The sequence below is a fragment of the Fringilla coelebs genome (assembly GCF_963513975.1).
Source record: "Fringilla coelebs genome assembly, chromosome: 1".
Classification (NCBI taxonomy): Eukaryota; Metazoa; Chordata; class Aves; order Passeriformes; family Fringillidae; genus Fringilla; species Fringilla coelebs.
Window position 1 is genome coordinate 106,033,345 of NC_140028.1, and position 112,034 is coordinate 106,145,378.

General features: G+C 41.7%; 2 protein-coding genes across 2 annotated transcripts; one reads left to right on the forward strand and one right to left on the reverse strand.

The window, feature by feature from the left end:
• Nucleotides 1–3,231: 3,231 nt before the first annotated feature.
• Nucleotides 3,232–80,191, forward strand: AOAH (acyloxyacyl hydrolase; the record flags this gene model as incomplete). The annotated part of the gene is made up of 23 exons (XM_084207737.1): nt 3,232–3,324; nt 6,787–6,929; nt 7,305–7,459; nt 20,833–20,928; nt 25,423–25,483; nt 26,585–26,684; nt 34,638–34,697; nt 40,037–40,107; nt 41,412–41,472; nt 41,977–42,047; nt 42,539–42,587; nt 42,919–42,967; nt 44,083–44,177; nt 51,204–51,295; nt 53,327–53,409; nt 58,777–58,813; nt 59,884–59,958; nt 65,474–65,646; nt 68,024–68,082; nt 68,163–68,222; nt 69,766–69,862; nt 73,642–73,718; nt 79,943–80,191. The coding sequence occupies 23 exons, from the start codon at nt 3,232–3,234 to the stop codon at nt 80,069–80,071; spliced, it is 1,986 nt and encodes a 661-aa protein (XP_084063863.1). The 3' UTR covers nt 80,072–80,191.
• A 4,621-nt stretch (nt 80,192–84,812) lies between these two features.
• ANLN (anillin, actin binding protein) lies at nt 84,813–110,359 on the reverse strand (the record flags this gene model as incomplete). The annotated part of the gene is made up of 25 exons (XM_084208837.1): nt 110,300–110,359; nt 105,960–106,113; nt 105,304–105,588; nt 104,546–104,892; nt 103,636–103,858; nt 102,548–102,741; nt 102,308–102,415; nt 101,714–101,834; nt 100,747–100,863; nt 99,986–100,212; nt 99,314–99,465; nt 98,860–99,007; nt 98,074–98,209; nt 97,577–97,759; nt 96,877–97,003; nt 96,024–96,072; nt 95,891–95,947; nt 94,465–94,503; nt 94,089–94,110; nt 92,964–93,076; nt 91,285–91,338; nt 88,413–88,499; nt 86,778–86,885; nt 85,250–85,422; nt 84,813–84,936 (listed from the first exon to the last, which is right to left on the reverse strand). The coding sequence occupies exons 1-25, from the start codon at nt 110,315–110,317 to the stop codon at nt 84,813–84,815; spliced, it is 3,366 nt and encodes a 1,121-aa protein (XP_084064963.1). The 5' UTR covers nt 110,318–110,359.
• Nucleotides 110,360–112,034: the final 1,675 nt, after the last annotated feature.

Consider the following 112,034-nt stretch of genomic DNA (forward strand, 5'->3'; position numbering starts at 1 on the left):
ATTTTCAGAGATAGGCTCGGCAAATTGTGACAGAAGAAGTTTAAACTGAGTATTAGGAAAAATTTCTTCATGGAAAAGGTTGTCAAGCATTGGAACATGCTGCCCAGGGAAGCAGCTGAGTCACCATCCCTCGAGGTATTTAAAAGATGTGTAGATGTGGTGTTTAGGGACATGGATTAGTGGTGGATTTGGCAGCACTGGGGTAACAGTTGGACTTCATTATCTTAAAGGTCTTTTCCAATCTAAATGATTCTATGATTCTATGATCTGAAAGGTGAAATGTTAAGGAATCACCTCATGCCTGACTTTGGCTTGTCTGTATAAGACTAAATTACCAGTGCAATCTTTACTGACTGCTACATCACCCTCATCTTCTTGAATTAGAGGATATGTGTTCCTCCAAGAGCTTTGAGTTCTTTTATACAGCCTGACTTCTCTAATGAGCATGAAGGCTCTGTACATGGCTGGCTGGCCAGGGACTTGCCTAATCAATATTTGAAAAATCAGCCTGCACTGCCCTTTCATATTCACCTATGGATGATGGATACTATTCCTGAAGGGCTATTTTGGAGGGACGCTGTCCAGTGCAGCTGCAGGTCATTTATTATCAAAGCAAATCAGTGAAACATCGATTTAAAAAGACCAAAAACACACAACATCCCCTACCCTGTTATTGAATGGCAAAGTGCCACCACAGTACATATGTTGTAGAGATCCCATTTCTGAGTACAGAAGTCCCAGTACAAGCCTCAATCAATATATTTAAATAATCTTGTGAACTTTGGTATGTGCTAAAAATGCCTCCACTGACATTCAGCACTGTTTCCTAGCCCAAACACTGGGTATAATTATCTTTAATTGGCACCTGTTCTGTGCTGAGATTAAGAGGCTGTTGAGCTGCAATTCTTTTATTTGCGTTACTGGAGGAAAGATCAAATGGAACAAATATAATCAAACATTTATCTTTCTTCTTCTTTGATGTTGTGTTGCTCCCCTTTTAAGTGCTTACAACCTGACAACATCTGGGGCAAGTTTTTGCCCTGCCACCCTCCACCACAGCTTCATCAGTACGAAACTGGGAGCCTGATAGGGGGTTGCATTTCTGACAAAACCCAATGCAATAGCAATAGTGCTGCAGGGATCGATGCAGTAGACAGGATTTTGGCTTGCCCGGAGGTTCCTAGCTATTTATGGCAAGGCAATAATCACACTGAGTTGGTAATGCTTGGATCTCACTTCTCTGGGATTTAAACGAGTACCCAAACTGCAGGACAGCAGAGAATCTGTCCCAGGCTTCCTGACTCGTATTTACAGCTGGCTCTGAGTGACTCTCTTATCTAAGGGCTCTAACAAGTTTTTCGTAATATTGCCACACTCTCTTGCTCCTTAATTGCCAGAGTTGAGGGTTTGGGGTATTTTTGTCTAGATAATAGCAAGAATTATGTCTTCTTTAGATTGGAAAAGGCCCACAGCTGTGCCCACCAAGCTCGAACTGCAAAATCTATGCTAATAAGATTACTTCTGGATTTGTAAGGTCATCTGCACACAGTAAGAACATCACAGCCAGGTTTGTTTTTCTGCCCTAGTATCAAACAACTAAGGAAAGGTACTGCACCACTGATAATCACAGAGTCATAGAATACTTTCGTTTGGAAAAAACCTTTAAGATCATCAAATTTAACTGTTAACCCAGTGGTGTCAAGTCCACCACTAAACCATGTGAATCACTATAGGGCTCCTTACAGGCAGTAGTAAGAAATGCATTTTGAGGATGCACTTCATCTGATCTCCACTTTGCAAAAAGCCATCTTTAGTAAAAAATCCAAATCACCCCTTTTTGTCAAACCTAACAGCCCTTCACAGAAGTGCACAACCTACACACAAATGTTCAAGGTGATGTAGCTGTATTTTTCATGGGTTCCCTGTCTGAAAGCCTTAAGAGGCTTGTTCCCACATTTTGTTGTATCCAAACTGAAGTCATGTCAGTGACTTACATTTCTGAGAGTGCAGATATCAACACCCTTGCAAGCTGGGTCAATTAATTCCATTAAAGGTAGCAGAAAAAAGGGTAATCATCTCAGCTACAGCATGGCAATAACTTGGAACAATTTTTTGGATATGAGTGTAAGAAAATACCAGTTTAAATGCTTTCCCTGCAGCTTTGAATGACAATGAGATGGAGAGACTCTGAAATAGACACATAACTTGAACTGCAAGCAGCAACTGATAAGGAAACTGGGGCAGAGGGAATGACTCAGTTGGCTGTGGTGCAGCCGCAAATCCACATGGGGCTCTGGAAATGTTCATCCGTGCCAGTGATAATGCACCAACCGCAGAGATGCTTATGACAGTCAGAGAAATTTGGAGAGCAGTAATGAAAAATAACCAACGCAAGAAACCACTGGGAACTTCAGAGTCAAAGGGCACAAAGGACAACATTTTGAAAATAAAAGGAAGAAAAGGGACTGAAAGGATCTTTGATTTAAAGGCTTCTTCCTGCAGGTTTTATCTCTCCAGACACAAAAATACAAGGCTTATATCTATTCCCTTAAGAACTGAACAGCACCTCAAAGAGGAAAGAAAGGGAGAGAAAACCTTCCAAGATAACATTTAATCATCATAAAAATGCATGCATGAACGTGACAAAGAGAAAAAAAATGCAGATATCATAAAAATCAATATGTAAAAGAATCTAAGCAAAGAGGAAGAGAATTGCAGTAATGTGTGCAGTGAATTGGACAGAATAGGATAGATAAATATGCACTGCCAGCTGATCTCCTTTTGTAAGATAACTACTTTGTATTTCTTTTTTCAACTAAGTGGCCTCTAATCCTGACAGATGACAAATCAATTCTTGTTTGTCCTGTTTTGGGGCTTCATTGAAGTATTTTCCATTCCAATGTATTTGCTGTATACATAAACAGATCTTTTGGGACCCATTATAGAAAGCAGCATTGAAACTCACTTCATCCTCGCATCTCATTTCACACTTCTAGTGGCAATCACGTATTGCTCCCCACAGGGAAGGGGTGACTCTTAAATCGTGTTTAAGACCTTACTCAGAAAATCAGAAACCCTAACTCAGTTCCATTGCATCTCTATCAGGAGAAGCAAAGATGGAGGCTGATACTGTACCTGTCCCTTCGGTGGCTTGGCACCACCACACAAAGCAGTGTACGTTGGGTGTCAGGAAGTCTATGGAAAGGTTAGGAGTCTATGGAAACACGAGAAATGGAGAAGGGGTGCACGTCCTTCAAACTCCAGGAACCACACTCCCGCTCTGGGATCAACCTAGAGGATTGTATTTCTTCACCAGCTGCGCATGTACCCTAACACTGCTCTGCCATCATGGAAATTCAGGCTTGTCTTTGCGTGTTGTGCCTCAGGTTTTGGCAGCCATCACGTCTGCAAGTTTCTCTCAGCTCTGCTTCAACTGAGAGAGGCTTGAGGGTGTGGCTGGAGCGCTTGGGCTGGGAGTTACTGACTGGGGCACTCCATGGGCCATCAGCCCCTGCAGCCTCTCTGGTGACCACCAACCAAAGCCCTCCCCTACCTGGTGTGTCCCCCACACATCACACTTGCTACTGGTCTGTACATGTGGATATGGTAACTGAGATTTGCTCTGGTGACTGAGATGTGCTAAAACTCCCAAAAAACATAGACTGGATCGAGCTGGGTGAGCTGAGCCAGATCTTCAGCGTGTTCTGGCATCCTGAGAGCAAATACAGAGGGGGCAGGACTTTCCTTTGGAGCAGAATTTAGCCAAAACCCTGCAGTGTAATGTACATCCCTCCTGACCTGTGTGCTGAATGGAGGGAGCTGTGGGCCCTCCCATTTCCTCAGCAGGAAGCAGCAGCAGGTGGGCCAGCATACACCATGGACATACATGTGTGTTTATTTATGCATATATTATCACTAGCCCAAATTCAGCCTTGAAAAAATTCAACTGACTGTGTCTTCTGCCTAATAGCAAGTGAATGACTGTGGAGCTGGGTTATTTCAGGGCACTGAGGGTTTTCCATCTGCAAGAGGTGCTGAACTCATGGCACCTCTGTCTCTGCGCTGTCCTTGCCTCCTCTTCAAAAGCCACACGTGGAGATTCAGAGAGACAAAAACTTGACTGCGTTCTCAGCTCTATTGAGATGAGTAATGCTGCAGGCAGGTACCTAGTGGGGTGTGCAGGAGCATTTCTGCAGCGTTCATTCCTCCACCCGCTGGCTCTCATGGTCACCAAAGGCAAGTGTCAGGGCTCTGAGGCACTCACAGGCTATAACAACCCTGAGCAGCCCCAGCAGCCCTGAGAACCGATGTGAACTACACTCCTCTGCCACCTGCCTGGACCTGCTGCAAGCCCAGGTCGCAAACACATTGAAAAAACAATAGAGCTGAGGAGACAAAGATGGTGAAAAGCTGTAGGGTGACCCTGCCAGACCCCTTTGGGCAGGGAACACCCCGGACATCACCTCTCTGCACCTGGTGCTTTGCAGAGGGCAGCTTTGCTCCAGCTCTCAGATACTTTATTCCTAGGCAGGCAGCATCTCCTTGGTCACCCTTGACCTAAGTCTGCTTCTCTGACTTGCATGTTGTGCACAACCTAATGGAAGCATTTATGATCAAATCCGTCCTTTGGGACAGGTCTAATTTGTTTTTTACCTCCCATTAAGATCATTTATGCACTTACTAAGATTAAAAGCCAACATCAAGTGCTCCTTTGCTCCTATAGCAAGACAGCTTTAAGTCTTAATGTGTCAGGGACTTGGAAGTAATATAAAATCTGCTTGGCAAAAGGCAGGATTTGCTATCTGATTTGAGTGGGAAGAAGAAAAGAAGATTTCACACCGGTCTGGGGAGGGGCCAGTGGGGGGGGGTTCACCTTCCCAGCTGGCCTCCAAATCTAAGTATGCAAATCCCTCATTTCTCTGACCAGACTGCATATTTTAAAAGCTTTGCAGGCGTTTTTCTTCAATTGGTTTAAGAGCTTGACTAACGTGTAAGGTACAGTGCAAAGCAGCTCTGTGTTACACACAGAGTTATCTCACCACTCTTTCCACAGGCTAAAAGGACAGAAAATAACACAGCTGATTACAGGCTTGAGCTACATGCTTTGCAGGTTTACATGCCTGGGAGCAGCTCGGGATCTATCTCTGTACTTTATAAGTGCCGTTGTTTTGCTCTGTGTTTTGCAATAGATATAAAGCAGAAACCATTCCGGAGACCTCTCTGCTAGGAAGGCTTTTCTTGCCTATTATTAGCACTCTGCTTTTGCAGCAAGCTCTCATGAGCCAATATGCAGAGTTTTAAAGGACTTCAAAGTGTCATTGGGAACCAAGTGATATGTGTGTTAAAAAGGGTTTAATGGAGCTGCAGTCGCTGTAGCAGTGCCTTTTTATAGCAAGTTTTTTACAGCGTTAAGAAAAACATCCTGCAGATTTCAGTAGGATTGGCATATGGATAAGGTACTTTGCACTATGATTTTTGTTTATCTGCTCTTAAAAAAAAATAAAGAAAGCCAGCGCTGCTAGCTATAGGGAGAATGATAAGCAGAAACAGTTTTGCAAAACTCAGGCAACAGCTATTACCTTCATTTTGGGTTTAATTATTTTTATATTTTTCAAAGGAAAGCATACATTTGAAAGCAAATGGCTTGGCTTAAAGAATGGAAATACAGAGTGATTTGTATTCATGTTGAAGATTTTATAGTCTTATTTTTTTTTCCCCAGAGCCACTGGATTATATCATCATTAGCACAAGGCAAATCCTCCTTATCAAAGTTGAGGAAAACTTTCTGGGACCATCTTTAAAAATTCATAGGGGAAGGTCCCAAGGGAGGCAGTGGTTTGCAAAAAACACATTAAATACTGAAGCAGCTCTGATCCATGTGTGATCATGTTGGTCTGCAGAAACTGGCTGGAAATTGCTGGTTTTAATACCTTCTCTTTTTACAACACTATTTATAAGTCTCTTTTAATTATTCCTGGGAAGCACGTAGGGATACTTTATGAGACAGGCTCCTCACTGTCCTTTAGAAACACATGTCATTGGCCTGCCCACTCCTGAAGGAGACAGAGAAGGAATCGAAAGGAAAGACGTGTACCCATTGCCCACTGTGAGGGGAAGAGACTTGCCCAGGTTTATACAAAAAGGCAGAGGCAGACCAGGGACACAGCACTGTCCCTCCAGTACCTCAGTCCTAAACTGCCCCCTTAAAGTCATCCTTGCATCCACAGAGTCTGGGATGTAGCTGTTTGGACTTGTTCCACCTCTGAATTCAGATAATTTAAACATGTTTTACTCTGCCTTTGCTTCAGGCTGGGGAATGACTGGTTTATGCCTTGTCTGAGGGATTAAAAAAAATAGAGCCAGGGAAACCTTTAGTTGTTGTGACTGCCAAAGCAGGAACAGCACAGGATTTCTCGAGGCTCTCACACAGCTGGGGGCTGCAAGCAAATGTGCTCCAAGCTGATGGGAGCAGGGGTTCAGCTCCCAGCGCTACCCTCACACTGGCAGCTGTCCCCATCCCTGTGCCTCAGTCCCAGCAGAACTAAAGCCCTGGCAAAACCCCAGCACGGCAGCCCCGTCCCTCCCAGCCCTGCAGCTCCGTCTTGAGCAGCTTCTTTCATTTTCCACGCTCAGTCCTCCCGAGCGGAAACCTTGGTCAGAGATTCTGCAGAGGCAGCCAGAGAGACACTTTCTTCCTTTTCTGCGGAGGAGGGCAGAGCGGTGACGGCACGGGGGGAAGGGTTTGTAGAGTTGTTTTTTTTCCTTTTTCCCTTTTTGCAACACTAGTTGTTCAGGGGAGTGTCTTGTGTTATTAATGCTGAGTGGTTCTGTGGTTCAAGGTCGTTAGTCATCCACTGGTCCTGCCGGAGACACCGGAGCGCTGAGCCAGAGCTCTTCATCCAACCCTTTGGGTCCTCCCAGGCCAGCAGGTTGGGAAGAGCTGCTCATGGGGCAGCGGGGTCCTGTGGGGGTGTGGAGAGCAGCCTGGGGCCATGGGGGCATCCTCACAGCGTGCCCAGGCCTGTGGGAGCTGCTGGGTTTAATGGGTGGCAGGGCCTGAGAGGGGCTGAGGGGTAGGGAGAGCACCGGCAATGTGTGAGTGTGGGATCCTCCAAGCACCCCAAGAGAGGGCGGACATCTCTGTCCCCGCCTGGGAATCTGTCCCTGTGTTACTCACAGCGGCACAGGCACACCAGTCTCCCTCTCCTCAAGCTGCACCGACGCAGGATGCTCCCTGAGAGTTAAGGGAATTCAGGTCCACTTGCACCCTTCCTGCCTGATTTCTTCCTTTTTTACTTCCTTAGGATGAAGGAGTCTAGGCAAACATTCCTTAATTTATTCTGCATCCTCTGGCTCTTGCTGCTGCTGAAGACTGCCCCTTGCTCCCCTCTACCCCGTGGAAAAGACCCACGAGCCCCTTCGCTCCCCTTTGGGCTGTACAAAGGACACACCTGTGTTGGTATGTATCCAGGTCTTGTTTGCCTGCTGGACTAGCTCATTCCTTTCCTTACTTCACTGGTGAGCTGAGAGTTGCTATTCACATCATAAATCGCTCCTTTATCTATTTCAACAGCTGTACTGCAAAATACTTGTAGTCTTTGCTGAATCAGTCACTGAAGATTTTGCAAGGCCGTCATGGGATCTGGAATTATTTTATGATTTTGTTTTTGACTGGCTGCTTCCCAAAGTTCATGTTTTTGCTCTGTGGGAAATGGCATCTGAGAAGTTGCCTTTAATGTCTGCAGATCTGGGATCTGGAAATAGGATAAGGTCCTAATGTTTCTTAGGGTTCATGATGCATTTTGCTTAACTGGCAGGAAGACACAGTTCCCTTCAGACTTTCCCAGGGTCTCCTCATTGATTTCAGTTCCTGGAAAACTGTTCTTAAGAGTGGTTGATCCATCCTTGGGCCAGAGGTCTTTGTGGTCTGAATTGTCATCTCTGGATAGCTGGGTTGCAAAGGCTGCTTCCTCACATTTCCTTTCCTTTTGGTGTGCACACGTTTCTGCCTGACCCATACTGAACTGGGGAAGGTTGGCAACCTCATTTTCACATGACTTCCGTGACTGTGGTGATCCCCACAGTACTTATATCTGGGGGTAGGTATCCTACAGTCTCAGGTGGCTAAGTGATTCCCAGAGCAAGACTAGTAACACTGGAGTCAGTGTAAGCTGTGGATATCTCTGCACCAGACATGCCCTTGGCATGGCACTCTGTATACCTGGGGAGATGTGGTAGCTGATATTTTTTATGTGTGCAAATGGATATGTCTTACGCATTACAATCAAATGCTGTACTTTGTCATCAGCAGGACTTGTTGATCTTACAGGCTTCTTTCAGCCTACAAATTTCTATGATTCTTTTAGCTTCCCAAGGCATCTTTGTGCTGGAAACATAAACCCTGTCACAGCTTTCCATCCTTCAAAAGGAAATAATTCTTTCCACTGTGGCTTGGGGAATGCAGTTAGAAATAATAATGCTAAACTTGATGAAAGAAGGTTTCTGCCTCACTTCTGAGCCACCCACAGTACCCCTGACAGTTTTGGTGGGGCAGGGTGAATCAAAAGGAGAGCAGGGTGGTGAGGGGGTTCAGCCACCAGCCAGAACATGAGAACAGGAGGTGAAAAGCAGAAATGGCTGTGAGGGGCTGTCCTTTTTTGGGCTGGGAGCCAAGCAAGTGGTGACCGAGCCGCTGTCGGAGCTAGGGGGAAGTGGTGTTGTTTAGTGGTGAGAGCTTAAGGCAGCTACAGTTTTGATGGCACAGGAAAGGCAGTGACTATACTCATCTGTTGGATTTTTACACTGGTAGCTTTTAGATGTCAGGTTGTGAGCATTGTCTGCCCTTTCCATCCTGTTGACTCAGAAAAGTTCTAAATTTCACACATTGCATTGAAGTTGCCTTGTGCAAGATAACATGTCCTTTTTTTCTCCTGCCTTGTGCAAGATAACATGTCCTTTTTTTCCCCCCTAAAGGGAGGAGAGCTGTGCTAGCCCTATTGCTGGGACCACTGTGCATATCTCTTTGTTCAGGGAGGAGACGTGAAAAGCACTGCATCCCACAACTAGTTTATCTTTCTGAAGTGTCCCTTCAGCTAAAATCACCTTGTGAGCTCGACTTAGGACCCAAACAGACTGTGCCTACCTCTGTAAACCACAAGATAAAAATGAAGTGTGGCTAGGGATAAAAGGGCATGAGCCAGCTTGGCAGGGAGGGCTGGTGGCTGCTAGCCCAGATAGCCACCTCTGGGCTTTCACTGATTATCTGCTCATTCAACTAACTCTTGAAAATGTCCCTTCCTTTTTTCAAGCAGAAGGGGAAAGCACAGAGGAATTGATGGTTGCACTTGCCATGGCTTGGAGCAGGGGTAATGTCAGCTCTTGCATCTGATTCCATGACCAGCCCTCTTAGGAGCAGATAGTAAGGCAGGATCAGCTTGTGATTTCCTTCCAACAGCTCGACCCCAGATACTTAGCTGGCTTAGTTTGCTGTCTGGGAAGGAAATGAGAAAGAGACATGAGTGCTTCTTCTGTGTCTGCTTGGCCTCATCGATCAAGGCCACGATGATTTCATAGAATCAGAGAGACTGATAGAATTCTTTGGGTTGGAGGGCACCTTAAAGATCCTGTAGTTCCATCCCCCCTGAATGGGCAGGGAAGCTTCCACTTGATCACCTTGCTCAGAGTCCCCTCCAACCAAGCCTTGAATAGTGGCAGGGCACAGCTTTTTTGGGCCACCTGTTCCAGCACCTTCTCACTGTCATCATGAAGAATTTCTTCCTTAAATCTTATCTAATTTTTTAATGTGAGAAATTCCTATTGCTAAATGCATAGATTTCCTTGAAGCATTTCTCTTTTTTTCATGCAAGTTTAAATGTGTGGTCAGGTGTCTAATCTTTCAAAGTTATCTACCTCAATTTTCTGAGGGAAATGAGGTGGCTGCACATTGAATTTCTGATCACTCCTGTGTACCACCTGCTTGATTGAGATTGCTATGTTAGTAGCCAAAGCCAGTCAGAAAGTGAATGCTATTTCAGTAACAAAACCAAGAAAATATTTCCCATTAAGCCTTTGCACTGAGAGTATCACACTTCTTGAAGAAGTATGTGGAAATAATATGACAGGAGAGCAAAGTGCAGCCCTGGTACCTCTGTTAAATGTGATACAACTTGGTTGCTTCCTCCTTCTGTTCCCCTTGCTTGCAGCACTCCCTGGGTAGGCACCACCATCTGCCCCAGTATATTCCAGTCGTACTGGCAAAGCATTTGGGTAATTCAAGGGGCTTCCCTGCCCTTAGCAGATCCTGGGAAATGTATTTTGGGAAGGCACCTATGTGCCAATATGGAACAGGGCTGGAGGAGAGGAGGGTGTGCCTCCAGTGAGGTTTAGACAGCAAAAATCACACAAAAAGAAACACATCAAAAATGATGTGACTCTTTCTACAGTTAGCAAAGGTTTTAATCACCTTTGCTAACTGTAGAAAGAGTCACATCATTTTTCTTCATTTTCCTAAAAAATGTGGCTGCTTCATTTAGAGAAAGCTTTTCATAATTGACTTGACATACAAACAACTGGAGGGTTCCCACCTAAAAAGGGGTTTAATACTGCTGCATTATAGAGTTACAGCAAAGAGGGGAAAAGCACCCAATAGTAACCCTCCCAACCATAGGATCAGATGTAGTATACTTGAGCAATTCCTAATTATCTAAGATAACTGGTCTGTAGCAGTACCTAACCACAACCAGATAAATGGCTTTTCTTTGGCCTTGTCACGAGAAAAACTTTCCCAGCATCTGACAGTCTTTTTTCTCCATCAGTATTTCCTGTCTCCTCAGGCTGTTAAAATGCCACCATTTTTGCATTCTGTGAAATGAGCTAGGCCCCACTTTGCAAGTGATATGTTTTTCTGGTTTTTCCTTATGAGAGCTAAAAGGGCTTTCCTAAGTTTTCCTACATGCAAAAGCCTGTGAAGCTGTTTTCCTCCTGCAAAGGCAGTGAGGTTCTGTTCTGTGCACGGGTTTGGGAGCTACATGCTGAGTCTGGCTTTCCTTTCTGGGTTTGTTACTGATGGGCAGCATGGCTTAAGGGATTTATTTGGGATGAGACCTAAAAATCCTTTTGCTGAGTGCAGCCTGACTGTTTCAGTCTAGCTCTGAGAAAGAGATGCTGTGTACTTTTCTCTCAAAAATTAGGCATGAATTAACCTTTTATATGCTCAGGTCTTTATTTTCTCATCTTCCAAATGAGGAAAGTGCTGCCCATTTCAAAAGGCAAGCAAAGCTTTACTGAAGTTAATGTTAAGGTGCCCAAAGACAGTACAGTTACACTGGTAAACTGTTGACACTGGTGTTAAGGTTTCATCATTTTTATACTGATTTTTAAAGCTTTTATTCAATTCCACCCTTGCTTACCACAGAGCCCTTAAAGGTTTTTTGCAAATTGCTCTGCTCTCTAGCAAAGGTGACTTCATCCAGAGGTACCTGAAGCAACCTCAGGAAAGGCAGAAGCTGCCCTGGAGGATGCAGAAAGTGAGGGAGACACTGAAAGATGGATGGGAACTTCTGTATTCATCTCCCTTCAACAGAATAGGAAAGGGAATTTGGGGAATGGTAGATTAGTCAGTTAAACATCAAATCCTAGAAAAATCCTGCAATAGTTAATAAAACTTTTTAAAAACACCTTTCAAAAGTAGTGTCAGATCAATCTAATTTTCTTTGCCAATGGGATAATGCCATGTAGACATGGAATAAGAAGCAGATATTATAGCTGGGCTTTAGTAAGGCTTTTGGCACTACCTCAGCACTAATCTTAGGCTTGAGAGATGTGTGACGGTGGTTAAGCTTCTACAGGGCAGAACAAAACTGATGGGCAATCTTGTTCAGAGAATAATCACAAGTAGCTCTCTCCCTAAGCAAAAGGATGTACAAAATCAGGTCTTTCTTGGACTTCTCTTTTGAACATACTATCATTCTATATTTTTCACTAGCCAGGATAACTAGCTATTAAATTAAATCAGTTCATGTAAAGCTGAAATTGTTTGCAAGTAAAATGGAGGGCAGAATTAAATTCAAAACAAGCTTGACAACTTGGAGTACTTGTGTCTGAAGAGGTAATTTCAATATGGGAATGTTGAAGGCACTCACTTCAGCAGGAATAGTCAATGACACACACAGCAGATGAAGAACAACCGGCTGGGTAGCATCCCTAAGGAAGATGATCTGGGCTCGTAGTGGCACAATGATGGCATGCTGTCACAGAGCATGCACACGCGGCACGCACCGAGACGTGCCAACAGAAGTCAGCTTGCAAGACATGTGAAGTAACCTGTTACCTTTCTCAGCACTGACAAAGCCTCAGAGGAATTTCTGCCTTCCCTTTTGGGGAAGAATGATGCAGAGTGACAGGAGGTTTCAGAGAAAAACAAGCATAAGCTATAAAAGAAGAGTGAATAAATTAGAGTTAATTAGTCTAGAGGAGAAAAACTTGAGAAAAGACATATCTGTCCGTGAAAGCACTAAAGGTGTGATCCATTCTCCAAGAAGTAACAGAAATGGGTACTAGTGGGGACATTCAGGTTAGGAAGAGGATTTTCCTATGACAGTGATAAGCGAGCAGAGTAAGAAGCTCCTGAGAAATCTGTAGAAGACTTCATTAGAGATCTTTACAAACTGTGTCTGCTCTGTCCCCTTGGAACAGCCTAGATGGTTTAGATCATCTGTTAGGGCAGAGGTTTTGTAAGAGGACTTACTCCAGGCCAGCATTTCTGGAGCTGTGTGCTGTGGCTGCAAGAAGCATTTGCAAAGAGCAGCATTTATTTGTTTCCCCACCCACAGCAGACTGCCCTGCTCTACTGGTGATTAACTTTAGTTGCCCTTTTCAGAACGAGGCATTTAGTCAGGGAGCCCTCAATAGAGCCAGACAGCAGTGCTCTCCATTTCCTCTGCTAGCAAGCAGAGATCCTGTGGGTCAGCAGCCAGAAGAGCAAATTTCCCCATCTTTGTGCTCGATATAATGCCATTCTCAGCAACCTTTGTGGGTCACCACCTCCATTCAGCCAGGAGCACACAGTTCCTAGCATATGCCCAAGTATGTTTTCGAAACGTTATTTTCAGCTCTGATTGCATTAAAGAACGGGTGTTTTTGAGCTACCAGCAGAGTAAAATGCTGACCTCTACCTGTGTTGATTTGCCTGGTAGTCATTGTCCTCAACAGTTCGCCTCTGTCTAGCTGTGCATGAGTGCAGGGATGAAATATGCCCCTTGGAGTGGCAGCAGCACCGGTGGCGTTCGGAGTTCCCGACAACTTCACAGAATGGAACATGCCAAATGGAGTTGGAGGCTTTTAACAACTGTGCTCAGGCAGAGCGGCTGTGCACATATTGTCTGGGGGGGCACCATGACAGAACGTATAATTTACAGCTCACTGAGTTCTGTTAAAAAGCCTGGCTCAATATCAGTGTAGCACCACAATGTATTTTACTCTGAAAGGTTGGGAATCTACTTTGATTACAGCTAAGTCAGTTCCAAGCCATAGCAGCTCTGCCCACTTCACCAGCATTGCTCCATTTAATCAGCAACAAAGTTTGACCTGATGATCAGCAATAAATACTAAATTTGATCCCAACATTTTTCCCTAGGATTATACTTTAGCTAGTACAAACACAGCTATGGGAATAGTACAGTAGAGATACTAAAGCAACCACTCAGCAACTTTCTAGCAACTGATGGTAAAAATTTCTTTTCCAAAATCCCCCCAAGTCTTACTGAAAGTTTGTTTCTAAAATGTAAATGCAGCTATTGATCACAATGAAAAGATGTGCTCAGCATGCCAACACATCCATATCTATGTGTGTGTAAATTCACAATCACATCTATGTGCATTTGTACACATAGGTAGTCTTGTACATTCTACATGACTGATGCTTGCCTTGAGTATAATAATCATTTTATTGATTGTCTGTTTGGATGCTGATTCCCACGTGTGTACCTCTCATTCTTGTTCATGTCTTAACCCTACAGAGAACTACTGCTCATGTTTGAGGCAATCATTTTTACTGCTTTTAGGAACTGTGTATCTGAAAAAAAGTTTCTTGCATTCAGAATCCTGAAATGGGAGAAGCCTTCGTCACAAGGATAAAGTTATCCACTTACATTAACACCCCCTGCCAGCATTCGGGTTTCAGTAAATTTTCAGTACCTTTTCCTGATTTGGAAAAGAAAAATGTGTTAGCGACACACATACATACATAGGGGCTTTTTCCATATTAATTAATACAGAAAACATTTCTATTGGAAATGCCTGGGGTTATAGATTTTGTTAAATAGGGCTCTTTGAAGTGTAATGTAGGAAACACTAGGGATACATTTGGCTGCCAGGTATGGATACCAGAGTCTTCTACTAGATGGAAACTGAATTTTCTGTACTGTCATAGCTGTATCAGAGTCCTTGTTGTATGTCTAAATGAAGCAAAAATGAATGACTGGAGCTCTCAAGTTAGGGTGCCTGAGGTGGCCTACTGCTTTTGCATGAGCAGCAGAAATAATAACTAGTATTCCAGGTTTTGATGGAATTTGTTATTAATGCACTCAAAATGCTGCTATTTTGATATTAATATTTTAAAAATTTCTTTAGCCTCTACACTATGTGTAATTTAATGCCCAGGGACATGTTTTTTATTAATGTACCTTTTAGTATTTCCAAGATATTTCATACGACTTAGCAAATTAAGGGTGGAAGGGTCTTGTATTTGCCAACACATTTGAATATGGATACCTACAATCATGTTCAATCATCCCAGTATCTCTGTAAAATACATTAATTCTGTAAATGGGATAGGAAGCAAAGTCTGAGTTAAAAGACTATCACTCAGATCCATTTCCAAATTACCTTTCAAAGCAACAAGTCCTCTGGCTGTGTATGGGAAGATAACTGTCCTTACTTTGCATAAACAGTTATGTATTTGAGCTGAATATTTCATTGAGCTGGAATGAAATCTTGAGGTTATAAAGGGCTGTTCTTTGAAAGTATCAGCTCAGTAATGAGAAGCAGTGCAGGAAGGCAATATGGATATTGGGCCCTGTTAGGAAAGGAAAATACAGTAGGTGAGATGCTGGCACTGGTTGCCCAGAGAAGTTGTGGAAGCCTCATCCCTGGCTTTGTTCAAGGCCAAGTTGGATGGGGCTTTGAGCAATCTGGTACAGTGGAAGTGTCCCTGCCCATGGCTGGAGGGTTCAAACTCGATGATCTTTAAGGTCTCTTTCAACCCAAACCATTCTATGAATATATGAAAAAGAAAACATTCCTGGATTGTAAGTTTGCAAAACCATGCACCTAGTTGTCATGGATGTCCCCATCTCAGAGGAGAAAACCCTATTTCTCATTATCTCCCCACGTGAATCTCAAAGAGAAATGGTTGAACTGGAACTGGATTAGACTAATTTGGAAAGAGGTATTTTTATGCCAGAACAACAGCGTCAGCACAAGGAATAGCAATATCCTCTTTTGTAGACAAGTTCTTGGTCTCCTCACCTGTAGGCTTTAAGAGATGCCTTGGGGCTTGGGATCATCTATAAATGGAAGAATCCAAGACTGTGTTTTGGGAAACCATCTTCTGCATAAAGCCAGGAATGGGATAAATGGCTTCATGTGTGTGGAGCCTTGCTGCAGCAGACAGATTTTTGAGGCAGAATTTTGCCACGTCACCAAGCAAGGCTCCAGTTCCTGCTCTAACAGGAGGAAGCAGAGTGGCCACAGGGTGGCCACAGCTCGGTTAGCAGGCTTTGCAGAGAGATATTTCTGTCCAAGGCCATTTTTTGGACTTGTGTCTTCCTTGTATTCTGGGCGTACATTTAATTTATGGCTGTAGGGGTGAGAAAGAAATCCAGCATCCAGAAACACGAGCAAAGAATGGGAAAGGATGATGTGCCAGGTGTCAGAAAACCCATTTAACTGGGTTTTACTCAGACAAATATACCTACAAATCTGAAACTTAGAGAGGCAGCTTTCACTATCCAAAAACTTCTTGACATCCCTAGGTACAATTCTAATTATAGAGCCTTTCAAACTTTTGTGGCAGAAGTGGATTTAAGTTAAATAGTCTGCTCAAACTGCCAGAGGCTTCACAGCTAAGCAATGAATTCCTCTAGTTCTGATTTTATTATTGGGGTAAGATTTTGTTTTTCCCTGAGCTTATTGGAAATGGCATTTTTTTATTACTACCTTCAAATATATGGAAAGAAGTACTTCCTGATGTGTGAGTCTTCACCTTATTGCACTGAGCCGAATGGTTATGGTCTTGTCTTATCTCTTCAGAAATTAATAGCAGATGGGACAAGCCATCGCTAAGAGCGACAGGCATTTATTGATACCAGAGTCTAGTTTCTAATGCCTGGTAGGTATTATAATGCCAATGAATTCCTTTCAGAGGAAAATATCCTTCAGCATGTCAAGGTATTGAAACCTATTATTGAAGTGAGACAGCAGAATCAACGTACTGAAAGTTGTTTCTGAAGAAAATCATGTGCAACAGTAAAAAAAAAAAAAAAAAAAAAAAAAAAAAAAGCTTTATTTAATGATGTTAATGATGCAGCCTATTTATGTTGCCTTATATGTGTCCAGCTCATGATGAGAAATAAATCACATCTAAATATCTAGTGAATTAAAAGCAAGCAATAGATGCAATTAAAAGAAAGCAATAACGACTGGTCAGATCTGGATGTGCTTTTCTACTGATGCCAGAATACTTAAAAGTTTATATTCTTGTACATGTCATAAGTAATTAAAGCTATGAGATTTTTACAGTCAAAGACATCTGACTTCCCCCTGCCCTTTTAGTATATAATTATTTTCCATTTTTAGCCAGTGGAATTAAGACCCATTAAATACTAGGACAACTGCTCAGCATTTCTGTTCCTGCCACTCTGTGCAGAGGAAGATGATAAAAAGAGAGCAGGTTTGTAGTAAAAGCAAGAATAGTCTGAATTAACTTTCATTTATAGACACTAACCTCTTGAAGCTAACCTATAGCCCAACACTAGAGATAAGTTCTCCTAGAGGATAAATCTGAATTACTGGGGAGGCATGTTTCCATGAAAAAAAACAGGTAGAGCCTAGGTAGATTAGCCTCCCTCTGCTGCAGTGAGTCCCCTTAGAACATTCCTCCTCCCTCCTTACTCAACCTTTTTGCTGAGTATTTTAGAATCTCCAGCCCAAAAACCTCTCCTGATGGCATCAACCTAAATGAAAGGCTTTGAGATCAGCAGAACCAACACATAAGCAAGCAACCCCCAGGGCACAGCTCACAAGGAGTGAGGAGGGGTCAACCAAGGGCAACTGGTACAAGCCCAGGTAGATGGGGAGGACAGAGACCAGATCAGCCAATATCATGTGTGGTGGAACATGTTCCCTGGGAGCACCTTTCCTACCAGAGGGTCGGGAGATTCTAAATTCACTTCCAGAGACTCCAGCTGCGGTGCCTAAGGAACAGCAGATCCTTTTGAAAATCAGCCAAGACTTTCTCTATCAGCTTGTCCCATGGAGCGTGGAATTTCATGTGGAATAACTGCACTTGGGGAGGGAGCATTTGGATGACCAAGGTGTGGTCTGCAGGTGCCCGAAGTGGGGAGGGTGTAATGGCACGAACAGAAACATCCTCTCTGATAGTAAAGATGAGTTCATGAGAACAAACCTTTTGAAGTTCAGCTCTGTGGGCTTTTCCCAAATAGTCAGGCTGTTATTATTGTTATTTATATTCATATAGCATCCAGTAGCCTGAGGTATTGCATTAAATACTGCTCAGACTCAGTGTTGGCTCCGTTAATCCTCATGTGAAGCAGATTTGCCTTTGGGCCTGGTTCAATAGACACAAAGGTGTCTATCTGACTTAATCAACATGAAAAATTTTCGTTTAATTGCTGTGAGACTGCTCCTTGAGTGGGGCTACCTGCATGGTTGTGTTTGTGATTAGGAATTGTTTATTTTGCACAGCTGAACCAAAAATACTTTCTTGTTTTTTTTTTTTTCTCACTCCCTCTGTGGTACTTTGACAAACATGAGAGAGAAACTTACATCTTCAGTGGGAACTGTCATGTATAACAGATAAAATGAAAATATCAATGGTATTTTTGTCCTCAGCCCAAATTTTTGGATTTTGAGCTTTTTGTCCATAATCCCTTTTTTCTGCAGCCCCTGGCTGCAGGTGCAGGATCACTGGGTTACACAGCATAGGCAAAATGAGAAACACTTCTCTCTGCTGCAGTAGGTGACGCTGTCAACTCCAACCTAAACAATTCCATGATTCTGTAGAATGGTCCAGCTCATGAAGCAAAAGAATGAGAGGTAAAACAACAAGAGCTGTGCACCTTGGAAAATAGGAAAGGACTAGCTTCTCCCTGCCTCTCTGCCTGGACTCCTTTTTGTCTTTCTGACATCTAGACAGCATGATTGATGGATGAACATCTGACCTTGGTAAGAAGAAAGGAAAGCACAGAAAGATTGTGTGGTTTTGTGGTTAAGTTATCATTTAGGTAATTTAATTTTTCTGAGCTTCCATCCTCATGAATAAAATAGACATAAAGGTCAGGGCAAGGGTAGTCCCTGTTGTCTGCAGGTTGTTCATGTGTGTTAATAATATAGCCTTTATGTAATGACTTTTAGAGGTGTTATGGTGTATTTTCAGGATGTGCAGTGCCATCTCAGTGCTAAAGGCTGGAGTCAGTCCAGCAAGGCTATTACCACCCTACCCTGGCAAAGGAGGCAGGGTCTGTTTTCTGTGGCTGAGGCCAGTGCAGGGCATGATTTGCACTAAAACAGCTGAAGTCTCTTGTGCTCCTTAACATCCACCCCCCCAGCTGTGGGAGTGCTGGATGTCCTGTCCCTGGAAACATTTGAGATCAGGTTGAACAGGGCTCTGAGCAACCTCGTCTAGGTGGAGATGGCCCTGCTCACTGCAGGGCTTGCAGTATAAAAGTCTCTTCCAACCCAAACTATTTTATGATAAGGCTGTAGTAAGGTTAAACCTTGACCAGAGGGCCCTGGCCTGTTCTTTGAGACCAAGACCTGAACATGCTCTACACTTAATCTTGGACCTTCCCTTTACTTTTAGTTTGGGTCTTTATTACTCAACTTTTTTTTTTTTTTTTAGCGGTTGTGTTTTTAATTAGCTATTAATTCCTGGGACCAGTTAGCCTCTGGTTATTTGAGGAGTTGGGGAGGGGGGAAGGAAAGAAGGAATATCTTGCTTCAGGGTTTTTCTTGGCTGTATCTGTCTCCATTTATTCTTCAATTCTTTTAGGCTGACTGGAGGTAATGGTTCTTAGCATGCTTTATAAATCATTCTGCAGAGGATCTTTAGTATGGAGAAGTGGCTTTTATCCCTGCAAAACGGTGACAAATTCACTGTAATTTCTTCTGGATTACTGTATTTGGGATAGAAGAAGTAATAGAAGAGTTAAAAATATTGGTCTTACAGCAAGTTCCAATTGCCCTGCCTTCTCTTTTACTTGCTATAGAAGCATCAGAATTATTTACATTGAAAAACAGCACTGATTTACTAGCACATAGGTAGGGGTGCTTGGAAGGAAGTTAGAAGCTCACTTTGAGGAGTTGTGCCAGTCTGAAAACCTGAACATTAATGTTCTTGATCTTTGGGAAAAGGTGAGTCTGCAGTCACATCAAATGCTGCAGCTCACCTTCATTTCTAGACCCTGCTAGAGCAAGTCTCAGAGGTGCGATTGCTTGCACAGGAGAGGAAACATAATTCTGTTACAGGGATTTCAAAGAGAAATCTTTATTCAGGCTACTGGAAACTGGCACCCTAGCTCCTTGTCTCCTTGTCAGCCTGGGATACCTGCCTCCCTTGCACAGGCTCTGAGTCTAGGCAGGGCTATCACAACTTTGACTACAGTGGCAGACTTGGCATCACCAAAGCTGTGTTCCTCATAAAATAGTGAAGCCACTGCACAGAAACCACAATTCTGGCCTACAGATATTTAAAATTGACTTGAATTCTATGCTCATAGCGTGGATTTTGAATGACTGTTCCGTGGGCATCATGTTGAATCTATTTAATCCCCAAAACAGCAGGGGGAAAAGTGCTGCACATCTCAAGAAACACTTTGTTTCTGTTCACACCCAGATTAGTGATGAGAAATAACTAGATTCGTAAGTCATAGGAAGTGGTTTCTTTCCAACCACATAGCAGAGCAGAATGAACTGTGAAGTCATTTTGGTTTTAACAATGTGTAACTGGGCTCAGCAGCCCTGTGTGTGCTGAGCATCACTGGGCTTCACCAGAAAGTCTGTGAAGAAATGATGCCATGGATGCTCTGTCATGGTAAGCACATATGTCTGTGGTGTGACTTCTCTTCTGTAGGCAGTGACAAACATTTGGTTTCTGGTTTTTGTACCTCTCTGTGCTGCTTGTGTGGAGAGGTATAAAAGTCCTGTTAAGTACAGATCTCTGCCTTTTTTCTTGTGAGATAAAATGAGAGCGCAGGTGATCAAGCAGGCAGTTGTAACAATGGCTGTCCCTTTGACTCCTCAATTTTCAACCTTGAAAGAATGGAGTCATTTTTCCAGGAGCACCATACAGTGCTGTAAAATCCAGGCTGGTCTGTGTGCTCCTCTGGAATCAGCATCCTCTCTCTAATAACTTACAAGGTTTCAGTGAAGACAGGAATTCACTGATATTTTTTCCCCTTGAACGCCTATCTGCCATGGAGCATCTCGAGAAATGAAATGCCCAAAGATGCCAGAAATACTCCTGTGGTGCAGGGCGCTTCATAACATTTCACCAATAACGGTATTCCCTCTTTTTGGATTTTTGTTTTCTTGAAGGATGCGTGCTCGTGGTGTCTGTCATCGAACAGCTTGCACAGTGGCACAACAGTACAGTGAAGGCAGCTGTGGAGAGGCTGTGTGACTACATACCTGGTAAGTACCAAGTAACGCGCCATATGTCGCCTTGGTGCTGATGCATTTCCCTGTTAATTAAAAACTCGCATGGGAAGTCTGAAAAAACTTCATCCACCTCTTATGCAGTACCTCAAATGTGTGTAGCTGGGAGATAGCAAGCTGCTATTTACAGGGAAGTCAGTGACATGGCTTCACTTAGATTCAGAGGTGGTGTTTTGTCCCAAAAGTTAGAGTGGATGGGGCTATGTTAAGCCCCACAGACACGTGAGCACCAACGCATGCAGACCAGTTCCCTTCCTTTCTCTCCCCTTAGTCTCTTTGTTAGCAGCTTAAGAATAGAGTCACTGTGTGCCCCACCACTCCTCCTGCTTGTTGATACAGGTCTTTGTAGCGACAGTGAAGATGAAAATGTTTTCAGCGGGTATGGGAACTGCTATTGTAAAATTTTAAAAATGAGATGAGGCTGACAGGTGTAAGATGAGAGCATTTAATGTGCACAGAAAAGCTACTGAAATGTAATTTGTGATATAAATTTCAAAAGCGATATCTATTCCATGAGAATATATGTAAGACTCCCCTTTTTCTGCCCCTTATTTTATCTACCCTAAGGAGGTTGGAGCTCCACAGGCACACCCCTAAATAAAGAACAGTGTGAATGCCAGAATAGTTTTGTGCCTCACAGAACAATCCTATAACTATTTAAGTAGCTAGATCTCACATTCATGATATCTTTTTAATGTTATTAATGTAAAAAAATGGCTTAGGATTCTTCATTAAAATGTCATTTTTATATGATTTCATGAATTGTGTCTCTGAGAAACCATCTCGCTCTGTAGACCCCAGTTTCACAGAAGATATGTGTAGAATATTAATTCCCTCCTTTCCTAGGAAGGATTTCCCAAGGCAGAATGGGGCAGGGAGCTAATTGCTAGGATTCATTCATCGATAGAATGACGCTTATCTGATTTCTATTCCATAAGTCATATCCTCAGTGTTGTAAATTACAGACACATAACCATGAAGTTGCAATTAGAAGCACTGATCCTGCTATTAAAACACAATTTTCTTCTTTAAATTATGACATGCTAGCTCTGTGTGCATGATTCACTCAGTGGACCTTGTTCTTCTGACATGTCAAGATATTTCTTTTCAGCTGCCATTCTTTACACACATAAAATCCTATTATCCCTTTAGTTGAATCTGTATAATCCAGTTACCTTCTGAGATGCATGGATATACCCAGTAGAAAAAAACCTGACCCTGAACTTGAAAGGAGTGAAAAATCCTATGGATTGTGTGTGAGCTACAGTGTAACCCGATTTATCCTCTCCTGGGAGGTGAACACTGCAGCCCAGCAGGAATCAACAGTTTCCTCTTGCTGCTGGAAACAGTAGAAAAGCTTTGGATGCTGGTGAAGAGCAAACCTACCAAAGCAGGTCATGCATTTCACATGGAGAAGCAATTTCATTATTATGCACATGCCTACAATCCATAGCAAGAATAACAGCAACAAATTAATGGCAGCGAGGCTTTTCCTAAGGCATAAAAACCTTAGAAAGTGGGTTTTTTTGAGGGCCTCCCATAATTCTGATTACTTTCAAGTCAGGTTTGGATCAAGCCTTCTGTAAAGTTATGTGATGTTCAAGAACAAAAAATGCTTAGAGAAAAAGAGAGAAAATTTCGGTACCTGTCAGTCCCACTCAATCTCACAGGCTGTGTAGAGAACAGAACCACAGCCTCATTTGTATGGAAATACTTGCAATGTGTGTGACTCAAGCGACATGGCAAATAGACCTGTGACAGTAAGAACAGCAATGTCGTGAGTAAGAAGGCTCTTGAGCAGATAGAAAGGCCAGGTCTGGGGGAAGGGGCAGTATTTACAGTACAAGAGGTGTTGTTAGCAAGAATGTATGTTTACCTGGATGCTGACTGTCTGCTTGATGACACAGAGGTGTCTGATACCTGAAATGTGCTTTGAGACCCTCTGCCTCTGGCTTTGCCTCTGAGTCATGCTCTGCTTCTGTGTTGACCATGGCTGTGTAAACACCTCAGAGCTCAAGTGCAAATGGCAATGTGATAATAGCATCCTTTTTGCAAATATTTGTCCTCTGGGACTCAGCCAGCATTTGTTTCCAGGACTATGAAGCCATATAGGAAAACCTTCCGGACTGTTCTTAGGGGATCTAAGGGATCTTAGGGGATCTCTTTTACCTGAAGCAAGTATACTCTACATTTTCTCTGAATTTTCCAGCATTTAGTTTTGTTTAAGCTCTTTTTTTGCCCCTGAACACCCACAGTTATTCATAATTTTTCTCTTTCTCTCTCCCTCTTTTCTGACTTACACTGCTTCTTCCTAACAGAGATTTCTCTTTGCAATAGCCTCTCCTTGCGTGTGTTAGCAGAGCTGGAGATTTGTGAACACATGAATGCAGCCTGGCTCCAATGGCAAGTCCTGTAAATGTTGTCTGGGCTTTGGTCTTGGTGTTTTGTTGAAAGCCAAAGCCTGAATGGCATCTGAATCTTCCAAGACGACCTCATGTGCTCAACGATAATTTAACATTATTATTATTCCTTTTACCTCCCATCATTTTTTACACCATGGGAAAATTGCACATTAAGTTTCCTATATGCATTAAGGAAATCATGTGACAAGCAAAACACCTATATCAGCTCCCCAGAGCAGCCAAACTCTGCTCTCTTCTCAGACACCTGGAGAGGTTACAGCGGCCAGCTGGCTCCTCCAGAGCCAAAAATGTTGTGGAAACCAGCTGGTTTGGGAAACTCCTAAGGAGACCATCGCCTGTGATGCAAAAATGTTGTGGAAACCAGCTGGTTTGGGAAACTCCTAAGGAGACCATCGCCTGTGATGCACTGGGGAGGTGCTGGGGAAGCCAGCCACGTTTGCCTGCAGGCTACCTTAGGGAGCCAGGTACCCCACTGGCAAGCCTCATCAGAGGGTTTTCTAACCAGCAGTGATGCCCAACACAGGGTTATTGATGTCTGCAACAACTTTCAATTTAAGCGAACAAGAATAAAATCTAATTCTAGTCAGGAGACCAATTTTTACTTGCAGATTGCTTCTAAAGAGCCAATAGTGAGGAGTTATGCAGCAAAGGAGGCAAAGAAAGGAAGCTAATAACTTGATTGAAATAAAACACCTGTCATGGAATAAGAAAAATCAGCTACTGTAGTTACAGAAGCTGCCTGCAACACCACGAGTAGGAGGGTGTTGGGAAAATTATCTCTTGGTTCCCTGCTATGCCTTCCTGGTGCCAGTCCTCCTTTCTCAGGCACAGGTTGCCAGCCAGGGTGCCTGCAGTCCTGGCAGAAGAGCAGCTGTGGGAGCAGGAGCACACCCATGCCCACCAGTGGAGTCCCTGCCACAAGGATTTGTACCCTCCCCACAGCAGAACTACCCTCCCTGTATGCAGCAGCCCCCCAGCCCTGGGCATGTCCTGCCTGGAATTGGTTCATGGAAAATATTGGAATATTGAGCCCAAATGGAATATTCAGCCCAAAGTCAGAGGGAAATGACTGCTTTGGGTGTTTCTGTGGCTTTTCTCTGGGAAAGATGAGAATACTCTGTGCTTTCTTCCCCAGGCACAGATAGTTATCTGTCTGGGCAATGGTGGTGCAAGAGAAAACTCTGAGGAGTTTGAGGAGCTGCAAGTTTGTTGTGTTGTTCACACACGGCACTTGTGTGAACCTGTCTCTTATGACATTTCACAGCACCACCAGCTGGAGCAAGGCCTGGCATCTCCTTTGCAGGATAACAGCTCCGTCAGATCACTGCCCTGCTTGTATTCAAACCCCCACTCTCCCTCAGTGTCTTTGCCCAGGTGCATGGATCACCTGCTATTTTGCAATAGTACCTTAAAGGAATCTCTGATGAGCTGTCTTATCAATGGCATGCTTCACACATATTAAGGAAACCACCAGAGCCAGCATCCCAAAAAGGCACACCGCTGTAGACTGTGAAAGGAAGCCAAATGAGAAGTGTCAGGTATTTCTTTGAACGCAATTACTCCTGCACCACTCCTGCTGTACACAAAACATACTCTCTTAACTCCACAAGCCCCCAGAAGCTCTGAGGCAGTTCTAGCAGTAGCATCAAGCCCAATATCACTTTCTGCACTTTGATTTACGTGTTTGTTTTTCTTCTTCTTTCAAACCTACTGAGATGTTTTTTTAAAGTGCTTAGAAGATGCTGTGGCATGCACAATTTCTTTTGACTTTTCCATTATTCCATACTCAGAAAAATTACCAAAAGCTAGTTATCCTTTTTAGTCTTTATCAAGTGACTTACCTAAAGCCAGAAGGGTTTTAGGCAAGATTAAAAATCCAGATTTTCCCATTCTCTGGTGCTGCACTGAGGTCAGAGATTCACATGCCTTCCCCTAAGGTAAATCAGCATTCACCTTAATGAACCAACTGTTTCTGTATTCTGACTGCTACGAAACCAGTTTCACCATGTTCAATTGCTTAAAAAAAAATTTAAATTATGTTTTCTAGAAAAACTGCAAGGTTTCTGTTATGTGCTTGCTGAACTTTATGGACCACACATAGCTGAACTGTAAGTATTGCTGTGTCCTCTCAGATTTTTGCTAAGTTTGTTCTTGACATGTACAGATGTGCTGTCAGGTTGAAGTGGAGGGATTTCACTCCTGAAATCACATTCTTTTTAAAGCAGAGATGCTTCACAGTGATTCTGGTTTGGCATTTGGCACAGCTATTCCTGAGTGAATAAACACAGGCTGCCACTGGTAACCATTTTGATATTCCATTTAAATCTCAGATCAGGCCCACCTGATATAATTATCTTTTGAAATTCAGCTCATTTGGCTGAGGGAGGAATTTGAATAACCCATGTGTGTGAGACAGGTTCTATAAAACCCCACAGTCGTTGCTTGGCTCTTGCTTTCCATTCTACCTTTAATCAGGCTTTCTAATTGTCAGCCCCTACATGCTCTCAGCCCCGACCTTGATATGCACTCTTGGGGAAGCCTACTATTTAATCTAAGTGATTAAAAAAATAAAATGTAGGTCATTTTATTCCTCTTTGAAAGTTCTTAGTTTAATTAACAGAGCTTTTACTAGACCTTCTTTTTCCCTAGGGCTTTATTCTTGTTTTTAAAACTAGCCAAGGGGCTGCAAAGTGCTTACAGGACTAAGAAATGCTGTAATCAAACATTTTAATTTAATTCCTAATTAGCCCAGAGGTGTGTCCCAAAAAGGAAGAAACAATCCTAGCACTCGTGCTTGGTGATTAAAGGTTAAGGATCTTTGAAGGATTTCTGGTTATGTTGTTGAGTTAATGATTGAACCTTCATATGTGCCAAATTGCATATGCATTAACTTTAACCTTTAAATCTTTGTCAGGCTTATGATTGATTAAAAAACTAGAAGAGTTATAATGCATTTGATTCAGGTGCTGCATGTAGAGCACAGTCCCTTTTCATCATCCTGGGTTCCAGTTTTTAATGCTGAGCAGGATGTCGTGGCAGAAAATCGTTAGAACCCAACGCTGTACTGAGCAGCGGTTATGGGCCACGGCGAAGTGAGCTGAGATTATTGTGTGGTATGTTGGGAAGATTTAGCTTCCCATGAAAATAGCTTCTACTTTCAAGAGCCCAGAAAAACAAAATAGTCTTTGTTTATGCACCATTTCATTCAGCATAGACAGGGAAATGAATGCCGATGTGGTTTGCCATTCCTTGAGGCTGTGTAAACAGGATCCAGGACAACCGCTTTGTCATCTCTACTCTCCTCCAAAGGTGAGTTGGTTTCCAATTTTTCTTAAACCTACTGGTTGTGGGATGTCTTTTAAGCTGGAAATGAGCAGTTTGAAGGCTTCCACTGCATATGCACTGTCTAGGAAATAAACATTTAGAGCATGGACATTCCTAAAAAATGTCTGTTTGAACAAAGGGTGCATAACACACATTAGCTGTGTGTGGACTATCATCCACTGGGTTGAGAGTGTACAGGGCCAAATTCTCCTGTACGAGTCTGGATCAGAGAGGAAGAGTAGGGACTGTATTGTTAAGCAGTACAATAACCCAAAGCAGATACTCACTTGAGGTTCATATATGCCACCACATTACAATGGCACAACAGGTGATCCCCACATTGCCTGACCTGCCGTGACAGCCTGCCTGGGCACAAGTTACCTGCTGCAAATGCAGGGCTATTTGACTTGGATTAGTCTGCAGTGCAAGAGGTTTAAGCTAATGTGCATTATCTTTTGCCACAGGCTGAAATCACATTTAATTACCACCACTTCTCTGATGTATAGTTACTTGCTGCAACATTTGCAAGCCCTTGATTGCATGTCCTAGACCTTTGCTATACTTGCACATCTACATATAGGCACAGGTGTCTAAACATGTGCTGTTTGTTTTGGGATTCTTTTGGGTTTGAGTAATTTTTTCCATCCCAGCCATCATGCACCTCCAGTCACACTAAAACCTGTGAGTGATGGGGGTTGTTTGGTGGTGCTGAAAAGCAAGCCATTCATTTCAGCACCTATTTTTGGAAATCTTTTTCCCTGCATTTGGATGGACAAAGGCACGTTTGATTTCTGGCAGTCTGCATGAGGTGTTTCACACAGGGTCTAGTCCAGCAGTCATTGAAATCAGGCAATCTTTTTATGGGCTTCAATGATCTGCAGTTCACCTCCAAGATGGATTTAGTTCTGCCAATATTAAGGTCTGGAGAAACACTTGCCTTCCAAGAATGACAGTAATATTTGGTTTACAGCAGGTGTGAGTCTATTCTCCACAATATGTCAACATAGAGATCTATGGATGTACTATCACATAGGGGTGAAAGAAGACAAGTGCAAGCAGCAGAGATGGCTCACACTAATTCAACTCAACCAGAATATTGCCCAAACTTCATCAAACAGGTGCCACCAGAAATCCGCCATCCTGAGCTGAGGGTCAGAAGTGCAGGAGTGAAAGTGAAGTGAAAGAGGATGCAGTCAATGAACTGCACTGAAAGAGAGGGATGGGCTCACCATGGCTGCACAATGAGTTAGGCTAAGGAGCCTCGAGAGAGGGGCTGTTGAAATCAAGGTGGCTTCTGTGGAAAAATTAGAACACCTGTGTTGAAATGCTAGGCTGATCAGACAGAGGGGAAAGGATGCCACTCATGGGGTTCCTGTCACATCTTTGTGAGCTCTTACCCATCTCCCAGAACAGGGGTAGGACCAAGGTGTTGTCTCCTTCCACCTCCAGCAACCAACTTCAGTGAGTGCACTGTCCATGAGGAAAACAGCTGAATGTGGTGGGGCTTTGTTTTTTGGGTTTTTTTTAACAAAATTTGGACTCTTTTTTGCATGGGCTGGAGACTGTCCCTCTGAGTAAGCAGCTCAAGCAAACCCTCTTCCCTTAAAAGTGGTAGTTAAACCCCTTTCTGTCAAGGTATTTGTTTCTCAACAGGAATAAGGGAACTCTAGCAAAAAAACCAATTTTTTTACACTGACTGTGCCCTTCTTATTGCCTCTCCTTGTGCTCTGAGAGAGCATGAGGAGATGGGAGGAGAAGAGCAGTGCTTGGAATTCATGCTCAAGTGGTTGATAAATTGCCCACAGTAGCTCTGTGACTAGTCAGACTGAGTAAAGATGAATTACGGGTGAAAAAAATTAATATACAATCAGAGACACAGGTGCATAAAATGCAGTTTACCTCACATTTGCTTCTTTAGTTTGTAATTTGATTGATCACTTCAGTTTTATGAGTCTGCAAATGTTGGCGCAGTCCCCTGCTGAGTGTTTGAACAAGACTTTAATACTAATGACTGTTCCGTTCAACTCTTATTGATTTTCAGGTACTTCACTTATTCAGTTAGACTTCTGGATGTCCATTTCCAGAATTAGTATCATACTTGTACAGGAAAGGGAGTGAAAGAAATAGCGTTACCCGTCCTTGGATGGCAGCATAATGCTCAGGCTTTAATTACCTCTAAATAAAAAATTGGAAAGTGGAAAATATCAACATGCTTTTTCCATCATTAGTTTATTTTCTTCTGTTTCTGCACTGTTGCTTTAGTGAGGTTTTGTGTTTCGAGGAAGGAAGAGCCCCTGCTTCAGAGGCCTTTCAAACTGTCTACATAATGGAGAGACTGCAATCTGTATAAATGATACGTGCATCATTTTACATACTTCCCTGGTCTCTGACAAATTAGCCCAAATTATTATTTTTTTTTCCAAGCTGCCTGGAGCCATTAGCCCTCTGTGATTATTCTGGAAGACTTTGCTCTAATTATGAATAAAGAATATGACTCCGTTTGCATGGAGCTCAGGGTTCTCAGCACGGAGCTGGAGGAGAAGGGCATCCAGCCTGGGCAAGGGCAGCCCCCTGTTGCTGGGGCTTGGGCAAGGTGGGCTCTTCTGCTGGGAAACAGTTTCAGGAGCAGACCTCTGATGCTGGTGGGGAAGATTGGAAGGGGCCCTTGCAGCTCCTGGATCACCAGCATGACCGTGCAACCAGATGTCCCTTGTCATGGGTCCTGTGAGCCCCTTCTTGCCATCAGTGGCTGGCAGAGCAGAGCAAAGGTTCTCCTCTGCCCTTTAGTCACTGGGGTCTCCTTCAAGTAAAGAGACAAACTAATAGGGTACATCAGAAATGAAGGGTTACTGAAGGTGGCTGTAAAGTGGACAGTATCTGAAGCTGCTGTAAAACACTTTGTTGTTTTTTGGAGTGCACTTTGTAGTTTAAGCCACATCAATAATGGATATTCTAAGGTGGGGTGCAGCATCACTCCAAAAGACTGACAGTAGTACAGACATCCAAGATAGCTGGTTTAGGATGACTGGATGATGTTTTAGCCAAAAATGCTTATCAGCTCATATGCTGGAGGGCTTTTTGCACTAGGTCATGTAAAACAGGGATATTCCTCTAGTGAGTGAAAAGAGCTGAAATAGGGTGAAGAGTTTACGTAGTGCCTACCAAGATTCCTTTCTGGCCCTGGGATCAAACAGGTTTGCAGGAGATTATTCTCAGCTTGTCTCTAGATTGTTTTAAGCCAGCTGGCCTGTTTGGTTAAATGACAATTCTTTAATTGATTTGTTGGGGCCAGAATAATGGCTCGACTTCAGCACTGTGGTCGTGCTCTAGCAATTACTAAAACAGTCTGTGTTGGAAGTTTGTACTCCATCTTTCTGCCTTTCAGGGTGTTTCTGTTTCCCATCACTTCTATGCTCCACATTATCAGAGACCTTTCGGCTGCATATTTTGTCTTAAACTCCATCAATAGAATTTTGGTGGAAGCCATTTTCCATCAGCCATTTTTCATCAGCAAAAATATACCTATTTATGCAGTTATAATTTTATCTTGCCAGAATAAGCATCACTGCCACAAGCACGCAGGCTGGTTTGTGTACCCTCCATCAGGTCTTTCACTGACTTTCTACAAAGGCACATCCCTCGTGGGTATTACTGTGGTCAGCATGCTGTTTGGCAAAGTAGGAGCCAAAAAATTCTGGGTGGAAAAAGAAACCCTTTGGGATTTGGGGTTTGGAAATACTTCTGCTGCTATCTCTCATTCATCTTTCTCAGTAAAAATGTGAGCTTCCTCCCTGGAGGTGAGACAGAACCAAGATCCAGGGTGGGAGTTCTTCTGCATTCCTGATTAAGAGCAGGCTGCCGGGCCAAAGTAAACTTCATGACTGGGACCTGTTTCCATCTTTTGAGACCACAAGCAGTAAAACAAATGGCATCTGGGAGGTAGGCTAGGTCCTGTGGAGCCAGATGCCTTCCTTTTAGCCTTTGTTCTTGGAAACAAATTAAAATCTACTGAAATGTGAGTTTCTGCTGCAGCCAGAACTGAGCCCTGAAGAAACTAGCTATAGATAGGTAATAGCAGGAGGCACAGTTTGAGTGCTAGTTCCTCCTCTTTTACTTGTTTCTCTTAATTTCCTCTGCTCCTCTTCACTGGCAGAAAAAAAAATAAACCCTACCCCAACTGAAAACCCAAGCAACCCCAAAAAGCCAAATCAAACAATCCTAACATTCCACCAAATAAATCCAAAGGAAGTAGGGTGGCACGGGGTTTGCAAGGTGGTGCATGCAGCTGTGCCATGCCAATGTAGAAGCTGTCTCAGGCAGGACCCTAGAAAACAAGCACAGAGGTATTTGGGGTGGCAGACAAAAGTGTGAGGACAAGGAAGCGTTGCTCATGAACAAATCTAGCTGTGCTATTTAGTTGACAAGCTTTGCAGAATTTTGCTATCTTGCTACTCTCGGTTAAAGGATGATGAAAATGAGTTAGAAGGGAAACTTGGAGTGTTTTGTAAATATCTGGTCTCCTGGGAAAAAGCTGGCTAACAAGGATGATAAATGAGAATTAGAGTTGGTTCGGGCATTTGTTTACGATGAGAAATGCATCCGTTTGCCAAAAAAGAAATCATTACTGGGAACACGTGGTCTCTGTGGAGAGCACTGAAAGAAGGCAGTGAATGAAATCCCAGTGACACTCTGCCCTTGGCCCCATCCATGGCTGGATACCTTGTGCACACAGGGTGGCAGGGCTGCTCCAGTTGGGCTGGATGGTGCTGGCTGCTCCGCAGGGCTCATCCATCAGCTGCTGAAGCCTAGGGAGCCCCCTCCTTGGTAGTGCTCTCATGCCATGGGAAAGAGAGGAGGCTCCTTGCTAGCCATGGTGCAGCAGGGGAGGTTGTGTGGGTGGTATGGCCTTCAGTGGCAGGCTTGACAGGCTGGTGTCAGCCAGGGATTACAGGTGACCCATGAAACCAGGAGTGTTTCCTTCCCGGTGGGTGTTTCAGCTGCCAGTCTTCCACAGTCCGACCTGGAGTCTTGGCTGAAGGAACTTGTGAAGTGAGAGAAAGTGTCAACTTCAGTCCTTCAGGGAGAGCATTTTCTGCACACAAGGTCATTCCAGCCTTTTCCTCCCTTGTTTTCTGCTTTCTGAGTGCAATATTCTTGTAGCTTTCTGAAGCATGCATTTCTCATGTGCTGCTGCTGCTGTAAGAAAGGTCTCTCCTACCCTGCCCAGCAGAAAAGGATTGATAAATCCTACCTCTCTGGGAATTTTCCTTCTATTATAGTCAAATTCAAGCCATTTTTCACATCTGCCTCTCAAGTAATTTTATTGCAGAAATGACAGCAGCTGGTATTGTACAGCATAACTATGGCAAACGTAAGACGCATGATTGGTTTTGGGGACAGCAGCTGCCCGGGGGGAAAAACTAGAAAACAATGTCTTGGCTCATTGCTAGCTTCTCTCATCTGTTTGTGACATACCCTGATTTTTAGAAGACTATAGACACCATGAATTAAACATATATTAACTACATACATGAATGTGACACATATATTAAAACCCAGCAGTTTAGAAGTCTGTGTGCCTTGCTGCTTATGCTTATTCGTCCGTGTCCCTTTGTGTTGTTCACCATAAATTTTTGACCCTTGAATACCACGGTTAATTAATTTGCTTTGATCATTGCCTAAATCAATTATAATGACATGCTAAATTTTATCCCCAGCACAAAAATGCTGGCAATGATTACTTTAAATACAAATTAAGTCTGCTTTAATATTCTAATCTGGCATGCTGCTGTTCAGTAAGGTGCCATCACATGAGGGACATTTTGGTTTTTTTCCAAATGCTGTAATAATAGCATTTGCTGAAGCATCCCTATTTTGCCCCTTGCTGAGTTCCTGTAGCTCTGTCCAGATGAATATAAACTTGTGCTGACTTTGCCTCAGAGCCCTCAGACCCAGTTGATTTTAGGCTGGCAGTAATGTCCTTAAGCTGGGCTGTAGGAGGGACTGATAGCAGGTCTTTTCAGACAGAACAGTTTGTCCCCACTAACAGTTTTGAGCAGAAACCAGGTGTTAATGTGTTTGTGATATTCTGGATTTTTTTTTTCCATTTGAAACATTTTAAAAAATAATTGCTTTTTATCTCCTTTTTTATTTTAAGGTTGGGGGTTTTTTTGCCAATTCTCAAAGCCTGCAGAACATAAGTAGTTATTCCTGTTGAAAGTGAGCAAACAGGCAGTGCTTTCAGCCTTCATCATTCTGAACGCATTCTGAGGAGGAGGACAGAGGCCATCACTTAGTTATGTCACATATCATATCTCACAGATATGGCTGTTTTCAAAGGTGGCCTAAAAAATGCAGCACAACATGTGGGAATTGTCATCACTGAGGTACAAGAATACTGTCCTGAATTGAAAATGGAGCAGCAGGAGGGAGCACACTCGTGTTGCCTCCACCCTCCCAGACTCCTCTGACTGCCTCTTCTCTTATTTTTTCTTTCCTAAATTGGAGTTGTGAGAACTCCCTTTCTTATGGAAAGATACAGCTGAATTTAGAAAGTGCTGTTCATCAGAGTTGTTAAACAGTTGTTAAATATTTTGGATGGCATGAGCATCCCCTCACCTCCATGACTGGGAAGAGTCCTTGTGGCAGGAGAAACAGTGTGACCTTTCTGTGCTGTGATGCAAGACAAATGTCTTAAGGCCAGGTCAATGTTTAATGCCACAGTGCAGACACAGCAGCTACTTATTGCCCATCCCTCAACACTTCTCCAGGCAGCACCTAGGGCTGTGGACCACACAGAGGGCAAAGATGTATTTGTGGACGTTTTTGCAATGGCAGAGCCTTGAGGAAAGCTTGGAGAGCAGGACCAAGGACAAAGGCAATGTTTGGCAGTTCCTGGCCATGGCAAGCAGCTGTCAGGGTGCATTTGACTTTGCTGCACCACACATGGCACATGTGTCCTCCTGCTGCCAGCAGAGCTGTCCTTGGCTGTCACTCACACTCATGGACGGTGCCCCTTGCACAACATTTCCTCTGCTCCTTCAAAGAGCTTGTGTGCAAAGGGATTTCAGGATTTATTTGTGTATCACTAGTAGTTGACTTATTTGTAACCCATGGCCTTATGATGGCCAATCCAGTGCCTCTCCAAGACCTTTTCTTGGAATGGTTCTCCTGCTCTTTCTTTCTATGTAGGTATAAGTATCCACATTGTGGGAATGGTTCTCCTACTCTTTCTTTCTATGTAGGTATAAGTATCCACATTGTGGGGGTACCCCAAAATGCCTCTTCAGCACAAGTTGGTATGGACCCACCAGAAAAACTGTCTTGCCACTGTCAGCAAGAGCTTGCTCTCCAGGGCAGGTATTTTCAGAATAAAAAGCTACCCTTCCTGGATCCTTAGTGGGGGATTTTCCTTCCAAACTCTGTTCCCTGCTTTGTACCTTCCTGCACACCATTGTTCCTGTGCTGGGATGAACCCCAGCTGAGTATAACCCTTATCCATGCAAGAGCAAATGTTTCTTCTGTAGCCTCCCACAGCAAGTCAGACTGATGTTACATGAGTAACGCTCTTTTAGCCTTTTAATGGATGAGTTTTCCTTCAGGAGGAGTTGCTAGAGAAGTATGTCCTCTGCAGCTCACGCAGAGCAGTCAGGATATGAATTTCAGCTCTTCAGCTGATCTGGACTTTTCCTTGGGAAATAAATGATGCCCTGGAGCAAAATAAATGAACTCTTGCTCCTGGAGTTTCATAGGAGGTGACTGGATAATTGATTGTTAGTCCAATATAAAGTAACTGATGAGGAGTTTGTGGACTCATACATCATTTCTGTGCTGTGACTGATATTAAAATAGAAAAAAATGGTAGGAAATGGGGGGAAAAGTTGGTAGGATACTGTGAGGCTGATCTGGTTGTTTTTCATTTTGTTCTTGCTCTCCTAGGTGGGACTGAGTGTTGCAATAAGAAAAGCAAAAAGAATTATGAAGACTTCCAAGGACTTGGTAAGAAATCGATGGCATTAAGGTGTTTTACTCTGTACTGGCATTCTATCAGGGGTGAGTCCTTGTTTGTTTTGTCTGACTGTGAATCCTCCTGATTAGCATTGAATTGGATGCTGACTCACTCCTACTTGATGCAGGATCTGCTCTATCAGGTGACACTGGAAGAAAGAGAGGGAGAAATAAAGGAAAAATATGAAAGTATGGGGAGCGCATAAAAAATAATGAAAAATGCAGCTGCCTTGTAGGTGTATGTAAGTGGGTGCCTCATGAACTGACCCATTGCCTCAGAGCAGAACTGTGCTTTGGGGCTGTCTGAAACTCAAGCAAAGGCCTGAATGCAAATTCTGTGTATTTTTCCTATATTTATGAGTTGCTGCCTTTGCCTCTAAAATTTGAAAAATGGGATTTGAAACCTTTCTGCCTCCAACAGTTCTCAGATTTGTAGAGAATCTCTAAAGGGTAGCAGAGAAGGGTAGCTAAAAAGGGTAGCTAAAAGCTAGTGAACCTAGCTTTTATTCTGCTAGGTTCACTTAGGTGAGTCAGTTCAGCCCTAGAGTTTGCTTCCAGTTAAGTCACTTAATGCAGAGGAAATGCTTTAACTGTTTGTGGAGAAATTATTTACATTGCTTATTCCTGAATCCTTACTGCGAGGCTAGTCACAAAAGTGAAAATTGAGGTGCCTAATTAGCCTTTGGGCAATTGCCAAATTACCAAGCCCGGGAAATAAACAAAGTGCTGGAGAGACTGCCCTCAGCTCCTGCAGAACAGCAACCAGCAGGACCTCTTACTCATTTCCCTTCCTATTCAGTGCTCTGCTACTGATGGCCGGAAATTTCTGCTCAAATGACATGAAATTTTTATTCTTCTTTCCCTGGAGCAAGTCCCCACATTAACATCTGTAACAAGATGGATGCTCTGAGTCAAGCAGGTCCTCTCTGTGAGCTGGAGAGGGACCAGCATGGGGGTGCTGCCCTGTGGGACACAATTCCTCTGCTTCCTTGCATGTGCTGTACCCTTGACATACTGGGCTGAGTCCCTGACATGGCCAGCCACATCCCACTTTCTTGGGATGGGTGTGCCTCATCCTTTCAGGCTGTCCTGGGTAGGGTGGCATGGGTGACATCAATCTTTGGGTGCAAGAGGCTCTCCTGTTTTGCCTTTACTGTCATGTATCCTCAAAACTGCTCAATGCCCCGATACCTCTCTCAATCTCCATTGGCCCTCGGCCCCTTCCTGCTCCTAGCTGCCCATTTGCCAGCAGGAAGGACAAACAGACTGGAAGCAGAAAGGTCACAGCTGGGTTTCAATGTATTTCCAAACCTCCTGCACAATACAAGGTCAGCTCAAATTAAAACACATATGCTTGCTCGGGCCTCTCCTGCAGCTATTCCTAGTGTGCTTCCTGGCTGAATGACCCCGGCTGAAACTTATTTTCAACCTGGAAAATAGAAAACAACTTTTCTAGAGGCATTACTTCAGCTTGCAATTTCCCATTCGCCCAGGCTGAAGTTATTTTCAGATCCAGAAAAACAATGCAGTAAGAAACACAAAAGAGAATCTCTAGGAGGGAGCGCGGTGTGAATCATGCTTGCATAAGCCATGTATCCCAGAGCAGCAGCATATGATGAAAGAGTAAGGAAATCACCTGCACAGTCTCAAGGCTCCCAAATCATGATCCTACCTGCACAGGCAGATACACCTTAGTGAGAGCTGAAGTACTCTCACTGCCTGGGGACAGGATTACCTGGCTGAGCGTGTGGGTGAGGAACCAGAAACACTCCAGCTGTGGTAGGACATCCCTGCATAAATATCAGTGAATAAAGAAAAACATTCATGTGGTCTCTTTCATGCTCTGGCTCAAATTAGATCTGTCAATTCTTCCCATATCTGCTCTTTTGGTTGCTTTTGCTGCATTGCATGTTTGGGAAAAGCCTTCTGAACAAGCTCTTGCAAGTTAACTGTCCCCATCTCGGCATGGCAGCTGTGTGTGACTGTGCACAAAAAAAAGAGATGTGATGATGGCTGTTGTAATGAGAATGGGAGATCCATCTGGATCCCAGGGTTTCACATTTACTTGGAATTTCTTAGGATCATTATGAATTTGAAAAGAAGAAAAGGTAATCAGCAGAAGTAGAGATGCAGTGAAAGCAGCTACAATTCCAAGAAATTCAAATAAATGTCTCTGTTCATTAAAAGGAGTGAGCCATCTGTAAAGCACCGGCTTAAACCAAACACCAACAAGCATTAGGGGCTCATTGTTATTCTTTTTAGTAAAACCAATTAAAATAATTACAGAAATGTCATTAGGGAATGTTAGCAGGCAATGAATAGGATATTAGTGTTATCAATCACTGTGAGCACCTCTAGCATTAACTCTTCTTGTGGGTGGAGAAGATACTAAGGGGCATCTTTGAGCAATAGCAGTGAAAGAATGGCGATTAGAGTTCTGGCATTCAATGAGAGCAGGCACCATTTGTGCAGTCCTGAGGTCCCTGCAAGTCACAGCCTGGCAGTGGGGCAAGTGGGAAGCCATGGAGGGAGCCCAAAGCCAGCTGACAGAGAAGGCAGAGAAGGACACAAGCTGATCTCCTGCCCACTCACCCATGTTACACAGAGCAAGTAGCCCATCTTCTGTCAACAGCTCAGGCTGCAGCTGTAGCCTGTCTCTGCTGGGAAGGACCCAACAGTGCCTGTTCACACAACGATTCCCTCCTTTTTCATATCTGTATTCCTTGCCTTTTGAGAGTAGCCCAAGACAGCCTCAAAGATCAGATGAGCCCCTCTCCTGCACAATGCCAAGCAGAGCTAAGGCATTACCTCCAGATCTCACTGTCCCACCTGGAATGGGAATACAAAGGCTGTGGAGCCAGAGGCTGCTGGGCTTCAGAATGCTGCTGCAGCTGGTCCTCAGCAACAGCACTGCCAGGTTATCATCACACATCCACTCCCACCAAAGCTGAGCAGTCTTTGGCACTGCAGGATAACCTTCCTTTGAAATCAACAGAGAGCCAGTCAGCAAGAATTTTCAAAAGACTAGCTGAGAAAAAGACAGGAAAGATTTTATTCTGTTTACAGCAAAGAGTAAACTTTTAGAGTAAACTGCCTGTGAGCAGAATAAAAGGAGGTTTTACTTATGTACTTATTTTTTGCAAGCCCTGTAGTTTGTCTTTCTGGTGCGGTTTTGACTCCAGGTGCCTTAACTTCAAAGGCTTTGCATACCGTGGCTTAGGCTGAAGTGAAAAGCTGACAGCTCAGATGAAGACCCCGCAAATCTTAGCCTGATGGAAGGCTTAAAGAGTCTCTGGTGCTTCTCTTGGCAGGATAAGTCCTGCATGAAGGAGGGGGGAGAAGTGATTTCTTTCCTCTTTCCAGGAAGTGTACATAAGTTTACAAATCTCTTTGAGAAAAGCTGGCATCCTGTGCACCTCTCATGCCCTCTGCCCACCTGACATACACACAGAGCCAAAGGGAGGCCTGTGTCCCAGTCCTGCTGCAGGACACAGCCCTAAGGCAGCCAATAGCTTCAATACAGAGGGCAACTGGAGGTGCAGCAGAGGGACCACGTTGGCCTTTCAGCCTAAGGAAAGGCCCCACTTCCTTGGCTGCTTTTGGCTTTTTTTCCCCATTTCTTCTGTGGCTGTGTTCTGGTTTCTCCTTTCACTCCACCAGTATCTCAACCCCCTCCAAGGTGGTGTGACTAAAGCTTTGTCATTTGAGTGTGTTGGACAGAATTGAAGAAAGTTAATTGGTGGCTTTTTATCAGGTTTCTTGTCTCCTTGACTTTCCTTTTTCTTTTCTCCTTGATTTCACTTTTGCCTTCTTCAGAAAGTGCACTGTTACAGCTCCTACTCCACTACAGATCCCTCCTCTTCCTCCTCCTTTTCAGTGGTACCTGAGAAAGGTACCACTCTTTTTCATCTTCGCCTTGCTCCATGGTCACTTCAGCCACCAGCACAAATGTTGGCTGCACCCTTTGAACTATGGGTTCTGTCCCCTCTCCACTAGCCCAGTTCTCCTCTCCACCCTGAGATCCTGGCTGTGGTGTATTTCTGTGCCTGACCTCTTGCTCTGGGCAGCATGAGACCCTTACTTCCATAGCCTCTTGTTACCTGTCCAAGCAAACACCTTCCCTGGAGCTGCAAGGCAATGCCCTACACTCCTTGGCCTCACTGCCTTGCTGTGCTGCCTCAAAGTTCTCCTTTGTCACTCAGAGCTGTATTCACTGGGGTTATAGACCCACATGGTGGGTAATAACCTTCCACTGGCCTCCACTGAGCTGTGTCCAAGCCTTACCTTCTGTTTCATGATGGGCATGGGTTGTAACATCATCAGGTTGAGGACTACCTTACTCTTTTTTTCCTGTGTACATAAAGTATGTAACAGAAGGCAGCTGGTCCAAGGACACAGCTTTCAAGGGCTGTGTCTGTATAAAGAATTACCCTTCTTTGCATAAAGTTATGAGTATGCCCATCTGCTCATCTGCTCTATATTTACATGGTAAATGTAGCCTCAGTGAATACAGAGAACTGGGCTGTGCACCAATTAGCCCTCTGCCTTCAGAGACCACTTGAGCACCCTCAGTGTTTCAAGACCAGCTGAACTTACAGTGCAGCCACATCAGCAGTGTGTTTGTGGGATTACTTGCCCATGCAACACAATTCATTAGGAAGGTCTCTTTCAGCTTCTGAAGCTTCCTGGCTACCTGGAACATCAACTGGGTTGGCCCAAGGCTATGGGCTGTTCATGTTGAAGCAGTTTTTCTAGCAGCAGCTGTCTTTTACATCTTACAGGTTTGGCCAAGATAAAATCTAGATTTCCAGGTAAAAATCTCATTTTAAAAAATCAAGGGTATTCTATGCACAATCTGGATCCTCTCATTTCTCCTCTTCTTAGAATTGTCCCTGGCCTTTGGCATGTAGAAACCAGACTCATGGCTCCAAGTGTGTGGCTTTCACTAGTTTTGCACTGTGTCCGATGTCACCATTTAGCAAACTTGAGAACAGGTTTTTTTGAGAACAGAATTTTTACAAAGAATGAAAACAAAATTGGTTACATGAGAGAAGACAGAGAGAAGACCAGAACTTTTTCTTTCCTTTTCAAGTTTTACAGGAAAGCAAGAAGAGTTGGTTTGTAAAATGCTCAGCCTTACTCATTGACTGCTGTGTCAGATCTAAATCCTCTGGCATGTAGCCTCCTTATCGGCATTACTGGAGTTTTTGGATGTTTGTAGGCAGAACATGAATGGTTTAGCTCTGTAATTTACTGACACTGACTATCCTGAGCTACACCACCTCTGTGAACTAATGCATCCATCTACTTTTATTTTTCTTCCTCTCCAGAAAAGCTTCATGGGGTTCTCAAGTGTATGTGCATTTCCCCCTCTGGCTAACCTGTGTGAGAAGATTAAATAGTAGGTATACATTTTCAGTCCTTAACCAGAAACAGAACATGGTAAATTTGCTTCTTTCAAAAGTCATCCTTAGCTAACAGAGCTTCCCAAATTTACTTGTGTTGGTTTCCTTTATAAAACCACTGTCTAGGCAGTACAGAAGGAGCCTGCACAGAGTTCAGGTAAGTAATATTTTTCACAGGGAACCTTGTGGTTGTTTTAGTGCTTAAAGCATTTGCTCAATTTTAGCATGTCTCAGAGCTCAAATATGTGACACTCTCACAGATGTGACATCTCCAACAGGAAGCCACCCTTCTCCTGAGATTTTCTGAGCCCAAGAAACTTCTTCACTGAATTTGTTCACCCAGTTGTGGTGCCCATGTCTCAGTGCAGGAAGGCCAACACAGCACCTGCATAACTGTGTGAGGAACCCAAATTTAATGTCAGTTGTGAAGGACAGAACAATCCCAAGGTGTTTAAGAAAGTCAGGTGGATGGCATCCAGTAAAAACAACTCATGACACGGCTGACATTGGGTCAGTTTCTAAGAAAGGCCAGGGACATGAGCTGGGCAATTACTCGTAAAGCGTCTTTGTCGATGTACTCCAATGACTTGGAGGAATACTCAAGCAGGTCTAAGAATAAATCAGGATTATCAGCTGTATATTTGACTGATTCAACTGCCAAGACTATCTTGCTCACCTATTTCTGCTCATTTAACTGAAACTGCAAATATCAGGAGTTTATTTGGAATGGGTTGATTGACATGAAAAATCTTGCAATTGTCTTTTGAAATGTTAGTCAGGATACATAAGCTGAGTTTGAGCCTTGTGAGTTCAGACAGTGGAAGGGAATGAAATTATATATCATATGTTGGATTGCATATATTCAACTCAGATTTTCTGATCTCTCCCTCATGCCCTCTCTCTCCCTCACCGTTTTTGGGTTTTTACTTTCCTCTTTCTGTAGCTAAAAAAAAAAAGAAAAAAATAACAAAACAAAACCAACCAACCAAAACCCCCCCAAAATTTTACCACAGATTTGTTGTCCTGGTTTGTTTGAGAGACTGCAGGTTTGACACTGAAGCCATACAGGAGTCCATCAGCCTCGCCTCCAGAGCTCCGTCAGTGGATATTGAAATACAGAATTTGCTCTTTTGGGCAGGATCACTTTGCTGAAGTACAAGCACAGAGGCACAACTGAATGTAGAGCAGTGAATATCATGCCAGTTATTATCTGTTCTGTACACTTCACTGTGTTTTTTACTTTCTTAATAGATTCCCTTCCATATGTTAACGCTATGGGTTTTGTTTTTGTTTTTTACAGTGTTCTAAGAAATAAACTGCCTTTTGAAGATTTTGATGGAGATAAATTTAGCACCTTCCCAGTAAGCAAAGCCTTTCCTTTGGTACAGTAATCCCTTGATAATGAGGATGTCTCTGGAATTCCTCCTACTTTCTGCAAAGCCTTATCCATTCATGTGAAAATAGGAATAGGAATAAAATGAATGGAAGGTTTTTTGTCATAAAGTGTTGGGTTTTTTCCTGGATGCAAAAGCAATCATTCATGTGTGCCACCTGGGGAAATGCACACATAAAGCTGTGCTCCCTGCAGAAGCAAATTGCTCTGCTGCTGAGTGGTTGTTTACTGAATTAATAAGAGGTGAAGTAAAATCATATTAAACAAAAAATAAATTGCCAACTTGTATCATTTCTGCAGCAAAGCATGCTAGGTGTCACTTATTAAAGCTTAGCAGAGGGACTCTGGAATACAATCTGTTTATGGGGTTTTATTCCTACACCTGGAGTTAGATTCTCATTTTAGATATTTTAAATTAAAAGTGCAAGAGTAATAATGGCTGTCCTATCTGTGTGTTTCTCCTGGCCTTTAGACATTGAGGGGCTATCACTGGCGAGGCAGAGACTGCAACGACAAAAACACAACCGTGTACCCTGGCAGGCGGTAAAGATTTTAATTAGCTTAAAGGCTTCTTATTAGCTGTGGCTTGGAGAAGAATGAGCTCCAGATTTTGGTGTGACCATACTCTTAGCAGCACATCACTGCTTCTTGCTTGACTTCGCTGTGAGGGAGACAAGAGGGGATGACCAAGACCAGGATGGGACTCATTTGCAGGGGTGGTGAACACATTTCTTTCCTTTCTCTAAAGCATCTGCAGCTAAAATTGGTCAGACAGAGCAGAGGTGGGGAGGGAAACTGTGCCACTGACTAAAAGGATAAGTTTCATTCAGCAACTTCCAGTATTAACTTTAAATTAATATTGCACTTTGCTAGGAAAAAGTGCCTCTCCTAGATCCAAAGGGGGAAAAACCCCACCCTTCCATGCAGAAAGGAATTTCTAATTCCTTTTTCATTTTGGTGAAAAATGGCACTGGGGATCTTATTTCCCGATTCTTTTTTGTGACATTTCTTATCCTTTTTTGTCCCCGTTTTAGTCCTGATAATTGGGATGCAAAAAGTGACTCTAACTGCAATGGCATATGGGTAGGTAAATGAAGTTGTACTTTCCTGATTGCTGCTTCTCTTTGTCCTCTTTAGTCTTTGATTTAGTTTAGAAGTGTTTCTTTTTTATTTATTCTGGTTTTATTAGCTGAGATTAAGTTTATTGATGCTTATGATTATTTAAATTATAGCTTATATGATTCATTAAAATGTGTATATACTTATTAAAATAATGTCACTGCATCATTATTATGATGCAGTGCCTCCTGCAGGCAAACATTCAAGAATAACTAAATTCTCAGCCTCTGTTTTGCACTGCCATTCCTCAGGTGCTAGATAGGTACTGTTATCTACCCTTTCCCTTCTCCAACAGGGTGTGGATCCAAAAGATGGAATTCCCTATGAGGAGAAGTTCTGCAAAGGTAAATCATTAGAGTCAATACAATAAAGCATGTGTCTTATGTATTAATTTTATAAATATTACAGTACTTGCACATTCACAAGGCTAGGGAAAGACAATAGGCCTTATGACATGATGAGAAAAGCAAAATTATTGAGTTTTTTTAATCTTGAGGATGGGTAAAGATGAAACTTGTAAAACACAGGCTGCTGGTAATTTCCTCTTAAGAGTCAGCTCAGTAATGAAGTTGAATACATGGACTGGGGACAGCACAAATAGATGTCAGCTCTGCATCTTCTCTGGTGCCTGAAGACTAACCCAGAGTAATGGCTTTGAGATTTAGGGAAGCAGCTTAACGTTTGCATTTGTCCAGTTTTACCTCTTGCCATAAATACATACATTTTTTTCCAGATAAGGCCTTAAAGGGGTGAAGTGATGGCATGAGCTGATCTCCCTGATCATGATGTGGGTGGGTGCCTGTGTGCCCACACTGCACAAATAAAAGCCTCACAAACCAGCATGACTGCAGTTGCCACTCACCTCACCTCACACTGAAATCAGTATCCTGGGGATGAACCATTGCCTGGCAAGACTCCTCAACATTTTTAGATGAAAGGCTAATCTACAAATGTTAAGTGACATTAATTATAAACCAGACAGATTGTTCTAGCAGAAATACTCATATGAGTAGCACATCCGCCACCCAGTTCTGTTATAAGGAGCTTTGAGCAATTTTCTGAGTAATCCGATTTCCCTAAATGTTTAAGTACTTTTTAATGCATAATCTATGGATAGCAAAAATAAACACTGTCTGCACAGCAGAACCTCTGCTGAAATAACACACAGTTTGAATGCAGCCAGGATTCTTTTCTGATTAGCAAGACCTCCCCCTGTTTTTCATGCCCAGTTCCCAGTTGTTTCTCTAGGGTTGTTGGCAAATCCCTCATAGACGGTTTCTGCTGCAGATGGAGTGAAAATCCTATTGCAGTGTCTGAACATTTAAGCCACGTGAAGGGTGGTGTAGTCAGTCACCCTGTGACTCCATCAGCTGCTACCTCTGTTCCTCTTTTAGCACTCCCCAAGCTGGGTTTCAGTTTGCTCCTTCTGCCCATGTGACTAACAAAATGCATCCATCAGGTGCGGACTCCAGAGGGGTCGTGCTCCTGGGAGACTCGGCCGGCGCTCACTTCCACATCCCTCCCGAGTGGATGACCGTCACGCAGATGTCAGCGGTGAGGAGTCACGTTCAGCTTGCCAAAACCACTGATTGCCGTTTGCTTTCTCTGCTGTGCTGCAGGCTGCCAAGGGGAAACAAGTGCAAAATGCTTCGGTGCACTGGAATTTGTAGTTATGGTCTCACATGTATCGGTCCCCTCCCACATCTGCTCCTATGAAGATAAAAAAGCACAGCCCCGTGCTGCTGCCGCTCCTCCGGCATCTGTGCAATTGGGTCAGGGAAGAGTTTGGCTGCAGCATCCCGGTGCTGTGCCAGAGACACAAACCAGGACATCTGGCTTTCCAGGCACGTGCCTGCAGCTCAAGGAGACCTGTGCTGTCTGTGGGATCAGACCTGCCATTAGCAGCCTGGTTGGGACGGCTCTTTGCTGTGAGGGTGTTTGCAGAAGTGACCCTGCTGACAGACAGGGAATTTCTGCTTTAGGGATCTGGCTCTGAAATGACGTGCCCTGGATTGTTTTCCCTCGTCCTGTGGCATATGTGAAATAGGTCTCATAACTCCAGTGCTCTGGCTTTGGGGACTGCTGAACAAATGCATTCGCAGGTGCTTGAGGGTCATCCAAGGATTTATAATAGATTTGTCCTTAAGGGTAGAGTTCCTGTGGCCATAAAATATCACTGCCACACTGGGTGGTATGCCAGCCCTTCCTATTTTCAAAAAACAACAAAGTGCACCTGACTGTGAATTGTACTGAGCCTGTTGCAGTTCACTTGCATGTAATGAAATAATTGAGAGGAAAAGATCATTCCAGCAAACTGCAGTTATGGGGTGGATAAATGTTCAGGTATGTTCCCAACCTTCACTGTTGTTTCCTATCCCATCAGTCTCTAGCCAGGGAGGACTGTACCTTGTCCTTCTCTCCACAAGAGTCTGTTGCACAGGGGTGAGCAGATAGCTCATCATGCCCACCCTTCCTGATGAAAACCTTCTACATATCCACTGGTGTCTGTGGAATAAGGTTACAGACATTTTCTGGAGAACAATTCTTTTCCCAGACTATTAGTAGTTGCAACGCTGTGGGAAGTCTGAGAGTTTCATGGGTTTTTTTCCACTTTTGCTCCCAGAGCTGATTTAAATGTTGCAGATTAGGCATTGTTTTTCTTTGTTAAATGCTTATGAACAACAATTAGATGAATGACACTGATGACAGAGCTGATGAGGAACATAATAAATTACCCCTAATGATAATTGAGATTATCTCATCTAATAAAGATGATCATAATACTGATGGCAAGGATGATTCTGACAGTAAGGCTGGTAGTAAAGCCATGTAGGCAAGACCAGTTTTAGACTATGTCAGCATTTTATTATCATTGTAATGAAGATTTAGAAACAATTTTTCTTGCTTGAAGCTTGCTGATCCACCAGCTGGATGGGTCAAGGTCTGCTGATAGCATGCCAGGGCACAAACTTCAAGGTGGGGCGCTGGAGTACAGATTACAAAAGTGAGTTTTGGAGGCTCTTTGTTAACTGTCTGCTGAGTGCAGAGCAGTTTGCATGGGGAGGGAATTGGTGCACTTTGTGTAAGACCCAAAAAACATATGTGATGTTTGGGATAGGAAGCAACATGCTTTTTTCTAGGACTGTTTCCAAGCTTTCCTACCAACCTGGCAAATCAGTTAAATATTAATGCAGACATACAGAGATCTCAGTTGTAAAACTATTATCTGTGATTAAACTCTAGCAAAAGTAAGAGGTTATTTATTTTGGAGCTCACCATGAGTGTGAAAGCTGTCACCTGAGCACAAAAGCACTAGCAGTACCATTTCTGAACTAATTCAGGCTTTATCACTGCCTCTTCCTTTTCCTTGCCCTTTGTGTCTTGCTCTCTCTGTGGAGGACGTCATCAGCAGCAATTTAACTGCCTTGAGGTTGTGAAGGTGCAATATTGCTGCCTCTTGTGTTGTATTAAAAGCCACTGGAAAATATTCTTCATCTCTAGGCTTAGTTAACAAATTAACTGACTTCAATGATTTTTTCAGTGCAAGGCTTCTTCCCTCAAGGAGAGTTTTGAAGCACATCCAGAGATAGTTTTGTCACCAGAAAGAGTGCAGAGAGTCTATGTCCTAATCTTACAGGAAGCATCTTTAATCTGGGACCACAGCAAGAATTTGAAGTTAGGCCTTGGAGAAGAGAGGAAAAGGCATCATCTTTGTGTACCTGCTGTTCCCTTGTGCTAACTCAACACACTTGGCTTTGATCTGCGAAAATTTCTTTGATAAGACACGTAAAAATATTAGTTTGTCAAATGGTTTTATCCACAGTCAATACTAGAGTAAGTTCAAAGCTTTAATTTTCATTTCAATAGAACCTCAAACCTCTACATGGAATTTCAAATAGCACTTCCTTGCCCCTGCCCTGTGCAGATTTTTTATCATGTGTACAGGAAAAAGTTTTGTGCCTGTTAATTTAAATTTATTCTGTGTATTATTTTATTACTTTAATATTTTTCTATATTTTTACATATTCGCTTTATATGCTTTCTATATTTCACATATTTCTTATTTATATTTATCCTTTTATATGTTTACATATAAAAGTGTTTACATATACAGTGTAAAGTAAAATTTACACTTGGTAACAATGCTGTGGGCTTATCTGCTAATCAGCACAACATCAGTGGCAGCTGTTAATTCCAGTTTTAAAGCTAATTAGGTGAGAAAATAATTTTTTAGGAGATGCTGAGTATTCCATTAAGAGGCTCTGCAGAATGGTTGTTTTCCCTGATTTTACTGCACATAGTCTACCTTGCAAAGGGGATCCTATGATAAGTATGGAAAGAAAAGAGAGTGTGAATGAGAAATTCACTCGGGATGTTGTCTGGGTAGCTGGATATTCAGCACAGGGGTGACAAGATAAGATCTGGGCTGAACAGCTTTGGAATTCATATGTCCATGCCATCAACTTGAAGAGCATTGCTGGGAAGATGCTATACATTGGATTTTGGATTTCCTGGTCTAATTAGGAAGTTACTGCTCTCTTAGCTCTGCCCTGTAAGGGTCACAACCCCCAGTGCAATCTGGTGCAGGGGGACATGCTTCTGTTATATGTCTCACGTTGTACAGGATGCATCAAGTTGCATCATTTATTTTTCCCATTTCAAGTCCTTTGGCATGCTAGATATCAGAGGGGGCACTCTTGTTTTCCAGTGCTATTTCCAAAGCCTTTATCTAGGAGCCAGTCACATACACGGTTAGCATCCCTCTCAGAGTATGTTCTTCCCAGAAAGAGCACATGGAGGCATTAATGGGTGTGAGAAACACCCATTATGAGGTAGAAACACCTTTGAAAACTGCAGCTCAGGCATGCTATTTCTCCAGTTGAAACAAACAATCAAAGAAAGAAAACTACTTAAAAACCACCACTCTTTCCTATATAGGGGAAGTCACGAGTGCCTTACACAAAAAGAATGATACATCTCTAAGAAGGGGTCAAGTCAAATTTATTTTGGCTTTCTGGTAATCAACAGCTCTTGGGTTTGCCAGATTTTTCTTTAAGAGTTTCAACAAGAATTGAGCTGAATATTCATCCCTTTAACCTGAAAATCTGCATGCTGAAAGGGAAGTGTAATGCAGTAGACATGCACTTTTCAAGGCCTAGCAAAGCAGAAGTACTAGGGGTTTTTTTGAGGTGGATGTTTTTTGCAGAAAGCTAATGTTGAAAACACTAGTATGTCTAGTGGTGGATATTGTGCTCCTGCTGGTCTGTCCATCTGCTTACTATTGACTTCCAAACAGCTACTAATTACGGCATTTTTCTGTTGTATGTCTGGAATAGAAGCAACTTTCATATCTCATTTTAGAGAGATTTTTATTTTGAGGTAAAAGCACTATATTTATAAATGTGATGGAAATAATACCCTTTCTGGAAAGATGCAATTTAAAACTGTTGGATCTCTATTTTGTTGCTACATTTATCCATAGTCCAGTAGATACCCACCTGCCCACAAACTCAAGGAATTCTCAGATATCATTAACTGTTTCATACTATCTATTTCCTATTAGCAGAATTCATTGTTTCTTTAAATGTGGATTCAGGATGTCCTGAACACTTATCCCACTGTCTTCTTTTTTTCGTACCATTAGAAAAAAAAAGAGGAGTTTGATGTGTGCAATTCTTTTTAAAAACATTATCTAGCATACCTCTAGATCCAGAGAAATGCAGGCAGGGTTCTCTTGTATTGTCATAACTAAGACATTTAATTTTGTGGGAAATAAGGGAGTAGTTTTGCTAATTTCAAACCTCTGTCCCTTGCAGCTTTACAGAGCAGAAATGCAATTTTTGCTTTTTAAAAAGATAGGCTGTGCTTTTCTCAAGATCTTAAGGTTTGCTTATTTGTATACTTAGAATAATAAAATTGTCTGTGGTCATTAATACTCTCACCAGGATTTGAACAGCATTAAAATCCTTATAAAAAGAAACACACAATTTCCTTCAAATTAAGGTATGCCTCAATGATTTCAAGATTTCCAGGATGGAAAGGCTTGTATGAGTGTGAGGTTTCCAGTGTCCTTTTGTATTCTGATTTTGAAAATCTCTTGCCCTAGCAGCCCTGAACCTTCTTCCATTTAAGCACAGCTTGCATTTAGCATTAGCCATGGCTTTGGCTGCCCCATGCTCCAAGGCAGGACACTTCCAGGAGAGGAGGATGTTCACTGGAATGAGCCTTATCTAAAGCATTTGATGCTAAAATATGGCATTTGAAGCTAGGCTGGAATAATTTTCTACTGATTCTCTGCTAAAATCTGGCACGTGGGCTGAAGTAGGTTTCTCAGCCAGAATAGTCTAGAGAATGGTATTTAAACAAGGCTGTGCTCAAGAGAGTTTTATGCTAAAAGACAACACAGTTGCACCTCTAGAGTGGGACACATTTGCATCTGAGACTAAGCAACACAGTCTGTTGGGCTGTACTTTCCAAACGACATCAATGCAGAGTTTAAGGTTCAGCATTCTTCTGAATTTTCCATTAACTACTCATCTTCACCCTTTGGACCTGAAATATCTTCAAAATCTGGCCCTTAAGTGCTTCGTTGGAACAGTGTCAATGCTAAATGCATATCCAGTTTTCAAATGCAACCATAATTTTGGGCTCAAACGTTCCTCTTCAAATCAATTTGCAACTCAATTAGGTTCTGGCAAATTCATATTTAAGCCAAGTTTGCAGGGGAAAAAAACCCAAACAGTTAAAAATTACTGGGACTTGTCCAATGAAGATATTGTTTTGGAGTGCCAATGGTAAATAGTGAGAGAATTGTTCATAAAACGATTTGTTTAAAAAGTATTAAATAATTCATATCTCTTTTATACTCTAATATATGTGTCACTTATAAGAGATCATATCTGCAGGGTTTTTTCTGTCCTAGGTGACTGTTTCTCTCACCTCTAATGCAAACCTGCAAGGAGGAAAATATTGCAAAAGGCCAAGCTATGCTGTGTCCCTCTGCTTCTGCTCATAGCTGTGCCCTTGGATTAAGTGCTTATTTGCACACAAAACTAGCAGACTTGAAGAAGGCAAATTTAAAGTTCCCCTGCAGCCCTAAAAAAATGAATGTTTTTTATTTGTATATGTAAGTACACATACACACAAGGACACATATATGTGTGAGAGAGAGAGAACAAACTGAAAGATAAGACAGGCCCCTTTTCCCCTTGGTAACTAATGCAGAGGTACTGTAAGTGGGTCAAACATGCTGTTACATGCTTTAAACTGGCATCTGCTGTGCATTAGACTGCTCAGAGCATGGCTTCAGGGTTTCCTGTCCCCCACAACCCCCCTTTACTTGCCTTTCCTCCCTTTTTCCTGCATCTCCCTCCATTCTCTTACAGTCAAAACCCCTAGACATATGCTCAAGCCATAGCCTCACGTATAGCTCCCATTCGCCTAAACAATAATTTTCTTGGAATTAGAACTTAGTGGGGAGCGCAAGATTTAGCTGTACTCTGGCTCCTCAGTTACTCTGACCCTCCTGGATAAAGAATTACCCACCTGCCTGTTGTTTATAGCAGTGAGGTCTTAAGGAAACCCCACAATTGCTTGAAGAGAAAATGAAGCTTATAAATTATATGGATTAAACCAGCCTGCAGGTTCTCTGATTTTATGTTTTGACCTTCTTTTGGTTATTACCTTTTTCATCAGCAGTTTTCCTCTTTATGAGCACACTGGATTTATACATTTGTCTTTGCTAGCGTACCCCAGACTAGGAGAAGCTGGAAATTTACTCCATGTTCTGTCCTTCTAAGGTGGCACAATTTATCAAGGCTATTTTCCTAACCTTTCATGATTTTTGGGACTTTCAGAAAACAAAGTGGGAAAGAACAGGGCACTGTATTTTGAATGTGCAACATGGATTGCATCTGTAGAGAGGCTTCACAGGGGCAGTCACTGTAAAAAAGCATTAGGGACCAGTATCAGCAAAACAGAGAAGGGTAAAGGATGCATGTGTTTGCACAGGAATGTTATGTCAGATGATGTGTTTTTCTCCCTTGTCCCTGCCATGCTCAGAGGCCTTTCTGACCCTGTTGCTTTAGTGCCATCCCCAAAACTTAGTGAGGACCAGGCAGAGGTTTTCAGGGGATTGGTTGCTCTCAGCTCATCATGCTGTAGAGGGCAGGGGAGGCTTTGAGAGAATTTGACATTGTGCCTTTGCCATATTCTCTGGGGACATCACGCTGAGATCTCACACCTTTGGGGAGGACAGATGCTGGAGCAATCAGCTGCCGCCTCGGGGTCAGCACCTGCAGTACCTGCTCACATAAAGAGGAGTTTTGGACTCTTTCAGGCAAAAAGGGTGCCAAGAACTGCAATTCAGATATCTCCTCTGCTTTTCCTTCCTCCATCTCTTCATATGCCTGTCTTACAAAAGCCAACTTTTTAAATATATGCATACATAGTTACCACTACTATGGCAGTTAAAATTTCTGTTTTCTGGCTAGTGCTCTGGCTAAGAACTGTTCAAATTTGCTAAGGGGATTTTATGTCTGCGAGGGTGAAACCAGGTTGATTTTAAAATTTCTCTTTCAGAAATCATTTGCTAATCTCCCCATGGCATTCAGTGATGAGTTTGACTGGCCCCAGTTCTCAGAGATCACTGGATTTCTCAACTCCACCATCGGGTAAGCCAACAGACAGGGTGGCCAAGCCATAGCAAGTCTCTAGGGCTGTCAGAGCACAGCAAGATAAAAAACCAAAGCAGTGCTTGAAAGGAAAGAGAAAAATACTATTCAGCTCTGAAACTGCCCTTTCTAAAACCAAGATTAACCCTGGATCTTGGGTTTTAAAAGATATTTTAAATATATAAGCAAGTCTTCCTGAAATTCAGGGTAGGTTTTAGAACCAGTCGAACTGTAATTTAGAAGGAGAAAAACCCCAAAGAAATAAAAGTTGTTTTTTTTTTTTTTTTAAACAAAATTCAGGGGAAGGAGAACATTGCTGAAAGTAACAAAAATCAGCCTTTCTCTTTTCCTATTTTTTTTTTAATCTTCCTCTCTTCCTCATATTTCCTTTTTGCTGATGAAAACAGTGGAATAAAGGGTATCCCCATGGTTATTTCACAGTGTTCCCTACCGGGGAGAAATCTTTCTTCTCCCCCTCCCACATGTTGATTTTTTTTTTAACACATTTAGAAGGAAATAGCAAAAGGAGACTTTGAAAGAGTCTGTGACCTAATTTGCTGTGTTAGTTTGGCTCATGTGGATGGGGAAGGTTGCAGGCATAGATGGAAAAAAATAAACTCCCTGCCAGAAGGGAAGGAAAATAAAGTCCAAAACACAAAACACCTTGAAATGCCTGTAGTTGTAACTGTGAAATTAAAAAAAAAAAAAAAAAAAACAAACCCAAAAAACAACAACAAAAAAAAAACCAAAACCAAAAACAAACCAAAAAACAAACAACAAACAAACAAAAAAAAGCCAACCAAACTTTTTATTAATCATCTCTCTGGCCAGCATTAAAAGGCCTTTGAATACTGCAAGAGCTGTAGGATACAATCATTGACCAGACCTAAGTTTCAGATAATTTTTATTTTTTATGTCTAGGATAAGTCAGGAATACAGCTGAATGCCAAACCAAGCATGGGTCAAGCCTGAGGAGGCTTTCTACCAGCAGAATTTAAAAGCTGGCAGAATAGCATTTTTTTTTCCTGGAAAAATATCTGTTGCACCATATACTTGGATTTTTGTTTCCTTTTTTTCTCCCTGTCCAAAATCCAGGCTCTCAGCCTCAGCTACATTCCCATGTTATCTGCTTTAAGGCAGTTTACTACTTGACAAGCCAACAGGAAAGGTCTGTGCAGCCTTCTTTATCAGAGCCATAGCAAAACTGATGTTTAAAAATCTGGTACAATGCCCAGTCTCTCAGTACACATTACTTCTCTGGGCTCCAAAGCATCTGAAGCTCACAAGTGATCGGAGTTTAGAACTGCCCCTGAAGTTATCAGTGATAAGCCTTGGTGCAGTGTTCAGTTTTTAATCTCTTCCACTCCTGAAAGAAAAAAAAAACAACAAATAAACAAACAGCTGCAGCCCAGATAGAAATGACCATGTACTCATGGCTGGGCACTTGATCTTTTCATCACCCTCTGGGCTGTTATCCTTTTCATTTGTTTTTTGGTTTGGTTTTTTTTTTTTTTTCATTTTTCTCAACAGTGCAAAATAAAGGAGAGAACTTATAACAGCCAAGCATAGCCTGTTTTCAGATTAATCTGTCCAAGATTTATGATGTTGGGAAATGATTGCCCTGCCAATATTTCTTCTCTTTTACTTACTGTTCCATAACAACCAATTGAAAGGTCAATTTGTGAACAACCAACAGAATTGTTTTGATAAATGATGTGTAACAAAAAGGTTTTTAAATGCCTTATCTGAAAAACCAGGATAAAAGCATTGTTCCTGGATGGAACAATGTCAGAGAAACTCTTCATCAGTTTATGGTTTCTTAGCAGGTATCTTTGCTTTATTTTAGGCCACCCTGTTCAAGATTAAAAAGATTTATGGCCACAAAAAGAGAGAGATGCTGAAATAGAAGCATATACATAACTGGGCTACTGAGTTTTTCAGAGACAAGAATATACTTCATTCTTAAAATCAGCCATGTTTTCATCATTATCATATGACTTTAGCAGTTTGCATTTTCTCAATTTATTTCAGAGGGTGGACAGACTCTCTGTATCTGCGTTTACGCAAGAGAAATCGCTGTAATCACAGAGACTTGCAGAACATTTCCCAAAATGGTATGTTAACTTCTTTAACCTTCTTTTGTTGTTATTATTTTTTGACATTACTAGTGCTGATAATTGATGCTGCATCAATGAACATCTGTCAGGAACAAAGAGAAGCCCCTTCTTAGTTGCATACATTTCTTATGGAAAAATAAACAACAGCACCTACTTAACTCAGCCCTTACTTAACCCAGTGGGGCTGGTATCTCAATGTGCTCTCAAAACAGATTTTTAATAAGTAATCAAAGACATAACCAAAACTTAACACTGTTGGGTTTTGATTAATTTATTTTGTGGGGCTGGGGCACATCATCTTTCTATTTAAAAACACGCACATATATACACATATATATGTAATATATATACATATATATATGTATATACACACACATTACATTTATATGCACATTACATATATATGTAATATGCATATAAATATGCAGCAGACCTGATCTACCTAGAATTAAGGAAAGTGTCTTGCATGGTACCCCAGTGTGCAGTGAAGAAGAGGAAGATCAATATAAGAAATAAGAAGTAGGTAGAGAAGCAGCCAAGCAGGGAAGAGCAGTGGGTTTGAGAGCAAAGCCATGTCTCTCCTGCATCTCTCCTGAGGCTATTGCTGCTTAACATTTGGAGTGGTGACCTTAGTGCAAAGACCAAGGTCCACGCTTGATGGCTTCTGTGAATGATGCTAAATTAACCATCCTGGAGTGGGGCAGGAATAATTTAGATGAACTTGGGAACAGCAGGGTCAGGAATTGCAGCAAATACATGCTGCAAAATTGTACAAAACATTCATGGCAGAAGTAATAATGAGACTTCTCTGTAAACTAGTGGCCCATCAGCCAGAGGTGGTGGAGGAGCAGGGCCATTGGGGTGCAAAGAGAAATTTCAAGAAACCATCAAGACTTCAGGGTAAAAGAGGAAAGAAGGTTGCAAGATGCATCAGGCGTGGCATTTTGTCTAGAGACGGGGAGACAGTGCTTCCTCATACAAGTCCTGATAAGATCTCAGATTTTGGTCCTGTTTATCTAATGAGGACTGACCTTGATGGAGACACAGGGAAAGGTTTTGGGAAGGATTAGGGCAATGGACACTTCTGAAGGAATGATATAACACATTGACATTTGAGCAAAGCATTAATTAAAAGGTATTACCATTTTGAATTCCTTTGAGGCATAGACACCACGGGGGGGGAGGGGGATGGTTTAAACTGAAGGATAGTTCTGGTACAAGAACATGGGTTTTCATTAAACTTACTTCTGTTTGGAGGGATTTTTTTTTTTAAAGCTATCAGGAGTGAAAATCTTAAACCAGAGGAATGAAGGCGAACAGGAAATCTTGAGTTGTCAGAGGGGTTGTATGAAGGAGTGACAGTAGTCTTCCTTATAAATTGAAGTTTATGATGTTAGCTTTTGTGTCTTGGATTAGCTGATGTCCCTAACAGCAGGCTTAAAAGACACTTGATTATGCTGTGATTATGCCTTTTTGTTTCTATTGTATTTAATTAATTTTCATGCTTCAGAAAACTGGCTGCAGAAGCTTGGGAAAATTTATTTTCCTTGCGTAGATAATTTGGCTATATGGGATGTTCTTCCTTTCCAGCAGATGATTCATGCTGGCTACAAATGAGGAGCCCTGCTGTCTCTAGAACTACTTAGAAACTTATTAAATTGTTGGAATTCCCTGAAAAAAATTTGGATCAGAAAGGATCTGCCCCAGCCCTCCACCTCCAACAAACAGATACATATAAATATTCCCTAAGGCAGGTGCCAAGAGGACACTGCTGGAGTCTTTTGGTGGTGTTCAGCAACAGGATGAGAAGCAATGGCTATAAGATAAACTTCAAGAAGTTTCACCTCAAGACAAGGAGGAACTTCTTTACCCTGAGGGTGGCAGAGCACTGAACAGCTGCCCAGGGAGGGTGTGGAGTCTCCCTCTCTGGAGCCATTCCAAACCCACCTGGCTGTGTTCCTGTGTCACCTGCTCCAGGTGACCCTGCCTTGGCAGGGGGGTTGGACCAGACGATCTCCAAGAAGTGGCTTTCAACCCTAAAAACTCTGTGATTCTGTGAGTCTGTGATCTTACCAGGCAGAAGAGGTTGCACAGACAGGTATCATGATGCAGGGATCACTTCCAGGCTCAGGTGGGCATTTTCACCTTAAAAATTGCAAAATTGCATTCTGGTACCACTGGCACTGCCAATGCCTCTCATATGCCTTGCTCCTTCCTGTGGCACACATGGTGCTCCTGAGGCTTTGAGTCTTCTGTGAAAGTGTTTTACAACATCTTTGGGGTCATCAGTCAGGTGCTTCTGACTTTCTTGCCTGTAAGTTGCAGGGCATTAGAGTTCGTGGCTCCCATCACTGCAGTCCTCCAGGTGGGCTTTCTGGTGAGAGAGAATTTAAAAAGGGCCAGACTAGATGGTCAAGGATGACTAGGCCAATGGTTCTCCTCATTTATATCCAATTTGCCTCAGTACCTGATACCCTAATTATCTTGTTCTGCTCTTTTTACATTAATGGGAGTAGTATTTCATGTGCTTCCTTTTCCCAATTCCCTTGTAGATTTTTTTATAATCTCTCACTGTGTTCATCATTCGTTTTTCTCTCCACATATCCCCTTTCCACTTACACTACAGACACCTGCAGGATATAAAAAGAGGTGAGCCTGTGTCACGGCAAAAGACTCTGCAGAAATTAAGAAGTGAATTTAAAAAGGGAAAAATTACCAGTAAGAGAAGAATCTCAGGATATCTTCTCTAAATCATCGCACTGACACTGCATTGTAAAGGTTCACTTTTATTGCCTCATTTGGTGTAATAGTTTCCCAGAATGGGAGGATTTAAAAAGCTACCCTCAGTGTCAATAAAGCAAACAGCTGAGCAGCCTGACCTAACCCCACCTGGGACAACTAAACCTTCCTCTGAAAATGATGCTTCACAGCCCCACATGTGTGCAAGGAAAGGATGCTGGTCTGGGGGAGGAGATATGCAGCCAAGAGCTAGAGCCCAGGGATGGCAAGCCAAGCCAGGCACCAAGAGCAATGTTCCTGTCCTGCTCCCCTCCAAAAGCACCAGCACTGTGTCAGACTCAGCACAAAGGGACATTCCCCCCTGCTCTTCTCGGGGCATACAACTTCACCATGGAGAAAGGTTTCCCCAGGCTCCGTGCTAACAGCATTGCTGCCTTCCCTTTCTTAAAAAATCCCATTATCCTCTGGAGGTGGTGGACCCTTCCGTTTGGAAGCAAACCCAACCTTGATTTCTGAACCAAAACTAAAAAAAAACCTCACCAGTCTGAGAATATTTGGAAAGAAACAGAGAGAGAGGCAGGAAAGATCCAGGAGGAGATTCCAGGCCATTGAACAGTGTAAGGGTAACTGTGCTGCTTCATCTCCTTTTCTCTCTTGAATGTTTTCATCACAGATTTCACTGTATCACAAAAGCTTCCTTGAAGACTCAATTTACCCATAAAAACTCCTTTCTAAAATACCCATTCATTTTCTTGATGTTTTGATTTGTAACTGTGCTAATGCTTTCTGCTGAGCTACTTATAACTACCTATGTTTGTGGAGGTAATAGATACCCAAGAACAGCTTATGCTTATTGTTTTTTTGAAAATACATTTTAATTTCTAGAGGTCCCACTAGCTTATTTATGGAGAAACCATAGCCACAGTCCAGGGAGCCTTGTGACAGAATGGATTAAACAGAGGGTGTTCAGCTCTAACTGAAAGAAGGGCTATTAAACAGAAAAAAACCCCAACTTTTGGTAGTTGTGTTCCAAGCCATAGTTTCTGAGGTTTTTGTGGGGCTCTCACCATGCTGAAAAGAGCTTTTCAATAGAAGGGCTGGATTTTTGAATGGATCAGCAACCCCCAGGAGAGAAGCAGCAGATTGATACATTCATTTTCAGCTTGGAAGAACTGGATTATTTAAAACATAAAAGATTCCTTGATATATGCGGCTGGCATCTCTGTGAGTGATAATAACAAAGGCATCACTATTAAAATGCAAAGTGTATTATTGCTACCTTAGGGGTTTATATCTTAGATCTCTTCCCCCATACCAATCCAGCAGGGATTTAATGATGTTCTGTCCACAAGTTTCCCCTCAGGAGCTGCAGGGAGGGTAGGATTTACTCCTCAAAGCAAGCTTCAGAAGCACAATGCAGAAAAGAGAAGAGAAAGATCAGGGAAGCGTTGAGCTGAGAATAGGAGGAGGAGAATAAAAGAGGAGAAGGAATGAAAAAATGAGGAGAGAGTGAAAATACTGAAAAATAAGAGCCAGTACGACCTGTAGGATCGGCTTCTCTGAAGTTTATGTTTCTGTACCTTGCTATGAGGTGAGCTTCTTGCAATCACAGACCTAGTCTCATCTTGACCAAAGCATAAAGTCTTTTTTGGCTCCTTGTTTGCTATCCTTCCTGTACTGCAGGTGATGGAGTTTGGTTTGTGTGCTGGAGATGGTTGGGATGAATGTGCACAGCCTTTAAAGATCCTCTAATAAGTTTAATGCACAAAAGCTTTACTAAATGGGAATGCTTTTCTCATTCAAAACATAAATGAAATATTACAGATGCTCACAGAGGTTTAGGTATAGCCAGCTCCTTTCCTCAAGGAGGAAAGATTTTCATCCAACCCTTTGGGTGAATTGCTAAAATTGAACTCCTCTTGGGAGGAGTGCAGCTGGTCTAATACTACTTTTTCTAAGTCTGACACTTGTGGGGAGAGCCGTGCAGGAATCCAAACACTGGTGTCTACAGCTATTTGAGGTGCTTTATGGTATATTTTCTACCTCCAGCTGCCTCTCCAGAAGTGCACAATCTCTCATGCATCTTGTGATGTATCTGCCAGCCCTGCTGCAGGTGTCTTGGATACTCTGGGATGTCAAAAATGGCACTTGGTGCCTATGTTTAGGACCTGAATCAGTCCCAATGTGGTAGAGCTGTGAGACACTTTTACTCTCTCAGAAGAGTGAGAACAGTTCCCTTTGCAATTTATAGGGAAAGTTAAAATAGATTGACTGTTGACAAGTCAGGTTGGCTGGTTTACAGGAGACTACTATGTTCAACAGATGGGAAGAAGCTGCCAGATCTGGATTAAAAGCCAGATCCAAATAACCCTGCACTTTAAAGTATTTGATTTTCTACAGGCTAAAGTGTGCAACTCAGATAAGAAAGCAGCAGGTCCCTGGATATAGCTTTACTTCTTGGTGCCAACACCTAAAAAGGTTACAGAGATGAATTGTTGCTCCATTTTTACTTTCAATGTTTCTATATTTTTGGAAATATGCAATGTAGTTTGGTTTTGCATTCAGGGTTTTTTGTCCCTATAACAATGTTGTACTATTTCTCTTGTTCCCTCTATGTGCGATCAGGTGGTTCTTCAGGAAACCTCCTCTCTTTAATAAAAAGGTGAGTGCTTAAGGGGATTCAAGAGCTAACTTGAGGTACAGGAGCACTGATGGAGTTCTACCTCTTTGACAGAAACGAGCAAAGCACTGTGAGGATTGTTTTATCCATGAATGTTCTAAAAAGCACAGCTTCCCTTGACCAGTGTGCTCTGAAGTGCTGGCTCTTTCTTCTCTAGGATCAACATTCATCAACAGAAGAAAACTGGGTTTAAGTGTGGATATCATAATCTCCCTGGCCTTGACCTTGGCTCTGCTAAGCCAGTGGAGCATTTCCAGTGATTTTAGGGGAGAGACTACACCTTTCCATAAATCTGTGTGTTGTGTCCCCTTAACTGTGTAGCAATGTGGATAGACATGGGCAGGCCCACTGTTATTTCCATATGGATATAACTCAGTAGCTACTGAGTAGTGAGAGGCTGCAACTCTCCTTTTCAGATGGATTTGGGTGGGTTGTGGGTCAGCTGGGTTTGATTTAGTTTGCTTGACACTGATATGGTTTGTGTCCTAAAGGATTTATTTTTCTCTCATCCTGACAAAGAAGTAATGAATTCTTCCCCTTTAGCACTGAGATTCAAACCACATCCTGATTTGATCTTTAGTTCAATTCTACACATAGATTTAGTTGTCAGCCAAACCGAGTCTTCCTCTCCCATCTATGATTAAAAAATCCCCATCTTGATTCATGTCTTTGCCCCAAAGAGAAACTATTTGATTTGGCTTCTGAATAACACGAAGAAAATGGAAAGCCAGCAGGAAAAACAGTGAAAAAGACAAGTCCATGAGCAGCAAAAGGGAGAAGTGAAAATAACTCCATTTAAGTAACTTTACAAAAATATAAAACTAGAGTGAAAAAAAACAACCACCAAAAAAAAATCCAAAACAAAACAAAAGAACTCAAAAAAGCAAAAAGCTTATGCAAAAAGCATAGGAGCACAGTAATTTGGGTATTGGCCATATCCAAGCAGGATACTTCCAAATGTGATCTCACACAAGCATGGTGTGTGATTCAGACACTGAAAGTGAAATTCCCCATTAACATAGCTCCATATTTACCTTTTATTTATCTTTTAGTTTGGCCAGAAACCAGCTGTTGGACAATCCAGCCATAGTTATCTATGCTACAATTGGGAATGATGTCTGCAATGGGTAAGGAGTAAACTAAATGAACACTTACAGTAGCATAAATTTGACTTTTTTAGAGAACTGCTGACTGCCTGGACATTTGTGTCTCACTGCTTTGTGCTTCTCCATGATGGCATTTTTCATTGCTATTGGTCCTTCTTTCTTAATTTTCTGCTGAAAATACTTCTTGTTTCCTTACCTGTATTTGTCATAGGCACCTACCAGTCCTTGTTTGGAGCTTGCATTTCTTTCTTTCTTTTATAAGCCAGTCATAAAATGACTAATGGTATGTCTGGAGTAATTATTTCTAACGTAGCAGAGGAAATGAATAATAACAACGGGAGGGGGGGAAGTGCTTAAAAGCATGTAGATCCATCTTACCTCTTGTGCCACCTCCTCGCAGGAGGGAGAGCACGACTGGTTCATCATTTCTGGGGAATGACAATATAGTCCCCTATCGAGGTCCATTTTCACCCTGCCTCTGCTTCCTGCGCTCTTTGCTGTGCTCCCCTGATGAGGTGTTTTGTCTTTCTGGCTTTATTCACATCATAAACTCTGCAGGAGAATGAACTGAAGCTTTCAAAACTAATAGTTCTGGTATTACCCATTAGCAGTGCCCACAGGGACACCAAGAGGTCACTAGCTGGATGCTTCCCTTCCTCCTGGCAGTGGGAAGGCAGAAAACACCTGGCAACCAGGCCAGTGCCCAGCACATCCATACTGCAGTTTTGGTCTTGCAGGAGGCCTGAGTGCTGTTGCTAGTGCAACATTATTTTCACCATGGTCAATCTTCAGCTTTTCTTGTGCATGGAAGAAATCCATCTTACTTACACAGAGACTTTCAAAACACTCACTTTAATAAATGCTGCACGCTCAGCTAAGTTTCCTGCCAAAGGTTTTGAAAATTCTCACCTGCAAATTGTATAACGAAGTGGGAGCTATATGCAGACTGTCAGATGTGGCCATGAAAATGGCCAAGGTTTGGCGTCCTAAAACTCTTAACAGGCAGTTCACGGGTTGAAGCTTTGTTTGCCAGGTGCTGTGTTCCAGATGAGGATGTTCACAGCCAGGCAGGACTTTCCTCACCACTGCAAAAACTGGGAGCCCTCAGCTGTGGCAGAAGTGGGGCCACAGGGACACCTTTAGGTCCTTTTCTGGCATGACCCTCACCCTAGCCACATGCAGGCAGCACACAGAAATCACCTCCCATGAAACATTCACCCTCTGGTGCTCGTGCTCTCTCTGCACCCCCGCCCAGAACTGCCAAATCTGCCCTCAGCAACCTGCTCCTGTTGGGGAAAAGATGCACAAATCCTCAAAAGCAGTGCTACATGCTCTGACTGAGAGGGAAAAGCGGTCACAAGCTTCCTGGTACTTGCTGACAAGAGTGTCCTGGGGATCTGTTTACTGGGAAGCTTATAGAGAGATCATTGCATCCATTGCCAGGATGATAAAGCCCCTACTTCCCCTTCCACAGAAAATAAAAATTCCACCTTTGCTGAAGTCCATGACTCCTGCCATGGAGACTTTCAAGGTGTCTTCTCACAGGCTTGGCCCAGGCTCTGTTGTGCACATATTTCAATTCTGCTGTGTCACTGCCTTAGCTAAAAGCACCTCTTTTTCCTTTTTTTTATTCCTCATTCTGCAGACTATTCCTTTTGCTTACCCTGTCTCTAACACTGCTTTCTACTCATCTGAAGTAAAAAGAAATTTTCCAGAAATTTAAGCTGTTTTGACCTTGCCTCACCCATTTGTGTATTCCAAAACCTTCCCGAGCAGTATTTAATGCTTGCTCAAAACTCTGATGTCTTTTATCCCAGCATTCACTATCTGGCAGAGACACTTTTGTCTGCCCAAATTCTCACTGCTGTTTTCTGTCTGTTTTCTTCCAAAACATTCACAGCATCAAAAGAGGCTATCAGGCTGTAGTGATCCCTGTGACTCCTGCAAGGAAAGATGCCACAGCTTCTGTAGCATTGTGCTGTTTCCATTGAGGGGGATGGACAGCAGGGAGAGATTTGTTTCAGTGTCCAGTGACTGTGTAGTTGCCCTGGCTCTGATGTACCTACAGAGGTTACAGAGGATGCCGAGCATCTGATGGGCTTGACTTCAAACCTAGGCTTGGCAAATAAAAACCTCTTCAAGGACAGCTCTAAACTGCTGCAATACAGCCTTCCTGGCCTTATCCTGCATTTTGGCTTCAAAAGAGGGCAGTGTGCTGAGCAGACTGGAGACACAGCTCTTCCTAAAGCACTGTTAAAATGTAGGTATTTCATCCCATGTGAAGAGCAGGGCAATGAGTAATGTGGATGTTTGTAGAGGGAAAGGATAATGAAATTGGCAGCCTGTGTTACACATTCCCCGTAGTCTCCACACCGTGGTGTCCAAACAGGGGGGTGAGAAAAATAAAGACAGATGGCAATGGTATCTCTCAGCCCACTGAGGTGTAAATAGGGGATACAGAGACCTAGGAAAAAAAAAATCAGACAAGAAAATAATGAGCACCAGAAGTCTCAAATGCTGTACAGTTAATGCAAATATTAGTTGCATTTTGGGTACAGCACCATTTCTCCAGCCTCTCCTGCACACATCTGCAACAAACAGCAAGGTGGCAGCAGCAAAGCAGGGTGAGCAGCAACCCTCCATGAAAGGAGCTTGTACAAAGTGACACCAGTGCCAGGAAGAGCATAGTGCCCCTTTGTGGTACAGCTATCAGCACCAAGGGGCTGCTGCACCCCTCCTGCCCTAAAAGCAGTGTGTGAGCAGGCAGCCCCTCTAGCCCTCGTGCCCTGGGCACACCAGCCCTGTGCAGCAAGCCCAGGGGAATGCGGGGAGGGTACCACAACAGACCCTGGTTCTCACCCAGGCACCTTGGAGTCCTTATGGCAGAGACAAAATTGGACACGCCTCCAAGGTGGCTTTCTACTCATTCAGATTTCATAGCCTGGCACAGAAAAGAAATGTGAAGACATATCTGCATGACTTCAACACTGTATGACAAGAGAAAGTGGAATTACGAATGTCATATTAATTTTGGCTTGTGCTGACAAGTTTGCTTGTGGTTGAGGCCTTACATCAGACCAGTATTTTGAAATCAAGTGCTGCAACACCTGTAGGCGAAATGAAGTAATTTCAGAGCAAATCCACAGTCTTATCTCAAAAGTAGCTTGATTTGGCAGCTGTCACAAGGATAAACCTGAATCCTAATGCTGTTTTTCAGTTCTCCCTGCTAGAAAGTCTCAAACACTTCAGCAACACATACTGCATTAAGATAAATTTCTGGGGCCAGGAAGCTCACCCAGTTATTATTCTGTGTGCAAAAAGCAGCTCACTGAAGAATCCCAAATCCCTCTAAGGGAACATGGCTCTCCCACACAGGATTCAGCATCCACTTCCCCCCTCTGAATCTAAAAATTTTGAATGCCTCAAGAACAAGAGTGCTTTGGAAAGCTCCTGCTTCTATGGTGTTCACTGACAAGGAATCTGACCCGATGCATCTTGCTCAGAGCTGCAAGCATCAAGTTTGCCCTTCTCTCACCCCTGGGAAACCAAGAAAGAGATGAAAAGACTATCCTAAGGAAAGGACCTGGATGGAGCTGTCTGGCTGCTAAGGTGATTGCTTTTCTACAAGCAAAGAGCACAAGTAAGAGGACAAAATGTGGGGAGCACTAAAACAATGAAGGTGGTCTTTAGTGCAACCTTCTTGTTTGGAAGGACATCCCCTGTCTTTCTTTTTGACCTTTCTTTCTGAACACCTTGTTCAGCTGGGCCACACCACCAAGACGGCATGAAAACTGTCACAAGACCCTGCTTGCCAAGGTGGAAGGATCCTTCTGGGGTTTTGTGTTGCTGAAATGGCTCCTGAGGTATTAAAGAGTCTTTTTTCCCAGCCCCGTGACCAAAGAAGAAGTCGAGATTCCTCAGCTCTGGTTTTCAAGGTTGTTTATTTTCTCTTATCTAATAAATTCTTTTTCTGACCTCCTGAGATCTGTCTGGCAGGTCGAGTCGTGGCACACTGCCCACCCTTGGGTGGTGTTAGTTTTTTGTACTAGAAGCTACGTGTACTTTATTTACAATAATTTTCCAATACCTATCACCTATGTTAGACAGTCTGTCTCTAGCCTAAACCAATCCAGAAGTGTAACCACCACAGCAGAAGATGGAGGACAAGAAGAAGAAGAGGAAAGACAGGACATGCCCAGATTCCTCCATCTTACCTCTTGAACCCCCAAAATTCTACTTTTTCACCCTGTGATAAATTCACTACCATTCTACTCAAACCCTTGTAGTTTGTAAATCCTCACACAAAGTTGGTACATGTTTCCATGGGTTCAAATCGAAGGCACAGGTGTTTTTGACTCCGTGCCAAGGTCTCTGGGCCCCCTGCCAGGGTCTCGAGTCCTCCAGGGCAGCCAGAGGGATGTCCTGGGTTCCGACAGATCCTCTCTTGATGGGATGGGACAACCTTCCCAGGGCTGTGTGCTCCCTTGCTGTCAGCCCCTGCTATGGACACGTGCACCCCGAGAGCGCAGCAAAGTTCTCGGCTGGGAGAGTGCCTGGCTGCTTTTTCTGTAATAAAGTGGTTGCCATAATAACATCACTAGAGCAGTGTTCTCCAGGCAGCCTGGGGTGGTTCTGCTTGTTTGTTTTTCTTACATAAATTGAAATGTATTTCAACTTTAGGATTTAATTTCCCCTCACACTCCTGCAGCATTCACAGCTAAATACAAGAGGGAAAGGATAAGCCTGGGCTGGGGAATCTGGATTGAAGAGGTTCATGCCTGACAATGAGTCACAAAATTCAGTCCATGTGGAACACTGACACAGCTCCTGTACCCCAATGGACTATTTTAATCTTAGGCATCACCTCTCTCCAGGCTCAGACATTTGTCCAGACCCCTCTCCTGCCCTCCTGGAGAGCTGTAGTAAGAGGTGTATGACATGTGAGAGACAAAGCCACCTTAAACATTCCTACCTTGCATAATCAAAGAGCATGTTAAAGGTAAAGTATGTACAGGAACCCATGGGGAAAGAAGTCTTACTTTCACCCAGCTGTGATGAGGGATTGGTTTTACATTACTTCTTTGCTTGCTTTCTCTCTTCTTCTACTTCCTCCTCACTTACTGAACAATAACTGCTTTGGTTTGGTTTTTTACCTTGACCCTCAACTTTTCTTGCTTTTACTCTCTCTTTTTCCCCTGTCTCACTGCGGAGGAAGTGGAGGAAGGAAAGCAGGTGAGCAGCTGTGTGATGCTTAGCTGCCCACTGAGGTTAACCCACAACTGGAGTCCACTCTATAAAAAAGGGATTAATTTGTCTGTTTTTAGCAGAAAGACGGGGTATGCTGAGGGAGGGAGGTTTTTATATCACATCTGATTTTGGCAATGACAAGTGAGAGACATCACAGCATTTTTCTAATGTTTTATTCAGCTGACTTAATGTGGAAGAGCAGCAGACAGAGAAAATGACACTGTTTCAGGTGCCCTTTTGGGAACACCGCATTCCTGACACAATGTCCTCCTGGCATTCTCTCCTTTAGGGAACGTGACACCCTGGCCCACATGACCACACCCAAAGAAATGCTCTCCAATGTGGTGCAAGCCCTGCGATACCTGGACACCCATCTTCCAAATGGCAGCCACGTGATTCTAACAGGCTTGGTGGATGGTCGCTTCCTCTGGGATAACCTGCATGACAGATACCATCCTCTAGGTAAATTTGAGGTCTTGTGGGGCTCCTCCTGGTCATCTGCCCATTCATGTTGGCTTCTCTCCCTAAAACATCTATGAATCCATTGATGACTTCAAGCAAACCTGACAGCGTGGAGGAGATCTGAGAAATATGAGGCAGATATTGGCTGTGCTGCAGAAGTAGGAATGACAGCTCTTACCTTTCCCAGTGCAGGACAGGATAGACCCCTATTCTGAGTGGTTAAGCCATACCCACCCAGCTCCAAACCAGGCTCAACACGTGTTGTGCTGGTGTAAACAAGCTGTTCTACAGCAGTCTTGGCCCAGAATTGTGGCCAGCCTGCCTGCATTTCATCCTGATTGCTGTTACAGGTGGAGATGGGCATTTGGTTTACACTCACTGACTGGTGGATTCTGTGGTAAAACTGGATGTGGACCAAGGCAAAAGATTAAGTCAGAGGGTTCCAAAAGACTTTTTTTATATTAGAGAAATAAATTTTCTGCCAGCACTGGGTGCCGGGCACCTCCTACACTAGCTACATGTGATGATTGAAACCTCATACTGTGTGCAGCCATGTTTTGGAACATTCCCTCAGAGTGTAAAGTGCTTCGGGGCATTTTTTTTCCAGAGATTTGGAGGCTGCCTTTGGGATCCTGTCATATCAGAGTGTGAATGGCACAGTACCTCTGACCATTAACAGACCACTCACTCCTTGGCTTTCTAGACCAAAAGCATGTACTTACTTGTATTGGAGTAAAAGAATCTTTTCTGAATCTGACAGGCAGGAAGTTGTTGTCATAATAGTTCTCACCAGCAAAGAGAGAGAGAAGCTAAATCACATCATTAAAATGGGAGATTACAACTTCAGATGATTTTGGCAACCACTGGCTAACACAGTTTGCAGCTGTGTTGTGGTTTCCCCAAGGTTCCCAAGTAATTACCAATGGGCCCACATCTTTCCCATTTCCATTCCTATATTTTTCTTTCATAACCACTATACTAGTACCAATTTTAAAAAAGTTAAGGGAAAAAAAAGAGAAAAATCTTACCCTTTTCAAGGCAGGGGAAACCTGTCATAATTAATTTTTAGTCACACAAAACCATTTCTTCCCTTGAGTGCATGTTGATCACAGCGACAGTTCCTCTGACTAGGTATCTAATTATCACAGACAACACGTAGCCAAATCAGGAGTGATTAACTATAGGATCAGCTGGAAAATTTTCAGAGGGGCTGATTTGCCTTGGAGGGACCCAATTAATCCTAAGCAACACGTTTTGCAGCAAGGGATCCCTTCTGGCACATCCTCCAACAGGCTGTGAGCCATTTTCCCCATTTGGCTGCCAGTCAGCCATGACCAGACATCAGTCTGTCTTTCTGCCAAATCCCCGGTCCCCACAACAGCCCCTCCCAGGGCCTGATGCTTCAAGCTAAAGGAATCTGGTACATCCAAATAGCCAGAAGCGTTCCTAGATCTTTGAACTGCCTACCTTTTGCTTTCTGGGCAGTTGGAACTGCTGCTGGGTGATGGGCAGCTGTGTGAAAGGCAGAAAACACATCTGTATCAGGGAGCCACTGCAAAGCAACCTGAGCAGCCCATTTCACAGGGGAGAGATTACACTTTGCAGTTCCTAAAACCAACAATAGGAAATTCCTATTTCAGTACTGCAAAAGTATCAAAGCCTGATGGGATGATCAGTGTACTACAAACAATATTACAACTAATACAAAAAATGTGGCCATTTAATTCTCACCTTAGTTGTAGCTACCAAAGAAGCAAAAAGATTGAGAAAATGGATCATTTTCCCAGCAAGCCAGGCTATTGCATAGCACAGTGAATTTTATGGAATGTTAGCTGGGTGCTTGACTTGGTGCTCGAATTTCCTCACCCACACGAGCATATCCACTTCCCTCCATGACAGCAAAATTGTTCTCCCTTTGAAGGCTAACATCTGCGAAGTAAATGCAGAACTCAGAGTGTATACAGGCACCCTTCAGCTTTGCAAACCCTGCATTTCTTTGGTGGGTGAGAGACAGGTTAATGGGAAAATATCAGCCATGCACTTTGGAGGCTGGCATAGGCTGTGATGACTAACCCCACATGTGAGACAAATCCCCTAGGAAAGGCTGCAGAGGGATGCAGGAAAAGCAGGGGTGCGGCTCTGCCCACTGCGGGGACACGGGCACCTCAGCAGGAAGGATGCCTTGATGCTGCCACCTCTGTTGCACTCCAGCTCTGGTGCTGAGAGGGTACCCTGGGCGTTGGGGGCGTGGTGAGCCTCTGGGGGTGCCTTTTCCCACCCAGGGGTGTAATTCCTGTGCACAGGAATGCACAGACGTGCAGAATGAAGTCGCATTGGGCCATCGGGCACACAATGTTTGGCTCTCTGTGCTTTGCAGGACAACTGAACAAGGATGTCACGTACCGTCAACTCTACTCTTTCCTCGACTGCCTCCAGGTAAGGTCTGCAGCTGTGGCTTAGGAGCCCCCCTTTCATCTTGGTCTGCTGCTAAAGCCCCTCTCCTCATGCCTGCCCAGGTGAGCCCCTGCAGCGGCTGGCTGACCCCCAATGAGACCCTCAGGAATCTGACCTCCGAGGTAAGTCTCCATGGGGCTGCAATGGGATCACCCCAGTGCTCAGACACTCTGCCCTGTGCCTGAGGAGAGAAGCCCAATTGCCTCAAAGGCAAGATGTCAGCACGGGTTTTTTTCTTCCAAAGGTGAGGAGAAGTTGTGGAAACATCCACGCTTATTCTTTCAAATGCCTCTCAGGCTCTGGGAGGCAGCGTGATCAAGTTAAGGGATTTGTAAAGGTATTGCTGTTACAACCTCTCAGCAACCCAAATTTATGCTCAAGGGATGTGATCTCCCTGAGACAGAACTGTTCAGGTTCATGTTCTTTAAGAAGAAAATGTGCCTGATAAGAAAGGAAAGGCTTTTGAATCAAGTGAGCTGTGGGTATGACAAGCCAGCTGCATAGATTTTTCTGGCTGTAGGATCAGGTCCTGAGAGCAAGAGCCTTACCCTGTTTTCATTTGGGATTTGTGCTAATCTTCCTCAGACACATTTCTGTGGACTTAACACCAGATGGTGTGACCAGGGAGCATCCAGGCTCAGTGCAGGAATGGGAACGGACAGAACAGAGATGTCTTAAAACTCACCCTAAAAATCTGCCTGCAGAAGTGAATGATACATAAAAACAGCCATCTTATGATACAAGCTGATTTTTAATCCCAGCAATCCCCTGCAGCCATGTAAAAGGAGCCAGTAACCAAATATTATCAAAGGTGTCATCTTTGTGTATGGTTGTATTAATGTTTGCATTCACTAAACAACAAAATATGACCTTAATTTCACCAAAGCTTACATATGTATTTCATTTTACGCCCTGTCCCCCTTGACTTCGGAGGAGGCCATTAAGCACATTCCTAAACCTTTGCAGGATTGCAGTTTATATATTCATACCAACAATACAGAACATAGAGTACATGTAACTTCTGTCCATGAACAATGCATATGTCTGCAGGGTATGAATTAATCATTCTGAGCCCCTGTCTGAAACTAATTGTCTATGTTATTATCCAAACTGCACAATTTAAATATTTAGGAGATCCTGATCTCTGTTATGGCTGCAGAAATTACACTGGATGTATCAGGCAGACGCTCAGTGGTGGTAATTTACTCTTCTGAAAGTAAGGGCGGAATTTGGTCTGCATAGATAAGCATTATCCTCCCCAACTTAGTACTGGCAAGGATAATAGGAAAAGAGGGCATTTCTCTTGTAGAAAAGTTTTGCATTTTTTTAAGAAAGAGCTCCAAAAGCAAAAAACTTATAATATTTATATAAGTGTAGGGGCACTACTAAAGGAGGTCTCCAGTGAAATAAGCATGTGCTGTAACAAACTTACGAAATCAGCTGAGACCTCAGTGCAGTCTGTGAGGATGAACTGGGTATTGCAAAGGCTGGTGGTGCTCATGCAAGTCCATGTTCTGATGAAGAGCCTCAATTCACCTCCGATCCTCCAGAAGAAAGAGCAACATTAGCTTTCAAATTCCTGCCTGCACATCAGTGACAGAAGCTGAATTCATGCAAAGCAACATGAATAGCAATGAACAGTCATTAAATCGTTTGATTTTGCAGAGAGCGTTACAACTTTCCAATGTCCTGAAAGAAATAGCAAGATCTGAGAAATTTGCCAACTTTGATATTTTCTACATGGATTTCCCACTGAGACAAAGTAAGTTGTTTTTTACCCTGTCTTTCTCACAAAGCATTTACTCAAGTTCTGGCCCGCTGATATGCTCCTCATATTTTGGCTCTATACAAGTAGAAGGGCAGTACAGTCAGTCAGCCTGGGTGACCCTGCTGTCAGGGCTGTGGCCAAGGAGGTATCCTTAATGCCAGCTTCTCCTGGCTTCCATGGTTGGGGTGACCAGGCACCTTTCCTGAGACAAGATCCCACCACTACCTTGGGAACCACAGCTGCTGGCACCCACCACCCCAGTGATACACAGCACACTGGCCACTTCCTCTTGGATAGCAAAGTGACAAGGACAAGAGATGTGCCTCTGCTAAGAAGTCCTCCTGCTTGTCCACTGCAGCTTCTCAGGCTGATGAAGGAAAAAAGAAATCTCAAACCATATTGGTCTGTAAGGTTTGGTTTTATTTCTGAACATTGCTTTTATAGCAGCTTATCTAGGCTGCAGATGTATACCTGCAGTGGTCAGAGTGGTCTTCATGAGATGTAGCTTACTTCATCACTGACTGGGCTTCATGCTGCCTCCTCTGGGCCGAGCAGTGCCTTGGGAAGGAGATCTTTCCTCAGCCATTTCCCTGCCTCAATAACACAGCCACCCTCTCACTGTTCCCAAAAGTAGAAGCACCTCTCCCAGGAATAACTGGCATCCTTCCTATGTTTCTTTAAACACCTACATACTACTGTAACTTTTTACTTGAAGAGCTTACAAAACTTGTCCTTCTGTGATCTTTAGTGACATTAGATAAATGCGTTACCTAAATCCCTTTCTTCTGAAACTGATACTTAAAATAAATTAAAACACCCAGGAAACTTGTGTCATTACGCATGGGCATGAGCAGGCAGTGTCCCTGTGGGGGTGGGGACCCACACCTGTCCCTGAATCCCTGAATCAGCTCTGCTTGCCTTGCAAGATGCACAGGGTCCAGCTTGAGGCAACACCCAGCATCAGCTGAGATTCATCACAAGAAGAAACACACTCCTTCTTTTTAAAAATGAGGATCAGCATGAGATGAGGAATTGAGTTAGGCAACATATTACAAGTAATTAGACAGTGAAGGGAAAGTAGGAAAACAGCTTTTTATTTCTATATCCAGCCTGGATCTCCCATGTTACAACTTGTCTCCCCCTCTCAGCGTGCACTGCTGTGAAGAGACTGGCACCGTGCACATTGTCTTCCCACAGGCTCTTCCCTGGAATGGACCATCCCTGTTCCTCAGCCTCCGTTCATGGGGCAGGAACTCCAGCCCTCACCACCTTGGGGCCTCTCCCAGATAGCCTGAATGTTTACATTCAAAAAAGAGTATATAATAATTAGGAAAAAAACTTCATCTGCATTTCCTTGTTTTTATGTTCACATAGAGAGGTAGTTCCATGTAGTCCTTATTGAAAAATTTTGTCTGGGGACTGTATTTTAAATCCCAGCATGCAGACATCTAAATCCAAAGCCACAAAGGGACAGAAGCACCCTGACAATGCTTTAAAGTGTACTTCTCTAATGCTTCTTCCCATTAGTGCTTAGCTGTCCTTGAAAGCACGAAGCTGCCACAGCACCTAAGATTATTAAAAAAAAATCTCCTTTTGCAGCCAAATCCCATCAAAATTCACAAACTTATTTTATCCTACATGACCCAATTCAGGAAGCTGGTTCTGGGGCTCATGAAGACCATATGGAGGAGGAGGAGGTAAAGAAGTGAGGATGGGAGAGGCAGACTTTCTGTCCAAAATTTTCTGTCAGAGAGGTGGGCTCCGCTGTCAAGTTCATTCTCATAGCACAGAGTTTCAAGGGTGGCCAAGTCTCCTGGTGGCTTTTGCCTCAGCTACTTAATATTTAACAAGTCATTAGGATTTGGAAAGAACTACCTGCTGGGTAGGCAAATTACTTTAATAAGTTAAATTACTAACTTTAGTTAATTTATTTGCTTTCACAAAAGGAAACATCTTAATATAATTTGCTGTTCTTGATTACATTGCGTTAAATAAATGATGTAAACAAAATCACACATGCATATACAAACATCAGCTTTGAAAGACACTTTGCAAAATTTCCTGCAGCCCTGGAGCCAAGGATTTGAGCTTGCCATCATGAAAGCTGTCAGATCGCGAGTGTGCTCAAAAGCCAGCTAAGGCTGCTGACCTACTTTTCTGGTCTCTTTCTGAAGGAAGCAGCAAATCCTCCCCTAAACTCTCCAGACATCAAATATTTAGCAGTGGTTACACACTGAGTACATAGATTTCAGGCTGGCTTGGGCATATATATGTACATAACAGCTCCCAGTTTTCTCCCAGTAAAATTTGAGTACATTAGCATTTATTCTAGATTTAGGTGGACACTCAAGCTCACATGTTGACCTTGACTAAAGAAATTAGTGGTTCTTTTATGAAGCAGTGCAATAAAGAGGGGGAGAGAGGTTGCTTGTTATGCCTTTTCCTTGATGTGGATGGGAGCAAGCTCTAATCTAGTCCAGCCAAGGCAGCAGGCATCTCTAAGACAAGCTCTGGATATACTCAGCTGGTGGGTATTTGCTTGGCTGCTCTAGGATTTTTGGAATTCAAGTATAATAGTATAAATTGACCTATCTTGATACAAATCTTACTTCCTCCTCTGCTGTTTCTGGCTCTGGAACTGTAGTCTCTCTACAGATGAACTACAAATGTACTAAAACACAGGACACAGCCTTATGCTCCATGTACAATATCACATATAAGGGGTTGGGTAAGTTCACTGTGCATCTGTATGTGCCCTGCATGGTGGAATCTAAGGTGAATATGTGTTATGCCCAGCATACTGCAAATTCAAAACAAACCTACAAGCCCCATGTCTTGAAACAGTTTACTTTGGGCACTGCCTGAAGCATCACAAGTGGGTTTCTACAGTCAAAGCAGGAATATCACCTTTCTGTGAATTAGAGTTAGCATGGGAGCCCAGACATCACTTTTTGACACTATAGCCAGGGTCCAAAAACCAGTGGTGAGCCCAGATCAAACTGTGGCACTTGAATGGAGAACATTTTCCTCCTGACAGGATGCTTGCATAACGCTATTAAGAATTCTTAATCTGTCATTATGAAAGGAATTATTGAATTTACAGTCTGTTAATGCCATATCCACTAGTCCCATGTTTGATCACTCTGCAGCCCTTTTGAAGAGAGAAAGCTTTTTACTTCTCTAATGGCTCCAGGGCTTACAGCACAGCGTCATTTGCATTGAATGTCACGCTTATGTAATTCAAAAGGTTATTTTGTTGGAGTTGAAAAAGACCACTTGGAAGATAAGTAACCAAAAATGACAGTCTGTTCATGCAGATTTCAGCCCATGTGAATATTCTGTTACCATTTCTTTCTCTAAAAAGTGCTGTTTTCTTTATCTCTACTTTTTCTTTTGCACTGCTGAAGATGCAACTAACATGGGAAATGCAAGTGTTACATCAGTATTAAATAATTTACAGCTTTACTTGCTACAGCATCCATCTTAGTTGGGAGGGAAAGTGAATTGTTTTACGATCATTTATGTTCAAAGCGCTTCCTTGCATAAATATCGCAGAGGAAAAAAAATAACAATAAAGGCTTAAATACTGCCCCAAGGAGAGGGGATTGTACACACTATAGGCTCTGACAACTCTCTGTGAATTATCATAATCTTCACATAGAGCTGTCATGTGCCTAAAAATACCAGCGATGCTTTGAGGAGGAGGGGGTAGGTCTCTGGGCGGTGTCTCCGTGCTCACGGGTGATGAACCCCGCTGTTTGTGCTCTTTGCAGCGGCCCAGGAGTGGCGCAAGATGGGAGGCGAGCCCTGGCAGCTGATCGAGCCCGTCGACGGCTTCCACCCCAGCCAGGTAAAAACCCGGCCCCAGGAGAGGGGTGGGAGCAGGTGGGATGTGGGAGCATGTGGGGTTCTGATGCCTATGGCTGCCCCGGGCATCCAGTCGGCATGCCACAGGGATGCAGATTTAGGGAATCTGTGTGTTTTAAAGGAGAGAAAGTCATAGAATCATTTAGGTTGGAAAGACCTCTAAGATCATGGAGGCCAACCATTAACCTAACACAGTAAACCCTGTCCCAAAGCAGCACATGTTAAATACCTCCAGGGATAGTAGTGCACCCACTTCCCTTGGGAGCCTGTTCCAATGCTTGGCAACCCTCTCCCTGAAATCATTTTTCCTACTATCCAATCTAACACCCCTCTCCAATGCAGTTTGAGGCCATTTGCTTATATCCTATTAATTGTTTCATGGGAGAAGAAACCACCCCCCTCTCATCACAACATCTTTTTAGGTTGTAGAGACCCCCAAGATCTCCCCTCAGCCTCCTTTTCTCCAGGATAAAATAACTTCTGTTCCCTCAGCTGCTCCTCAATAAGTGTTGTTCTCCAAACCCTTCCCCAGCTCTGTTGCTCTTCTCTGGACAAATTCCAGCACCTCAATGCATTTCTTGTTGAGAGGGGCCCAAAACTGACCACTGGATTTGAGGTACAGCCTCACAAAGTGCTGAGTACAGGAGGACAATCACTGCCCTGGTCCTGCTGGCCACACTATTGCTGTCACAAGCCAGGGTGCCTTCTTTGGCCAATCTAAATGACAGCTGTAGACCCAGAGCTGATATCTCCAATATTTCTGATGGCTGCACTCTGCTCTGACTCCTGCAAGGTCTCCTTCCACTTTCCCTCACTAACCAGTATCATGGCCAAACAGGTCTTAATGCACAAAAACTGATCCTTGCTGCTTAGGCTGGCCAGCTGCCTGCCCAAAGACCCATGGGAGTTTTGCAGGATCAGGACAGTAAGGCAGCACTGCAGAAACCAGAAAGACCCCCCTCCAGCCCTGCTGCTGCCCTGCAGCCTCTGAGACTGAAGGTTTGCCTGTCATAGTCTGGAACAAAGATTCTTTTTGAAGTTATACATTTAAATTGCTTCTGCTCAGCATCTACATCTTATTACTTTTTCACTTGCTTGCTTGGCCTCCGAGGACAGGTTGAAGGAGAAGGTTTACAGTCTGTTTATTACAGAAATAAACAAAAGGGAAGGAGAAGCAGCTGCTCCATTGTAAGTCCTTGCTTGGGTTTGATAATCTAGCGTGAGGCTGCCTGGTTCTCACCATGCTTACTTCAAATTAGTTTTTTTCCTACAAAAAACACATGGAGAGACCATGTTCTGCAGTCAGCTGCAAACAAGGCAGTTGGTTTTCTATACACTACCTGAAGGTGTCACACACCTGTGCAGAGCAAAGCAGCAGTCAGTCTCCTTTGCAAGCAAACCCCACCACACTGCCCAGCCCCTTGGTAGCTCCCCCTGCTCAGAATCATGGGAGGATTTTATGGGACAGTTTTTTGTTGTGGAATAATGCCCTGCATGCATTGACTCCAACAACCCCATCTCCATATGACCCAATGTGATGCTGCTTTCCAAACTGGGAAAGAGCAGTCAGTGGAGAAGGACGTCCATGGGAGTAAGTTGCAAGCACTGATGGATTCCAAGATTTCAGCAGCTTCTTCATTGACTGTTCTGTCAATTAAGCTAGGGGAGACCTGCAGGGGGAAGTCCAAAGGGAAAATAGATGCTTTAGGTGCTATCTTTTACACTCATGTTAGTCACTCAGGTGCCTTGCTTAGCCTTGCCAAATTACAAGATCCTCCTGTTCAAAGAGGGACTCCTACACAGCAGAAATTCCTGCCTACTTTACAAGTATCAGGAGACAACTGCATGAAAGTAGGAACTCACAGCCTGGGGATGTGGAGAAAGTGTGCCTTGATTTTTTTGCTGCAGGCCTTTTGCAAGGAAGCAATTAGAGAAAACCTGGCAAAAGAAATGAGAATAAAAACAGTGATGAAACAAACCCCATTCCCAACCCTGCCATCTGGGGAAACTGCAGTACGAAATGGAAACTTTTGCATTATTTTCTTTGCATTATTTTCCTCTCTTTCCCTGGCCTAAGGCTGGCCTGAGGTTTCTTATAACCCCCAGCACCAGGCCACACTGGGAGCCGGGCTTTTCATATCAAAGCTTTTCATCCAGCCTCTGGCCCACATCCTGTAACCCACCAGCAGCTGCAAGGTAGCACAGAGTTGAAGGCAGCAACTATTTACAGGATCCTTCCTAAGCCACAAGAAAATTACAAAAGGACATTGAAGGGCAGCTGCAAACCTGCTTGCAGCCCCCAGAGTGCTGAGCTACAGGATGCAGTCAAGCACTGCCATATTTCACTCCCTCTGGACCTGGCATCCTACAGTGGTTATGATCTCCCTCCTGCTGCTAGCATGATGTTAATGCTTTTATAGGTACATTATCCCTTACAGTCAAGGTGCCAGCTGTAGATATGCCTCGCTTCAAGTGAGTTATTGTCCTCCTAGGTTTTATTAATTAGCCTTATCCAAACATCCACCATTGTAAATCCATTTTTCTTTTCCTGTTAGAGAAGTCTGTTATCAACATACCACTGTTTGGACTGAGACGTAGCACTCTGCCCCAAAAGAGTAACTCTCTTAATAAATAGAAGGGGAAGTGTGAGGAGAGACTGCTATTTTAGAGTATTCTTAAGGAAGATGATAAACAATTCACTCGCTCCTCATACAAGTTTTATTTAAAGTTTTACTTACTCCTGACACAAATGCCTCTGGCCAGGTATGGTTTTTGTAGAACACAGAGCTGCCTAGTGGGAGAGGATTGATTCCACGCAGCTTGTCAAGCGAACAGAGGCTCTTGCTTCCATCCCGGCAGCTATTCCCCACACCTCACAGGCAGCTTGATAAATACAACAGATAAGATACCTAGCCAGCACATTTCTGCAGAATTTTCCCTCTGTAGATATCGAAGCGCCTGACAAATATTTTCCAATTTTTAGATTGAGAAGCGCTCCAAGGAAAGCATAAACATCTTAGCTCTTGCCTTCAATGCAAAGAAATTTTGAAGTTTGGGATGAAGGAACCACTCTCTGTGCCCCTTTCAACCCAAGGCTGAGCTGGAAAGTTGTGATCACTAGGTGATCCCTAATCACTGTGGTACAGCAATGGGCAGGATAAAGTGGTGCCTGTTGTCAGCCTCTGAATCTCACCTGCTGTTTATCCACTGTGTCTTTAATAAAAAAAAAAAAAAAAAAAAAAAAAAGCTGTCTGCTGGTATAAACATGGCAGAAGCAGATGTATATCCAGGAGTCCAGAGGTCCAAACATTCTGGAGTGATGTGGGAGGGAATTGAACCATTGTAACTAAAGCTTGCATACCTTGCAAGAAGGAACAGAAAATAAGAAAGAAGGCCACACTTGCCCTGTCCCATAAGAGCTATTGCAGTTTTTCATGCATTGGAGAAAGGCTAGGTTAGGCACTCAAGCAGGAAAAACGAGCCCCCATGGTCCCCACTCCAGGCAATATTTCATATTAAAAATCATGACAGATGGGATAAACATGAAGTACTGATTTGTTGAGCTGGGCCTAGAACCACATTCTCTTCCTGTAAATTTCTTGTGCGAAAAGGGTTTTCCTGCATGTTTTTTTTTTAAGTTGCAAAACAGAAGGGAGCAAACAAAACACTCATAATCGCGTTCCAATAATGTTTCAAAGCTAAAATCTGCCTCCATAAAGTTTTTTCCAAAACACCCAGCTCAGGATAGAGGTGGAGGAAATTCACTCTATTTACTTTTAGCACCTAAAAGCAAAGTGATTCACTCAGTCCTCGCAAGTTCCCTCTAGAGTATTTTTGAGACACCATTCCCCAAAGTCCGGCTTGGCTGTCCTTGGAAAAAATCTTTCTGTTCCTAGTGACTGTAGAGGGAGCCCAGGGATTTTCTTCAGCATCTCCTCCTTACTACAAAATTTCATTGCAAATCCTTGTGAATGCCAGATGGCTTCAAGGACACCACTTCCCTCTAGAACAGTCGATTGCTTTGTTTGGATGACAGGGCTATGCATTTCAACAGGATCCTGCATAAACAGCTTCATTTCTTGTTTTTATGATGTTTCCAGGGAAAATGCAAAAGCCCTGAGCATCACAAACGGGAACCAGAGATGCTTGGAAGATTCTTAATGTTTATATACAGGCAGGAATGCACAGCTTGAGTGTGATTAGCTTCTCCCTTTTTCTTCCCTAAGTCATAGCAAAGCACGTTCTAGCCAGAAAGAAAGTGGAAAAGCTGAAGTGATGCATATCAGATGAGTTGGGTATTTACACTTGGCTGAGAATCATGCCTGTCACCTGTCTGGTGCAGAAGGGGAAAGGAGATAGCCAGAAGCTGCTGAAAAACCACAGCTGCCTCCCAGTTGCAGTCACCCAGAGCTCTGTGAGTAATGGGTAATACTTCCTTTTAAAAACTTGCTTAGGGGTTGTCATCTTCACAACAACAACAACAACAACAACAACAACAACAAAAAGAAATTGCAAAGCTTATAAAAATTATACCACGTCTCAAAGTACAAGAACTCTGGAATTTAAAAAAGACCTGCAGGAAAGCAATTTCCAGAGTCACAAACCCTTCTCTGTGCTAAACTACTCATCCAGAATTAATTATTGAAATCATTGGGACGTCAAGAAATTATGTGCGCACAGAGCCTAATTCAATTTAGGGCAGTCTAAGCATATATACCTTAAATTAGAGTCAGCATTAGTCTGAACACTGTAGAGTATACCTCCAGTGATACCTTTGCAAAGGATGTACCATGCAAAGACAGTAAGGTTTTTTAAACCACTCACCCAACCAATTAACCAACCCCACCTTTCCTGCTAAAAACACACATGGAAGGCTTAGGGAGGTTTGTGAAGGAGGTTTGGAGACCATCATGCCAGAATGGATCACTCTGACAGGGACAGGTCTCAGTCCCCTGGCTGCCATAGGGTGCCCCAGATTAACATTTGGTCAGAATAGAAACTGCAACCAGGAGAAAACCCTCTAATGAACAAACCTCCACTATCCCTCTTCCCTGCCCCAATTCCTACATTAGCTTAACAGACTTTGAGAGACCAGAGTCTAAGAGCCTCCACCCCACAAATGTTACTCTTTGTACATGAGCCCTTAAATAAAAGGAAGATATTTGTCTTCCAGCCCACCATTAGAGCTTCTTTTAAAGCACAGGATTAAAAAAGTAGCACATAAAAATCTGCCACAGGCTCCAGTCCAAAACAACAGTACTCAAATAGTTTGATTTCATAAAACCACCTTGGCCCTTAAAAGGCTTTGTTAGCCTTATTTAAACCTCATAATTGCAATCAATATCAGTGTGTTGAAGTTTGGGTTGCAAATAAAGTTCCCATATAGGCCAAATATTACTGCAGGTCAGGAGTATAATAAAAACGCCTCAGAAGGGTGTAAAAACTTGGACAAGGGAGGCAGGTTTTTCTTTCTGTCCCTTTTTGCTACCACTGATGTTTTTTGCCCTGGCAATACAGCAGATAACATTTCTCTTTGGTACATAACTTCTAGGGCAAAAACCTCTGTGAAAGCTGGAGGGAGACTGATATTGAGGAGAAAAGCTATTCTATCATTTCTGCAGGTCTCATGGGAAAAAAAACTCTGAAGACAACCCAGTAGCAGGTGCAAACTTAGAGCATCAGACACAGTTAGTTATGAAACTGGATATAATTGGGCCTCTTTTTCCTCAACACCTGTGGTTTCCTCCCAGGAGAGCACAGAGAACATTTATTAGAAGTACCAAAGGCATTTGGGAGCATGAATTCCTTTGGACTTGCAAGAGTTTTATGCATTATACCCAGGCAGTGCTTTTGACATACTTTCAAAATGTTTTACTGGAAAAAAAAAAATCAGACTTCAGGGCTTTTAAATAGCAGTTTATGGACTAGACACCATAGGCATCTGGAAATGGTTGGAGACAGACTATCATTATTAGACAAACGACAGGTCAGTGAGTTGCAGATATATGGCCCTCACCCTATTTTTACTGTTCAGAAGGATTTAGCCCTGCTCAAGCATTTGGAATGGGATATTTCCTTTGGTTAGAGGTTACAGTGCATCACATGATCATGCTGGGCAGTCTGCCTTTCAGTGGGGTCTTCTAAACTCTGGCATGAAATGACTGCATTACAGAGGCCCAAGAAATTGATAGCATTTTTGGTTTGCAGATTGCTGCAGCCCTTGGAACAGGCATTACCTGGCAGAAGGCACTACACGAGTGGCCTCAAGTGCTTGGCAAGGAGAATCCATTCAATGATCAGATTGAAGCCATATTCAAAGATCAAGGTGGACACTGACTTCCCGACTGCTGGAACCCTCACGCGATTGATAACGGCGCTTCCACGAGTCAAGATGATTAAAGACACACAAAAAAGGGGGGAGAGGAAGTTATCGAGCCAGTAGCAGTGGACATAACACAAGAGCATTCTTTTCAGTTTGTATCTCACCTGCACAAGTGGACAATGCTTTTTCTGTGGCGCTACAAAAATAAAAATCAAAGTATAGCTGCCAGCTAGACCATTTATTGTACCAATTTGAAAATCCGTTCTTCTTTTTTCCATATACAGCAAACTCCTACCCCTACCTAATCTTTTTTCCTTCTGCAGAACACTTCCAGGTTTTCTATGTGTAGTGTTTCAACAGTTAATCTGGTCCCAAAAGGAGAGGGGGGACCCCAAACTCATTATGTTGCTATAAATTGTGTGTATGTAATTGCCTTGACTGTCAATACATTATTTAGCTGCTATTTCCTTATTAAAGTGTGCCAAGAATCACAAGGCACTACAATTTTGATGTGCCTGGCAGCATCAGCACCGGCTGACTGAGCACGGGTTCTCTTCCCCCATTAATAAGATACTAGGTTGACAACACTTCATGTATTTAAAAAGCGGATTGCTTTTTCAACCTGTAATGTATATCTGCTTTTTTTGCTTCCTAAGAAAAATAATATGCCCAGTCCTATGTCTTCTACAGGCATGGCCAAGGGAATCACTGAAAATACTGGGCAGCCCTTCACAGGCAGACTGGAAGATGGAGAATTACTGTATTTTTTCACCAGTTTATCCAATGCTCTTAGCAAAATTTAAAAAATATTTAAAATTCAGAGACAGCTCTACCCTACTTCCAACCTTAGTGATGATGGAGGATCAGAGAGCATTAAGTGGCATTAATCATGGGTGGAAAAGATCCAGTAAATAGCAAACATTAACATGACATGACTAAAACACACCCCAACAGCTCAAAGCTCAGGTAGGCAGAGTTGCTCTGCTCCTTCTGAGCACAGCCCTGCACAAGGCTGTCACACATGAGGCAGCTCTTGGGCTGTGGTCCAAACCCAAGGATAGGGCCTGGCTGTAGGATGGGCACCTGCTCAGCATTTTGAACAGGCAGGGGATGACCTGGCTAATACTATTTTGATTGCGGCATGTATTACTACTTCCCTAGATCCTGATCCTTTTTACAGGGTACAGTCAATGCTGGGCTTTTATGAAGATATTAAGATAGATATTAAGATAGAAATTCCTTTGGGATAACTGCTAATACTTAAGTAAATATTCATGTCACCTACTTCAGGAAACCAGAAGGGAATACATTCCTTAATTGAATGAGACTTGTTAATAAGGCCCCAATTCATTAAAGGCATTTAGATGTTACCAAAATATCCAGTCTCCCAAGGAATAGTTTCAACTCCAGAGAGGCACACCTGGGGAAGACTATTTAGCATTAGAAGGAAATCCCCTTGCTTCCTGTAGAAATTCTCTTCAAACAACATAACACTTTGTGTTCCCTGGCCAGGTAAAGCACCTCCTGTTTTTGTATTACTTATTCAGGACTCTTATCTTTCATTAAATACAACGCAAGGACAGAAACAAGCACATTCACACGTTTTTACTACAGCCCAAGTACAGCACAGGCAATAATTACAGAATATCTGATTATTTTCTCTACATCAACACACAGAAGTGTAGCGATTAAAAGGGGGAAGGGAGTCATGCTTGGAAGCCTAATTTTCAAGGCAATTTCTTTGCAAATTATTGTATTTCATTTGAGGCTGGGATTTAATAACACCAATTAGGAGTTTTACTAAGTAGTAAAACTGAAATTTCCTCAACTAAAATAAGCTACATTGCCCAGAGGAAAGCATTTTTCTCTTACAGACTTTCTTAATTGTGAACTTACTGAATTTCTGAACAATGGGAAAAAAGGTTTCTTATAAAATTAGAACATCTTTTCAAAGAAAAACAACCTGAAACCTCCACGGCCAAATCCGAAAGCAAAGACTTCTAAAAGGTTTGCCCAGTACAACTGCTCCATGCTGGATACAGGGTCTCTGAGGGACACCAAGGAATGGGCACACCACCCAAAGCACATGCCCTTGTGCCTCAGGGTGGGCTCTGCACCTCCAAACCCAGCTGCATACAGAAACATGTCTTTATCAAAGAAAGATGAATTTTGGGACTATTAAGCCATCAGCTTTTACAACCACTATGTCTCAACTATTTCAAATGCAAAAAACAGCTATAGATCTGCACCCCCTAACATCAATCAACCCATACCACTCTAAAAATGCACGTCCTATATTTAAAAACCAGTGCTGAAAAAGCTTACTTATGCTAAAACAGTGACAAACTATGAATTCTAGTCTATTCCATTAGGTTAACTGTCTCCTGGTGCTTAGATTGGTTGAAGGTGAAAAATGCACAGGGAAAAGAGAAATGGGAAAATAAAATTTCTCTTGGAAAGCTTATTATAATTCCATGCAACTCAAAGTTTAGTAGCAGTATGAAGCTCTAGAAGAAATGGTCTGTCAAGATCTTTTTTTGGGGAGTCAGTGCATGTGAATGAATACAGAAGGGATTACGTCACCGGCTGGGTCCAGCACACTGCACACGGGAAGGTTCTCTTGATGTTACTCTGCAAATGGTTTTTACAAAACTTTGCTTCAAATCAGACAGTAGGAACTCACTTTGAGGTACAGAACATCTAAACCTATCTGAAGCTATTTGAATTCACAGTCTGACCTCTTGACAAAGAATCTGCTCCAAACATGGAAAAACTACGTAACCATTGTTGCAAACTTTCACCACAAAGCCTTAAAAGAGCACAGGAACATGGGAGGGGAGGAGGCAGCACCCAGCAGTGCCAGCCAGGAAAGCCATAAGCACAGGCTTCCTGCTAAGCTTGCATCCCATGTTTCTGCTGGCTGCAGGAGCCCATGTGCCCACCACTCATGTGCCCAGAAGTCACCACACAGGTCAGCTTTTCTAACTTAACAGCACCTGTTGCACTTAATATCTTTTCCTTTATGAGGAGAACTTCTTCTTGGGCAATGAGCAAACACAGATTGGCTTCTACAAGGGATAATACTCCAATTAGCCTAAGTAAAAATGTTCCCTTGAATGTCATCCAGTTCTGTTCTTAACACCTTTCTGTGGACTTATTTCATAATTCAAAAATTAATGGTTTTTAACACTCACTTGGGAGTTTAAGACAGCCTACCACACATCCACTGCTGAAATTTGCTCTTGCACTGTCCATGTTGTGTTATTCTGCTGACATATCTCTGTCACAAAAAAGAAAGTCTCTCCTCTTCATATTTGATGAGCTGCTGCACATGGGCAATCTGGCCTCCCACTACAAAATTCAGCTAGCTATGTCCAAAGCTTCACATTATCAAGTGGAATTCTGGGATACATGTACAGAATAGAATCCTTCCTTAAACACTCAGTGGAGTCCATCTTTTCTTCAGCCTACAAATTAGTATCTCAATTTGCATAGATGACACTATGAAAAAAGCAGGAAGTGTTTTATTTTTTATTTTAAATGAATAAAATAAATCTCAATACATAGTTTGGAAATATTTAAAGACATCAGAAAAGGAAAGGAGACTGAAAAGCAAGTACAAAAGGGGCAGGATGAAATGAATTTAGTGTTTCAAGTGTGAATATATAACAGCAATAGCAATCTTAAGTTTTCCACTACTGCATTCCTAGTGAAGTAATGAGCTGGTATTTCAATACGCTCAGTGAAAAGCCATGAAAACTGCAAGTTTTAACAGAGAAATGTTGCCATTTTCATGATGGGTCTGAATTATTGCTTTTATATGCTTTATGGACATGTATATCAAGGGGAGGAAGACCCATTCTTTCAGCCAGAGGAGTATTAGTTGGTACACAGCAGCTTTGTAAACTCTTATTATTAAACAAAACAAAAAAACCGGCACTTTTACTACCTATTAACCTATTCCTGGTTCTCAAATGGAGAATTCTGGCAAGTCCCAGGAAATACTGATGTACACAGCCATAAACCTAAATTTTTCTGTCTGATTATTTTTTTTAAAACAGTCCTAACAAAAATATTCAAGACCTTCCATTTCTATCAAAGTGCAATTTACTGCATACTTAATTCCACACCTGCAAATCACATAGTGTACATGCCATGCACTTATCCACACTAGTTTGTATAAGAAATTGCAAAAGTAGTGTGAATATGTTGTGCATGTTTTGTTCTGACCACAAGGACGCTGGACAAACAGAATTATCTATACTGCATGTTGTAGAATAAAATTGACTAGTTACTTCTATGCCTGATCATTACAAAAGAACCCCAACAAATGCTACAACATTAAATGTTGTGCTTCAGCAGCAATCTTGTTAAGAGTATTTTGAACTATTGTTTCTTTCAGGGAGCTGAGTTATCTGGAAAGCTTGCCTTTCACTAGCTAGTGCCCTCCTTCCTGCCCTGAAGTGTGATTTCCTGCAATAATTTAGTTGTTTGAAAAAGGAGAATGCACCTAGCTAGAAGACTTCCAAAAAAGGAGTTATATAAATATTTAGCACATTGAGAAACAGCTAATCGCATCCTACCATGCTCAAAACTAGGAAGTAAGGTTTTAAAATTTTTTAAGTGAAATAAAAATACTGCATAACATAGTCCTGTATAATGTTAAATACTCTCTCAAACTTAAAGCATAAGTGACCCAGAGGACTTCCTAGATTTTAATTTAAGTTCTTTTCTTGTGTAGTTCCCTTCCCAAGTTTAAAGCTTTCCAGAAGGTTTGTAGCAGGCATCAGGCTGCCACATGCGAAGGTCAATGAGGACTTGGTTGAGCTTTTGCATCCAAAGGTTACGCTCTTCTTTAGTATCAGCAGACAGCCAGTTCCTGGAAGGCAAGGAACCCTATGGATTATTCTCCACCTCCAATTAATTATTGTTACAAATGTCAAGCTGGCAGCCGCAGAAGCCCAAATAGTAGGGTTAAAAATTTAGTCAAACATTCCACCATCCTGCTACCAAGCCACCTGGCATTTCCACTTCTAGAAAGCAGTTAGAACTAAAAGTGCCACCCAAAACCTCAGCATTTAAATGACCTTTGCATCATTATGACAAAATTGTAAAGCTCCTACGTTACTACAACTACAGCATCAGGCGAGGTAAAATACCCTCCCACAACCTCCATGATGTCATGCACTCACTTTGTAACACAGAGTGTGTCTCTGCATTGGCTGACAAGAGTCTCTCGATCATCTTCTCTCTGAGGTCGGACAGTTATTAGTTCAAAAGTGTTGGGACGGGCACAGAACTCCCTGTTGGCAGGTTCAATCTGATGATTCGTGCAGTTAGCCAAGTTGATCCGGCCCAAAGGATGCTGCAAGTGAAATCAGTTCACCAGTCAAGAGCACCGCAATCGAGTAATTCTGAACAACATATGCTTTCACAATTTTGATGATACTAAGTGGAGACACTTTCCTTCAGTGAGTTACTCCATACAAAAAGGTGATATATGTGCAGCTGTAAGAAATTTATTTTAAAAAACACCCAATGATTAAAAGTAATCATGGACTAATACTGATATTTCTGGGTGAGATCTATCTCTGTACGATGGAACAGATATAGTAGGGGTGAGGGGATGCATTTAGTAAGTTTAATATTTTTGTAGATCACCAAAATACAGCTGACTCTCTCGCTGAAAAATAGTGAAACAAGTCTAGAAGATTTTCCAGAACAGAATCTGTAAAACAAACCAAAGCTTCTTGCTTGCAGACAAAAGCAAAATAGGAACCCTTCTTCTTGCTTAACTTTTTTTTTTTTTTACTATCTTGTCTTACTGTAGGCAGAGATTTTTCCCTCTCTCCTGGCAAGGAAAGAAAGTACATTGATATATTTTGGCAATGTCAACTATCAGCATATGGTGTTCCTCTGTTAGCAGGGAAGGAACTAAACTCAGGCATCTGGATTGGCACAGAAGTCCCAAAAGGACCAGAGTTTGCCATGGAGTTTGGGAAAGAAAATGCTCTGCCACTAAACAAGAAAGTGTTTAATGGTAAATAACTTCAGAAAAACCCTCTTCAAAGCAGTCTTTAAAAGAACCTGGAAACAATTTAGTACACTGCGGGAACACACTAAGGAGACAAGAAGGTTCAACTCAGTGACAGATGAACCTCTGATTTGTCTCATTAGCCCAACGAGAACTTAGTTTTCTGCAAGAAGCATTTAAGAAGCACCAGTTCCAGCTACCATGTGGAGCTGCAAGAAGACACGGACTTCAAATAAGATAGTCAAATAAGATAGTTCTGCAATATACAAGGATTGCCCACTCTAATTTTTTCCCATATTAAATGTTAGTCATCGTTTTGTCTAAAACTTAAGGCAACTAGATACAGTCTGCTTATTTAGCTGTACAAGTCCAATCAATCTCAATTCAATAATTAGTGATTTGATGAGCACAATGGAAGGCCTTAAGACTAAAGGGGAAATTAAATATGGATCTTCCATCACTTTTCCCCCTTTCCTACTAGACAGGGAAGGCAGTTTCTAAGTTTGCCATGATTTAGGTCAGGTTCATGAAGAAAAGTCCCCTCCATTTCCAAGGAAGGTTTAGGAACTTGAATCCCATGCTTTACTAGTCTAAAGCCTAAACATTAACAATGTCCTTAGCAATGAACAACTATTTGTGTAAGGCACTCCAGAACTGCAGACTTAAGCTTTACAAAACAGCATTACCTTTCGTTTCTCGTCATCTGGGTATGTCCAATAGGAGATACAATTTCCAGACAGCACACACCAGCGCCTGTGCCACGCTCCAAATCCACTGACATCTTCAAACATAGTCTTAAAAACAAAAAAATTAAATGGGGCAACTTTGTACCTCGAGCTTGGTCTGTATTTGACTATTTTTCTACCAGAATGGTTCTGTAAGTGCAACCCTTCATAGCACTAAATGAAAGAGAAGGAAAAAAAAATATACGGAGAGAGGCTTCTACTCAGACAGTGTATTTATTTTCCAGATGGCATAGAAAATTAGCTCACACTATCATTCTCAGGTTTGTAGCCTTTTGCTAAAAAGGCACCTATCATTGCTGTTTAAAATTACAAGATTTTCATGTTGATGATGACAAGCATTGCCATTATTTTAAAGTAAAGAACAGTTATTTCTAGTACATACAGTATAAATGGTTCCTAAAACGTGTTCAAAAATCAATTTATTATTATTAGATATTTGAGTAATTTTTGACTTAAAAATCAGGATTAAAAAACATGCAGCTATTCAAGAGGCCACACTCAAGAAGGTTTAGTCAGTTCAAAGGAAATTAGAAATTGATTTTTAAATGTTTGTGTTGGCAGTTCTTTTATTGGATGCTGGATTTCATCCATTTCAAGCCTCATTTCCTTAGAACTGGAATGGAGACTTTAGTATCTGACTTCTATTCCTGATACCTCTTGAACTTACACAGAACTTTTTTCCCAATTAAGATGTGTATTGTGTTTCTCATTCTTCACAATTCAGATTCTAATTTTCAATGGCGCAGGGAGTTTTCAAACCCTTACTCTGAAAAAATCCAGTATGCATGTACATCATTCTTCAGGTTTTGCATATTGTATAGTAGAAGCAAATATGGACTTTCTCAAATTAGTACACAGAAACATGGGACAGCAAATACCAAAAGCATGTGAAATGTTTGCATCTAATGAAATCTGTTCAGCTTTAATTAAGTAAAGGGAAAGGAGACAGAAAGCAGTGTTTGAAAAGAGTCTAAAGAAATAGTGATTTCTGGAAACACCAAAATAACAGCAAATGTTAATGTCTCATTTTCATAGCACATTTACTGCCATCTTGTGGACACTTCAACAGTTCCAGCTCCTAGGCCCAAGTATCAGCTGCATTTTCTAGGTCCAGTTTTAGAGTGTGGCACAAGATTTTTCTCAAAAAAAAAATACTGTTTCTTTGTCATTTAGAAAAGCTGTGAACACAGTGGAAAAAGACCCAAAATCTTTTGTTTTTATTAGACACACACAAAAAGAGTCCTGTAACATTTTCTGCCATTGAAATTAAAATCTCATCTAACATCACAGATTTTAGCAAGAGAAGGTTACCTGAAGTTCAAAATAACAAATAATCAGGTGTTTAGCAAAGAGATACACAAACTCTTAAAAGGTAGCCTTAACTTAGACATGTTTAGAAGAGAAACTAAAAACCACTTGTGGTCTGGTTAAAAAAAAAAAAAAAAATCAAGCTAGTTTTAAGCTTCAAACACACGTGAAACTTGTTTTAATGTGTGGCATAAAAAAAATTCTATATTTAATAGGACCTGTAATTTCCACAGCAGGAGTTTGGAGTGAATATAGTAAATACCTTACCAAGAACCCTTTCTCCTCCACCAAAGAGTCCACTTGGCATTTCAACTTCAGATATATATGACCTTCCAAAGGAGACAAAAAGGGAACCTGCAAAATGTAAAACAATCATTTAATTTTGACACCTCTCAACTAAGCCTTACCAGCTCAAGCAAGCCACCTGCACCAAGATGTTAGCACTGTCTTGTTCTTAGGATCTTCAGCCAGAAAGAAGCAGTCAGACTCAAGCAAAAGAGTAATAATCACTTTTGGTTTCAAGTTTATTTAGAAGCTTTCCAAGAATTATTTATTAGTTTGGTCATCAGGATATATATCTATAAACATGCATTCTAGCTATGGAAACAGGCTCTTCAAGCATGGTTAGAAACAACAGAGGGCACCAGTCCACACCTTTCAAGCTTCTGCCTCAGTTTGACACCAAGTTGTTTGGAAAATACCAAAGTGAGCTTAAACAGGAATGGTACTTGGATACCATAAGCATTTTTGGGAAATACTGATGTAGTAGTGCCTACTGAGATAAATCTTTATATAAAAGAAGATCTAGAAAGGGGAAAAGTAATGAAGACAGTTCTCAACTGGCACTCAAGGTGTTAAAGACATGTGTTAAGTAATTTCTAACATAAAAGGTTTCCAGTCCTATTTTTGCCACGGGGAAAAAAAAATAATAGCTTCATTACTGTACCAGAGGTCAGTTTGATAGTCAAGAGTTTTGAGGAACAGCATGCAAGAAAGGTCTGCCTTTGAGCTTTCCCCAATCCCTCCACACATAAAGCCTCATTACCTTGACTACTCCCATGCATGAAATCACATCCCTTCTTCCCCCCCCCCCCAAGGAAACTGAGGCAAACTGCTAATTCAACAAGCAAATGATGACCTGCACAGCATTCTACACACCGTGTTTTATTGCTAAACTGAATAAGCAACACTGCTAAGAATCTTGAAAAGAAATTGACAAAAAAATCAGAAACACACATCTTTTGTATTTCTAGAAAAGGCAGGAAGGCTGATGCTGCAACCCTGCTGTTTGCCAGGGAATAGGCACAGGTATGTGTGCATAGTAACAAAACAGCTCTCAGAACTATGGAATCAACACCATTCAAATGGAACTAAATTTTGCTAGTAGTTTAGATGAACAGGAATAACCTTCAGTAGTTAAAAGGGCTCATCTGTGGGACTCAGAGTCCTGCAGAACACCAAAATAGGTGCTGTGGTTAGAAATTGATCACCTTTGAATTGCAGACATCATGCAGCTTCCTCCCAGACATAAGACACACATGCACAAGCAGGTGATCAAATCATTTTCATATGTCAGATCTACTCAACTAACACAGCATTAATGGCTTGCTCCTACACTCAACATGAAAAGTATAGCACAGAAAAATTCTAAGCATTAGGTAGGAGTCTCCATGACCACTTGAGAAGCAAAAAATAGTAAAACACTTCCACATAACAAAAATAAAAAATCCAGGACTGATGCAACTTATCAGCAAAGACAACTCTAACCCGACATGCTACACCAAGGATGTCATGTAACCCTAATAAACCACAGTAAAACCCATTTCTGAATGAGGGCCTCAAGAATATTTGGCCATTCCCCACTTCAGGTTTGTGGACTGTGCATCTCCTTTAAGCATTACGTCAGAAGAGAAGAATCCAATTTATGAAGTTTACCAGTGAGGAACTGTGTGAGAGGCAAAGCAAAGAGGTTGTATAACAAACACAATACAGTTTGGCAGAGCCTACCACACCATTACTAATTACTAATTACTAAACACCCTCTTGTAGACATAATGAGAAAATATTGAGTTCTAGTTAACAATATATCTCTTTAATAGAGTTAAAGGTGATGGAAAGAAAGCAGTTTGACAAATATCCAGCTAGATTAAAATAAAACTAAAGCCCATGGCTATGCTATCGGGCATCCTGATGTGGTCACTCAGGTATCTGCCATAGGAACATAGCTTACTGTCACAGAAGATTATCTGTAAAGGGTCTCAAGAACTCAAGCATTTGAAAAACGGGTTTCTTAGGAGACTTTTGATTAAAAATAGGAGATGATAGGCACTAAAAGTATCACTTGCTTAATTTTGAGAGGAAATATGAAAATTCATGTAAAACACTTTCTTCTGCCAGACTTGAGTAAACTATTAACTAGATAAAACTATTTTCATAGGTTAAAGACAAATTATTTCTGTTAAGGATATCAATTCACAAAATTTCTAAAGCCAAAACATACACCAAGCAAAATATTTTAAGTGCACATTTGTGTACAAATAAGGACCTCATTTATTTTACATGTTTAGTATTTTCAAAACTTTTTGCTTAAAATGCCAAATGTCTTGCTTTGTCTTGTCAGAACAAGGTTAGAATAAGAAGCAAGATTACTTAGGTTCTGAGAGATTTTAATTTTCTTCAGCAGCAACAAGTTGAGTTAAACCAACATTTGGGCCGCCAGACAGTTTCTCTGGTTCTCTTATCAGCACAGCAGCTGATTCTATGTTCTGTGTAGTTCATCAAGAAACTGGCTCAAATTTCCTGCCTAGAAATCTTTAAGAAACACAACAATTTGTTCTGAAGCAAGAAACAACCTCCTCTAATGATCTAGGAAGACAAGAGAAACATGCTAGCTAAGGAAGAAGGCTAGGCAACCTAAATAACTGAGTTCTAGCAGCATGCTTATTATTGTGAAAGACAAGGAGTAGAATTCTGCAAGTCTTAAAGGCTTCTAACATCATGTGTATAGTTAGTAAATCTTTGTAAGCACTTTCTCAGAAGAATTAAAAAAAAAGCTGCAAAAACAGCCAGACAGAAATAAGCAACATGCGCTAGAAAGCATTTTCCTATTTTAAGTCAGAAACTAAAGGATCATAGCAACCTTGTCCTGGAACATATAGCCCAAGAGTTCTTTTTCCTCCCCTTCAAAATTTATCTAGGGAAAAAAGAAACATGCTCAATGCAATTAGTGTAAAGTTATGGTCTAGAAGAAAAAAGGACACGGTTATACACGAGTATATTTTGGTCCTTTATACCCTGCATTTTAAGAGTACATAAGTAAAAGAGAGAAATGACACTCAAAAAAACCACTGTGGCATCAGTTTGTTCCATATTAGAAATACATGAAGCAAGCAGCTGCTTGGTACAGCCGCAGGCCAAGTCAAAACTGGAAATTTACTGAGGTAGTAATTTAACAAAAAAAACCCCCAAATAAATCACGAATAAGAATTCCCCTTTTTGCCAGATAACTGTAAGACTGCACCTACAAAAAATTAACCAAGTGATAGTTTCGCCAGAATTCTCTTTAAACGTTGTGCTTTTGCTATATTTCACTAGTCCAGTCCAGTGTCCTGTCATACAATGCAAACCAATGAAGTCCAAACCTAAACTGCTGAATAGAATGCAAAAGCTGATTCTATTATCTCCAAGAACAAGAGATTTCCAATAAGGAAGCTACACACAAAGATTTCTACATATAGTTCTGGTTAAGAGGGACATTTATGCTGAAGAAACCAAAGCTGCTACTTCTGAAATTCACATGCTCAGTAACAACAGTGCAATTTAACCATCGTCCTGTCATCTACAAAAAGTAAAACTCCTAAAATGCAAGTTGGGATTATTGAGACATTTTGTTTGAAGGCTTATACACAAACACAACTAGTTCTTGTTTTCTCATCTCTTATCAGAAGCTGTAATTGCAATAATACTATCATCACCATAAGACTTGATTAGCAAAAAAAAAAGAAAATTATTCTTATGCTGCTGTTGGGTAGCTAAAGCTGTGATTTAGTACTACCATAAACTGCAGTAACATTTGAATTAATTTAAACTAGCTTAGGATAGCTGCTGGCATAAACACCTATCAAAATAGGTTTTAGGTATTAGATATTACAAGGTTAGAAATTGCAATGAATGTAAGAATGTATTTTTTAAACTTCTCATAGCAAAAGCCAATAAACATTCTGTTTAGACAAGGAACTAATGGGAAAAAAGCCAATAAGAGTTCTCAAAAAAAACTTAAGATAATTTGCTTCCACAAATTTAATTGGGATATGAAAGGAAAAACTCATGCTCCTAAATATATTCAAACGGCATTTTTTTGGTCAATTAAACTGCAGAAAAATTCAAATACTTCATTATCATTAAAACACACTTAAAAAACCTTTAGTGATAACTGCAAGACTAGGAGCAACAATATTAAGACCACATATAGAAATGCCAACTGCATACATCAATTTCTTGTCAGTGAAAGCAAATTAGTAATCAAATTCCTTCATTATCTTTGCACAACCATTCCTTATACTGAGCGACAGAAATGAAAGAGCACCTGGCATAGTAATGAAAGTCTCTGTTTATCTCAAAACTACATTCAGTTCATATGAAAATATATGTAAGTAAGAACGACACAAATTTTTAATGTCTATATAAATAACCTATCTATAAACCATTATATATGCTTCATTTCTAGGATGGTACTTCCACCTGAAAAGTAAAGCCAGACTCTTATTTTTCTAGTAGCATGCAATTATCTTTGGATTAGCAACCAATAATTTCCATTACCTTGTCCAGTGCAAATTTGGTATTTCCCACAGAAGACAGCGATAACTTGTGGGATCCAACAAGGATGAAATTGGTACTGCGTATGGCATTTGGGCCACCTGGACTGGCCATGGCTGTGGAGAAGAGTTAAAGTGAAGTCGTACCAAAACACACAATCAGGATGCTGCAAGGCTTAAAAAAAGGTTCTTTATTTGCACTACTGCATGCATGCCCTGCTCAGTACTCCAGGAGAAATGCTCTTGCAGTCAGCCCAACCCAGCAGCACACTCAGAGAGAATCTTGACACACACCATTCCTCCTCAGCAGATCTCTTCTTTCAGAAACAAAGTTTGAAAACATCCACAAAGGAGAAAACAAAGCATTTTAAGTCTCAGGAGGATGGAGAGCATGCTGGGGCACACTACAAAGCACACGTGCCCTGCAGTACGAATGTGACTTTTCTATCTCTTAACCTCTTCTCAAGTGACACACTGCAATCTTCCAGAACTTGTACGCCTTTCCTTTGCACTTATATCAGAGAAACACACACTGTAGCTCAGGAATTTTACTAGTAGCAGCAGCATGATACACATTCCAGATTTAGTTCATGAGCTCCTGTTGCTGCAATTTCTGCTAAAGCTAGCTCATGTATCACATACTTTAGTCAGATAAGTGTATAATGTTTTTATATACTTAGAAAAACACTTAGAGGTGCTGCTTTTCTCTGACAAGAGTCAGAAATACATAAACAAGTGTTTTTTATATATAAATATATATACAAAACACTACAAACAAGCAATATTTCAGGATCTGTTCATATTTTCAAATTATTCTGTTATTACTTCATTGACAGCAGACTAGTTCTCTACTTTTAAAATCATTAAATTAGTTTGAATTCATACTCTCAGGAAAAAAACCCCTAAACTATGGGTATCTGATACCACATTTTAGTTCTGATTTTGTTAAGATATCTTCTGTGGAACGTAATGGTAACATAATAAGCACAGGGCCAGTTTCTGGGCTGGAAAATTTAGTGTTTATCACTCACGAATTGTCATCTCTTACAAGCCTTATTTATTAATATAGTAGTTTTGACAGCAAGTGTAGATTATTCATCCTGGCATAAGATGTTTAGACTTTACTTACCTGGAGTAAGAAGGTTGCTTTTCTAGAAAGAGAGAGAAATAAAAGCTTAGTGAAAAAGTACTTCTGACAGTTTCTACTAAAGACAAAGCCAAGGTAAAAAGAAATTAGATTTGAAGTACTTTAAAAAAGCCAATCAAATAGGAAAAAAAATCGAAAAAACAGTCCAAATAAATGTGTATTTCCAGCATTACATATGTAACAGAGCTGTTTCTTGAGCTGATGACTGAAAAACTTGGCAGAAAGCTGGACAATTTATAGAGCCTTATGTAAGGAACAGAAAGAACCTATTATGAGCACAGGCTTAATCTGTGAGAACATGCCCTTTGGAAGGGGTCATAGTCAGATCTTGTAACAACAATATTACATTCATACCTACCGAGGTAATAGATGTTAATAATCTCTTTGGAGTAATAACCTACAAAAGAAGACAAGAAGATAAATGCATTTGCTACTGAATTTGTCCAGCACACTTGCATGAGAACTAGCCAGTGAAACTATGAAGGCTTATCACAAATTTTGAATGGGTACTCATTACTATGAGTAAGTCTTGGGTTTTGACTGGACCTAATATATCTCCGTGGAAGAAATGCTACACAGCAAAGAAATAATTACTGCAGAAAAGTTAAAGCAGAAAACCAATCTTAGTAGGCCTTTTTACCTCTGTAATGGGATTTCAAAGTTACATTTGCTAAACTAAGGGTAAGAGTTAACAATAAAAGTAAGGATATGGTCAATATACTGCTGTTATACATCATTATTTTCAAATTAAAAATCTCAAAGATTAAGTGACACCGTATAATAAACACAAACTGGATTTATGTACTATTTTTGAGGTTGAAAGACAAGTCTAAGTAGTTTGTTAAAAAGCAGATATAGGATGCCACTGGCAAACCTATAACCTCATATCAGCAACTTACCCACAGTAGCATGAAATCATTCTGTTTTAATTAAAAATTCCTTTAAACTACAGCACAGGAGAAGTGACCCCTGGTTCTTAAAAATTTTTATTAGCAAATAGGAAGCTTTCACTGTGCCAAATCAAAGAATAAAGAAATTTCTTATTTCTGCTTGCAGACACAGGACTTAAGTACTCATTTCAGCTGTTTTGAAAGACATTCAAGTTTGCTGGTTTACCAAGTGACAGATATTGTGTCAAGGAGGAAATCAGACCTGAAGCCATTAATTCACTGTGTGCTCTATTGGAATGAAAAGAAGAAAAATGCATACACACATCCCCAAAAGCAACCCAAAATAAACCACAAAAAAAACCCCAAACCACCTCCAGAAACATAACCCTAAACAAGCCTATCTTCACATATCCTTAAAAAAGCACAAACACTTGATATCCACACTGTTTTTAAAACAATGTTTGCTTTAAAAAGTAAGCATCTAGTGCTTATACTTAATACTGGGGAGAACAAGGAGTTTTTAGTTGATCAATAAAACTTTTTAAGACAAATTAGACTCCAGGGTAGAGCATATTGACTGGCATAGTTTAACTGAAGTGGAGAAAAAAGGCAATAAACCACTATTGGAGGCACCACACCTAACAAATAAATGTCTGCAAAGCATAGCATTTTGCAGAACTAGTAAGACTTCTTCCCCACCAATATATTTCAGACTCAACCAAGTGCTGCAGGTCCAATCTACTAATTGCTGTAGGTCTCCATAATCCATCTGTCATGGCAGATGTTCCAAGAAGGGAGTAAAAGCAAGCAACAGATTGTGTAAGACTATCAGTCAGTTTTGCTAGCACACCTTCTGTTGAAACATTATATTACTGATTTTCAGGTTTCATTTACCTTAGATTTATTTGTCTTTTTCCTTTTATCAGTGCTTGTACCTTCTTTTCTCTGCACCTGTAAGGCAAGAAGGTATTGAGAAAGTACAGCACATCATTCTCCCTTACACCTCTTCACAGGAACTGATACATACCCAACTGTAAACTTCTATATTTATTTCAAAGTCATTTGACACATCGTGCCTAAAGGGAAGAAGAAAAAACAAGTTAAACAAACTGAAGCAAAAAGGCTTTTGTTTTTGTTTGTGGCAGAGTTTTGGGGGTTTTTTGGTTTGTTTTGATTGGTTTTGTTGGGTTTTAAATTACTCTTTACTTCTTCCCTCCTTTTGCTCCTTATAAGTGTCCAAGGAACAAGAAGACTTTAGTGTATTACTATTTAAAAATACTTTCTGGAACTCAGAAAAGGGGAGGGGAGGACAAGAGACAGACAATGTGCATCTACCATTTCTCAGATTGCACCCTCCCATCACACATTGGGTTTTTCAAGAAAAGAGCTTTAAGTGAAAATTCCAGTACAGCTGAACTTCAAAAACAGAGTTTGTTTATTTATTTTGAAGACTTACTAGCAAACAGCCATTTGAACTCACAAGGCCTTTTTAGCTGACATGTGAGAGTTGAATTTATAGTTCTAAGAGCACTGTGTTCCCAGATACCAAAACCAAATAGCTATATAAAATGTTAGTTGCTGCAAAAGAGAAAAACACATCTCAAGCACAGCAATCCATCTGTCATTGCAGGTGTTCCAGGAAAGAACAAAAGGCAGAAAATGCAAGAAATAAAATAGCTGATAGATGGTTGAATAAGTCTAGGCTGCTCTTTTGAGAGAAGTGCCTTCCAGCTATTTTTTGAAGAAGGAAATAGCTATACCACAAAAACTCTCCACACTGTGTTGTAGAATATGACATTCTTACAACTAAGACTTCAAATGTTTTTATGCATGCTCCACCATCAGAGTTAAAACTGATTCAAGAGTTTCTTTTTACTTACATAGTAAACGTCGTAGTAAAAGTAAGTGCATCTCCATTCAGGGAACTGGCAGTACTTGCTAATGGAGTTGCAACCATGTTTTCTGCTCCAGATCTCAGTATTATTACATAGTAGTAATTTCCTGCTTCTGTAAGCACACATCAGATGGTTTGGTTAGCCAGAGGACTCCAAGGATCTAAAAAATCCTCAAGTACTGCATTGCTGTTAGGCACATCTGTTTCACCCTGCTTAAAATATTTAGTTGCATTTGAGACTCACTTATAAACCTTATCTTAAAGCAATTATAGTTTCTTTATGCTGTGTCTACTTGAAAAATTGTCTCCACAGGATTCATAGCAACTGCTCTACTGCCTGGGGCATCTCAGGCCAGACCTACACTAACCAGTGTGTGAAAAGGGAGAGGAACTTTCAGTCAGATCAGCAGATAATCTTAGTTATTTATTTATTTTACTTATTACTTATTTATTTTACTTAGGTCTGCCAGCTTAACCACACATCAGCTTTCACTGAAACATCGAAAAGTTAGTCAGAATGAGATGAACTGAACTCAATAGCTAAATTTTCATTACCCCTAGATTTCTGAGAACATCAAAGCAGAAGACAAAAAAAACCAAAACCCAAGGAGAATGAACCAGAAATACATGTTGGGAGAATGAGGAAGGAGGAGAAAAGAAATAAAGCTTTTGTTTGCTAGTTTTACCTGGCTTTTGAGCTGTACCACACACAAAGTCTGCTTTTAGAGGTAGACGCATTTCTGAAATGGAAACAGATCCCCTGGAGGGAGCAAAGTCCGCAGATGTAGAAGCAGCTTTATTTCTTTTATTATGTGGTCCCTCACTCTTCAGCTTATTCAATTCTTCCAATAAAGCAGTTCTCTTCTCAGCTGCACAAAGAAATTAATTACAGTTCTACAGAAGAAAAAGTACTGAACAATCGTTTTCTGCCTTAAGAATGTAAAATGCAACTTATATTTCTATTACACTGTAAAATGATTAATATTTAAGGGTCAAGAAAGATACAAAAATGTCCTCTTGCCTATAAAATGAGCTGAGACAGAACAGATACTATCCTGTTCTTTTTTCCAGAAGAACTATTAATAAATGGCCACAATGTAACACAATAAATGCATGAGGAAGAAATTATGAACCTTGTTGAAATGTTCATTACAAAGAATTGAACTTGAGTATAAAAACCTACTTGCAAAGAGAAGAAGTCTCTCTGCTTCTGCTTCTTCTTGTGACCCTTTTCCATGTTCCTCATCAAAACAGCAGTTCAGAGCTTGACTGGCTTGATAAATCACTGTCTGTTGCCTGTTGATCTCATTATTCAGTTCCTAGAGAAAACAAATAAAAATAATTATCAAGAAGTGAGATCTAGTGCTGCGTTCAAACAAGGAAATGTCTCTAGGTGAGCCTTTTTGGGGCACAAGGCTTCAAAAGAAAATCAGATCCTTTAGATAGCAATCAACAAAAGCCTTGCAGTTAACTGTTACTTCGTCAAAAGAACACTGCAGCACAACTCTTTTTTTTCCTCAGAGCTATGATAGGGAGTGAAAGAATCCAATATTGTATGTTCTATATCCTGTCTAGTCTTCCCTTCACCAGGGGCAGCAGCATTAACCATAAATTCAGCAATAGAGATGAACAAAGCACTAGAAAAGACCAGAATATTACCTACTGAAAGTAGGTAGTTACAAATTCTGCCTAATTCAAAGGCAGTGCTAAGACACAGATTCTCCATCTCCTTCTCAAAATAATGGCTTGTTCTCTCCAGATATCATCTATAAAATTATTTTTTTAAGAGAAGCATTAGCTGTTCAAATTATGCCTCATCATTCCCTACCATATTTATGCAAAATAGAAATAACCTAACAACCTTATTTTGCAGTTCCAAGCAGTATGTTAATGCCCTGGACATTCATAGCGGCAATTAAATTTGGAACCAGTAGATTAGAAAACGGGTTTTAAGACACATATTAGGTACCTGCATTTTCTTTTTGATGTTGACTTGATCAGATGGGCCATTTCTTCTCATTTCTAGTCTGGAAGCCACATCTTCTTTGCGAACAATTATTTGCTTTATTGAAGGACGATCGGTTTCCTTAAATCTTTGGGATCTGTACGCATCAACACTTTTAAAAAAGGAAACCCCACAAAATGTTTAACAGGTGTGCCAAGCTCTTTTTAATACATACATAGGCATGTATCATACATTGAAGTTTTCCCACTTGCCTAAATGGCTTTAAAGAAAGCATTGTAACAGCTGATTTTAAGTTTGAGCAACATAAAAGAGTACCCAATCTTTGATAAAGGCTGGGATCTTGCAAAAAAAGGCTTAATTTGTAGTTTGAATAGTATGCATCATTAGAAGAGTTAAAAAAGCCACTGTTTTAACTTGAACACTTACAGAATCAGGGGTGGGGGGTTGTGTTTATTACCTGTAAGGAAGATTGCGATCTTCCGACATAGAGCCAATACTGTCTCCAGATTCTGCCCTGGGAACTCTGGTCCTTTGGAACTTCTCAGACTTCAGACTGACATCACTGATACTGCTACCTTCCCCAGTTGACTTAGAAGGGGAGCCAAAGGCCTGAGGAAAAGAAAACATCCTATTACAGCTATCTGTTCACATAATATTCTGTTTTCTTTCTCCTTTACTTGTTCTACATAAACAGTAAATTTGCTTAATACTATTTAACAGATTATATTCTACAAGTACAGACATAGAGCAAGTTTATTTATTTAAGGACGCTAACAGATTATTGAACTCAATGAGATGCCACCTTTAGCTTCCAAATCAGTGCAGTTACATAATTACTTCTCTTCAGATTTTTCATCAGCGGTCCCTCCACTGTATGCATGTATACCATTGCAAGTCCAGTACTAGTAATGGGTTTAATTTAGCAGACCACTTCTTTAGCAGAGCATCCAATATGCTACGCTATTTGCAGAGAAAAATAACTTTGCCTCATTATGCTTTCATTAGCAAAATACCATTTGTAACTTATTTTCCCACATATCCTGATATTACAAAATATCACAGCTCACAAGCCAATTGGACATTTCTGTGTGATAAAAAAAGCCCTTCCCCACCCTCCCTGAATTCTCACCTCTGAACCAACAGATTCCACCAGAGGGGTTAACAGAGACATTGATGAAATGTTCAGTGACTCTTCCTGCTCATCCTCATCACTTTCACCTTCCAGGCTCATGCTCATTTCTTTCTTCAGCTTTTCTATGTCTGGACCATCCTCTTGAAGAATTTCAAAAATCTCATTTATCACTTTTGAGCTATTCATCTCATCATCCACACGCATTTTGCCTTCGTATACTTCATCTGAAGGGTGACATTTTTAAATATATTAGTAGCATCAAAGATCTCAAACAGAAGCAAACTTGTTTTGCCTTTCAAGCAAGCTTGATTAAAAAGCACTTTTTGCAGTTGGGCATATAGAACCTAAAAGTACACTTCCATGGCTATTTTAATATACTACCTCTACATATACTGCATAATCAATGCAGAAAGGGAGTACACAGACGCACATTTTAGACAAACTCCAACCTTTTAGTTCAAATACATCTGAAACTTTAATGCAAGTCAAACAGTAGGGCAGTTATTTCTGTCTTTTCCCAATGAGCCTTTAATATGAGCTTTTTAATATTCCTTGAAGACTTAAATGTCAAGAGAGAAGGGTTATGTATGATAACTGAAGTTTCCTAATTTGTTTTATATAAATCTCATTAAAAACACATGGGGATCAGCAAATGTTTTCATTTGAATTCATTGTTCAGACTTGAAGGTTATTAACGCTGTCCTAGACAAGGGGCCATAGAGAGCTAAGTCATTAATATAAGTCTAGTCAATACAAACCTTTTGGTTTTTCATCAAGTTGTTCAAGTTTTGAGACAGACATCGCTTTTACAGGGCTCTTTGACTCAGCAGTCTTCAGAGGACTGGGTTTATCAGTCTCTTCACATTTAGAAGTATCTAAGGGGTTTATAGAGAGAAGAAGTATTATGTCTAGCCTTTATTTTAGTTATTGAATTTTAGAAATCTTACTAACAAAAAGACCACCAGATTAAATATTCCAGTTAGCCACATGTCAAAAAAGAACATTAGAATACCCTCCACAACCTGTACATCTAGACTTCTATATTGTAATCAGAAAACTGACACTACAAGAAACAATGCTGAAACCATAGCAGAGTGCACCCACTCAGGAGCAAAAAGGGAAAATTTTAAAAAGACAAAAAAAAAAAAAAATCCATTAAACAAACCACTGCATGCAAACCCAATTTTTTTAGGACATTTGATAGATCTTTCAAGTGAACAGTCTACCAAGAGAGTTAACTAAGTTCACACTTTTCACAGAGAGCTGAAGATTCTTCTGCTCAGTAAGTGCCAGAAAGGATGCCAGGAGCACCTCACAATTCTTTTCAGGTGTCCTACCATAAGAATTAATATCACAAAGGGATACTGACAAGGGAAGAGTTCCCTACCATTAGCTTCTCGTGGAAATTCGGTTACTCAGGTACAGGATAGACTAAATATGTAACTGACAATTCTCATTCACTTCCCTGCCCTTAACCTCCATTAAAGTTTGAAAAATAGGTATACCCATTGAAAAACAAAGACAGTCTTGCCTTGCCATCCTTTCAAATGGTATAGGAGTGCAGAGTACTACTATCATACAAGAAGATTTAGATAAGACAACCAGTAACCAAAGGAGAGGTCCAGTTCCACACATCAGTGTTAGTGGCCTCTTTCTCTGCTCATGAATATCAAGTGCAGTGCTCCTGTCCAGCACTAGTCACAGGCAAACTGTGGCAGCTCTCACCTGAAGACTCCAGGCTGGGAGAGTTTGCTGGCCTGTCACCTGCTGATGTGTCTTCTGATGATCCAAGAGCAGAGGCATCTGAACTAGGAGGATGTTTTGGACTGGCCTGAGATTGGCTTTCCTGTCAAGAATAAACACAAAACGCATTCAGAAGGTAATGTTAAAGCAACTAAAAAAACTACCAGGGAAAAAAAAAAATTTAACATCTGCTAGGAAAAAAGAGGTTGCCTACCCAGTACCCTATTTATTTATCAAAGATATTTAACTGAAGGAGTAAATATTATATGTTTGCATGAGGAGCTCTTTTACTTATGCAGTTATAGAACATAAAACCCCCCACACTTATCATGAAAAAGTAAATAAATCAATTGGCTCGAAGCAGTATCACTTGTCTTAGTTGATTCTACAAGAGGTAAATAAACTAATAATTTGTTAATAATCATACAAGTCACTAAACAAGTGGTCTTGCCAGCCTGAGCACTCCCAAAGCATAGGTTTTTCTCCCTTATATACATTTCCACATCTAACTCTGTATTCAGAATATGTTAAAGCAATTCAAAGTATCATATTTTGAGTGATGAGGTAACACATTACCATTTTAGTTTCCGGAAGCTTCCTCTTTGAACTGTCACTTTTCTCTGCACTCCACAGATTGCCCCTATCAAATCGGCCACGAAGGCATGCAAGTTCCCGTTCACGTTCCTAAAGAAATGAAGGGAAACAGGGGAAAAGCTGACAGCCTTAAAGTGTCACAACACTTCAGATTTCTCAGGTAGAAGCAGAACAGTAATAACCTTCCCCAAAATTATAAGCTATGAATGTACAAAGTCATACCTGCTTAAGCTGAAGCGCTAAACTGGCAGTAGAGGAATTTTCATTTTGTTTGAGAAGCCTCTCCTGGATTGTCCTTGTATTTGGGGTAACAGTGGGTGTTCTGCACCCTGGAGTATTCGTAGCAGGGCTGCGCGCACTACGCTCCTGACAGCGCTCACCAAAGCGTTCCAGGAAGGGCTTAATTCCAGATCCCCCTACAAGAACAATTGTTTTGCCTTGAAAGAAATTCTCAAAATTAAAGAAATCGCTGCAATTTCGTATCCTGGTGAAAGTTCTCAGTGAAGCAATTAAGCTGCCTCCTTTACAGCTCTTACTCCATTATACTTTATATAAACTGAACCTGAAATGCAAATCATAACAGTGATGTTAACAAAAGAGTAAATCAAAGCAAGTAGATGTTTCTCTCTTACTACAGTCCGTATGTAATACACCAGTTATTAAAACTGGTTTGCCTTTTCCAAATTTCCTCTAAAACCAGCCCCACTTATATCTTTCACAGAAATAAGCATTCCAGTGCATCAGGGGGATATGTTGTTTGGTATCCACCCTGCTTGACTGAGCTTATCTGTTACTGTCAGCATATCTAAAACTTGCTTTTCTAGCCATCATTTTTAAGAGTTCAAGCTGTTAGTCCAGGTTTCTGACACAAAAAGCAGTTGAATTTAAAACTGAGGATGTCCACTTGTTTTGACATCAATGCTATTAAAGACACTGCAAAGTTAGAGCACCTATGTGGCAACAAGCTTTGATTTCTTCTGAATATGCAGGCTTTTAACATTATATCGAATGGATACATATAGTACCAAACAATCTGAAATAAATTTTGAATAATCTCAATTAAAATGTTAGCCTGCTTTTGCTCTTAAGAGTTAATAAAACATGTCCAAGAAAAAATCCCCTGCAAAATACAGAAGCTGTATAACTTAAAACAATTATCACAGAACTTATTAGCATTTCATTCAAGTTACAGCTGGAAATAGGTATTATCTGGTATGGTACCTTAAATTCTTAACTAGTATGTTGTTTTCAACACAGCACACATAGGCCTAATTTGACTGAATATTTACTGAAACCAAAAAACAGCCTACCTGGTGTTGTGGGTTTACCCTTGGGTTCAAGTTGCACATGTGTTCCTTTGACTGGCTCTGCTTTGGACTGAAGTGGTTGAGGCAAAGCTGACTTTGCTGTTTGTGTACGCTCTTCAGTTTTCCGAGGACTGCAGGGATTCTCTGCTGGCCGTTGTTGTACTTCAGATTCTTTAGAACAGGGAGCAGTGACTCTTGAAGATTGCGTTAAAAAATTGTTTGGATCCTTAAAAGGGGAAAAAGAAAAAGATAAAAGATGAACTTATGTTCTTAGACTCTCAAGAGGAAAAAGAATAAAAGCACTCTGCACAGCACACTATCACCTAATACACCTGTTCCTTCCACAAAAGAAATAGCCAAGAACAAGTGTTAACCTTTTAGTACTTTTTTTTTTTAATCCAGTATTTCAAATTGTTTCAGCATTTGATTCCAGATGCTCTTGCCAGCTATTTCAATATCATCCCACATTTCCCTAAACAGGAATGCACATGGCAGATATTGCCATGGCAGAAATTGCATAAATTGATCAATAAGTGTCTGGTACTACTTATTTCATCATTCTGATTGAGTCTTGGTACAGCAATAACATTCACAATTTCAGTCAATCAACTACATGAAGTTACAGAGTGAAACCCAGTATCTGATGGTCAAGACCAGCAATTAAGTACATTGCCATCAACAAAACACGTAAGTACTCTCATCTTTAAGTCACAATAAAAGGAATTCTAAGCTGTTTTAGATCTGCTATTAAAAAAAGGGCATGTGGGATTGCAATAAAGCAAAAGTTGTAAATAGACTAAGACTGCTCACACCAAATCTTTAAATTTAGATTAAACAGTTATGTGCTAACATTTGTCCACCCCAATACAATACTCAAATCAATTTTTAATCAGCAACTAAATCAGACACTCACCGCTCTCTTTGAGTTTGCTGGTTTATTAATAGAAGCCTCAACAAGCCTTTGAGAACAGGATGCAGCTTCCTGCTTTACACTGCTACTATTGATTCTAGCAGATGCTCCACTTGTAGTGGACAATTTGGATAAACAAGTAGTGCCAGGCTGTTCTTGTGCATTGTTTTGCTTTGCAGATGGATGACTTAGGTCATCTTCCCAGGAACCAATTGTAGCAGCAAGGTTAGCTAAACGGCCTCTTCTCCCAATAGGGGTTTCGCTTGCCAGGGCATTGGATGTCTGCTTAGGTGGAGAAACACACAGATCTTTTGACTGGAGAGGAGACAGAGGAACACATTCAGAGGGATCTGGAAAAAAAGAAAACACGTTTATTTTCTAATAAATTATATTGAGATACAGTTGTAACTTTTGCATTACACTATATATTGAGTTTATAAACAATTAGATGTTCCTGCCATCAACAGAATCAAACTACTAGCCCTAGAGGCACTGAGACTAAGCAAATTAAAAAATTTTAATCAAACAGTTTACTAATTTAATGTCAGTGTTGTGAGGAGCAAGGCATGAGAGTAGTAGAGAAAAATAAGCTTAATTTTAAAGCTGTAGATAACAGCTTCAATATTTTAGGCCTGCCCTAGTATTGTCTTAGAATTCTTTTAAAAAACATGAATCTTCCCACACACAACATTATCTTCTAGCCAACATAATCATCAATGCAAACACAGAGACACCAATGGTGTTTAGCAAGTGAAACATACCCTCACTATCCCAGCAGCGCCGCTGTTCTGCCAACTTCTGCATACGTGTTTTGACTGAAAGGGCCGCAGGAGTTTCTGACTTGGTGTTTTGTTTTACTTTCTCAAGAGGCTGAACCAATGAAGCTCTGTTCGAAGCAGTTTCATGTGATTCCAAAGTCACCTGAGGAGAATCATGGCTTGTGGAAGTTGAAGGAACTGGCTGTACATTCTCTGAACTAGAAGCTTGAGTCTCCATATCATTAGGGCAGAGCCTTTTTGATGGTGATGGCTTTGTATCTGGTTTTACTGGATAGGTCAGAAATTCAAACAAATTAGTATTCAAACATTCTAAAATATTTTCCAACAACACATAACTGTAGTACAAATAAAGCTATGATTTATGAATACCCTGATATGCTTCCCAAAAAAATGCACTTCCCAAGTCTACCAAGCACAAGGCACTCTCTTTGGCATTACACAATTATTTCTAAAGAGCTTACTAAGGACTTGGCACATCTGCTCTCAGGTCCAGCTAAACACAAGCTAGTCCTAGTGGCCAAGGAACTGCATCCATCACTGTTTAGTACAAGATAAATGTTCAGTGTTTTCATTTTCCCTTTGGAAAAAACGATGAGACTGGTATCAAAACAATCTTTATTAAACATGCCACTAAATACCTTCGTCACCAGGAAGAGGTGCCTGGTTCCCAGTTTCTGCCAAAGGCTCTCTGGCCCTCTTGGTCTGCATTGTGGGTCTCGCCCCCATCTTCGGCCGCTCTGCCATTTTCCTCTGCAGGTTCTCCCGCCTGGCACGGGTTCTTTCAAGGAGTTTCTGAGTGGTCAAAAAGTCATGTGTTACCAGACATTGCAGTGTGTTAACTGGTAACAGCTCAGAGAAAAGGTGATGGAATTCTGTTTAGCATAGGTAGGCAGCAGGTTCCAAACTTCAGTCATTAAATCAACTATTGTCTCCAACTAGCTTGGCACTGAGAGAAAATCAGGCTAAAGAGACACGAGCAATGGCAAAATTAAAGAGGGGCTCCTGTAGACCCCAAAGTCATCAGAAATGTTTGAAAGCAATTTTTGTTTCTTAATCTTGAATCATCACGTGACAGTCTTGATCTGTCAAGTCTTGCTAGCAGGGTTTTCTGACACATTGCTAAAGCATCTGGTCAAGTCACCTGACTGGCACTAGCCCTCTAACAAAATAAACAACATTGAAGTCAAGAGTTCATAAAGTTCAACAAATAGAAATGTGGGTGTCAATATTAAAAAAAAAAATTGCTATTACACCTTCTAAATCAAAATGTGAATTTCTTTGCCTCAAGCTTAAATTTTAAGAATAGACTGATACTATACCTAGCTATATTATGGTAAATAGCCTGTTTATTAAGATATTTCTATACAGAAAAACATATAAAGAGATATCAATTAAGCTATATAACATTCTTTTTCATTGCCTACCCATTGGAAATTTGAGTGCCCTGATTATATTCCTTATAAAATAGCTGTTGTAGTAAATGTTCCACACTAATACAAAGTGATTTCTTACAGTACTCAGGTTTAAAAGGTTTGTTTGCTTTAAATATAGCATTTGTAAGTCATCATCACTCAGTTTGATCACATCTGAAGGATACTTAATGACTCTTTTGATCTAGGTTTTAAGGTTGAGACAAGAAATTGTGCAATTGAACTAATGGCCTTTAAAGGGAAGCATATAAACTGCACTTGTTTGGTGGTACATAAATTATTGTGAGAACTGTGCCAGCCATTATCTGTCCTGTTGCACAGCAATTAAATACACATTTGACATTTTTAACTGTCTAAGGCTGAAGTCTTAAACAATGTTCTATTGTAGGGCAACACAGGACAAATAGAATGTCAATCTCAACAGTTTTTTTGTGAAAACAAATATCAGCATTGCTAATTTTCACAGAAAAGGGGGAATTTGGAAAAAAATCCCAAACCCAAATTGTATGAAATGCCATGAATGCCTTCAATGCAGGTTCCATGCTAGTCGTGTCCACAAGTCAACATTCCTTAGTTCCAAAATGCAAAGAGAGGGATACAAAGTGCATGTAGTACCCACAGTAAAAAAATCCTAAAGGCAATTTAAATTAACAGCTCTTCTTGCAAAAAGTTGAATATGTCTCACAACAGTATTCCTACAGTTCTATTCAAATAGAGGCACATTCCTTTCTGTTTTGTTAGCTGAGCAAAATAGAGTTTCAGTTGTTACATATGAGATGTCACTTCCCAAGAATGCACGCCTCTGTTGTTCAGCTCCAGCTCCTATTGGCTTCTTGCATCTCAAATTTTCCATTCAACTGCCATAATTCCAACGGTGCTGTTACACATGATGAGTAAGCCACACTCCACAACTTGAGGCTTACTTTCCAAATTCATCAAATACAAATACATTCTCCAATTGTTCTACAAATTTTCTACAAATTTTCTACAAATACATTCTCCAATTGTTCTGATGACCAAGTTTCAGAGTATCATAGAAGTTTAAAATCCTAGACTATACTGAGTTGGAAGGAATCCACTAGAAATCCAGCTCCTGACCCTGCAACGAACAGCCCCAAGAATCACACGGTGTGCCTGGGACCATTACCTATTTTATTACATGAAGGAATCTGAGGACAAAGTGGATTACTGTGTCACAAAAGCACTTTCTAAAAATCAGAAAAAAACTTTCCCACCTCAAATGTTAACTGGCAACTTCAGTTTTTCAAAAGTATGTTTTAAAGTACATATTAGAGAAGATACTTAGGCCCATATATAATCATACACGATTATGCTCTTAAACAAGAATTTGTTCTAATTACCCTGCTTTACTAGCAAAATACAGCAAAGGGAGCAATTGAAGGAACAGTTAACTTCAAATCTCACATTTGCAAATTTTCCCCAAACTGCATTGCTTATTTCTCTTTGCTTAACCTCCATGCTAGGAAATCATTCTTGCTCCTATGAATGGTAAAAACTACTTCAAAGTACAAAATAACCTAGACTATTTCTAACATCCCATAGTAACAAACATAAACCCTTTTGTGCAAGAAAGTTGAGTTATAAAATCAGCTATGAATGGAGAGTCACAAACATATGTTCATTGTGATTCTAGGAATGTACCCCCGTACCATCTCCTCAGTGCAATCTGTATTAATAATTTCATTGAGATTCAGAAGGTTATCAGCTTTTTTTTGCAAGATTAACCAAAAGAGACATTATTTCAGAACTGTTTTGAAAACATTCCACTGAATCTTACACCAAGATTTATTTGAGCTTAAATTCATTGAGACACAGACAAAATTTGGTACTGCAAAGTGATCATCACACAATTAACAGTATGATTTGTCCAATTAAGGCTCAAATTATTAGGTTTTACATAATCAACACTTTCAGTGCCTCACCAGGTCCCTGCAAGTAACAGAGTATGGTAATGTGTAGACAAAGATTACTTGAAAGCAGTTAACCTAAAGAAAGGCTATATTAAAAGAAAAAAAAATAGCAACACAAACCACAGAACATAAATACTTAAAAACATGTGGTAAAATTTTTTTTCACAGAACTTCGGAAAAAATTACTAAGCTTCAATACTAGGACACTAATATTGGTCAGAACTTTACACAACAGTGGAATGTTTTCCACAGCAGAAATCTTCTTGATAAGGTGACTTTTATGCACTCTGCAATACTGGCTAACACTTGAATGAAGTTTACTCTGGGGAGTGGCCTCACAGTTGGTCATTTTCAAAGCATTTCGAAGTCAGTTAGGTACAAGAAGGGCGTGTACAGGTTGGAATACCTCCCAGAATGCAAAACCATTTTAAATTTGATTCAGTAGTCCGGACTTGAAGTTTATTTAAGACAAGCTGCATCATGTCACTCGCTACCAATTAAGGATGGAGGTTTTAGATGTTTACACTTCTCAAGGCTTTACATGGGGATAGGGTAGGACTGCCTTGGCATAACACATTTAAATCTGTCCAGATCAACACCTTATGTTCATTTTTTTAAAATCAGATCTGTGCAGTCACCTGTTCTGAGCACTCAAATTATCTAAAGAATATCAGTTTGATAAGCAGATTGTTTACAAGGGAAGGAGAGAGTATTTCTTCAGTGTATCTATCTGATTAGAATGCTTTTTCAAGTAGTTCAGGTTTTATTTACGCAGGCTGTGGACTGAAGGCCCTTTTCACTATGACATTTCTCAAAGCAGCCACAAGACAGCTTTAAAACGACACCTTTGACAGAGTACAGCATAGCATCTTTAAGAAACTTTCAACCTTCATACAGATTCAAGGCGGCCAGTTCCTCATTTTACTGCAACTTTGCTTCTGTAAAACTTAAGCACACAGCCAATTCACTCTAACAACCCCTTAAAAAAAAGGAACTGTGCCTGCCAAAGAAAGTGACCAATCGCAAGTGGCAATCGTGCCAACCAGTATGCATTTTTTATCAGATGGTCTCCTCTTGTGACAGATTTATGATCCTTTATGTATGATTTATGACCTTTACGTATGGCAGGCACAGAGTATCAACTGCGCTCCCGTCTGCTACCGGGTCCCTTCCGTCCCCGCCGGGAATCTTATCTGCCAGAGGCGCATGAAAGGCAAACTCCCGGCTTGGGAAAGGGCCTCTCCTCCGCAAAGCCTTGCGCCTATCACCCGTGCTCTGTCCGCTCCAGGCAGGATCTGACACGGCCCGGGCGGCTCCAGGAGCGGAGGCACCGGCAGGAGCAAGGATCCAGGGACGGGGCAGCGAGGGTCTCGCCGCTGCAGAGCAAGAGGGTCGCCGCAATCCCGCAAATCCCCCCGCGAGCGGGACGAAGGCGGCTGACAGGGCTCAGCCAGGAACAACTATCCTGACCCGAGAGCGCGGCGCAAGGAACAGCTCCTTCTCCTCGGATCCCAACCGGCCCCTTCCCTGCCCCGTGTCCCCGCGGTCCCCGACACTGACAACTCGCCCCCTCCCCGGCTGCCGAGCTGAGGCAGGCCGGGCCGGCCGAGCCCTCACCTCGGTGAACGGGTCCATCGCTGTGCCGGTGCCCGCGCAGGGTGCGCTCCGCCAAGGCCGCCCGCGAGCGGCCGAACCTCCGCCCCAACCGCTGCCGGGATTTGAATTTCAGCGCCCGCCGCGCGCAGGCACCACGGGAAGAGGGGGCGGTGCCCGCAGCGGGCGCTGATTGACAGGAGCGCCGCCCAATCCGGCAGCAGGCGGCCGCAGGCGCCCGCCGGGGGACACGGAGGGTTCGGCGGCGGCCCGGGCCCCGGGCCGGGAATGGCAGCTGGGTTCGGGAGCTGCCCCGCTCACGGCGTCTGCCTGTCACGCTCTCTGCCGCCCTGCCGCCCAGGGCTTCCTTGTGTCGTGTGCCCGGAGTCCATCCCGCCATGGCTGCCCTGTCACAAAATTGGTTTGGAAAAGACCTCTGAGATCACGGAGTCGCAACCTATGGCGGAACTGCCAAGCAGGCCATGGCGCTGAGTGCCACGTCCGTCCAGTCTTTAACACCTCCAGGGATGGTGACCCCGCCACCTCCCCGGACTGCACATTCCAATGGCTAATCACTCCTTCTGTGAAGAAATTCATGCTAATATCTAACCTAAACTTCCCTTGGCACGGCTTAAAGACCATGTCTTCTTGTTATAACCTTCCCCCTCCTCCTCGCTGACAGCCCCTCTTCGAATTAAGAGGCTTTTACCTCCTTTACCTTCTTTATGGTGGATCACGCATCTTGCTGCTCAGTAGGAGTGTGCCCTGACCCTTTTTCACTGGAAGATAAATTTTTCACCTGGCATTGACATGGAGATGTCAGCAGAAAACGTGATTTTGTGTGACACAGTAAATGCAGAAGATACTTACCCAGTGCACCTCTGAAACTACTGGATCCTTTTCATGATTCTTGAGTTTCTCCTCATGCTACAGCCTGTGGGTCTCATGAAACATCACCCACCTCTTCCTACCGCTGTCTCCTGCACCATTTCACTGGCACACCTTTCTCAGTGAATGTGGAATTAGCAGAGACCCACTGGTTGCTGAGGTTCACTCCTTGCTATCCATGCACCACCCCAAACACCCTTCTCATGCATGTTTTCAGTATAATCAAAAATACAGTTTGTTTTTTCCATGTCTGCCATTCCCATTGGGAGGCTGCTATAGGCTTGCCTGCCCAAATGAATACATTTTGGCAAATTTCCAGTCTGTAAATACATACTGACACCCCTTTAGACCTTTTTGCTCCTATGCAAATAGTGTGTTCATTACCTTGCATGAATGCACTTCTTCACTACTGCTGTGCTTCTTGTCTCTTTGATTATTTATATGTGGCAGTCTTTTCTGCTTTTTATTTTGCCTTGCTAAACAACCCAACACTCTTTTAATTGTCCCTGATTAAAAAAAAGCTTTCCAGTGTCTTACTGGCAAACACTATGGCATCAGTGTGCAGCAGAATCTAAAAATACAATATCAAATAATACTTTTCTGAAGAAATCACCAAGATTGGACACTCTGGCAAACAAATATCCCTGCACTGTTCTCAGATAAACATGGGTTGGAGCAGTCTGAGGTCCCACTTCAGAGCTTGCTCACACACCAGGCAGAAAATTAGGACTTGCCAGATGGGACTTATCACTCATTCATAATCTATGAACCAGCCTGTTCAGCAGTAAGAAAGAACAAGCTTTATTTCCTTCAAGAGAAACTAGGTTTGGCTATCACTGGTAAACAACAGAAAAATTCCTTTAATGAAGCA